The 144,179-nt window shown below is 40.5% G+C and overlaps 1 protein-coding gene across 2 annotated transcripts; it reads left to right on the forward strand.

Annotated features, from left to right (window-relative positions):
* The first annotated feature begins 21,324 nt into the window (after positions 1-21,324).
* Positions 21,325-113,666, forward strand: ADTRP (androgen dependent TFPI regulating protein). 2 transcript variants are annotated; one of them, XM_090269815.1, is made up of 7 exons: positions 21,325-21,545; positions 47,558-47,807; positions 58,747-58,881; positions 60,379-60,480; positions 86,965-87,080; positions 107,388-107,539; positions 111,852-112,426. In XM_090269815.1, the coding sequence occupies exons 2-7, from the start codon at positions 47,655-47,657 to the stop codon at positions 111,869-111,871; spliced, it is 678 nt and encodes a 225-aa protein (XP_090125941.1). In that variant the 5' UTR covers positions 21,325-21,545; positions 47,558-47,654; the 3' UTR covers positions 111,872-112,426. The 2 variants fall into 2 exon arrangements, with proteins under 2 accessions (XP_090125941.1, XP_090125940.1); XM_090269814.1 differs by lacking the exon at positions 111,852-112,426 and adding an exon at positions 112,438-113,666 and having other exon boundaries at positions 21,327-21,545.
* Positions 113,667-144,179: the final 30,513 nt, after the last annotated feature.

Consider the following 144,179-nt stretch of genomic DNA (forward strand, 5'->3'; position numbering starts at 1 on the left):
CAAGAAACTCCAGAAAAACTACAAGGAACTTACTGAGAATTACATCAGCATGAAAAAGGACATAGAAGCTATCAATAAGAGCCAGGAGGAAATTAAGAATACGATCTCTGAATTGAAGAACACAATAGAAGAAATTAAAAGCAGGCTAGAGGAAGCAGAAGATCAGATCAGCGAGCTGAAAGACAATGTAGACAAAAACTCCCAGACAGTGCAACAAAATGAAAAAAGACTGAACAAGACTGAAGAAGCTCTAAGACAGATACAGGACAACATGAAACATAATAATATCTGTATCATAGGAATTCCAGAAGGAGAAGAAGAAGAGCAAGGGATAGAAAACATTTTTGAAAAACTAATGACAGAAAACTCCCCTCACATGAGGAGAGAAAGAGTCATGTAAGTCCAGGAAGCAAAGAGGGTCCCAATGAAGATGAACCGCAACAGGCCCACTTTAAGACACATCATAATTAAAGTGGCAACATTCAAAGACAAAGAGAGAATCCTAAAAGCAGCAAGAGAGAAACAACTAATAATATACAAGGGAGCTCCAATAAGGCTATCATCAGATTTCTCAGCAGAAACACTATAAGCCAGAAGGAAATGGCAAAAAATATTTCAAGCAATGAAAAACAAAGGCCTACAACCAAGACTACTCTACCCAGCAAGACTCTCATTCAAAATGGAAGGTGAAATAAGGAGTTTCCAAGACAAAAGAAGGCTAAAAGAATACATCTCCACCAAACAAGCATTGCAAGAGATGCTAAAGGGTCTGCTTTAAGAAGATGAAGAAACAGAGAGAGACAGAGAGGAACACGAGTACAAAGGGGGAAAATTACAATGAACAAGTACTGAAAGAAAGAATGAACTTCTACCATTTGCAACAACATGGATGGAACTAGAGAGAATTATGCTTAGCGAAATAAGCCAGGCAACAAAAGAAAAATACTTTATGCTATCACCTATTACAGGAAACTAATGAACAACACAAACAAATGAACAAAATTGAACCAGAGGTATATAAGCAAGGAATAAACTAACAGTAACAAAGGGGGAAATGGGAGGGAGAGTAAGTGGGTAAGAAGAGGAAGGGTCTAGTCAAAGAACATGTATAAATGACCCACGGACATGGAAAACTGGGTGGGGACTGAATGTGGGAGAAGGGGGGGCAGGGTGCAGGGAAGCAAGAGGGGGGAAAAAGTGGGACAACTATAATGGAAAAACAAACAAACAAAATTTTAGTGAGGGCAAAAATGAAAATATAAAGAATGGAAATACCAGTTCAGTGGATATTAGAAGGACAAGGATTTTCCTTCACACTGTATATTTTTCTCCCTATCTGATCCCTCCAGAGTTTGGCATTGTAAAGAAGTAAGTAATGACATAAGTTTCTTTGCATAAAACTAATAAGACCAGTTGTTAATAGAGGTTTTTTTTTTTTTTTTTACCAAGACGTTGACTGGAATGTCATGCCTAAAGGAGACATACTTGGGCTCTGGTTGTTACCAAAAAGCCCTGAGGAACTGGGAATGACTTTCGAAGGTAGTAAAAGCCCTCGAGATAAAAGACCTGGTACCTTGGTTGGATGCGCTGTCCATGGCAGTCTTTCCAGGGAAGGAATGAAGATTGTTTTCCTGAAAGATGGCTAGAAGGGACCTTAAGGCACAATGGAAAACCAGAAGGACTTGGAAAAGACAGGTGTTTACAGGCAAGGCTGAATGCCAGGTATGTGGCTCAGCTTCTGTGCCCTGAAGGGCAGACTGAAGGTCACCCTAAATGTTCCTTGCGTAAGTTCCAGCAAAGGAGAACTAAAGATCATAAGTGGTCATTTTCTGCTCTTGTTGTGTTTATGCAAATGAACAGGATAAATTAAAAATGGACTTAATGCAGTCCCTTTAATGACAAGGAGGGTAATCTTAGAAAGAAAAATCGTGATTCAAGGAAAATCACAATGCCCAGTGGTAGACTATAAAGTAGTGCAGCTAACCGTCTTTAAAGTTTATCTTCATTTAAAGTTTGTTTTGATTTGAAAATTAAACTATGTCTGTGGTATTATCAAAGATGTTTAATTTACAGGCAAGAAGAATGTCAAATGCCCTGCAACTGAATGTCTTTCCGATAAGACAGTCATACAGATTTAGAGACTTGTATGTGGGTTATGTTACATAAATTAACATGTGTTTTCTGTTTTCAAAGGGCATAAGCCTATGATCTCATTACCTGAGTGATTGTCCGTACATATAGGCCTCACTTAATCCTGTCTGCATCGTTGCCTCCTGAGACTCAATGGTTTGGCTGAACTAAGTGGCTGGGTTGGTGAAGAATGGGGTGGTCTGTGGGCTTCACTTTAAAACTGGTTTCTCTTTTCTGTCCTAGTGGCTTGGACAGAAAGAGCCCGGAGATCTGAGAGGGGGGAAACCTTAACTATTTCCCTCAGCCCAAACTAAGTATAACGGGCAAAAGGGTTTTGGACAGGTGAGATGTACCTCCAAAGAAGCCCTTCTTTTCCCTAATGTGGGACATTGAAAAATTAATACCTGCCTTTTGTCATGGAGTGGTTATAGATTGAATGATGTCTTTTAACCCTGTTGCCAAATCTGTTGCCTCCAGAATACAAGGATGCCAGCCTGTTAAACCAAGCACGCCATTGTCCGGGGACAGCCAACCAACCTGGAGTCTGCACGATCCTTCCCCGTGTGGGAAGGCCACCCTCCCCTACACCCCCACTCTTATTAGGGATTTCTGGACCCAAGGGTAGGTAGGACGACGACCATGTCCAGCTTGAAGCAGCTAGAAGAGCTCGAGACCTTCGCCCATTGTCCTTTATAAGAGTATAAAGGGTCTTAAGTCTGAGAGGGAGGGATTGTCATTTTTTATTGTTAAAATAATTAATTAATTATTTAAGAAAAAAAAAGAAGAATATATGAAAGGGTGAGGCAGGAGAGCTTGTATGTATGACCCATGGACATGGACTCGGGGAGGGGGGATTGGTGAGGGAGAGGATTGCTGGGAAGATTGGAGCAAAGGGGAAAAAATTGGAACTATTGTAACAATATAATCAATAACATATACTTATAAAAAAATGAGCATTTTAATTTGCCAGACAAGAAAATGAAAAAGAGTGGGACATATATAAAGTTACCAGGTACCTTTGACTGAAATAAAGATATGTGAAGGTATTATTGGTGGCTTTTGCTGTACAGTAAGCCCACATCTCAGAGGTTTGCAGTAGTCTCCCTTCTCCATGGTTTCACTTTCCATGGGTTCAGTTACCTCTGGCCAACTATGGTCCAAAAATATTAAATGAAAAATTCTAGAAATAGACAATTCATAAGTTTTAAATTGTGTAATGTTTTGAGTAAAATGATGAAATCTCATGCAGTCCTGCTCCATCCCATTGGAACATGAATCATCCCTTTGTCCCCTTGTTCTATACACTCCCTATCTGTTATTTACTCACTTAGCATCCACCTAGGTTATCAGATCAACTGTCCTGGTGTCACCTGATATCATAGGTTTGTGTTCAAGGAATACTTAATATACTGCATTATCCCAAAGCACACGAGTAGTGGTGCTGGCAGTTTGGGTATGCCCAAGAAGAGTCATAAAGTGATTCCTTTAAGTGAAAAGGTAAACATTCTAAACTTAATAAGAAAAAGAAAAAAAATTATATGCTGAGGTTGCTAAGATCTATAGTAAGAATAAAATTTGTGAAATTTTGAAAAAGTAAAATAAATTTGTTCCAGTTTTGTTGTCACATTTCCAGCTGCAAAAATTATGGTCACAGTGCATGACAAGTGCTTAGCTAAGAAGGAAAAGCCACTAAATTTCTGGTAGAAGTGAACAGGAAATGTGTTCCAACTGATGGCAACATGTTGCACCAGAAAGCATTAAGCCTACATGAGTGACACCAGCCACTTAATGCAAGCAAGCGATGGTTACAATAAGATATTTTGAGAGAAAACATTCATATAACTTTTATTATAATATATTGTTATAATTTCTCCTCTTGTAGCAGAGAGCAGAAATCCAAACCTATGGAGAAGTTTCTAGGGACCCAGTGGTCTGGAGAATATTGAGGTATTCCTTTGGAGATCAATCCAAAGTTGCATCATCTTGCGCCTCCTACCACTAAGAATGAGGCACAAAGGCTGGTAGAATTCTGGATTCTGGAGGCAGGATGTGGCATAGTTAAGTGTGCTATTCTACATAATTTATCAAGTTATTCTGAAGCTAGATAGTTTTGCAAGGAGTCAAGAGCAAGAGAAGATCTGCAACAGGTCCAGGCTGCTACATAAACTGCTCTACAACTTGGTGGCTTTGATCTAGAAGATCAGAGGGTGAGTGAAATATCTGATGCCAGATGAGGTCTTTGAATGCCTCAATAGGAGAATCATCATACAGACTTCTGAGATTCGGGTGCATAGCTGTGCCCTCTTCTGGAAACTAACTACTATTCTCTTCATGAAAATCATCTCCTCATTTGCTGCTGGTAGAGAATAAATATTTGACCATGGAAACCAAATTATCACCAGTCAAAATGCAACTGCCTTCACAAAGTAATGGTTTTTCCTTCTCCCTTCCCAATCTTGTGCAAATAGCTCACACTGGCAAATTCTGACTTGGAGCAATACGGCATAAGGGATTGGGGAAATGTAATCCCTGGTTTCTCTGCAAGGCACAGGCCCTAGAAAAGGTGGCAGTGATGCCAAGTTGGCAAAGAAAAATGAGATTGGAAAGAGGGACTAGGACTCATTCATGGAGGACCTTAAATGCTGTATCAAGAAAAGAGGCAATAGGGAGTTATTTAAAGTTTTAGGTAGAAGAATGGCATGATCAGGGCTTAACTCTGAAGCTCTTTCAAGTGTGCTATAGGTAGAAAAGTCACAAGTGGACCCAACAGAATCGTAATATTTACCACTTAACTGTTTTCCTTTGTGCCTGGTACTGAAACATGTATATCCTTTTTGTTTAGTCTTCACACTTAAATCCTTTTAATCCTTTATCTATTATCCCTGCAAGGTAGACTTGACTTCTGAGATTCAGAGAGTTTAAAGAACTTGCTTAACTTCCCTCTGCTAAGGTCTAGGAGCTGGTACCTAAGCAGGTTTTCCCCATTCCAGCCTCCAAACACTTTCACTTTTATTAGACTATCTGTCCCTATGAACTAAGACACAGAGATGGGTGTCCTACAGCCAGAGAAGGTCCAGAGGATACACAACTCTGAGGGGCTGAAATGTTTTTGCATTCAATCATTTATTTATTCCTCCATTCAACAAATAACTAGAAGCTAGAAGTTAAGCAATTTTGAGGCAATTTGAAGGGTACTATTTTAGCACTGTGATTCTTTAGATGTTGTGTTTAACCTGGGTCCAGGGGAATTAAACTCAATCACAATTGCTGATTAAATTGTCATCTCCATTACAGTCTAAACTCCAAGGAGGAAGAACTATGTCTGTTTTATATCTCATGTCTAGCACATAGTAATTGCTCAATAAAAATTTAACGGGACATGTGATGACTGAGTGATGGGCTGATAGAATGAAAAGAGCCATCCAGAATTTACTTCTGCTATGGCAGTAAGAACCAGCTGGTAGCCTTTTTCTTGCTGTGAGACTGCTCCTTTAAACCTGCAGCATGAGCTCTTCCTCACATATTTTCCATTGTGAGAGCCAATCACCTAATAACTCTTCCTGCCTCAGTCTCACTTCCCACTAATCCCTTGCCACAAGGTTAAGTGTCTAAAACAGACACCTTCTTCTCTGTGTTATTCTCCCAATGACAAACATCCAAAGATCCTCCATTTGAATCTAAAGTTTAGCATAACATCCAAGGCCCTTTGAAGAGTCTGTCTTCAGCCAGTCTTTCAGCTTTCTTGCCATCTTGACCAACAGCTCTTCCCTCACGCCCAATCCAACCCCCTGGACCCCACACTCCAACCATACACAAGACTATTTGCAGTTTCTTAAATACTGCAGGCCCTCCTCCATGGCTTCACTGGAACTCCAAATAACCCTCCGAGATACAGCATCTAAAAATTATCTTGACAGTCATGCCCCATGCAGATCTAGTCACACCTGCTGAGATCAATGACACTTTGTTTATAGCTCTTCTGTAGCGTTTCCCATACTATATTCTGATGACACAGTTCCATGTCTAATTCTTCCCAAACTACAGAGAGCTCAGAAGTGAGGCTTTATTTGTCTTTGCGTAGCTGGCTCCCAGAGAAGTAACCAGCAAGTCATAGATATTTGGCAAATGATGGTCGGATGAATAAACCTACATAGTGAGCAATTAAGATGTTTCCACTCAGCCATGAGGCTTTGGCCCAGGCTTCTTTGCCTGGGTGTTGTTCATTCTGGTTACAGAAGATTCCATGGCCCTGTGTCTGCTATGGCCAGCAAAGAAGAAACTTCCCATAAGTGCTCCGTGGTGGACAGGTCATGTCTCTGAAGTCACAAAACCATTCTCCGTGTGTAGATGTAACCTGGGGTGGTGTGTCTGTGACCAGGGAAAGACCAGGAGATTGTCAGAGGTTTAAATCTGAGATGCTAGCCTTTGGATCGCCCTGATCCTCTTTCACCCTGGCTCAGTGCTGATTCATTTGCCTTGTAGTGCGGCTACTTTATGAAAAGTGAAAACGCACATTTAATGATTTTGTAAAGCTGATGCTCATGTGCATTTCATGAAGGCATTTTCTCAAAAAAGGGGCAGATGTAATTTTTTTTTTAAGTTTGGTAATGTAGAGGATATGACCAGACTTTTTTCTTTCAGATGAAAAATATTCCCCTCTCCTTTGTAGCAAGTATGAAGATGACGGCAAATTTTCATCTGTTCTGACAAGATAACACAGACATTTTCCTCAGGGAGAAGTGATTGATCATTTGATTCTGCTCAAGAACATTGTGGACTGTATAAAAGCACTCACAGGACTTCATTCTTCATAGCCACCTCCTTTGAAAACATATGAGAACACACAGGATGTTCTTCATTACACAAAGAGCACACTTGTGATTTTTATTTGAGAGGCTCTTGAGTACTGGGAGCTATGACAAGAGGCCATTTCTGCTCCATAATGCAGACCAAGAGAGCTCTTCCCAGCCCCCAAACATGCCCCTCACCTACCTACTTTTGTCAACATTCATCTTGCCTCTCTCTGAACTCCTAAAGGCTCTTTCTGCCTGAAGCTTTCTGCAGAACATTTATTAAAGATTATATTAGGTCATGTGCTCTCCTCTCATGTTTCATATTGTTTCAGGTATTTTTAAAGCTTCTGAAGGACAGAGGACCTACCATCTGCTTTTCTGATAATTCCCTAGAGTGCCTAGCACAATGCTGAGAATATGAATCATGTTCAATAAATATTTTGATTGACATAGTTCCCCAAAATATGGTGTAAAAAGGATGTATGAGAGAAGATTAATTATGTCATGTCATCTCTTTAGGCAACTTCATGAGAAGTCATGACCAATTTATAACTGAACATTATTTCTTTTTGTAACCTGGATAGCAAACAATTCTCCATAACCAATGACACATATGGTTCCCTGTCAACCCACAGGTAATTCCATAGCTTGTGCTAACATGGAGATAGTTTTTAGTAATAGGATTAAAATAGTGTCACATTCTTGAACCCAACCAAGCTACATCTACCTGAGGAAGTCTGTCTGTCATTCTGTTGTCAGACCTTAAAAGTGATAACAGAGCTGCAGAGGCCTGTGGGAAAGCATTTCAAAAAGTAAAGTAGTTGGATGCATTTTAGGGAAATCAAATGACATACTAGAATTACTTTTTTAGACTACACAAGGGCTGATAAAAATACAATCAAAGTTTATAAAGTAATGAAGATAAAAATAGAGTGATCACAGAACTGCCTATTAAATCCTATAATTCTACCACTGAAAGACTCTTGGCAAACAACAGGCTAGAAGAACTCAGTGATCATATGATTAAAGCTACAAATATATCTTAGAAGGACTGGAATGAATTAATGGTACACGGAGCCACAGTATATTATTAAGGAAATGAGAAACGTTTGGGGTTCTTTTGCTGAAGGGCAAATTGCCACGCCTTCTTGCAAAAATCTTAATTGATAGATAGCCTTATCAAACATACAATACTGAGGGGATAAGGGTATTCAGCTTCCCTATTATTATATGTCTTAAGTGCTTATCTCCAGTCTGAAATTATTTTTCCTTTCCTTGGATTTCTACACACTTTTGTCTGTACCAATAACATAATTGGCATTCTTTCTGCCTTTTATTACAAATATGTGCATGCTATCTATCCTACCAGGTTTAGGGGTCCTTAACTAATGACAGAAATAATGATAAAAATGATAATGATGATAATGATGATAATAAAGGTTAACATTTATTTTGTTCTTACTATGAGCCATGCTTTACTGGGCTTCATTGATTTATATTCACTTAATCACATTACATATTCATCTTTGAATGTTTATTAGGTCTAATAGCACTTGGAATAAAATTATCTATGAAATCAACAAATGGTCAGTAACTTCAAAGGTTTGTTTTCCCCTTGAGTAGCCTGGGAACATGGGCAGATCCAAATACATGACTGGTTTTTCTCTCCCTTTATAATTTTTTTAGAAGGCTCTTCTACCAGGCAAGAAGGTCACCTCTTCTGATGACATATTTACTTGTAGTTCCTAGTGCAGTTGTATCTGTCTAATATGTCCTCAGAAAATGCCTTCTGACTTCTATAAATTTCACAGTATCAATTAAGTGATGATGATAGCTTGGGACATCACTGTGGGTCATATATAATGAACATGATACTAAATTTGCAATAGAATCAATATACAGTGTCCCATGAAGATAACATAGTACAGAATATATATGTGTGTATATATGATATTGAAAATATATGTATATATGATATAAATAGATAATCCTAAGAGAGAATTGCTCCATGTGTCCCATAAATTCATTGATTCCAATATTACAGTAAAAAAGGTATTTTCTATCCTTTCTCTTTAATAAGATAGAATCTATCTATCTAATCTCATATATTCCATATAAGCTCTGTAATGATTTTGAGAGGTTCCAGTATGTTTCTAACTAGTTTGTTTACATCTAAGAATAGGCGGGCTCTAAAATGCCTGGGTTTGAAACATTTAAAAACCATGAAAATAGTAAAACAGAAACTGCAAGTGTTATTCTAAAGCTCTAAAAAAAAAAAGAAAGAAACCTTACAAATAAATTGCAAACATCCTCAAGAAACTCCCACTCTTGGGAAAATTATTAACTTGTGAGTAATGTGAAGACATTCTCAGTAGATTCCCAGTTACATTTCCATGGTCTTAATTGTTTACTGTTATATTAGAGTGAGTCCATCTCATATTTCCTGTGGACCCCCCAAAACATAAACTAGCAGAACTAAAATAATTCTTCTTCTTACTCCCCTTTCTGTACTGTTCCTCATCCCTTCTAGCACCAATATGGAATTTTCCTGGAGTTATGGTCTTCTGAGGGAACTTGTGTTGCCCCAATGAAGGCTGGGAGGAAAGGGACAAGGGGGTCTGAGAGTAGGGAGCCGTGGAGACTTTGAGCTCCCTCACTACCCTGAAGAGTTCTGAAATAGCCTGTATTTGTAACAGCCTATGAAATTTGTCACAAAGCAAAAGTTGGATCCTGTAGACTTTTCTTTTTTTCCTATTAAGAGAAGCTGAGATCCTGGATCTTAGAATCTGCTAAGTTTCTTTTCGGTGGTGGGCAATAAGTCAAGTGGCTGAATTCCCAACCTTTCCAAATCTATGCGAAAGTTCTCAGCCTCTACCCAAGGCTTTTTCCCTGCCAAGTGGTATGATAAAACTTGTGAGAACAGGTTTTCCTTGTGAGGTAGCTAATGCATTGGCATTCATTTCTGGCAGAAAACAAAACTAAAAAAGAATCTGGGAGAAGCTTTACAGAGCATCATAAAGGGTTTGATATAAATTGGTTTTAGGAGTTTAATGGTTGTTCAAGAGAATATGATTTATGTTTGACCTTTATCCAAGCTGTTTCTCCCCATCATAGCACTCACACTTAGCTAGAGCCCTGCTTAACCAGACAGGACGTAGGTAAGGCACTTTTACTTGAATGAATTATAAGACTTTTACCAATTAAACATGATCAACATGCAGTTGTTGAGAAAGTTGTCTTTCTCAACAATAAAACTCCACAATACTAGAACTGACCTTACAACTGTATAAGTATGTGAGAGTTCAAAGGCCTTTTACATGACATCATTATTTTGTTGTTTGTTTTCTCTTTTAACCCTAGGAGAGAATTGCTCCATTTGTCCCATAAACTCATTGATTCCAATATTTCATTAAAAATTTTTACTTTCCAGCCTGTCTCTTTAATAAGATATCAAATCAAAAGGGAAATGTGTAGATGTGGCTTTCCTTCAGAAATGAAGAGAAACAATTAGCTGTTGCCCTCTGTAGGGGGCTAAGGTCTCAACTGACTGGCCCCTGGTGGTGCCATCATGATCAGTCTTAGCCGTTGCTTACATCTCCACTTAGACCCAAGAAGCAGCCATGAGGACTATCAGTCACCAAGAAGCTGGGCTCCTGGTCCCATTTTCTGCTGTGAAAAGCCCACAGCTGTGCACTACACACTTGGTGGAGAACCCAACCAGTAGAGACTTATAAAATACTTTACTAGTTATCCCATTGAATGTTTAAAACAATACTTTGGGGAGGATATTATTAACTGTTATTTTATAGATGAAAAATCAGAATTTTAGTGAAATTAAGTAACATACACAAAATCAGGTAGAAGTTGAATTGAACCCATGTCTTTTGACTTGGAGTTGATTCAGCACATCCTTGATATTTAAAGCATGTTCTGAAGACCAGCAGAATCTGCATCACCTGGAAGTTTGTTAAAAATGCAGAATCTCAGGCACTTCCAGACATACTGAATCTGCATTTTATCCAGATCCCAAGTAACTTGTATGTGCCTTGAAGCATGAGAAATACTGATCTACAACAAAACCATTTCCAGCAAAGGGGAAGTTCTGTTGAGTCGCCACATGCAGAGATGGATGTGTCTATAGGATGGGCATTATGGCAAGCTCATGCCAATTTTGTGTTATTCATCTGCATTGATTTCCAAATTTAAATTTCTCCAGCTCTTCCAAGTCTAGGGAAATAGAGTCTCAACCTTGATGGGCCAGAGTTTGTTTTCACCACTTTAGTAAAAATATCAGCCCTGGCTGGTATGGCTCAGTGGATTGAGTGTCAACCTGCAAACTGAAATGTCGCCAGTTCAATTCCCAGTCAGAACACAGGCCTGGGTTGTGGCCCAGGTCCCCAGTTGAGGGCATGCAAGAGGTAACTGATTGATGTAGCTCTCACACATCAATTTTTCTCTCCCTCTCTTCCTCCCTTTCTTCCCCTCACTCTAAAAATAAATAAGAAAAAAAGTTTTTGAATATGAGCTGGTACTGCCAACTAATTTAGATTATCACAAGTGTGTTACCCTATAGCAATACATTTTGTGTCCTCTCCAATGCTAGCTCTAGATAGATATGGGGGGCTGCACAAGAAGAGAAGTGCCACTTCTTATCCTTCAACATTTGTCTCCATGTCTTGCAAAATTAGATGTATGCTTGAAATGAGAATCCTATTAGGACAGAGCACGTCAAAGTCCACTTAATCACATATTTCTGAGACCTCGGAAGTTTGTGTAACCTATGAAGAACTTAATGGGAGCAAACTAAGGAATTATGGCTTGACTTTCTACAATGCTTTTAAATGGAGTGGTTGGTAGAACCCGATCTAGAGTGAGGTACAGACAACTTCTTCTAGGGGATGAGTCATAGTGGTGTGATTAAATTAAAACTGGTGTCTATGTGGAGAGTGGGGGACACACTTCTCAGATGGAGAAAACAGAATCTTGAGCTTGTTATTCATGTCCCTTATACCCAGTTGCCTGTTCTCATGTTGTCACAGCTTAATGTGGAATTAGATTTGTTGGACATGACCCTGGACAGAAAAAGTCTTTTCAAGCATCTTATTACAATGAACTCTGTCAAGTGAAGAGCTGAGCACAATGTAAAATAATCTGGAGACCTTATTGGAATAAGAGACAATAATGTGATTTTTTTTGTTGATATAATGTAAAATTTACTTATTCTTTAAATAAAAAGCACTTAATCATGTAAGCATCTTATGGTAAGCTTTAATCCAAGATAGGTAAATGTTCAATGTCTTCAGATTTCTTGATAGGGCTTATATCTTACATAGTTTGTAACAATGATGAAGTCTGGTCTCTTAATTTTCTTTACATGGAGCATCTAAAACAAGCTTTGTACTTGGATTGAATGGTCACCCTTAGTGGGTTTCTTGACCAGGAGTAGCAAACACATACTAGGCATTCAGCCATCATTGTTGAATAAATGAATGAATGATTGCAATAGACATGACAGACAAATTAATTAGATTTTACAAGTCTCCCCATCTGCCCTCAGCTCCCACCCTACACACAAATACCTGCCATTTGAGTTGTCTTCAAGAATCCAAGAGCCCCCGGCTGCTGTGGCTCAGTGGGTTGAGCACTGGCCTGCAATCCAAGTGTTGCTGGTTCGATTCCCAGTCAGGGCACATGACTAGGTTGCAGGTCAGGTCCCCAGTTGGGGGCGCAAGTGAGAGGCAACCACACAGTGATTTAAAAAAAAAAAAAAAAAAATCCAAGAGACTATAAACTGCTCCAGATTCCAAGACATTTTAGACCAAAAGCTTAATAAATATTTCCTGAATCAAAACCACACAAGCTGTGTTCATTCAGTCTAGTACTTGGAACAGTTGCTTTCCATAGCAGGACACTCAGCAGTTGTAAGTAAGAAATAGGACTCAAATGGAAAATATTTGTAAAGGGAACAAAAGCAAATGGCATTGTATTTGCCAATGACATCTTAGAGAACCAGTGGGTATTAAAAGAAGGAAAACAAAGAAGCTTAATATTATAATATGCATGTCTTTCAAGCACGCACATACAACCAAAATAAGACAAGCCCATTCCAGGGGAAACATTTCTGGCAGAAGTAATTCCTCGATACTTATTGCCGCTGTAGTTATGGACCAACAGGGGAGTAGAAGGTACAAGGCAATGAAGTAGAGCTGTGAGGGGGGACCAACAGGCATTGGGTAATTTACACAGGATTTGGATTGTTCTACCTGAAAAGAGGAGTGTACATTTTAAAATATCACATTTAATTAACTCTTGAAGAGAGAAACCTAATGGTTCACACCAGTGCTTCCAGGCAGCTTTTATATGAAACAGATGAAGGGGAAAAAACCTGATTAGGCACTGCCCTTAAGCACAGCTTCCTTGGATTTCCTTTTTCCTCTTTACTGTATAATAACATGGATGAAAATTAGTTCTGACAGCTAATCAGAGTAAGTGGCCCTTTCTTTTCCTGCAGTGGTTAACAAGTACTATGCATTGTGCCAACACACCATACAGCTGAACGGATATAGGAAGGAAAGAACTGATTACTTATTTCATGACAGACAGCTCTGCACCTCCCTTCAGTTGACTCAGAAGGATCCTGTGGTACTAGGGCCTGTTCTGTGTTTGAGGGCAGCTTCCCAGAATGTGAGAATCCAGCTCAGCTAATATGATGACTTCTCCTCTTCCCTCTGAGCCCTCATGTGCTTCCCTTGCCCCACTGTCCCTCTCCAAGGCCTCCCATTCATAATTACTTCTGCTTTTCATGTGCATTGGAAATCTGGGCTATAAAGATGGAGTGTGGAACTAAATTTAGGTTGTTGAATAATAAAGCAGGAAGTAGCTAGAAACAGAAAAACAAAATCAAATCCAACTCCCTTTAAGAGCATTGCTTGGAACCCAGGGGTTTGGCTCAGAACAGGACAAGTATTCGTGTATAATGGGCAGATGTGAGTATACAGCTGGGTCATCCCAGGTGAGCAGGTAGGTGCTTCCCTCCCCAAGGGGTGTCCTTTACTTGGTTGAAGGGAGTTTGTTTGCTTTAGCAAGAGGTTTTCTTTTTATTTGTTTGTTTCTAGTTTGGAATGCAAGAGAATGATCATTGCTAAAAAGACTGTAATGAAATGGAATGGATGTAAAGATCTTTAAGACTCTTCACATGAAGATTGTGCAAAGAGGTACAATAATTGCCCTGCCAATTAAAAATAACAGTAATAGCCAAAGTGGCCAAAGGGATGGTATTTGGGCCAAACACAGCCCACAGGATTCCAAAACTTGCCCTAGAGCTGAGTCTCATTTGAAATCCCAAGGAATATCCCTGAGACTATAGCTCCTGACACATTCCCTTTCTAGGGTAGAAGCCGGGGGAAAGGGTTCTGGATTAAATAGGGCAATATGACAAGCCACAACCTGAACCATGGCAGCTCCCACTAAGCTGAGAGTAGCCCTGTCCAAGCCAAGCACAAGGGAGCTTGGTCATGCCCCAATAGGCTCTTGGCTGGACTCCTGGAAAGTCTCCTTTTTAAACTGTCCTTTGAGGGAGGAGTGGACACTCATATTCTCCAAGCCAATTTTCCTTGGCTCTCTGGAGGGATATGAGCCCCTGAAACAAGAGTGAGTCTTCTCTAGCATGAATGTCCTGATTTCAGGGCTGTGTTTTGCTGTGTCAATGCAGGTGAGTCAAAGAGAAAAGGAAAAACAAGCCTTCAAAATTACTTTAAAAATTCACTGGCTACATTTTGGCGGGATGTACACTTGTCTTATCTTTGTGTGTGTGTGTGTATGTGTGTGTTAAAATACACATAACAGAAAACATATTTCATTTTATTTTACAAGTCAGTGACATGACATCAGGTACATTGATAATGTTGTGCAACCATCACCATCATCTAGTTCCAGAATTTTTTCATCACCCTTAAAGGAAACTTGTACCCAGTAGCAGTGATTGTCCCATTCCCACATCCCCCAGCCCCTGACCACCTCTAATTTGCTTTCTTTTGCTATGGATTTGCCTCTTCTGGGTATTTCATACAAAGAGAATCATATAATATGTGACATTTTGTGTCCGGCTTCTTTCACTTAGCATAATGTTTTCAAGAGTCATCCATGTTGTAGCATGTATTAGTACTTCATTCCTTTTATGGATGAATGATATTCCATTGGGTTTTCATTAATCGGTTGATAGACATTTAGTTTCCACCTTTTGCGTATTGTGAATAGTGTTGCTAGAAACATTTGTGTACAAGTTTTTGTTTGAACATTTGTTTTCACTTCTTTTGAGGAAATGCTTAGGAGTGGAATTGGTAGCTCCATATGACAACTCTACGCTTAACTTACTAAAAGACTGTTGAACTGTTTTCCATAGAGGTTATACCATTTTATATTTCCCTTAGCAATGTATAAGCGTTCTAATTTCTCCACATTCTCACCAAGTCTTGTCGTTTTCTGTATTATTATTGTCATCCTAGTGGATAAAAAGTTGTATCTCATTGTGGTTATGATTTTCATCTTCTTAATGATGAAGGATGTGGACCATCTTTTCATGTGCTTGTTGGTGTTTTATATATCTGCTCTACAGAAATAGCTATTCGAGTTCTTTGCCTGTTTTTAAATTGGATTGTTTTTGTCTTTTTGTTTTTCAGTTGTAGGAGATCTTATACATTCTGAACACTAAACTCATAAGATTTACCAGTATATTTTCCCATTTGGTGGGTTGTCTATTTACTCTCCTGATGGTCCTGTTTTTAAAGAGAAAATACCAAACAAAACATTCAGATGCTTCGGGGAAAAGCATACCAAATAGGACAGTAGCAGCTGCAAGAGTGAGGTGAGGGAAGACTCCTTGCTATTATTATTTTTTCCATTAGGCAGTCTACATCCTAAAGTTCTAATTATAGCAACAATATGTTGTATAAATGATCCATGCACCAAACCTCTTCATACCCACCACACGTTTGTTAAACTGTGCTCTTGGAAGCTTTGGAGCCTCCATGTGGGTATCTCTTGGGCCTTCCTGGTAATAGAGAAGATCGGTAGAGAGTCTAGGTCTATGAGGTCAGCATCCTCACCAACCAAGGCAGCTCTGCTTTGATCTTTTGTAATTTGGGGCTCAGGTGCAGGACTTCGGAAAAAAAGAGACTTCTAGGGTTTTAAAAAGTTTTTTTTTTCTTTTTCTTTAAACTATATTTTAGTGACTATGTTGTTGCAGTAGTTCCATTTTTTTTCCCCTTTGCTTCCCTCTGCCCAGTACCCCCCTCCCCTCCAGCAAACCCACCCCCCTTAGACCCATGTCCATGGGTCATGCATATAAGTTCTTCGGCTTCACCCTTTCCTATATTATTCTTAACTTATCTCTGTCTATTTTATACCAACCAATTATGCTTCTTAATCCCTGCACCATTTCCCCATTTCTCCCTCTTCTCCCTCCCAGCTGACAACCCTCCAAATGATCCCGATACCTATGATTCTGTTCCTATTCTGGTTTGCTTAGTTGGATTTTGTTTTTATTTTTTAGATTCAGTTGATAGTTGTGAGTTTGTTGTCATTTTAGTGTTCATAGTATTGATCTTCTTTTTCTTAAGTAAGTCCCTTTGACATTTCATATAATAATGGCTTAGTGATGATGAACTCTTTTAGCTTTACCTTGTCTGGTAAGCACTTCATCTGCCCTTCCATTCCAAATGATAGCTTTGCTGGATAGAGTAATCTTGGTTGTAGGTCCTTGCTTTTTATCACATTGAATACTTCTTGCCAGTCCCTTCTTGCCTGCAAAGCCTTTTTTGAGAAGTCAGCTGATAGTCTTATAGGCACCTCTTTGTAGGCAACTCTCCACTTCTCTCTTGCTTCTTTTAGGATTCTCCCTTTAGCTTTCACCTTTGTAATTTTAATCATAATGTGTCTTGGTGTGGTCCCATCTAAGTCCAGCTCACCTTGGACTCTCTGTGCTTCCTGGATTTGTATGTCTATTTCCTTTGCAAAATTTAGGAAGCTGTCCTCCATTATTATTTCACATAAGTTTCAATTTTTTGCTCTTCCTCTTCTCCTTCTGGCACCCCTATTATTCAGATATTAGTATGTTTAAAGTTGTCCCAGAGGTTCCCAAGGCTCTCCTCATTTTTTTCAATTCTTGTATCCTCATTCTGTACTGGTTGACAGTTTTTTTCTTCCTCATGTTCCAAATCATTGATTTGAACCCCAGTTTCCTTTCCTTCACCATTGGTTTAGTGTGGATTTTCCTTTGTTTCACTTAGCATCACCTTCACTTCTTCTCTTATGCATTTGCCAAACTCAAGCATATCTGTCAAGCCTGTGAGCATCTTTATCACTAGTGTTTTGAATTCTGTGTCTTTTAGGTTGGATATCTCCTCATCTGTTAGGTTGGCTATCTCCTCGTCACTTAGTTCTCCCACTGGAACCTTGATTTTTTCCCTCTTTTGGGTCATACTTCTCTGTCTCCTCATCTTCACAGGCTCCTGTGTTTGTTTGCCTCAGTGTCTTAAGTAGCGCTGTTGTTCCTGTTACATTGTAAGAGGTGGAGCCTTATGTATGCATCAGTACAGGGAGACCTGTTTCACCACATTGTGGTGCTGTATGTGGGGGAGGGGTCTGAGATGGAACAATGGTGCTTGGCCAGCACTCACGCCTTTTCCAGCACTTCTCCCACTTCTGTATGGAACTGGTGCCTCTCTAGCTGTTCACCTGGCTGTCATTCCCAGAGTGGATGGGTCTGTGGATGTTCTAGGACCTTGTGGGTCCTTTAAACAAGCAGACTGCTGAGAGACCAGAAGTTTCTTCCTTCATCTCAACCTCCACTGGTCTGCACAGTCAGAAACAATGAGCCTTAATTTCCCTGGTGGTGGGACCATGAGTTTCAAGGTCTGGTCAGGAGCTGGGAACGCTCCCTAGATGTCCCTCCTGACTTTTTAAAACATGTAACTGTGCTTTCCGCTGGCCTGTCACTGTCACCACTGCTGCCACCACAACATTGCATCCTCTACACTGGGGTTCTGCCCCTCCTACCTGTCTGGATGAGCATTTCTTCTTTATATCTTTGTTTGCTGGACTTCCATGCAGTTTGACTTTCTGAAACTTCTGGTTGTTTCTATTTTTTAATATGCTTTATTGTTTATGCTATACAGTTGTCCAATTTCTTTTCCCTTTGTTCCCCTCCACCCAGTGACTCCCCTCCCTCCAGTTGTACCCCACCTTAGTCCATGCCCATTGGTTGTGCATATAGTTCTTCTTAACATCTTCCTGTCTACTCCACTCCCTCCTACTATGCTTCTTAATTCCTGTACCATCTCCCTCCCTTTCCCCCCTCCCCCTTCCCCACTGACCTCCCCCAATATGTTCCCCATACTTATAATTCTTTTCACACTCTCGTTGCCTACTTTGTTTGCTTTGTTTCAATTCTTTAGCTTCTGTTGTTGGTTGTTGTGATACAGTTTTCATTTTAATGTGCATAGTTTTGATCCTCTTTCTTCTAAACAAGTCCCTTTAACATTTTGTATAAGAGTGGTTTGGATATGATGAACTTCAGTTTTACTTTGTCCTGGAAGTACTTTCTCTGCCCTTCTATTCTGAACGACTCCTTCACTGGATAGAGTGATCGTGGTTGTAGGTTTTTGCTTTTCATTACTTTGAATATCTCTTGCCAGTTCCTTCTTGCATGCAGAGTGTCTTTTGAGAAATCAGCTAATAGTCTTTTTGGGACCCCTTTGTATGTAATTCTCTTCTTCTCTCTTGCTGCTTTTAAGGTTCTCTTTTCATCCTTAATTTTTGACATTTTGATTATAATGTGTCTTAGTGTGGTTCTCCCTGAGAACAGTTTTTTTGGGAACTCTGTGCTTCCTGGACCTGTAAGTCTATTTCCTTCCCCAAGTTATGGAAGTTCTGCTTCATTATTTTTTCACATAATTTTTCAATTTCTAGTTGTTCTTCAACTTCTGGCAACCCTGTGATTCAGATGTTGGCCCACTTATAGCTGTCGCATAGGTTTCTGAGCCTCTCCTCATTTTTCTCACTTTTCATTTCCTCTTTCTGCACTGGTTAACTGTTCCTTCCCTATGTTTCTATTTGTTGATTTGATCCCTGGTTTTCTTGCCCTCACCACTAGTTTTATATGTGCTTTTGTTCATTTCAGCAGGACTAGCCTTCATTTCTTCACTGTCTTGTTTAAGATCTGCTGTTAAGTCTGTAAGCATTTTTACAACCAAAGCTCTGAACTAAGCCTCAGAAAGATTTCCTATCTGCTGCTTCATTAGATTAGATATTTTCTGTCTGGTCAGCTGCGTCACCAGGATCTCTATCATGATTTGTGCCACCCTGATCATTTTGTGTTTACCTTTGCTTCCTGGGGAGGGCTGTCACTCCTCCTTTGCTATAGGTGGTGGAGCTCCATGTCTTGTCACAACCGGGCGACCCATCTCACCACGCTGTGGCATTTTCTGCGGGGTGTGGGAGCCCAAGATGGATTCCTGCCATTCACTCTCTGCTGAGAGACTGGGAGCCTCCTCCTCCATCCCCACCCCCTCCAGGCCTCACAGTCCAAGGCAGTAGAGGTCTGCCTTCCCCGGTGTTGGAATCGCAAGCTGATGAGTCTGGTCTGCAGCCAGGGGTGCTCCCTAGGCGCTTCTCACCTTCCCTTAAATACAGGTGTCTGTGCTTACCGCTGTCCTGCCTCTGTCATTGCTGCTACCACAGACAGCATGGCTTGACCTCTCCTCCCTGGCTTTGCCACTCCTACCTGTCCAGAGGAGCACCACTTCTTTATAACTTCATATGTTGGACTTCCATTTATTTTCTGGTACTTCTGGTTATTTCTGGTTGTGCAGTAGTTGTATTCCTTCTTAGTTGTGGAGGGAGATGGAGCATGTCAGTCTAGCCTCCATCTTGGCCAGAAGTCCCCTATGTTTGTTTGCCTCCACGTCCCAGGTAGAGCTGTCAATCCTGTTGTGTTGTAAGGGGTGGAGCCTTAGGGATTCGTCAGTACAGCGCAACCTGTTTCACCACATTGTGGCACTGTATGCAGGGGAGGGGTTTGAGAAGGAACAATTCCACTTGCCCAGTACTGGCCCCTTTTCTAGGCATCTTTCTCACTTCCGCACCAAACTGGTGCCCCTCTAGTTGCTGCTCTGGCCATTGTTCCCAGAGTGGGTGGGCCTGCAGATGTTCTAGGTCTGTGGGAGCCCTTTAAACAAGTGGACTCTGCTGAGAGACCAGCAGTTTCTGCCCCACTGGTTTGCACAGTCAAAAGCAATGAGGCTTGATTTTCCCCAGTGCTGGGACAGTGAGCTGTGTGGTCTGGTGAGGAGCTGGGAATGCTTCCCAGGTGTCCCTCCTGACTTTTTAAAACATGTAACTGCACTTTCAGCCAGCCTGCTGCTGTTGCTGTTGCTGCTACTGCTGCCACCACGCCGCATCCTCTCTGCCCTGGCTCCGCCCCTCCTACTTGTCTGGATGAGTATTTCTTTTTCATATCTTTGTTTGCTGGACTTCCATGTACTTTGGTTTTCTGGAACTTCTGGTTGTTTTTAGTTTTGAGGTAGTTGTATTTTTTCTTAGTTGTGGAGGGAGACACATCATGCCTGTCTATACTTACGTCTTGAACAGAAGTCTAAAAATGTTTTAAAATCACTGCTAAGTCATGTACTCTGGGGAAGAAAAATCCCAAAGCTCTTGTAACTTTCTTGGAACTTCTTGTAAATGGAGTTTAGTTAAAGGAAAATTGGTTCTAGATGGGGAGATGTTGTTCAATGGGTATAAAGTTTCAGTTATCCTGAATGAGTAAGTTCTAAAGATCTGCTGTACAACATAATGTCCATAATGAACAATATGGTATTGTGCATTTAAAATGTTCTTAAGAGGGTAGATCTCATGTTTTCTTAACACATACACACACACACACACACACACACACACACACAAAACCTAAGGAACACAAGAAAATCTTGGGAGGTGTTGAATATGTCTATCACCTTAAGTGTGGGGATGATGGTATTATAAGTGTTTGCATATGTCTGAACTCTTTAAATTGTACACATTAAATATGCTTTTTTGGACATTGATTATGCCTCAATAAAGCTATTTAAACAAAAATGAAAGAAAATTAGTTAGTTCTTAGCTTCATTGAGAAACCCATTATGTTTCTTTTGCACACACCACACCCACATAATCCCACACTCTTCCTTGATCACCCTATCCCTGAACATTCCTACTCCAGGTGCATGATGATGCCAACCCTGGAGGGAGTTGCCTCTGAACTCCCACTCACCAAAAAAAAAAAAAAAAGAAAAGTGGCTCTTGCCAGCTGCCGCACCCACACTTGCTGGCAGTCTCAACTATCACCATTCATCAGTCAGGTATGCTGCCTGCTCACCTTTCATAGCATTCTCACAGTCTTCCAGCCTGAGACACCCTATGAACCAGAGCCATCTTTCTGGTTCTTTTATTTTTTAATCAGCAAAAGAATTACCATCAACGAATGAGGGAGACCTTAGCTTTTCGTCATCTTCATTCGCAATGACCGTATTCAGGAAGAGGATTATTCAGAAGGTGAAGCCAAATCTTAAGAAAACTAGCTTGCAGGTGAGTGTCTGCCCAGCCTGACAATTACTTGGAGACGTGGCTGTGTAGCCAGGGGAGAGGGCAATGGGCTGTAAGGGTAAAGAGGCTGCCACATCCACATAACATTTCTGGTCTTCTGGACACAGCAGGTCTCACTCAGCAGGGCAGTGATCTGGGCCTAAAAATCCCGTATGCACAGGAAGCTGGGCTTGGTCTCAAGCTCTTACGTTCCCTTTCTTAGGAGACTCCAGCAGTCGGACAAGTTCCATGCATGTTAGAGTCAGCATTTGAGATTCATCACTGTGTGAAGATGAACAGTTACAGAGAGTGAGTGGGTGGGGAGGGGCATGGATTTGTATAGCTCCTCAGAATTGCAACTTGGGTTTCTGAACATTTATCCTGTGTGTCAATAAATTGTTGCCAGATGTTCACTCAATTATAATTCTAGTATGAAATCACATGAAGAGGTCTAAAGCCCTTTCTTGCTTTCTTCAGAGATGAAGAGGGGTTTATGGGGAAACTTCCTGCCCACTCAGTAAAATGGGATCCAAGAGTATGCCTTTTATTCACTTCTAGTTTTCTCCAACTTAAACACTACACTGTGTATTTGTTTTATTTTGTTCTCAAGAAATAACCAGTTGACAGTGGGTATTTATTATCAGATTCCTATAGTATAAATGGTGTTTCCTGGCCCCATTAGGCAACAGTCTGCAGATGAAAACTGCAGAGCAGGCAGGTTTTAGGCAGGATGTATTTTCTAAAGCATTGAGAGGCCTCCTCACCTTGAAACCCTCCCCAGTGACTTGCTCTAATTCAGCTAAAAAGTTCCTAAACTTTAAACTGTTGATGTCCTTAGTAGGTTAGCCAACCAATATGGGGATCTTCCTGCCAGAAGGCCCTGGTAAAGTACACATGGTGCCACAGGCTCAGCTTCTGAATGACTGCCCTCTGGAAGACTGAGACCCCACAAATCTAACAAGACAGAAAAGAAAGCAAGCCCATGTGTGTCTTGCCACTTGCTATTTAGGTGTGCACACCCACGCTGCACTACTCCCACTCACCTACCCAGATAAGTCTCAATGGATCCCTGGGCAGCAGCAGTTTGAACACACAGTCAGTCATCCCTAGAACATTCGATATCTTGAAGTTAAGAAAATTTCCTTTCCCCCATCATTCTTTCTTTCAAAGCCTAGGAGTCTAATTATCATTTACTCTGTTCTTCATAACTAGGAAAAGTTTTCCCCAAGTCCTGAAAAAGAAAAATACTAAAAGGAATTTAATATAGCCCAGACTGCATTATTTCCCAGTGTCTCCGATATTTATACATATTGGTGATGAAATTTCCAGCTGGGAGGGGCAAGGGGGAAAGGGCATTCCCCCACACACTACAGGTGGATGGGGAAATCACTAGCCTGTGTGTTATGGCATCCAGTCAAGCCTAATAGGTAGCTGCTACCCACATCACAGTTCTTTAGCCTCTCCATTTACCAGGGATGGAATTAGTTGATAGATACTTGGGAAACACTGAAAACCATCCTGAAGGCATACAAGAGAGGGGAGATGAGACTTGGTGGGGAAGCATGAGAATTCTGGAAGAAGGGTGATAGAATGATGTGCTGAATGTAAACCCTCTGTAGCATGGTGTTTCCTCACTGTTTAGGGGTGCCTTTGCTGTTAGATCTTCCTATTGAGGGCAACTAGCAAATGTCAGGACTTCTGGGTCAAAAACCACATGGATTTGATTTAAGATAATCTCCAGAATACTTTGCTCTCATAACTGACAAGATTTCAATGAGCAGTAAATAGATTTACACTTGAGGCTCTGTCTTATGTGAAATCAAGAAACCAGAAACCGTTTCTCACACCATAAGGGTCTCCCTAAAGCCACCCTGCATCTCTGAACTTTCATAATAAGGACTGTAAGCAGCATTTTGAAGGGATCACAGTGCACAATTATATACAATGGGTCAGATATATAAAATGTTTAGTGCAAACATGCTCTCTAAATTAACTATGGCTTGCCAAATTAATTCCTATAAGCAAAGAGAAAGAAATTAAATTTAATTCAATAAGTCTAATTATGTTTATTAACTTTATAAGGTAATGACTCAAAACAAAGAAATGAAAATGGTAGAGTTTAAAAATTACAGTAGGATTTAATGAAGAACCTGGATTTGAAATTATGTGTTATTTCTATTTTTATAATAACTACCATTCTCTTTATCAATGAGTATTCATTGATACCTACCTTTAGAACAATGCTCTGTGTTTATGCTGGGAAACAGACAGGTTTGGATATATTTAGGATCTGAGGAGCAGGCTCATCAATTTAGGGTCTATTTGCTGGGACTTAAGAAGTTTTTAATATAAACAAATTATATATACACCCCTCTGGTCCAAGTATATAACCCATCTGTGGCAAAAAGCAAAAATACAGTTGGATGTCGTATGATACCTATATTCTTTTGATGCCCCAGTAATAAGTTTATTTGAGGTCCAAGATTCACACTTGACCTATGTCTCATTGATAACCATGAACCAAGACATCCAATTTAAACAATTGTTTTTTGAGAGGAAAAAATGGCACAGTTATTAATTATACAAGAATTTATAAATCATTATATAGTGGTATAAGATTTTAAAAGCATAATTTCTAAGGGAGTGTTTAGTTTATTGAAAATAGATATATTCTAAACAAGCTTCATCTCTGAGAAAGAAAAAGAAAACCAATTCCAAATATTTAACTCCATAGATAGAAACTCAGTGTCCCAACTGCACAAATCTATATGCACATCCACACCCCTCCTCCCACCAGCCCCCCATTCCTAGCAATTCTGTGATCATGCTCCTAAGCAGTGGTCACCATATAATACAGTTGAGAAAGACTGTTTTACCCAATATGAAGGTACATTAGTGATTATCCATTACTACTCTCTCCTTCAGTGTTCCTGGGGAAATACAGTTTGCATAGGGGTGGGGGAATGTCTTATTACAAAGACAATTCTTGACCCTGCCCCACACTTATTGGAGCAGAATCTATTGGGGAGAAATTGGGAAATTTTTTTAGAGAGCCCTAAGTAATTCTTATGTACAATAAAGTTTGGTAACCACTGCCAGAAAAATTGAAAATAAATTGGTTCATATGGAAACCAGAACTAAAACCTTGATTCATCCTCATATTTATCTCAGCAACTGTAGCTCTAATTTCTACCCAAGAACCAATCACAAAAAAAAGAATGCCCAAGAAGAGATTAAGTGAAAAAGAGAAATAAAAATTTCAGTAGTAAGTGCTAGAATGCTGAACTAGAATAATTTTTAACTCTCTTTAATGATGCAGAGACATCATTACTGATAGAATCATTGTGACTCAGGAAAGTAATATTAAATTACATGTGCATTTTAAGATGGATATTTATTAAGTCAAGTGAATCAGAGACATAAGAACAGCAAAGCAAAGCAAAATAAAACAAAATAAAATGTAAGTGTGGGGATTCTTCTTCAAAATATATATAAAAATCTTTTATTAAAATGTGTGGATTGACAGTGACTACCTATACACACACCCATGTATGGACATAGCTTAATTTTTTTTACTAATAAGGACACAAAATCAAAAGTGTTTGGAGACTACAGCTCTATTTATTTTATTCCTTCAGGACCTTCAAAGTTATCAATTTGAAAAATTAAAAAAGTTTACAAATGGCACTAATTTATGATCATATGTAACTTGTCTTAGGAGATATCTGTATTTTAATGGAGAAAAATGTTTAGCCTGGAGCAATTTATCTCTAGGGTGAGTTTCAGGCTCTCTGATTGGCAAGTAGATAAGAGCTGAGGTAGAGAAGAAACCTTTTCCAGAAGAAACATATATGAGAAGAAATTTCTAGAAGAAACACCTTAGGTTGGGATCAGAAAGTCAAGGCAGTTATGATTTTTCCGTGAACTCACCAGTTGCCTTCCATTTTCCAATGAGTTTCAAAATATAGTCAGGCAGGCTATTGGTGCGTTCCACAGGTAATTTGAGGATGTGTCTTGTATTTTCTATATTCTTATTTTTATTGCAGTTTTAAATAGACTATTTCATTTAAAGGATCAACCCTGCGGTTTCTTCAATTCATTAATTTTTCTTTTTCTTTTTTTAGAAAAACATTTGTTTGTGTTTTGCCTTGGAAGGAAAATTCTCAGTTCTTTATCTGTCTTCGCATTTTTCCCCCTTTTACTCTATACTGTATCTGGAACATGTACAATTCCCACTTCCAAGAACGCAAAACATATTTTACAAAAGGATCTGGTTTAGGGTGACCAATTGTCCTAGTTTGCCTGGTACTGTCTTGATTTTAGCACTGAAAGTCCTGTATCCCAGGAAATCCTCTCAGTCCTGGGTAAAATGAGACAGTTGGTCACCCAAGAGTTGCACTGCCCAATACAGTAGTCTCTAGACACGTGGGACTAGTTAAATATCAATCAACTCAAACAGAATTTAAAAATTCAGTTCCTCAGTTGTACTAGCTATAATTCAAGGCCTTAATAATTACACGTGGCTACTGGCTACTGTACTGGACAGTATAGATATAAAAATCTTCATCATTACAGAGAGGTAAATTGGATAGTGCTGAGCCTGCAATTATCTAGAACAAACATCTTTTAAAACAATAATACCCTAGTCAAGTGTTACCATTTGGCTAAACAAACTCGTGTGATGGGGCTTTCTATCTCAGTGAATACACAGAGTATGCTAGCTCAGCAAAGCCACAGTGAAAACTTTTGTTTTTCAGAGTTCACATTTTCTGATATACCAGACTTCTGGAGCTAAACTCTCAGTCTTCCTAGCTCCCAGGAATTTATAAACAGTTGTTGGCATTTAGGGGAAGTGGGAACATTGCATAAGAAACATTTGACATGACAACAAGAAAAGATGACTTGACCCCTTTTAAGGCATGAGGGTCACTCTAATTTTGTTCCCATGTGGAGATTTTCCTGTGATACACAGCGCAGGAGAGAGGATAGCAGGACCTAGTTGAGTCACAGCTGAAGGAGGACATGCATGAGGGAAACCACCTCGGAATTGGTGGGTTTAAGTCTATCACATCCCAACCCCAAACATCAGTTGGATGGAACAACATAGCTTCTTGTAAAAAGTGCCCAAGAGTCATGGAGAAGACACCACTTTAGCCATGTCCCTCTTCCCTCAAAACAAAGGCAAATTAGAAACAGAAACAGAAACAAACTATGTATCAGTTTTAAAATGCATTGCTAAAAGATGCAATTGTGAGCACAGGGATTTATAGGCATACTTCAGAGATATTGAGGGTTTTGTTCCAGACCACCACAATAAAGCAAATATCACAATGATGTTACATAAATTTTTTGGTTTCTCAGTGCATATGCAAGTTGTGTTTACATTATACTGTAGTCTATTAAGTGTACAATTGCATTAGGTTTAAGAAGGTTCAAACCTTAATAAAAAATACTTTATTGCTAAAAATTGCTAACTATCATCTACACCTTCAGGGAGTCACAATCTTTTTGTTAGTGGAGGGTCTTTCCTCAATTTTGATGAAAATATAGGTTCTATGAAGCTCAATAAAGCAAAGCACAATGAATGAGGTATACCTGTATTTGTTTTATAAAATGTTATTTAACACCCAAGTTGATATTCTTGAGTCATCACAGTCCAGTGGAGGAGTCTTAACATTTTGCTGGCTTTAAAAGTATAATGTAAGAAATGATATTTGTTATGACAGTGATGATGATCACGATCATGATGACAATCCTAACATTTACTGGGATCCTTCCCAATGGCAAGCTCCATTTTTAAGTGCTTTACATGAAGAAGTACAAGACACTGCTTTGGGAATGTACTGGAAGAATCGCCATGTAAAAATATAGCACACTATTTTTCAAAATTTCCAAGAAATTTAGCATATACACAAAGCAAAACTCTCGTGTTATTTGGAGAGATAACATAGTAGAGAGGTTTAAATAATGGATTTTATTTTTAATAATTTTTTTATTTTGGGAGAATTTTAGTTATACGGAAAAGTTGCAAAGCAAATACTTGGAGTCCCCATATGATAATGGATTTCTAAGTCAGACAGCAATGGCTTCAGGCCCCAGCTCTCTGCTATTTATTATTGTGTCTTGGACAAGTCATTTAACCACTCATTTTTTCAGATGTGGCTTCCCGAATTGAAAAATGGCACAATAACACTTGCTTTAGAGGGTTGTAGGAAAGGAAAAATTAGAGCAAAGAGAGGAAATGAACTCTGTCTCGTATCTTCTAAGAGCACTAATCCTATCAGAGGGCTTCACCCTCATGACCTAATTACCTACCAAAAGCTCCACATCCACAAACCATTAAATTGAGGATTCGGGTGTGCACATGTGAATTTTGGGAGCAACAAACATTTAGTCCATAGAACCAGTCCGGGGTAGAAAGCTGAAATGGTCTGCTTTCCTGTGTTCAATGTGGGCTCACTGAGAAGGCTCACAGAGCACCCTCTTCAGTGCTCTGAACGTGGATCTAGGGACTCTCTCTTCCATGGGTCTGATGAATAGTTCACAACTCAGCTTCCCGTTATTTCTCTGCTAAACTGGGGATGGGACTGAAAGGGCAAGGAAACTGGGGGACCAAGCAACTTCATTCCTTTCTATGATCTCTGAGATACTGAGGACTGTTTTTCTGCTTCTCAAGCAGAGAACTCCTGGGATTCCCAAGGTCTCTGTGTGGTCCATTAGGGCCATGCACACTTAAACTCTATCATTAACTAACAGTCGCTGCTAAGATCTGATTTCTTTAGAAGGAAATACTTCTAACTGGACAGTATTTGGGCTATGTATTCAAAGTCAGTTTTCTAGCTTCATAATTTGGGAAACAGTTGAACACACTTGAATTTTTCCAAATTTCTCTCTGCTAACTTTCTAATTATCACTTAACATCCCCCTTGATTAAAACAAACTCAATATTGAGTGTTTTTTTTTATCCTACCCCCTCCTTGCCTACATGAACCTGCCCCTTAGTTAGTTCTCTCTCTTCTCAGAGAGAGGTGATGATAATTCATAGATCTTGGACTTTAGATCAGTTTCAGTTGTTCTTTTCAATTCCTAAGAAATTTAACAGGAATATTGGGAAATTCTGGGTCATTATAGTCTTAATGGAAAGCCCCAGGTCAGGAGTTACAACATTTTTCCAGTTTAAAAACTAATGCTGACCATAAGAAAACTCTGCAATATGTTTGAAAATTGCTCCTATTGAATATTTTCTGGAAGGAATTCAGCCTTGCAGTGGGGAGCCTATTGATAAGTTTAGCACCTTCCCCATGCCATTCACTGAAGACACACTGCAAGAGTTGCTCCTGGAAACACACTTTCTAGTGGTGAGATACTTCTTGTGGGCCAGATGGACATTCTGAGCAGGAGGTGGCTATGAGGGCAGATATTCTCCAATTACCTCCTCCATCAGAAACCCTAATGCTTATTGAGGACTTACTATCTTAAAGGCTTTATTTTAGCACTCCACATGTACTGTCTCATTCAGCTTACACAGCAATGCTATGAGTTGGCCATTATTATTATCATCCTCATTTTATGGTTGAAGAAACTGAGACACAGAGAGTTTCATTAGCCTGCCTATGGTGACATCGGTGGGAGTAAGTGAAATCAGAACTGAAGTAGGGCACACTAACCTTGGAGCCCACGCTTGTGGCCACTATGTAAAAAGTTTTGCCTCACTTCTCTTTGGAGTCCATGCTTCTTTAGAAGCCAAGAGTTAACTGCAGGCTGCAAGCCTTATCAAAATGACAGAAAGCAGATTGAGGGCCACTCAAATCATCTAGCAGCTTGCAAACATTTCCTCAATCATTCTCTTACTCTTAGGGTCGCCCCAGTAATGTTCCTGATAGTAGAACAATGGTAGTACCAGGACTGAGTGCTGGATTTGCCTACTTGGCCATTTAGCCCAGTGGCTTCTCTGCCCAGTGTGTTCTTTCTTAGCTCCTGAGCTGGTGCTTACTTTGAAAGTTAAGGCCATATTGATGGAACCAGAGATGCTTATACTAACTCAACTAAAGACCCAAAAACTATGTAAAAACTGTTTTATGTTATTACAACTGTGGAGGAGGGTGTCATTGGGCTGCAGTGAAGTAATCATTGTTTCTAAGAACAGAAAAAAAAAATCAGTTTTCTAACACTTCAAGTAAGTTTTTCGGCAAAGAAGCCTCATAGTTTGAGAACAACTTTGAAGACAAGTGGCTATGCTTCATATACTCTCTATGTAGGCCTTTTCTGAATCATTTTAGCATGACTGCCTCTGAATCTTGGAAGGTGGACACAGAAAGAAAAGCATCAGAATATCATGGAAAAGAGTTTTGACATCTTTGAAGACAAGTATACAAAGGGTTGGCACTAGAGTACAGGGTAAGGAGGAGACATTTCGCCTATCCAACTGAATATCATCTGTACTTCTGTCTCCAGGAGCTTAAATCTATAAAGCATTCTTACCCTGAGCAGGCTAGGTTTCAAAGAAATCTAATTTGTTGAAGGTAAGAAAAAGAGAGAGGCTGATTTTATTTTTCATTGACATGTCATTTATTTTAGGCCACAATCAAAACTGAAATCAATTTGAATATCCCACAACACCATGAATGTTCTAGAGGAGATTATTGGAAAATACTTAGTGACCATGGATGCTCCTCAACCAAGGAGATAATGTGACATAATTCTGAGAGAGTAACTAATAGAGACTAATTTAGATTTTCTTGGTAGGCAGAAACTGCCAAGGAAGCCAACATATTTGACCTTAAACATTAGCCATTTTGAAAAAATGGATTTTAGGAAATTTTGTTCAATTTTCATATAGCTTGAGAATGGCACTTTTATTCAGAAGTCAGTAAACAATTAATGAAAACAACTCCTTTTGACCAGATAAGTCAATTCTGCAATGAACAATCATGTGGCTTCTGCTATGTTTCTTCTTCTTCTTTTTTTTTAAAGGGGATTTTTATTTTTTTAAATTTAAAGCACAGCAATCTTTTCCTTGTTTTTATGAAACACTACCCTATGTTTCCAGGCAGAAAAACAAAAATTTTTGAAGGTCATGTGATGTCATTTTGGCGATATAGAAATAAGAAAACCAACTGACAAGTAAAAAGAATGTATCTGATTTGATCTTTGGCAGCATGTCTTAAAGCAGAATATATAAATATGCATGTATATATATGTAATTCTAAGAGGATTTCACCTTGAAATGTGATAGCTGTTATTACTTAATAAAGACCATTTGTTTGTCAAGGGCTAGATTAGTCTCTGAACTGGGTTACACAGGAAATCAAAATCTCTTCCGTTATAGGAGCCCTTATCAGTAAACTTGCTGAGTACAAGTATGGGCAGTTATAGAAAGAGGGCGGAAAGTCATTTTTCTCTTCCAAGGCCAAAGGAGTTGGTGCATGCAAACACAGATTTGGACCCGAAAATGCTTCCATTAAGGCTTTAGGAGAGAACACATGCCCCTCTTCCCACAGGATCATGGCCCGTCCCACACTGGGGACATTGAATTCTTCTGGTTTCTGTAGAGCAATTTTCTTTAGAGCAATTGGAGATGATTTTCTTCCCAGAGCACTTTTGGGAATGTAGGAGATATTTTTGGTTGTTATACCGGGAGTTCTGATGGCATCAGATAAACAAAGCAGATCAAAATAGCATAACAAAGGCTCAGAAAATTAAACTGTCATTGGAACCATAGTCTACAAAAGTCTGGCCAGGATCCATGTGCTAAACCTAAACTTGGTGGCTGACTGCTAGAATAAAAATTTAAATAGGACTCAGAAACTTTTCATATAATAATCAAAATATCTAGGTTACAACTGAAAATCACTGGCCGTACTAAAAACCAGGAAAAGTACAGCTTAAATGAAAAAAGGCTATCAACTGATAGATACCAGCACGGAGATGAATCAGATATTGGAATTATCTGATAAAGATTTTAAGACAGTTACTATAGAAGTACTTCAATAAAGAATTGCAAATCCTCTTGAAACAAACGAAAGACAGAAAATATCAGCCAAGGAATAAAAACTATAAAAAAGAGCCAAGCAGGAATTAAAGAACTGAAAGATACAACAACAGAAATTTTTTAAAAATTAAAAGAAACAGAACAAGAAAACTTACTGAATGATCTCAATAGTAGAATGGAAATGACAAAAGATAGAATCAATTAACTTCAGGAAGATTAATAGAATTTGCTCAGTTTGAAAAACAAAGAGAAAATAGACTGAAAAAGGAAATGAACATAGGTATCCTCAAGGAATTGTGAAACAGTAAAAAGGGATCCAAAATTTATATCATTGGAATTCCAGAAGAAGAATAGAAAAAGTTGGATTAAAATAATATTTAAAAAATAATAATAGCTGAAAATCTCTCAACTTTGGTCAAAGATTAAATTTATAGATTTAAGAAATTTAAAATTTCTCTAAATATGAAAAATTAAGGAAATGCATGTCACAACAGATCATATTTAAACTTCTGAAAATTAATGACAAAAGGTCTTTAAAGCAACCAGAGAGAAATGATGCATTAACCACAGGGGAATATGAATTCAAAGAAAAGCATACTTCTCATCTAAAACCATGGAGGACAGAAGGGAGTTGCACAATACTTTTCAAGTGCTGGAAGAAAAGAACTATCAACAGTGAAGTTTATATTTTACCAAACTATTACTCAGAAAATAAAGGAAAATAAAGACATTCTCAGATTAAGGAAAGCTGAAAGAATTTTGTTGCTATCAGAAACTCCTTTAAGGAATGGTTAAAGGGAGTAATTCAAACTGAAATACAATTATAAAAAACAAACAAACTTGAAGCATTGGAAAAGATAGAAGAACAATGCAGAGGGGAGCAAAGGGGGGGAATATTGGGACAATGGTAACAGCATAATCAATAAAGTATACTTTGAAAAACAATGCAAAGAGTAGAAAAAAACAAACTAATTTTTCTCATAAATTTTATAAATCACATTTAATGATTAGACAAAACTTATCATCCGAAGCCCAAGACTAGGATATTTAAAACTGGTAAAGATAAAGGGACTACAATGAAAGCAAGCTGTCCACACTTCATCTGAAGCGGTAGAATAATACCAGTAGACTCTAATAAGCCACATGTGTATATTGTCATACCCAGGGCAACCACTAAGAAAACTGTGCAAAGAGAGAGATACACTCAAAAACACTGTAAATCAACATGGAATTACCAGAAGTGTTCAGCACACGCTTGCAAACACTCAGAAAAGTCACAAAGGGAGAACAAAAGTACAAAAAAACAGAGAAAATAGAAAACAAGTAATTAAATGCAAGACTTAAGAACCCCTAACATATCAACAACTACCTTAAATATAAATGATCTAAGTACACCAATTCGTCGTCGGCAGCCGTCCGTCTCGGGAGACGATGGCGTAGCTTCTTGAGAGTCTATCTGCACCGCCGAGAATGGCTGTGCAGTCCGACTCGGGAGTGACAATCCCTGCCGCACTTGGTACAGGTGAAGGCAGATGGCTGTTGTTGCTGCTGTTGACGCTGCTTCCGCCTCGATCTTTTCTGGACCGCCTCCTCGTTGCGCGCAGCTCTGCGCGTGACGTACCTTGCCTGACCGCGAGCCTCCAGGCTAGGCGGTCGTCTGCTTGAACTTCCCATGTGTTGAGATTGATGGAGCATTGTGTCATATCCTTTTTGCAGGTGTCTTTGAACCGCAGTTTTGGGCGCCCTGTCATCCTCTGGCCTTCTGCTAGCTCGCCGTAGAGGAGGTCTTTGGGAATACGGCCTGCATCCATTCTTTTGACATGGCCGAGCCACCTGAGGCGTCTCTCGCTAAGAACTGCATGCAAACTGCTCATGTTGGCTCGCTTCAGCACCTCGGTGTTGGGAACCTTATCCTGCCAGGCGACATGCAGGACGCGTTGCAGGCACCTCATGTGGAAGCTGTTGAGTTTCCTTTCGTGCCTTGCGTAGGTGGTCCACGTCTCGCTGCCATAGAGGAGAGTGCTGAGTACGCAGGCTTGGTAGATGCGCAGTCTGGTTTTCTCAGTGAGGCTGGAATTGTTCCACACTCGCCGGTTCAGTTTGGCCATAACTGTGGCTGCCCTGGCGATTCTCCGGTTGACCTCCAAGTCAACTGACAGAGAGCTCGAGATGGTGGACCCGAGGTAAGTGAAGTCGTTGACAACCTCCAGGGTGTATCCGTCGATGGTGATGCATGGGGGAGTCCCCGTGCCTTGAGCCATAACGTTCGTCTTCGTCAGGCTGATGGCTAGTCCGAACTCCTTGCATGCGTGGGAAAGGCAAGTGACTAACTGCTGGAGTCCCTCTTCAGAGTGTGATGTCAAGGCTGCGTCGTCGGCGAAGAGCATCTCACGGATGAGCACCTCTTTGACTTTGGTCTTGGCTCGTAGACGGGCCAGGTTGTAGAGCTTGCCATCGGATCTGGTGTGAATGAAGACACCCTCGCTGCAGTCCTTAAAGGCGTATTGGAGGAGCATGGAGAAGAAGATTCCGAACAGCGTAGGCGCGAGGACGCAGCCCTGCTTTACTCCGCTGCTGACTGGGAAGGCCTCAGAGGTTGCGCCGTTGTAGGACACCGTGCTGTGCATGTTGTCGTGAAAGGACATGACCACAGCAAGCAGATGTGGTGGACAGCCAATCTTCCGTAGCAAGCTGAAGAGTCCGCTTCGACTGACCAGATCAAACGCCTTCGTGAGGTCGATAAAGGTGAGGTAGAGTGGTTTATGCTGCTCGTGACACTTCTCCTGCAGCTGGCGTAGGGAGAAGATCATGTCCACTGTTGATCGGCCAGCTCTGAAGCCACACTGGGACTCTGGGTAGACGCGGGAAGCAAGGGTCTGCAGGTGGGCAAGAGCGACCCGGGCGAATACTTTGCCGACGACGCTGAGGAGAGAGATGCCCCGGTAGTTGTTGCAGTCGCTGCGGTCTCCTTTGTTCTTGTACATGGTGATAATGTTGGCGTCTCTCATATCCTGAGGGATGTAACCCTCCTTCCAGCAGAGACAGAGTAGATGGTGGAGCAGCTGTAGGAGGACTGGTTTCCCGCTCTTTAGGATTTCTGGAGGGATTCCGTCGCTTCCTGGTGCTTTCCCGCAAGCGAGGCGGTCGATGGCTTTGCCGAGCTCTGCCGCAGTAGGTGGGGTGTCTAGCTCCTCCATGACTGGTAGGTCTGGGATGGCGTTAAGAGCAGTGTCTGTTACGGTGTTCCTCGTTGCGTACAGCTCGAGGTAGTGCTCGGTCCACCGCCGCATTTGCTGTTCCTGGTCAGTGATAACCTCACCTGTCTTGGACTTAAGGGGGGCGATCTTGGAGGGGATTGGGCCTGTTGCCTTCTTGATACCCTCATACATTCCTCGTGCGTTGCCTATATCGGCGGCTTCCTGGATGCTTCTGCACAGGTTTAGCCAATAGGTGTTGGCACAGTGGCGGGCGGTCTTCTGGACTTTGTTCCTGGCAGCCCGTAGAGCTTGAAGTGTACTGGGAGTGGGCGTGGCCTTGTAAGCCAGTAGGGCCTTCCTCTTAGCCTCGATCACGGGTTCCATTTCTTCCCAGTGAGCCTCGTACCAGTCAGCGTTCTTCCGCTCTTTCTTCCCGTAAGCAATAATGGCTGAGTTGTATATGGCGTCGCGGAGACGTGGCCAATTGGATTCGATAATGTCATCTGCCGCCATTCCCTCGCCGAGTGCATCTTCCATCCTGTTGATGAATTGCTGGGTCTTAACTGGGTTGCTGGCACAACTGGTGTTGATGCGTGGGCGACCCTTCATCTTGGAGTGGTGCAACCTCTTCGGCATTATGCGCACCTTGCTTACCACGAGGGCATGGTCCGTGTCGCAGTCTGCACTGTGGTAGCTGCGGGTGAGGAGGGTGCTGCCAATATCCGTTCTTCTGGTGATGACGAGGTCAAGCTGATGCCAGTGGCAGGAGCGGGGGTGCCTCCATGACACCTGGTGGATCTCTTTGCACTTGAAGAATGTGTTTGTCACACACAGGCCGTGGTGACATGAAAGCTCAAGCAGTCGCTGACCATTCTCATTGATCTTTCCTCTCCCAAAGTTTCCGAGGCAGGTGGGCCAGGCCATGTGGTCGGCTCCTACTCTTGCGTTGAAGTCTCCAAGGAGATAAAGAGCGTTACTTCTGGGGATCTTGGATAACGCTTCGTCCAGTGCATGGTAGAACTGTTCTTTCTCTTCGGTGGTGGCGCAGAGGGTTGGGGCATACGCGCTAAGAATGCTGACTGGGCCGAAAGTTGTTGACAATTGGAGGCTAAGTAATCTCTCTGTGCCTCCTGTGGGTGGCTCTATGGAGTTAACAAGCGTGTTCTTCACAGCGAACCCAACACCGTGCTGTCTTGGTTGGTCCGGAGACTTCCCTTGCCAGTAGAAGGTGTAGTTGGTTTCTCTGATAGTTCCGTTGTCGGCCAACCGGGTCTCCTGTAGAGCCGCAATGTCGATGTTTAGTCGTGCCAGTTCCCTGTCAATGACAGCGGTTTTCCTGGCACCATTGATCCACGGAAGGTCTGCAGTAAGTCCGGGACACATGGTCCTGATGTTCCAGCTAGCGAGGCGAAGAGCTGGAGGCTTCTTTCTTGTTTTTTGCTTGGAATTGCCTGATGCGAGTGTTTTGTGGCCCACTTTTCGAGAGACGCCTCTCTGATCCCCACGCACCCAGTGGGGCAGGCGAGCCATGGCGAGACGGCACCTAATTGGCTGGGGGCTGCCCAGCTTGAGGCGGGCGGTAGCTGTCCAGTGAGGTGCGATGACCTCTCCCACCGTCAGAGGAGACCCCTGGCGCTCGTTTCCTTCGCCAATCGGATGAGCTTATAACCGGTATCTGTCTCCTCCCGTGTTGAGTCGACATCTTGTGATGACACTGGAGTGTCCTCTCCAGTGAAGCTATAAAGCCTGGGCAGGGTGATATGGGGGGCCAGCTGTTGCCCATGCAGCAGACCCCCCCTCTCTTCGCAGCTGAAGGATGCAAGGGGAAAGACAGAGTCAATACAGCTTGGCTTCAGGTGCGCCGCAGGAGTTGCCAGTGTTGACTACAACGTCAAACTGCCTTAGGGACTCCGGCTCCGGATTTTCTGTCGGGGTTTACTCCCTTAGCCTTTCCCCTGAAGAGGTATGCCGCAAGGCAGCGGAGGTTTTTTGGAGTCAGAGTTTTCCTTCTCTGATGTGCCCTGACTGGAAGATCGAACCAGCGACACTTAGCTCACAGGCCGACGCTCAATCCACTGAGCCAAACCAGCCAGGGAGAAAGTACACCAATTACAAGACAGATATTGGCACAGTGGATTAAAAAACAAACAAATATAGCCTAATATACTGTTTATAAGACACTTTAATGTCAATGATATAGGTGGCATGACAGTAAAAGGATTGGCAAATATATATCATGCAAACATCAATTTAAAAAACAGGCAATAACAATGTAAATATCAGGTAAATTAGACTTTATCTGAGCAAATAAACTTACCAGAAACAAAGGGAGATATTACATAATGATAAAAAGATCCATCAACAAGAAAACTTAGCAATTCTAAAGGCATATGCACCAGACAACAAAGTCTCAAATACATAAAGCAAAAGCTGATAGAGCTGAATGGAGAAATAGACATATTCACAATTATTGCTAGGGACTACAACAGCCCCTCTTTCAGCAAATGATGTAATTATTAGATAGAAAATCAGCAAATCAGAGTGCAGTTCATGTGATATATGAGCATACATGACTCAGACATATGTCTCTATAGATGGCTAAAAATAATCAGAGCTTAACTGTTGTTCTTGCTGTGGTGAATTTCCCAGAAAAGCAAGAATTCACATGGAAAACAGTCAACAGCTTGAAAATGAAATGTGCTTATGGTCAGCATTAAATATGTTCCTTAACTTTGCTGACTTTTTCAAGATATAAAAATCTATGATTGAATATATGAGTTTTCTTATGAGAAAATGTACGCCTTTCTGATTAACAGGGTATCTGTAAAACATGTGAAATCTGACAGTATATATAAAAAAAAAAAAAGGTGTTCCTAAGGAGATAGTTTCTCTTTAACTTCATCAGACCTCACATAATCAAGTAACATGTAAGCTAATTCATGCAAGAGAAATGTGCTTGAAAATTCTAGAATTTAGGTACAAAACAAAGTAATTCAAAAAAGAATGAAAGTTTACTGGACTTGTTGCTAGTTAAGAGAGCTGTATTCTGGTCATTACTCCTCTGTTAATAGCTGTGTGGCTTTGGGCAAGTCCCTTAACCTCTCTGAGCTTTAATTTTCTTACCCGGAAGGTAAAAACATTGAATCAGCTGACCTCAAATGGATCTTTCCTGCTCTAAACTTTTAAAACAATGTGAGTCAATTTCATGCTTGTAAACAGGAAGCATTCTTTGGCCTCCCAACTAAAAAATGTACCTTCAAAACTATCAACAGAGAACTCAGCTCTTCTGAGTGAATCTGAGAAGATCACCACAGAACATTGCACTTCATTGTGAAAACAAAGCTAGAGATCAAGGAGTGAGGTAGATCTGAATCAGGTTTCCCAATGCAGCAGGCAAAGCGGTGGGTCAAGGAAATTCTCATATTCTAAAAATGTAGGTTACAGTGCCTTTCAGGGTTGGCTTGGTTTGGTGGCTGAACACCCAAACACGTTCTCATCAAACGGACTTCAGCCTTTAATGAATGTTCTAGTTTTAAAAAAGGACAGCCACAGTAACCTCAGAAAAACAAGTGGTATAAGTAACCCAGTGGGTAAGCTTCATTCTAACTCAGTTCTCCGCTGCATCACAGCAAATGGACAAAGGTTTCTAGGGATGTGAAGTCCACTGTAAAGAAGGTCCTAGTCTCTCTTCACCTTGGCTTTTACTGAGCAACACACACATATTTAATTATTTCCAGAACCATCTGCCTTTTATCAGAGAAGCCTTTAGAAGACAGTGACAGTAAAACAATTGACAAATATATACCATGTAAACATCAATTTAAAAAACAAGGAGTAAAAAGAAACAAGGAATAACACTATAAATATCAGGCAGCTTGGTTCCAGGGAAATACCGACAACACTGTATGATGGGGGTGGTAATAATCAGGAAGTCCAAGAGTTAGTGACCTCCTAAGTAGATATTAAGAATACAACCATACCAGAATTGATCCATGCAAACAAAGCTTTGTTAGCATCCGGCAGTTAGTTACCTGCTGCCATGAATAGTGCTGAGGGCCCAGAGGTGTCAGATACCCCTGGAGGAGCTCACAGTATGTTGGCTGCATTAATTAAAGTTCCAGCAGGACAATGTAGCCCACCCAGCTGAGAATTTAATGATGGGACTATTTACCAAAGAGGGGTAAAGTTAAGGGGGCCTTATAAAGTCAGTGGAAGCATACATCAGCTTCAAAGGAAACATGTAGGTTAAGAGGTTAAGTGGCACACAGGTTAGTCCTGCTGACATGTCTTCTCTTGAAGCCTAAAATAATTGGGATTTACTGGTTAGTTGTTTGTTTCACAGCAGGAGCTGCAGAGGCCTCTCCCTTGTGCCAGAATAAAATCACACTTACTCAAAGCTTTCCACCATAAACTCAAGAATTCTGAGCTCTGCCATCCTTATTTCCCTTTCACTACTGTGCTACCTGTAGCCATCACTGTGGCAGGTCTCCCAACACTTCTCACTATAGTTGGTTCCATGGTACGTGTGGGAGTGGAGGAGTATCTCTGTGGGCTTGGAGCTTCTCTCTAATCTCCTCGATGCCAGCCCTGGTCAATTGCTCCTTTAGCTGAGTACATATCCTGGCTTTAAAAAACTATCAGCACTCTAAAATCCCTAGGCCCCATTTCACACTCAAGGAAGCTAACTCCCTGATAAGGCTGATGGTTGACAAGCCCAGGTCACACAGTAGACGCATGCCCTGGTCTGATTCCCTACTCTTTGTACCTCATCATTCTGTGATTGGTTTAGGGCTGAGTTATAATCAGTATCAGGCAAAAGTGTTACGTTTGCTAGTGGCCATGACTGCTTTGCTCAGAGACATTACTTTAATCTTTATCTCCTCTTACATGGTGTCTGAAGTTTCCCAGGATTTACTCAATGCATTCATCTTTAATTCCATCTTCTGTACATTGAGAATGACAGAGAATGTACAGGATAATTTAGGCTCCATTAGTACATTATACATGCCTTTATTATAGTGCTTATCACATCATGCTGCAATTTTTTGTTTACATATCTGTCTCTGATATTTGACTGTGAGTTCCCTCCAGGGCTTAGGCTATGTCTTATTCATCTTGGTATTCTACCTTCTCCCTAGGACCCAGCAGTTGAACACTTTGAGAGTAGCAGGTTTTAAATGAATAAGCTGGTTTTATAGTAAGGCTCAGTAGACAACATATGCCTGATATGTACATATTCATTTATTCAATAGATATTTATTAAGTTTTTACTGTGTTCCCAGTGCTATGCTAAGCCCTAAGAATCCAAACATACTACCTATGAACCTGGGATATAATGGCACATAATAAATTAATTCCTAATTGTTATAGACTACATACTTTTTAAAAAGATTTTATTTATTTATTTTCAGAGAGAGGGGAAGGGAGGGATAAAGAGAGGGAGAGAGAAACATTGATGTGTGAGAAAAACATTGATTGGTTGCCTCTAAAATGTTCCCAACCAGGGACCTGGCCCACAACCCAGGCATGTGGCCTGACTGGAATCAAACCAGCAACCTTTTGCTTCACAGCCTGCACTCAGTCCACAGAGCCATACCAGCCAGGGCAAGATTAAATGTTTTTGTTTCTCCAAAATTCATATGTTGGGAGTCCTAACTGACAAAGTAATAGCATTAGGAGGTAGGAGCCTTTGGGAGATGATTAGATCATGAGGGCAGAGACTCTATGATTGGGATTAGTGTCTTTACAAGGAAGTGCTAGACGGATCCCTAGCTCCTTCAGATACGCAAGGATACTATGAGAAGAACTGTTGAAGAAATAAGCTCTCACCAAATATTGAATCTGCTAGTGCTTACATCTTGGGCTTTCCAGCCTCCAAAACTATGAGAAATAAGTTTCTATTGTTCATACCTAATGTATGGTATTTTTGTTATAGCCCCTCAAATGGACTAAGACACTAGTTAATCCTTATGCAATTTACAGAGATGCACAGAGTATTAAGGAAGACTAGAGAGGTTATTTAACATGGCCTAGGGAAGGAAACTTCTGAGCTGCATTTCCAATGATAGTTATGGGATAACAAGTCGTGGGAATAAAAGCATTGGGACACAACATAGCCAGATGTAGGTAGAACACTGCCAATTTGGCGGTATTAGTGGAACCATCAAGTGTGAGGTGAGAGATGAAGCTGGAGAGAGTAACAGCCATATGGAAGTGGGAAATTTATTAAAAGTAATGGAACTTGGATGTTACGCTGTAGGTGACACTGATTCAGTGGAGGGACTTAAACTGGGGATGGGGATGGAGTAAGATTGGAATTCCAGATAAAATCACTCCCTGGCATTGTGAAGAATGGAGTTGGAGGATAAGACTAAAACTAGGAAAACCAGTTAGAGGACAGTTGCTATGGCACTGAAAAGAAATAAAGAAAACTTGAACTAGGACAGTTGTAGAAGGAATGGAAAGAAGAGGACTGATTTAAGCTTGACTTGGGAGATGAACTTGGCAAGATTTGGTGGTTAATTGGATTTGGAATGTAACAGAGAGATAGGAGACAAACAAGTGGTTGATAAAAGTGTTCTCAGAAGACAGAACAGAGAAGAAAGGCTAGGTTTGGGGGAATGTACTGAGTTCATCTTAGACATCTTGAGTTTGAGGTATACCTGACTCATTCAAGAGATGTCCAACAAGTAGCTGAAGATATGTTTTAAGTTTGGTGGGCACGAAGAAAGGGCTAGGACTAGAGATATATAATTTGTGGTCATAAACTCTAAAGTAGTGGTAGAAACCATGATAGTGGGAAAAATCACCAGGGTAAATATGTAGTGTGAAATGGGAAATGGCTGGCCCATCTCCCTAGAAAATACCAACATTGAAAGAGCTGGTGGAAGAAGATGAACTCACGAAAAAAGACTGAGTGTAACAGAACCTCTGGGCTGCTCCAATTGAAACAGAACCCACAGGCTGTTTAGTTAGGGGCCCAATTGCCCGCCACCAGAATTACAACTCTCAGTACTAGAGTTTAGTGAAAAGAAAAAGAACTGTTTATTTAACAGTTAAACAGATTTAGATTATTTGCAGATTTCTGCTGCTGAGTCTTATGTTCTTTAAAATACCCACAAACACATAGTTCTGCCTCCCCCTACCAAACCAGGGCAGCCTTAGAAAAGTCGGAAACACCATTTCCCTACTTCCTAGGCACAGTTCAGCTTTACCAGTAGCTGCCAATCACTCAACTCTGACTGGGGAGGTCCTTTCTGTGCTGTGCTGCCCTCCAGCTCTGAACGCAGAACCGCTTGGATTCTCAGCCTCCTTGTAAACTGCCTTCTTCCTGCAAACTGCATGGCAAGAGCCTCTTCTTAAAGCAGCCCCGAGGCCGCCTCCTCCAAGCCACATGTAGGGAGCACATGTGCGTGCACGGTTCAAGACTCCTCCCATCTTCTTGGGCCTTGGAAGTATCAAAGCCATTTTGCATAACAAAGACACTAGCAACTAGCCCCAGGCATGCAAAGGCATCTTAAAAGCTGCTTCCTTTTCCCCACCCCCCAGCCGCAAACTCTGGGGTTTGTTTTTGAACACCCCTGTTTCTGTAATGTGAGGGCAATTAACATGTTAGGAGTGCTGGGAGCATGAGCCCTGCTCACCTGTGACTTCCTTAGGGCCAGCTTTTCCCTGACTTGACTACGCCAAGTCTGGGACTATTATTATTCCCTTAATAAGTCCTCTATGTTGGTCCTTCAGAGAATCTACTGTAATTATACATTAATACCCATCTCTCCTGCTAGAATATAAGTTCCATGAGAACAGGGATTGGATCTCTCTCTCTCTCTTATTCCCCAGGGAATCCCCAGAGCCTAGCAAGTGCCCAATAATTAGTTGCTCAATAAGCATTTGTGAAATTAAAGAATAGTGTTCCAAATCTCCAAAGGGTAGAAAGTTCTTTAAAAATGTAACTTTTAATAATCAAGTTAGTATCTGTATAATGTTCAATTCTCAATGTAAAATAATGCCCATTGTATATTTTTAGTATTTTCTATGTAAAAATAAATTCAATTTCTGTCAGTTTTTAAGCCGGTGAACAATTCCTACTTCTGGATATGACTTGAGGCCTTCGGATACTTGGAGAGTGGAGAAAGACAGGATAACAACAGGCTTAACATTTATTATTTTGTAATACTTTGTAGTTAACTGGTAACACTGTCATTGTTCCCCAAAGTTCTACCTGTTCGCCAAAGCTCCAGGGAACAGATGGACAAAGTGGTTTATGGAAATTTACCTGGTCATTAAACCAAAGTTACAAATTATCATGTAAATATGGTCACAATGTAGAATTTCCTTTAGGCAATACTTTTGTAAAGGAAATTATGAGAAAATATACTGGATTAAGAAATTACGTTTTTGATATGCTAATCCTCATATACAGTCATGTGCCTCATAATGACAGTTCATTTGTTCATGTGAGAACATCAATACAGAGAAAATTTTATAGAACTTAATTTGAGCCAAGCTGAGCACTTGGAACAATGCCCATCATATATTAAATACTGGAAATCTCTTCGATTGAATAAAAAGTAAAATGGAGAGTTACACATGAGAGTGTTACAGAGTGGGGGGTCCCCCAAAACCCCCAAAGCCTGCTGGTTGGGGGATGGGGAAAAGGGAACAGCTTTAAAGATGCCTTTGCATGACTATGGCTAGTAGCTAGTGTCTTAGTTATGCAAATGGCTTTGGTTCTTCCAAGGCCCCAAGGAGATGGGAGGGGTTTTGACCATGGAATGGTCCAGAAAGAGCATACAGAGCCTGCGCAATGTTCTGTGAATGGTCAGAACTGGTTACCATGCCCACTGCGTCACAGGATGTAGTCAGGGATTTAAAAATAGGCTGCAACCATTTTAGAGGAGGAGAAGAGATCCACACAGTTTGCAAGGAGGGCAGAGAACTCCATGTGGCTTGGAAAGGAGAACTCCATGCTGCTTTGAAAGGGAGAACACCATGTGGGTTTGAAAGGGCAAAGCACATGTTTTTCTGGACTGTTATACGGAGGCTGATGACATCGTACCTCAGATCCTAAAGAAGACAGCTGACAGATAAGAGATGGAGAACTTCTGGTCATGTTTTTGGCTTCTAGCCTTTTGGGGAGCAAGGGAAGTGTTGGGTCCTGTGGGAGAACATAGCTCTGAGCTGAAGTGCTCACTGCCCTCCCCAGGTTGGAATATTGTAAATAAAGACCTGTTTTCCTCAACACTAGTTGTTGGGTTTTACACCAAGGTGCCACGTGAAAGAACCCCCTTTTGCTCTCTAATAAGTTTTGGTGACCGCATATGGGACTAATGGAACCTGTAGCCAGGTTCACTCTGTAACAAGAGTGAATCCCAAAAAACCCACAATTATCTTCTGGAGGGCAGGCCCTTTGTAGTAGAGGCTTCCCCCACTAGGGGAGTGTTCTAGGAACCCATATATATCAGTATACCAGCTGGTGTTTTTGTGAGAGGCTGTGTTCAGCTTCAGTAAAATTTTTTGAAGACTCTTTTGATGCGTTAGTCCATTTCATGGTGGATGATTTACAAGCACACCTGCCCACACTGTTGAGTGTTCAACCATTTTGGACCAAGCATGGCATGCCCCAAGTCACTTTTTTTTCTTACCCCAGATGAAAAAAGGTCCTCAAAGGGAAACATTTTGCCAATGTGGAAGAAGTGAAACAAAAAATGGCAGAAGCACTAAAAGACTTCAAAATCAATGAGTTCATAAACTGTTTTGAGCAGTGGAAAAAAACTTTGAAGGTGACTGAAGTTTAAACATGTAAGAATAAATACACAATTTTAAATAAATGCCAGGGGGTTTATGAGGTCCCCCCTTGTACTTCTTTTACATTGCAGGATACAAAATGGTTAACCTTTAACACAGTAAATAGAGATGATGATATATGGACAACAAGATCCTGTGTTCCCCTGAGGGTGGCTATGCCTCCCAGGGGTCTGAAAAAGAGGACTACTTTGTCATTTCAAAGATATGGTAACCGAGAGTCACAAAACAATGAACAGGGCTTGCTTAAGGCAAGGATAAAACTTTTACTAAGGAAGTTATATGCCTGGGGTGTGGCCACACACTGTGACCTGCCCAGTGAGGTTCCTTTTAGCCATTGAGCTTGTCAGATTTAGAACAAAGCCCTCTTTTCACTCACTGAGTCAATGACCTACCACATAGACAATGGTGGTCCCATAGGATTAAAATGGAGCTGAAAAATTCCTATCACTTATTCATGTCACAGCCATAGTAAAGTCACAGTGCAAAGCATGACACAAATTGCCTACAGTATTCAGTATGTTAACATGCAGTACAGGTTTAAAGCTTAGAAGTTGCAAGGAAACAGAATTTGTCACCCCAAAATACACCTATTTGGCATAAAACTTTAGGCTGGTTAATTTAAAAAAACAAAACAAAAAACAGCAGACATGGGAGCAGCTCTGAAAATCAAATAGACGTTACCATTTGTAAGGTAAAAGGGGAATTATCTTATCTCTAGAAACTTTTGCCAATACAGAAGACTACTGTGAGTTAAATCTGCATAACAGCCTTACCTTGCTTGCTTGGCTCTTTCTGGTAACCCTGACTCCCTCCACCCCCAACATCTTTTGTCTTCAGCTGGAGATGGTATTTAAGGAGGTGGCTTTAGTCATTTTGGCAAGTTACTCAGCTTTCCTGGGTTTCTCCCAAGTTTACAGGGTATAAATATTATACATGTTATTAAACTTTTGATTTTCTCCTGTTCATCTGTCTTTTGTTTCAAAGACGTCTCGGCCAAAAACCCCAAAAGGTAAGGGAAAATTAAGTTTTCCTCTCTTACAGAGCAATAGGCTATGCGGTACAGCCCAGGGGTGTAGTAGGTTATACCATCTAGATTTGTGTAAGTGCACTTTTGCATAACAACGAAATTGCCTAATGACACATTTCTCAGAAGTGTATATCCCCCACCGTTAAGCAGTGCATGACAGTATATGCTTGTACATTACATGTTATAATTTACTAAAATGCTAACAATTGAATTTCAATGTTAATGTCAAACCTCTTGTAAATAAATTTGAATAATTTTATCAATATTTATGAAAGGCCTCATCTGTGGGCATTGAAGCCAATGCAGGGAAAAAAATCCAAGTGTTAGCAGGTCAGTATCCAGGTTTAAACACACACATTTTAGAGAATTTGGTCTTCCTCTCTTTTCCTCCTCGTGCCTCAAATCCTTATCTATCTGCAGACTTATGCTTGAGATATTTGTATAAAGAAATAAAACCCCTAAATCTACAATGATATTTACTATGAAAATGCCCTGGGAGACAACAATTCACATGTTTTAAAACATCATATCATATATATATCATGTGATATATATAGTCTTATAGAGAATTTTCTGATGGGAGAGAAGGGGTTTACGGGGCTCAGCAGGGAATACACATTGTTTCTCTGTGGTCAGGCACGTTGGTTAGAGTACAGACTGCAGCTCTGCCTCAGATAGAGCTTCAATTTCCTCATCTGAAAATGAGAATCATAATAGTACTTAATTCAAAACAAAACAAAAATAATAGTAATTCATAGTGGTGTTTAGAACGTAAATGAGTTAGTATGTGTCACGCACTTGGAACAATGTCATATATTAAGTAAAGTATTACCTGCTATTGTTCTTTACAGTTTTAACCTAGGCCATGGAATTGTGTACAGAGCTTTACATCACCCATTTCCCAGATCCCCCCTCCTTTGGGAATGTTTACAACACAGACCCTTTCCTGCTGGCTCAGGTTTGCTCTACACCCATCTGCAGCTCCTATGGTTTGAAATGGGATGACCAACTCAGGGTAGGTTTGTTTTGTTTTGTCCTACATGTGCAGCCTGCAGTACTTGTAAACCCTGGTTAAGTCACTGAACAGCACTGACTACAAACTTATAAAACTGCATCAAGAGAGCATTTCTGTTAGGAATTTTCTCAGAATCCTTAGTTGCCCAGGGAAACAAGCTGGTGATGTCACAAAGTATCACACCTAAAGCTCTCTCTTAGGTCCCCCTGTCCAGCTTGAGGCAGGGCTCAGTTCTGGAAGCTCTGCCCAGGTCGAGCACATTCTTGTCCTCTGCAGGCCACAAAGAGAGGCTCACTATCTCCCAGCAATGTCTACACTCAGGTATGTTGGGGTCAGGACCACACCCTTCTTCTTGTGCTTCTTTGGCCACAGACCACTTACTATGCTTCTTTCCTCCCAGGATATAGAAACACTTACGTTTATAGAGTGTCTCAGACAGCCCTGGGTAACTCTTGGTTCTTTAGGGTACAGATACAAACTAAGACAAAACAAAATCTTGGAACTGCTCTGTGGAGGTCCAGAGGTTGTTTCAGACTTCATGGGGCATCAGAGACCTCAGGAGCAAGATTACAACACCCCTTCCTTTCATACTTACCTTGCTCCATGTCCTAAACATGCCCACAATCTCTCCCTCCTGGTTTATTAACCTTCTCCTCATTCTCTCAAGAAATATTATTGTGACTTCCTTGTTCTGCTCAAATGAAAAAGAAAGAAAAGAGAATGAAGCTGTAACAGTATTTCATCAGTTTAGTGGCACTGCGTAAGAAGGCTACTTAACCATATACCCATCCCAGCCAAATAGGGCAAAGTGCAGCATGGATCCCTGCCTTTATGCAAATCTGCAGATTACCTGTTATCTAAATGGGACATCTGAAAATAAACTAATCCTGTAACCAAAGTTCTCAGGAGGGGAGACTTTGAGGGAAGCAAAATTCAATCTTGTTGAAACTCTCATTCCCAGAGGGGTGTGTTTTACAGCTCTGCAGCCTCCTGTAGGACCTCAGCTCCTACCCAACAGGACACCAGAGGAAAGCTACTGAAGACATTTATAGTTCCCCACTTGTCGCAGGGAGTTATGACGAGGACTTCAACGTGCGTATACCACTTCCTTGTTTTGAACTGGTATATTTTCCTCAATTACTACATCTCACAAAAAGAAAAGGATAAGCAGAAATTAAATGTCTTTCAAAATGGCGGACAGTGGAAGTACTTGACATTCCTTAATCTGGTAAGTGCATATGACCATCTCAGGAAGTGATTTGTCGGTAATATTGGATCTTCTACATCTGTCACCTTTAAGTTTTATTAAATACAAAAATTCCATTATTTCTATTTCTTTTTCATGTTTTTTTGAGTTTTGGCTTTCTCTTTTACCTAACAGTTTCTCTGAGAAGCCCAAATTAGAAGTTATTCATAAATACCTTTTGTGCTGGCTAATTGTTAAATTATTTTTGAAAAGAATATTATCTTGGGGCTCTTCAGCTGATCTCAAGTGGGGGTGGTTAAATTAATGTTTTCTTCATAAGACTGACCACAAATGCAGAAGGGATTTTGAACCTGGCTTGGGGAAGTCTTTGAGGAAGGCAGAATGGTGTATGTTGTGATTTCTAATGGAGGAACAATGCCATTTTATAATACACACAGACTAACAGATTTATTTGAGAAAATCAAACATATTTTGCCATGTCCAGATCCCACTTCAATTTTTTATAGGCTCAAATCTCCATCTTAAAGGACAAAATCACCCAACCAAACAGCAAATACAGACTTTCAACTATATTTACAAACCAGTTATATGACTTGATCCCTCCTTTATTTTCTAACCCTGATGACCACATTCTAATGAATGAAGTGTGAATGAATGGGAGAAAAACAGATTTTAAAAAAATGTTTTGGGAACATATAAACAGTATTTTAGACCTAAAAGCTAAAAATGGCACATCCTTTGGGGATGCTAATTAACATTTTATATTTTTAACTAAAATTTGGAGTGCCAATATCAACATCTGATTTCAGAAACTGGACAAAATATTCCAATCCTTTGGAATCATACCCCTAAGCAGAGGTTATGCATGGTCAGAAAAAGTGACACTCTGAAAAACTAAGGATTGGAAATTCAGAAAGTTCCAATCAAACAGGCCTGGAGGTTCTGCTTCTCTTTCTCTGGTCATTTATTTGCTGACCTTTGATTTTGGCTTGAAAAATCTGAGGCCTGAACATAGCTTTAGTGTGCTTGAAAATATCAAGGTGATGATTTATTTCAATCATAGGATTTTATAGGGGTAAAAAAAGAAACAGAAAACAACAAAATAAATGCTTTTGTGGAGCTAGAATAATACAGTAACAATCTCAGCTTTGTGTATTTGTTCGCTTTATATTAAAAATGATCAATGAAAAAGAACTGTATCTATAGCCAGAATTACGTAATAGTCTAAACAAATCTAAATTCCAGTGTCCCATCTCACTAATTATGGCTAAGAACAGATTTATCACCTATGCCCACACACTTCTTAATTCTACTTGTTACATGCTCCCAAACTCCCACATTTTTAAAAACGGAAAAAAACACTTATTTTGTCAGACATTATTATTTCCTACTGTTAATCCCCTTTTGTTTCCCTGACTAGTTAACCACTAAATCCTGTTTTTCCTTTTGCCAGATTCATTCCGTCTTCCCTAATCTTACTGCCTCTTTCATTACTGCCTTTCTCTAATTAATTTTAACCTGGATGACCAGATCATCTTATTACCCTCTCATTATCAATTCATTCCATCTACCACTCAGATTTCAGATTAATCTTTCCAAAGTACTGTTTTTTGGTTTGGTTTGGTTTTAAACATCATAAGCCTGCCTAAGAAGTGTGATCTGCTACTTGAGAAACTACAGTGGCTTCCTTTTACCTTGTGGAACCAATTTCAAACTCCTGACTTAAAAGCTCACTACCCAGCCTTCAGGTTGCTGTCTCCCCAGATTTCAAATATGTTACTTAAGGTAAAATGCTGGGCTTCAAAATTTCTAGCTCTTGAGATCTCATGCTGACTAAAGGTTATGTTTCTGAATGATTAATTAGTGTTAACTAATGATTAATTAGTTAACGGTTGTGCTTATAAAGATTTAGAGGTCTCATAACTTCCTATAACATTTTAAAGTTTATTTTATGCAAGCTTGTTAAAGTCTGTACCCAATCTTGCTTTCTAGGAAATTTATAACCCTCACCTTTAAACGGCTTTACTTTCTAGTCCAGTAAATATCATTTATCCCCCGTCCCTTTTTAAATATTGTATATTTTTAATTTTTAAGTATATTTTATTGATTATGCTGTTACAGTTGTCCCAATTTATTTTTCCCTTTGCTCCCCTTCGTCCAGTATTCCCCTTCCCTCCAGTAGTCCCACCTCCCTTAGTTCATGTCCATGGGTCATGCATATAAGTTCTTTGGCTTCACCCTTTCCTGTACTATTCTTAACTTCCCCCTGTCTATTTTGTATCAACCAATTATGCTTCTTAATCCCTGGACCATATCTGCACTTCACCCGCTTCCCCCTCCCAGCTGATAAACCTCCAAATGATCCTCCTACCTATGATTCTGTTCCCATTCTGGTTGTTTGCTTAGTTTTTTTTGTTTTTATTTTTTAGATTCTGTTGTTGATAGTTCTGAGTTTGTTGTCATTTTAATGTTCATAGTTTTGATCTTCTTCTTTTTTTCTTAAATAAGTCCCTTTAACATTTCATGTAATAATGGCTTGGTGATGAAGAACTCTTTTAGCTTTACCTTGTCTGGGAAGCGCTTCAACTGCCCTTCCATTCTAAATGATAGCCTTGCTGGATAGAGTAATTCTGGTTGTAGGTCCTTGCTTTTCATCACTGAATACTTCCTGCCAGTCCCTTCTTGCCTGCAGTTTCTTTTGAGAAATCAACTGAGTCTTATAGGCACCCCTTTGTAGATAATTCTTTTCTTTTGTCTTGCTGCTTTTAAGATTCTTTCTTTATCTTTAACCTTTGGCATTTTAATTATGATGTGTCTTGGTGCAGTCTCTTTGGGTCTAGCTTGTTTGGTTTTCTCTGTGCTTCCTGCACTTCTATGTCTATTTCCCTTGCCATATTAGGAAAGTTTTCCTTCATTATTTTTTCATGTAAGTTTTCAATTTCTTGCTCTTCCTCTTCTCCTTCTGATACCTCTATGATTCGGATGTTGGTACATTTAAAGTTGTCCCAGAGGTTCCTAAGTCTCTCCTCATTATTTTTCCAATTTTCATTTCTTCATTCTGTACTGGATGATTGTTTATTTTTTCTTTATGTTCCAAACCACTGATTTGAACACTGGTTTCTTCTCTTCAACTTTGGTTTTGTGTGGATTTTCCTTTGTTTCACATAGTGTGACCTTCACGTCTTCTCTTATGCATTTGCCATACTCAGTCATGTCTGGCAAGTCTGTGAGCATCATTATCACCATTGTTTTGAACTCTGCATCTGTTAGGTTGTCTATCTCCTTGTCTCCCAGTTCTCCCACTGGGCCATACTTCTCTGTCTCCTCAACTTGACGGGCTCCTGTGTTTGCCTCTGTGTCTTAGGTAGAGCTGTTGCACCTGTTATGTTGTAAGAGAAAGAGCCTTAGGCATTCATTAGTGCAGGGCAACCTGTTTACCATGTTGTGGCACTGTATGTGGGGGAGGGGTCAGAGAAGGAATAATGCCACTTACTCCACACTTGCCCCTTTTCCAGGCACTTCTCCTGCTTCCTGTATGAGATTGGTGCCCCTCTAGCTGTTGCCCCGGTAGTGGTTCCTAGAGTGAGTGGGTTTGCAGATGTTCTGGGACTATGGGGGCCCTCTAAACAAATGGACTCTGCTGAGAGACTGGCAACTTCTTCTACCATCCCAACCCCCACTGGTTTTCATAATCAGAAGCAATGAGGCTTTATTTTCCCCGGTGCTGGAGCCATGAGCTGTGCCCTCTGGTCTGGAGTTAGGACTGCTCTTCAGGTGTCCCTCCTAACTTTTATAATGTGTGACTGCACTTTCCACCGGCCAGCCACAGTCACTACCTTGCTGCTACCACTGCCACTGCTGCTGCTGCTGCCACTACTGCCACACCGTGTCCTCTCCACCCTGGCTCTGCCTCTCCTTTCTGTCTGGATGAGTATTACTTCTTTATATCTTTGTTTGTTGGACTTTCATGCAGTTCAATTTTCTGTTGATTCTGGTTGTTTTTAGTTTTGAGGTAGTTGTATTTCTTAGGGTTGTGGAGAGAGAAAACCAAGATCTATGCCTTCATCTTGGCCAAAAGTCTTCACTTATCCCCCATGTTAAGAGCAAAGTCCACTTAGGAAAGTCAGCCTCCTGAGTGTGCCTCATATCCTTCTGAAGCTATCCTAGGGGATTCAAGGGGAAGAAACAGGGCTGGTAGCAGGGTGTGGGGCAGGGTGGGCTGAGAAATGGCCATGGTGATTAATTCATGGATAATGCCTAAGGGAGAGGCAGTGTTGCCTAGTGGTTACAAGCAGAGCCTTTGGGTCATGAGCTTTTGGGGCTGGTACTTCAATTTCACCACTTATTGGCTCTGTGACCTGGAGGTAGGTATTTCTTTGTGCCTTCCATTTCCAAATCTATCAAATAAGAATAAAAATAGTTCATCTCTGGCTGATGTGGCTCAGTGGACTAAGTGCTGGCCTGTGAACCAAAGGGTCACCAGTTCAATTCCCTGTCAGGGCACTTGCCTGGGTTGTGGGCCAGGTCCCTAGTTGGGGGTGTGCGAGAGGCAACCGACTGATGTTTTCCTCTCACACTTATGTTTCTCTCTCTCTTTTCTTCCCTTGCCTTTCTTTAAAAAGAAATAAATAAAATCTTTAAAAAAAAAATTAGTTCATAACTACAGAGTGACCCTGAGGGATAAATAGCTTCGCATGTGGGAAGCACTCAGAATGGTGTAAGCTGTATACAAGGAAAGGAGAAGATGGGAGAGGAGTGGTGAGCTTCTAGTCATCTCATCTTTGGGTAATGGTGGTGCAGAGGGGCGGGTGAATTAGTGAGCATGGGTCTCCTTACTGAGCACCATGATTGGTGGGTCATATTTCCAGGCAAGGGCCCCCCATCATCCTCATTGCTCACTATCTCCTGCTGCAGGGTGCAGGCTCTGGCTTCCCATGGAGTCACTGCCTTCCCTGCAATAGCCGCCCAGGTGGATGACCTCAGGGTTTTCCTCTTTTAATAAATAATTGTCCTTCTGAAATGTTGTGAGGGGTGATGCTCCATAACTGGGCTCTCCAGGGAAGATTCTGAGTGGGCCCCTCCCCACTATCCCACCCCATTTACCAACTGAAGCATGACCTTTCCCTCCCCTCTTCATCATTAATTTGTCAAAACTTCAGGCAACTCTGACCTCATTATCCTCAAGCTCTCAGGATAACTACTGTGACCTCCTCACATAGGTCCTCAGGGATGGCAAAGCAGGGCTTGGGGAAGAGAGACCCTTGAGGATGCTCCATTACTCTGAACTCTAAAGCAGCCCATGAACAGTGAGAAGACAAGGATCCATTTATGTTACATAACCTGGTTAATACTTAGGGCCAAACTTTTATGTCTATCATCAGGTTAATATATTAATCTGGACCTCCCAAACACAACAGAGTCAGAAATACACCTAACTGTCCATTTTACAAAAATACTTGAGGCCACTGTTTTTGGCTCTCAGAAAGCTGAAAGGATGAGGGCTGATAGAAGGAATAGCCACCACCAACATCCAGAATAAAATAGCTATAATTTATTGAGCAACCATGAGAGCATTTTGGAAGGTTCTTTACACATAGTGTATAGATGAGTGATTGAAGGCTTAGCTTCTGGAGTCAGACTCCCTGGATGTGAATGCTGGCTTTGCCACTCATTTGCTGTGGGATCTTGAGTGAGTTAATTAACTTCTCTGTTCCTCAGTTTCCCCATATGTAGTGGATACAGTTGGGTAACACTCAGATCCCCCTACCTCTCTGGTACTAAGGAATTCATCCTTCAGCTCTTGGGAGAAGTGTTGGCTGCCAGTGACTCACAGCTTAGTACCTGTTCCAGAAATGGGCTTAGCAGAAGGGAACTGCCTAGGCCAAGGCTGAGGGACCTCCCTGGGGTTGCTGTATCCAATAACTGGCTGATTTGGGGTACAAAGGCCAGACTCCAGGACAACTCTGAAGGGGCCCGCTGAGCTCTAGGGCTTCTTCAGGGATCAGCTAATTCCTTGCAGCTGCATTGTCTTTTAGCTCAGTCCTGTTCCCTTCTCCCTTCCCTCGCTCCTACAGATGATAGAAAATTACTGTCAATGCAAGTAGATCTTAAAATCTTAGATTCTGTTTCCCAAGGAAACTGACATACACAATGTAAAATAATAAACTTACAGAAAAGGTACTTCCTCCTCCTCCACCTCTTCTTTCTACTAAAAGCATATTAATACAGAGCCTGCCCTGGCCTATATTATGTCTAATACTATTTCTGGTACCTACCAGGCACTCTGAATGTTGATTGCATGGATAAACGGCCAGAACATGGTTCTAACCAATAAGAGCCACTTTCTCGGGACTTACCTGTAAGACAGTGTACCTACAGCCATTCTACTACTACACTGAAGCCCATGGTCATCAGCTGTACAACTCTGGCCAACCATTCTTATAATTCTTCTTTCCAAGTTGCCCCTCAGTGTTCTTGGTTTCTTCTCTTTTTTTTTTTTTTTTTCTCTCATCATTGCAGCTTGTGCTTTTTATATCATTTCTTCCTCTGTATCCTTTTTCTCATTTTTTATCTCAGTTTCTTTCTTAAGCTAAATGCATTAATGATGATCGAAATAGTATATACATATCATACAGATCGATATATTTGGCAAAGTCTTCCTCTACCTACCCCAAATGCCACCACCCTAATCACCACAGTTATATAAAATACTCATCACCATTAGTCCCCATTTGCTGTTTTATTCTGAAATAGTCTCTCACTGCAAATATTGCCTCATTTGCAACGCGAGACCAAAGAAAGTCCCAGCCTCTCCAAGGCAGGCATGGAGTTCTGGGCTGGGCATTGGATTACTTGACTCATCTCATAAGAGTTGTAATGTCTTGCTCTGAAAACTTGTGGAATCTCCCTCTCTGGAACTGTTTTTTAAATAGACAAAGTTCTCATTTCTTATGATAGTTTAAAAGGGTTCTGGCTTAAACTTGATGACTTAGAAAGATTGTTTCTGTGATTTCAAGATTTTTGAAAATTTTGTGAAGACACATGAATATGAAAACTAAACACCCTTTAGCTATGGCTCTTTAAATTGCACTGGTTATGAAAACATAAGTTCAGCTCTCCCAGGTAGTAAGTTTGTGAGTTAAGTACAAAAATGAAAGATAGTCAACAAACTTAGACCAGCAGCGTTTCAGAAAAAGGCACAAAGGACAGACAAAATTAGGGAAGGACTGGTAGAAAAGATAAATCAGAGAGCAGTGGCTCTGAAGTAATTCTTGATCAAGATATCATTAGCTCTGCTTTCCTGGGCAACCAAAATAGTTGAAAAATGTAAACAGGAGTAATATTAAAAGAAGGCCAGTTGTTGTATCTTGTTTTAATGCTGCTGTCTTATTCTGCTCAGGCTATCATAACAGAGTACCACAGACTGAGTACTTAAATAATAGAAATTTATTTCTCTCAGTTCTATAGGCTAAAAGTCCAAGATCAAGGTACTGGCAGCGTTGCTTTCTCCTGAGGTCTCTCTCCTTGACTTGCAGATGGCCACCTTCTTCCTATGTTTTCACGTGGTCTTCCTTCTATGTGTCTGTGTCCTGATCTCTTCTTTTAAAGACACAATCACAACTTCATCACCTCTTTAAAGACCTTATATCCAAATACAGTCACATTCTGAGGTACTAGGGGTTATAACTTCAACACACCAGTTTTGAGGCAGGGGACACAATTCACCCCATAATAGCTATCATTTTTTCCCTTCGCCGTTCTTTCTGTGCATATTTTATAAAACATTCCATTTTATTTTCCTTAGAGGAAGAGCAGGCCATTGTGCTCTTTGGTGAGCTTATCCAAAGCTGTCCTTGAGGCCCCCAGAAGCCTCCTCACTGAGGAGCACCTCCCTCTCCTTTACCTCCAGCTCTCTGTGTGTCTCCTCTGTGCCCTAGTTCTTGCCTATTTATTTCTCTTGGCTAAACCCTAGCTCCCCACTCCTGAGCTGCTATGTGGAGGCACCGTAAATATTCCTTGTTGATACAGATAATGGCATGTCAACGAGGATTAAGATCAATGCAGACAAGACTGCCTCTGACACACACTGTTGGTTATCTTTGCTCTGTGACATATGCCTATGAAATAATATGTGAGCTGAAGGTGGAGGGGGAGGAGTCATTGGCAAGTTTGCAGTGTGGAGCAAATTTTTATTGATGAATGAGAGCTATGGAAGCTCTGAGTAATGTGTTCTGTTCCTCAATCCAATTTCCACAATCTGCAACTGGGAAATGCAAGAGCAAGTCAGGATGAGCTTGACTCATGATGACCCTAGGAGGCTTTTGCTAAGGAAAGTGGTCACATGGACTTTGCATGCTAGGTGGAGGCAGCCTCTCCCCAAAGAGGGAAAACCTGGCAGGCACTCAGTGCTCAGTACGTGATTAATTGCTGTGTTGATAGAACAGTGCAGGCCTCCTCACCCGGAGCCCAGGCCCCATGTCTGCCTTTCCTAACTAAAGCAACTGCCTTCTGTGGCCTGAATAGCTGGAAATGAAAACAGGGGAGAGGTGACAGCTGCTCGCGGGGGAGGAAGGAGGGGAGGGACCTTCTAACATCCATGTGCAGAAGACTGCATTTCAAAGTCTACCGCCCTAGGGGCCAAATGTCAAAAAAAGATGACAAGTATTGGGATGGCAACTTCTTCATGACATTTAAAATTGCTGCCCACTCCTCCCTAGCATGCCTGCCTCCTTCTTGCTTAAAGCTTTCTCCTTCAAGGACCATGAAAGTCCCGTACGTCCCTGGCTTTCTACCATATGATCATTCTTTGCTGTCTTGCTGGCCTTTTACCCACCTCTGTCCCTTAGTTTCACTTCCCACTTTTCTCTTCTCTCTTCTTCAGATCTCTAGCAATCTTATCCCACCAGGAGGGTTGAGCTCCCTAGATCTCCACAACCCCACCTCTACTGAAAAGGCCAGGTCTGATTTTTCAAGTGGAAGTTCCTCTAGGAAAGTGGTTCTCAATCTTAGCTGCCCTGATTAGAGTCACCAGGGAAATTTTTTTTAAATCCTGAAGCCTAGACCACACCCCAGACCCATTAAATTAGATTCTCTGGGTGAGTGGAAATGAGGCATCAGTATTTTTTGAAATCATTTTTAATTCTCTCATCTGGAGATAATTGTCTCTCTTCTAACTTCCCACAGTTCTTTATCTGAACTGCTCTTAGAAACATGATACTTTTTTTTTAAGACTCTTGGTCTCCAATCCTGGCCTTGACATTTACCAACTATAAGACTTTAGGGAAGTTTGTTCATCTCTCTATGCCTCAGTTTCCTTGTCCATAAAAAGAGTTTAAGGGAAGAAATAATAATAGGACTTACCTCATAAGGTTGTTATTAAAATTCAAAGCCTAGATTAGTACCTGACATATAAAAAGAGATAATTAGAAGTTAGCTGTTATGGCTTTGAGTAGTCATTAGAATTTTTAAGTGATAAATTTATGTCTAACCCAGTGGTTCTAGAACTTTAGCATATATGAAGGTCACCTGAGAGTTTGTTTAAAAAAAAAAAAATTCTTGCCTTGACCAGGTGGTTCAGTTGCTTGGTACAGCAAAAGGTTGTGGGTTCAATTCCAGGTCAGGGTATGTACCTAGGTTGTAGGTTCGACCCCTGGTAGGGGCACATACAGGAGGTAACCAGATTTTTTTAAAATCCTGCATTTCTTTTATATTTTATATTTTTATTTTTAGAGGGGGCGCGGAGGGAAGGAAAGAGAGAAGAAGAGAAACATCAATTGAGGATTCCAGGCCCACAGTTCACGTATGTGTCCTGACTGGGAATTGAACCAGCAACCTTTTGCTTTGCATATTGATATGCAACCAACCAGTCAGGGCAAAAATTCCTGCATTTCCAGCAAGCTTTCAAGTGATGCTGGCACTCCTAGTCTGAGGACTACTGGAGAGTATTCCTGACTTAATCCACCCCCTATCATCTCCTGCCTACACTTTCAGCCCAAGGAGTGTCAGGAGGTGACTCTGCTAGGTTTGTCCTAAGCTCAGGCCTCAGAGGTCATTCACCAATAGCCAGCTTGATCCATCAGGTTCCCTAGGTTCCAAAACTTGCTTGACTCATACTCTCAGAGCAGAGTCCTGACCCTTTTGGACCAATCCAGAGCTTTCAAGGAATAAGATGGATTCTGATGCAAGCACAATTCAAAAACAACCAACCCCAACTCTGGATTAGAAGTCACCGGTTTGTGCAAAACATTAAGAATGGGCAAAGTTTGCCTTTATGTGATCTTCTTTAAAAAAGACCCTCTTCTTTACTCAAGGATCTCAGAGTATTTGGTGACTGACCAGAGTTCATAGCTTGTTGTATCCCTGTAGATTTAAATCATTCTCTCAGATGGATTTTCTCTGTAAGGCCTTCAGGCACCCCCTTTTAATGAAGGAAGAACAGTGGCTTCTCCCTCAGATAAGCTAGATGTCATTGTGTGCATCTCCCTCAGGAGAGCACAGAGCTCCTTCGTGGTGCTCTTGCCCCTGATTCTGGCTTCTCTAATTAGATGGCAGCACGAGGCATTTTTCTTCCTAGGAAGAACATGTCCACCATTGTGTCTGGCCCTCTGCCCTGGTGCTCTTTATGTGGTTTTTCCTACCTGTGGCCCATGAAGGTATCCAGCTCATTACATTCTGCTTTTAAGCTGACTCTTTATTTTGTATCCATTTTAGCTCAAGTCCATTACACTAAATACTGTACACATTATTATCCCCTAAACGACTTGACTCAATCAGTTTTCGCAGCAAGGTCAGGGCCCAGTGAGCTGGAAGACCAGCCCTCAAATTGGCTTTCAACCAAAACAGCCGGCAGCCCCCTCCTTCTTAAATCAACATTGCTCCCAGAGGTACAGAGCTTTGTGTTAGTGAAGAATGTATTAACTAAAGCAAATGAAAACACCCTCATTTGTTGTAATGAATTTAGCTCTTGCAGGCCATTTTCTATGGGGTTGCCTGCCTAGAAGATGTGCTGAAATGTATGAAAGGGAAAAAAGACATTAAGTTCCTAACTGCCTCCAGAGACCTGCTTTTCACCACACTGGCTCTTCCCGTATCCACAGTGAGTAGCAAAGATGTACATCCAATGTGATACACAGGTACCTGTGGTTGAACTCGCCTCCTGGGTGGCAAGGCTGTTTGGGAGTCCATCATTGTAGACCAGAGCAATTGCATGTGCATTCATGTCCTGAGGATGGCATCACATTACCCAGTGTCTTCAGGAAACAGAACATATTACTGACAGAGTTAGCAAGAGCTTTTGTGTCATTGTGAATGTTTGATACCAGATCCATATTGCTATCTAATAAAGAAGTTTAAAGGATCTCTCTTAATCAAAACACAACTGAGATAACCTTGGTTTCAGTAGGATGATGGAGAGAGCTAGAGAGAAAAGATATCTGATTTTTCCCTTTTATACATCTCGTTTCAGTTACTACAATAAGCACATGTTACTTCTGCAAGTGGAAACCACACACACACACACACACACACAAAAAGTGGGGGGTGAAAAACTTCAAAGTTGGCACATGCAAAAGATAATTAAGAGAGAGGGAGACAATCTGTCTGAAATACCTGATGTGGGGCACAAAATGGGTGCCTCATTAATTCTGGTGAATGAATGGACATTGGAAAGGAGCAAGACATATACAAGGGAGAGTAACCTTGTTTGCTGGCACTGTCCACATTTCTATGACATGCTTATGTTTTCATTCATTAGGTAGAATGGAAACAAACTGGGATCAAGCAAGGCCTATAATTAGACCTGACTACCTCCTTCCACCTGTCATTACCCTGCTTCTTATAGTATTAAGATTGCAAACTTAAATGCAAAACGAAACTCTCAGATAACAGAGCAAGTACTGGCATTCCAGTTTCGCTCTGCAGGACACCTCTTCTTCAGCCCCATAAATCTAAAGGCGAAGTTTTTTTTATAACAATGGAATTTATTCATTTTTTAGAGCTTAGAAATTGAGCTTTGGAATTTAAGATAAGAAGATTGGAAGATTAATAGTTCCTTTTTTTTTTCATCTCTACATTGACTTTGATATAAAGGACAGATGCTTTGAAAAGACAGCTGAGGGAAATAAGAAGATGGGCATCGACCTTAAACCTCTGAGCAATGGAGAGATTCATCTCTCAGTTAACTAGGTTGTGAGTGATCCTGGAAATTTGTCACTCCTCTCTCCCAGCCTTCCTGCTTCTCCTTGTCTTGTCTCTGTAGAGGGTGGGCAAGGAAAGTGTAAGACTGAAGGCATTCCACTTGGCTGCTCTCAGCATTCCTGGTAAAAGTGTAAAGAAGAGAGAAGTCATTGGTTCAAATGAAATGACTTAATGGTCCGCAAATCCTGTTCATCGATAACCTTGCTCTCTGCCACAATGACAAATAATTGATCCAAACTCTCCAGACTCCCCAGAGTACTGAATTTTTTCTTTATTTTACATTTTTATAATGTCTTTAAAACTGGGATCTATTTTTATTTTGCTATGTTTTCTTTGTTAGCTTAGAGAGCTTTGATTGAAGACAAATCTAATGCTATTTTTGTGTTTTATTTTCCAGTTCGTATTTTTGTCATTCTGGATTCTCTTTCTCTACGATCGAGAACTTGTTTACCCTAAGGCCGTAGATGATATCTTTCCAGTATGGTTGAATCATGCAATGGTGAGTGAAGGAAAAATTTAGTGACTGTAGAAAGGCAATAATCTCTGTATTAAACTCTGAAGTGCCTTATTTATGTTTCCAAACTTCTCCTGAACCCCCAACATCCTGTTCACTCCTCCCTCTCCATCCTGTCACTATTTATTTAAAGGGTTCATTGAGGATATAAAATGAATAAAAACTGGTATTGTAATTGCAGTCAGAGAGCAGAGGGGATGACCAGGCAAAACTCTGCCAAGTTGCTTATGAAGTCATTGAAAAGACACGCAACCATAAGGGCAGGCAACTTCTTGGCAGCTGCAGTTGTGACAGAGAAGCAACTTTAGCAAATAACATATAATGAAAATTCTGGTCTAGAAATGGAACTAAGCGAGCTTTAAAAAATTCCACCCAAACCTCTAAAGAATATCTCAGAGCTCAGCAGCAGCTTCTTAGCTAACACCTGATTGGAATTATTCATCACAAGTGAAATTATTATTTACATATTCTATGCATACATTCCTGTTTGTCTTTTTATTCGTGCACTTTTTTAAATCTTCACCCAAAGATATATTTGTTGATTTTAGAGAGAGAGTAAGGGGGAGAGAGAGAGGAGTGAGAGAAAGAGAAACACTGATGTGACAGAGAAATATCAGTTGGTTGCTTTCCATATGCACCCCGAACAGGGACTGAACCAGCAACCTAGGTATGTGCCCTGACTAGAAATCATACCCACAACTTTTTGGTGTATGGAGATGATGCTCCAACCAACCACTTGTTACGCTAATAAGCTAAAAATTGACTTAAGAAAATTAAGTGATTTGGGACAACTGACTGAGCTAGATGTTACTAATCTAAAAATCTGAGACACCTATGTAAGGGACATACACCTATTTTTAAAGGTCTAACTAGTAAACATAACCTGTTCCAAAATATTCAGGTTATTAGTATCTGAATACCAGTAACAGTCACCTGGAGAAGCAGCGTGGGAGAAAGGCTGTCCAAATCTTGGATGAAGGATGGGCCTGAGTCATGGGCGCTACCTGCATGAAGAAATAGTTCAATGTCCTAGCTTCACTGTTTCATATGTACAAATATATTTCTACATTAGTCAGGAGTTCAGAACGTGGTTTCAGAGTGTGTGAAGCAAATGACATTTAAAAACCAGGGGAAATCACAAGGGAGTAGCATTATCAAGACTCCTCGAGATCACAGACTTTCTTTTACCTACAACCCTTCCATTATCTTAACACTCATGTGATTACTGATCAGGAAAAACACCTGTGTCCACTGACTCTGCCCCTTCAATATGCTTCATCCCCCATAAAAATGAATTTCAGTTTAAATATGTGCTCAGTGAGATACTGATTATACACTAAAATATCCAAGTTTTAATCTAATTTAGAGTTCAAGACCAAAAACTATATATTAAATAAATCTTACCTCTCAGGGACCTCCTCCTACCACCTTGTTTTTGTCTGACCACCTCTTTCAGGGAAGGTCTGGACACCTTTGTAATTCCCGTTAGTATTAATCTGAGACACCTATGTAAGGGACATTCCTGCTTTTTCATGGTACTTTACTGAACATATTCCTTAAATACGTGCTCATTTAATTCACTCAACCTTTAGATAGCAGCTATAACCCTGATTTTTACCCACTAGAGAAAAAAAAGCTCCGAGAAGTTAAGTGATTTGCCAGGGGCCACAGAGCTGATAACTGGGACCCTAGGATTCAACTCCAAGGCTAATTCTGCTCCCCCTTGTTCTTTGCTACAGTATGTGCAGGACTGTGGTCTGATCTGGTTTCATAACTTACCAGGCAATCAAAAGATTGCTTGATTAACATAGCAAAGTGAGAATTCTCAGTTAAAAAATTCAGAATCCCCATCTGTATGCCAATAAGCTAAAACTTGACTTAAGAAAATTAAGTAATTTGAGACAACTGACTGAGCTAGATGTTACTAAACTAAAAAAAAAACAAAAACAAAACAAAAAAAAAAACAAAAACGCACAATCTAGGAGTTTCCCTGCAAATATTACAAGCTTCCTTGCTCTTCAGGTTTCCATTTTCCAGATGTAAGTAAGGTTAGATTTCTTCCAAATACTTGTTTTGGTAATGCTCAGCATCTGTGACCCTGTTAAACAGCCATATGGATTTTTAATAATTTTAAAACCAGATAGCTGTGTAATGTATATCATATCTAAGAGAGAAGATGATACTAGAGAACAGAGTTCCTAAAATGTTTTTATATGTTCACAGCCTAGGGGTTTCTGTCTGCTCCTGGCCGTTTGGTTAATCAAGTAACCGGAATCTCTTAGAGAAAAGGGGCCAGGGTCAAAGGAGGCGGGACAATGGTGACAGAGAGAAAAGAGGAGGTGGCAACCTGTCTTCAGTCAGACATTGACTCTGAGACTGTTAATTTACATGGACAAAATCCCAACAGAGCCACTTCTAGGGGAAAATGTTGGCATCAGCAAAGCCAGCCTTGTGGTCCTCTCCAGACTTCAGTGCTTCTTTTTAGAGTCTGTTCCAATCCAGTGTCTTAGTGACTGCACCTCATCCCTCTCTCCAGATTGTGTCCCTTACTGTGCACATTTTCTATACTCACTTGTAAATCCTCCTGGCCTATGGTGTCAAGGAAAGCTTTCTGCTAACGTCTTAAATACTAGTATAAACAAATATGGAAATGGCTGTTATTGTGTCAATTTGTTAACACTTTCTATATTTCGAGTGTCCTTCCATGTCCTTCTATGATAACCCAAAGGAATGAATACACAGAAACCACCATCGTGGCAGCCAAAGTGATGATGGGCAGCCAGGCTGAACATCTGGTACTACTTGCCTACACGTACATGGGGCTGGCCCTGCTCCTACAGAGAATTACTTCCTGTACTGCTCTTTTTTTTTCTTCTACAATATAAGAATTATTGGCATACATAGTCAGTGTTGTAATATCCTGAAAGTTTCCTTCATTTCACAACAGTTTTTATGTTTGCTATTTTAGCCTTAGCTTTGAAATATTTTACCTATTGCCATTTGTGATGATGCCCTGAGCTTTATGAGTAATACTTGTCAAATTAAGAAATACCACTCTCTCCTTTGACACAGTGCAGTTCTAAAACTTTTATGATTCATCAAGTCTTTGGAATCCTCCCAGTGCAAGCCGTCTAGCTCAGTGGAGGCTTGTCATTGCAGTAGGGCCATTCAAAGCTGACTATCGTCTCTAATGGACATATTTCTACCATTGTTTTATATTCAAACAAAGTAGTAACATCAGGGAAATATTTGCATCAACCATGGACAGGCTGCCATTCACTGGTGCCCTAAAACTCCCATTTGAGCCAGCTGCCTTATTTGAAGTAGATCAACCTGTTGTACTGCTAAGCAGTTCTCCAGTCTTCATGAAAAAAAGGGAAAGAACAGCAAAGTATTCCTTCAGGGTTGCCAGCAAAAATTAGCTCCTCAGGTTTTATCTAAATGACTACTAAAGATAGAATCAGAGAAGGCAGATTTAAATAGTGGGAAGAAGACTCAGTAAATGAGGAAACTATCAGATGCTAACCTGAAGGGAGCTGGGGAATTTATTTCTCAGAAAATCAACCTAAATTCTTCAGGTTGCCCCAAAATAGGGGTGAAGTAGATCAGAGAACCCCCTTGGAGCCCCTCTACATTTGAAAATAGTACATAATTATTGAGAACATGGTGCAAGTACATTATAAACTATCAAGGGCTGCATGAATATGTTATTATCATTTAAAATTCTCAATCCATGATCAAAATTTTAGAACTGAAAAAACTTCATTGATATTAATGGAGGTTTACAAAAAATCTGCTCTTAAGAGTTAGGCCTTTCTTTGTCTCTTTAAATTGGAAAAAATACCAAATACAGCTACTCTGTTATTTAATGTGTTGTCTTTATCACTCAAACAAATAATTATTAAGTCCCTACTGTTGATATTTGACAAGGATTTTGACTTCTAGCACTCTAAATCTGGGTGAGCCTAGTATACACACAATGTTGAAGTAATAAAATAATAGTTAATACTAATATAAGACATTGATACAGTTGGTGGCATGCAGTGGTATGTGCTTACTGCCAAATGAAAGGTGTGGACAAGAGCGCTTCATGCTCCTTGTATTCTGGCCTGTATGTGACCAACATGTGGGTTATGACTGAACAACCTGAAAGGCCTTAGAGCCCTCTCCAGGATGTAGTGGGAAGTCAAAATGTCAAGGGAGTGAAACTCTAACCCTTCTAGTCTCTTCCCCATTCATAGCATGCAAGATGTTGTCTATCATTAAATTCAAACCTAGTCTTGGATTTTTCTCTCCCACCTTGACATGAAATTGTTGGGCTGCTCAGTTGAGTTAGGTGAGTCCTGGTGAATACAGAAGGTCACTGCAGGCATGTCAGCACTAAATGGCCACCCTTTGTGCACCAACATTACAAAGTTCTCTGCATACCTTCCTCTGGGCAGAGGAGACACACAATTAAACTCTCTGGATAGCTCAGTTGTTTTCAACTTTCAGAGAACAGACCCCTTGTGAACTTAAGGAAGTCTGTAGATCATTTCCCAACGAAACACAAATACCCATAAAATTTTGTGTACTGTTTTAGAAGGTTTATGGACCGTCAAAATTCCATTTATGGGCCTCAGATTAAGATCTCCTGACATAACTGAGCATGTAGTTGAAAAGAGGATCCCCAACTGATTGCTAATGCTGAGTTCATATCAGAAAGACAAAATCAAGAATAGTTATTTTTTTCAAAGTTATTATGTGTTCAGTGATGTTTTTGTTTCTATTGGGGTGACAATAGAAATATGACATATGGTTCCTCACCTCAAAAAGCTTAAATTACAGACATCACAGATCTAATCATATATATATATATATATATATATATATATGACTCCACCTCCCATGCACTTCTGTTTTCCCATGACATAAGCCATGAGCCAGAGTATGTTTTGCTAATACAGTGCCCTAGCCCATGTCACTCACAGGGTGTAAGTGAGATCCTTTGGAGGACACTTGAAGCATGGTCCAAAGTTAATGGAAACCATACAGCTCTTGTACAGTGAGGTGGCTAGACAGTAAACCCCTCCATAGTATCTTCGTAAGCCACACCTTTATTGACACCATTTTTAATAAAGTATTATATTACTATAGAGAGTCTGTTTATTTCATACACACACACACACACACACACATACATAATATCTTATTTATAGAGTGTTAACTATACCAGACTGTCTTCTAGGAGCTGAGGGTACAGAAATAAACATGACACCTCACCCCGCCACCCGCAAAATCTGTCCTTGTGCAGGACACATACATTCTGGTAGGGAAGATAGCAATAAGTATGTAAACAATAAACACATAGATACAATGTGTATGTGTGCACAGGTAGTAGGTTTAATAGTGTGTAAGGCAGTCAGGGTGGTCAGGGAATCCCTCTATGATGAACTAATATTTAAACAGAAATTTGGGTAATGTGAAGGAGGCACCACAGGAAGTTCTGGCAGAAGAAGGATTCAGACAGACAGAAGAGCAAGGAGAAAGACCCTGAGAGGAAATATCAGCATCTTTAGGAACCAGCAGGGAGTCCAGTGTGGTTGGTTCAGGCTGAGCTGAATAAAGAGCAGAAGATATAACTGCAGCCAGGATTTGTATTATGCCTCACAGGATTTATAAGGAGTTAGGATTTTATGCTGAGTATGATGGGGAAGGGCATCATTTCAGGGAGGCCTTATCTTGTAAGAGAACACTTTCAATGTTTAAACTACATAAACTATATAAAGTCTGAGGAATAGGCCTTACCTGTCCTTTCCCAATATACTACATGTAATATATATAAAATAGTGCTTAGGGCTATATAAATCCCTCTTTCTTTTCAGCACTTACCTATCTATCAATTATCTAATCTACATTGCATTTTATTATTGACCCTGCTTACATTTCAAGATCATCACATTCGCTACACCCTAAGAAGGGCTTAGTGGAGGTGTGACAGGGAGGGGAGGAGTGAAGACCAGTTAGGAGGTGTTTGCAAAGTGCAGAAGGCAATGATGGAGGCTTGGGTTAGGAGCATGGCAGTGGTATTAATAGATTTTTACCTTAAGATACAAGAAAGGAGTATGGATAGAGATGCTAGGAGAGGTCAAAGGATTGTATAGGAGGAAATTGATTCTGAGATGGCTATGAGACCACAAAATCTAGGGAGTTGGACATATAAGCCTCAGGGAGAGTTCTGGGCTGGTGACATAAATTTGGTTGTCTCTATCATAAAGACTGTTTTTAAAGTCAAATAAGATTGCCCAGGGAGTAAGCATGGTTAGAAAATATATCCCAGGACTTAGCTACAGAACTTCCAGTACTCAGGAGGAAAAGCAGGATAACTCAACAAAGAAGATTTAGAAGGAGGTGCCAATGAGTTAGGAGAAAACCCAATGCAGTTTAGACTCTTGGAAGTCAAGTATAAAAAGGTTTCAAGAGAGAGGAAGTATTTTATATCAAAAGCTGCTGAGAGGTTAAGTAAGTTGACATTGTAAGATGACTTGAGTTAAAATTTTCCATTAGATTTGGAACTATTGGGCTCTCTAGTATGAGAGCAGTTTGATAAAGCAGTGGGGAGAGACAGAGCCTTAATAATGCTGTATGTATTAGTTTCCTTTGCTGCTGTAGCAAATTAACATAACTTTAATGGCTTAAAACAAGACAAATTTATTAACGTATAGTTCTGGAGGTCAGAAGCTCAAACTGTGTCTGATGAGATAAAACAAAGGTATCAGCAGAACTGCATTCCTTCAGGAGACTCTAGAGGAGACTTGATTTCCTTGCCTTTTGCATCTACAGTCACATGCATTCCTTAATTCATGGCTTCTTCCTCCCAAATTTGTTGCACCATTGAATCCTAAAATCTTCTCTGGCAATTTTCTACTCCAGGCCAGGTCCACATTAGAAAGAGAAAATATGACTGCCACCAATGACCAGGAAATGGTATTGGTAAAGAGTACATCATGTGACTCTGGAGGGTATAGAGGTCCACTAGGTAAGCCAATGAACAGATGCTATCAATGGTGTCCCACTGGAAAGATCCTTTTTCAGAGCATTGTTCCAAAGCTCCTGTGAAAGAATGAAAATAGAATCATTTGCAACACACATATAATTATTTTTCAGGTTTAATCACTACAGTGTTATTTATGGATTATCCTCTTGGTTAAAATACTTTCTAGCCGTCCCTTTATTCATTCCATTCACTTCTTACTCTAAGGTAGGTTAGACTCCCCAACAGCATTCACCTGGGAAACACTAAGTTAAATGAATGCTTAAAGCTCAGCAGTGAAATTAGAAGCTAAACTAGGATAAGGAAGCAGAATTAGCTGAGTAAGAACAATAAAGGCATCTTGCCCCTCAGGAAGTCTCAAGGTAAATAGAGTGGATGCTGATAATGAACTGTCGAAGGATTACCAATCTACTTAAAGTTTTATGTAATGAGTACCAAGCATTCACAGTGCCTGCTTTCTTAATCTCTAGAGAGCAGGAACCCAAATGGTGAAAGTATATCTTCTTTTTTTTGGAAAATTTCAATTCAGAGAACTTTCAATGTGTGCTGAAGAGCAGCTTGCTTTTACAATTCCATTATCCAGCGAGTCTCTATCCACAGGCCACTTTTAAAATAGAATACCAGTAGAAAGTATATCCCAATTTCAAAGTCAAGGTCAAAGGTTTTTAATGATCAAAAAATATGTCCTGTCTTCTAAGAAGTTAGTAGGAATTTGAATAGTTGAAGTCATTCAGTGCCTTTGAGGGTTTGCTAGTGGGTCTCCTCCCCTTCTGTGTGATGTAATTAATCCTCACTTCCATGGCAACCATGTGTAATACTACCAACAGGAAGAATGACTTTATTCTGGAGAATAACCAGGATGGAGAAACTCATTGCAGAAGATCCTAAGCCCCTCTGAAGTATAAAGAGAAAAAAATCAAATCTAAGTGGATAAGAAAGAGCTGAAGTCCAATGATCTCAGAACAGAAGTGAAAATGCCCAAGAGCTGCCCAGTGGGTGGGTGGGAGAGCCTTCTCTGACACATTCAAATGTACATCCTCTTTCTGATCAGAGGGCAGCACAAAAGAGCTCCCTATGTGCTTCTAGTTGCTACATAACCCACAGCAGACACTCTGACAGCTGCAGAGTCCTGTCCTTGCCTCAAACCGAGAGCTGCTGACACACTTGCAACCAGCCCCCACGTCTCTACCCTGAGTCTCTTTATCTTTTCTGCCTACAGAGCAGTCTTGTGCTTCATTGGGAATTTTAGTTTGTCCAAGTCCTCTACCTCCATCTCACTTCCAGGTCCTTATGTTACCAGTCAGTAGAATATTTATTTCTAGAGGGCATTATCAAGTCTTCTTGACGGTGACGCCATTTGCACACAGATTACACACATGGATTTCTAACTCTCTGATGCTTTATGTCTAGCGTTTTGGATTCTGAGCCCTGCCCTTCATTTCCCTCTCCCAATCCAATGGGCACATTCATTTACACAGAGGCACTTGCTTTGCCAACTTCTTCCTAAATCTCACCAACTCTTCCAACCTATCACCATCCTTACTTACTAACCAGTTTCATCCTCTTTCTATCCCTTTCGTGTATTTACTAGATTCATCCATTTTCTTTAAAATCTTACACTAGAGCAAAATGAAAGCAAAGTGAGAAAAGATGTAGAGACAAGGAAAAACTCTTTCTCTAGGGAGCTCCTCCGTGTTGAGGTGTTTGAGACAGAAATGACTGTCAATAGTCTATGGCCGTTGAGTAAAAGGTTTGATCCAAGTGGAGACCCTATCTCTATGCTCAGTGCTTTACACTGAGGGCCAAGTATATATGCATAGCCTCTTAACAATGGACTGACAACTAAAAGCATCACCATTAACTAAGAGCATCACCATTAACACAAAAATCTAGAGGCATGGTGTTTCACACTCCATCTATCCATTCAAAGAATCAGCCATCTAATTATGAATGTTTAAAACAGAATGAAAACCTGAAGCTAAGTACCAGGTCTATAGTCAGGCACAAGATGTCCTGGCCATTACTTGAATATGCTGTTTTTGCTGTTGTCTTAAGAACATATGACCATAACAGATAATAATGTTCTATTTCCCTTTTTTACCCATTTTATGATTGACAGTAAACATTCTTTTGTAGTGATGATTGGCAGAGAAACTAAAATACTTAACCTATCAAGTAGTATTTAATAGAAGTCTTTTGTCTCCAATCAGCTCAAGGAGTTTAGTTTAAGGCTTACATGTAGGAACAGTTTAATTAATATGCATACTTTTACTGACATATTTTAAAATACTTTGCTAACCTAATAATGTCAGAGTTAGTAGTGTGAAAATTTAGGATCACAGAAATTGTAAGCCTACCAAAAAAAAAAAAATGTGCTTAAGAAGTACTTGTTGAATATTTAACAACTGGAATATTGAGTTGTGCGTCCAGTGGAAATGACACTTAATCTTGGTAGCTTTTTTTTGAGGTGATTACTCTTAGAGTGTGGTGTGGGTAATCCAAGACATATCCAGGTACAGGTCATCGAGAAACGAACCACCTATGAATTATATTCTATCTTCACAAAAGTCCTTTCACATCAGTTAAGTTTCTTTTGGGGCTAAAAAGTTGAAAGGGATAAATTATTAGGAAGAAAGGTGCCGGAGCTTGATTCTAAAAAAAGTCATATTGGGGTGAATGGAAGAAAAATTTCTTAGCTCTTAGTCTAAATTGCAAAAATGATAATCTCAGATGTTTTCTACATGTTAATTTATAATTTCATGGAGAGAATTTATTTCAGTAACAGAAAAACCTCAATTCTGGCCCCATTTCTTCCATTATTGTTACATGATTTTTGGAAAAGCCAATAGACCTCTGTGGGTATTGGGTTCCTTAAAATGAGTGTGTTAGTTCTTAATTCTCAGAATGTTATTAGGAGCAAATAAAATAATATGCATGCAACATAACGAGCTATCAATGATACATAATGATCTATGTCAAATTGTTGTCAATTTGAAATCACTATCACCCCTTCTCCACTGTGTGGTGTGGAGGAACCACACACAGCTCCTAGAATCCCTTTCTGCATGTGGTTCCAGGTGAGAATCAGCCAATGAGAGGCATTCTCATGAGATGTGAAAGAAACAGAAGAATCCATTTTCTCTAGAGGCAGGTAAAAATAGTTATGCAGGAAGATTCAGACACAGGGTTAGCAGTGGCTGCTGGCCAAACACCTAGGAATCACTTTATACTACAAGTTGCTGAGATCAATGGTGGCAGCCCCCAGAGACTTGAGAATTGCCACAGCTTCTTGGCCAGCTGCCAGGAATCACCCCTTCCAGCATAAGCTTCCTGACTTTAACTGCCCTACCCTTTCTAAAAGCTAGCTGCCTAAATTCTAAAACCTTCCTCCGCAGAAGGTCTTGACGGACTTCTGTGTTCCTGATGTAGTCATGACTCATACATGACCATAAAATTCCTGCTCCTTCCAAATCATGACCATAAACCTTAACATGAGGTGAAAGTTACCCATCCAAAGGAAACAGGATTCTGAATGACTTTGTTTCAGGCTGTAGAGTGGGTGAGTAGCCTGAAACAAAGAAAGAAACATTACAAGGCACCTACAATGTTGAGGAAAATATTTCTAGAGCTACTTTTAAATGTTTGACTTACTGACAAGAAAGTAATGGAAATCCCCCAAAACTAAAAGAAAACAGAAGAGCATCTACCTAAGAGAGGGAAGTATAGGCAATATTTAAAAAAAAACAATCACTGATTATTTCCTAAAATTTATGAAAAATTAATCCTCAAGTTCAAGAAGTGTCCAAAAAATGCCACCCAGGACAAAGGGCAGACATCTAGCCACTTGTATGACACTACATACAAAAAGAAGCTCCAAAAAGCAGACATATTAATAAGATGGGTTTCCCAAAAAGAAATTACTGCTAGACTGATAGCTTATTTTTCAATAGCAATGAAGAAGCTAGGAGATGATTAAATAATAGCTTCAAAGTATTGGAGAAAAAAACTGCCAACCTATTTACCCCTGAGAGTATATAAAGATATTCCCAGACCTATGAAAACATACTTTGTCACCCACAGACCCTCAGTTATGGGAAATGCTGAAGGACATACTTCAAAAAGATCTCTGGAGGGAGGGTTGAGATAGCAAAAGCAATGGCAAGCAATTTGTTCAACTTATGGTGACTTAGAAAAGGAATGAATTAAAATACTGAATGTAAATAGAACGTATGAAATTAAGACATCCTAAAGCCTCTTTGGATTGCTGGTAGGGAGAGGCTAGAGATAATGACATTGTAGCCATTACAAAATCAAATAAACATGTCATGATGTCTAAAATAACCACATAGAAATTATGTGTACAACTTGCACATTAGGAGAAGAAAAAATGAATAGTTCAGGGGAAAAATAAAAATGAATGAGAACTTGAATTCACGGTCAGGTGCTGTTCTAAGGTGTAGGGAAAAGCATGGAACAGGCCCTGGTGTAGGGTAGTTGCAAATCCATGAATACAGGAAGGATTAAGTTAACTCTCCCTAGAAGTATTACTGTTCTTGAAGGCACAGATCTCTAAATTATGCAATAACCTCTAATTGGGCTATTCCAGTTAATCATGTTGTTAGACATGTGGAGCTGGCAGCAATATGGGGAAGTCAGAAAACATTTGAGAGGAAAATTTGAAGTTACTAAAGTACTCATTTCAAAGGGGTAGGCATAAACAAAGAGAACTAATGATTAAGTAGTCCATTTTGTTCATCCCTTTATTCCGGACAAGAACCCTGTTTCCTAAGGTTTATCCCACAGGCTGCTATTGAGTAATACTAAATCATGATTATAGATAAATTTGGTGAAGTGTTCTTTTTTCTAATCCTGGCAGCTGTCCTTGGTGGAGAGCCCCTTAGAGTTTCCTGGGAACTAAGAAAAGGCTCTTGATCATAAAGTACCTCTTGAGGTGATCAAACTGCCTGCGTTCTATGACCAGCAATGTAGCAATTAAGCACAAGTTTGTATTTCTTTATATTCCAGAGCATACTGTTTATGTGTGTATGTATAATTAAAGTCTCAAGGTTGGGTTTTAGTGTCACCAGGATTGCTTGCTTTACTTTTGGGTTAATGTCAACATAGGAGTTCTGCACACAAACCTACAGAACGATCTGGGCCTAAAGGTCAGGGGAGGTGGGAAATGCAAGTCCTAATTGTTAACTGGAATTTCCCCCATTGAGAGATTTAACCAGTAACCAAACACTCAGCCCTCCCACAAGATGCCCAATGACCCAAGATAGAGACTTTGCTAACAGGTGCTGCTCCCTACCCCTCGCCCCCCAATTTGTCACTATCCTGAATTCTAGTAAATTAGACTGAGCCATCTGTCTCTTTCACTTAAAGTCTCACTAGAAGCAGGATGGCAGCTTGCTGCTAGGTCACATTTCTGGGACCTACTCTCTGGTATACGGTCTTTTGAATTGCCTCCTCTATGAGAAGATGAAAGGAAAGACATGAAAAAGAACATTCCTTCCTTCTGCCACCTGAAGCAGAGGTAAAGCTCAGTTTATAAGTTCATTTTCCTGAGCTCTGCCCTGATTGTCACCAGGATTTGGGAGCATGGGAGGTAGTTGTGGGGTTGGCTAATTAGTTTCCTTCAGGGCAGAGACATTGCCATTCACACTGCATGAAAAAGAATGTATGCCTCTCCAGATGGAATAGAGGCCAAGAGCATTGCCCCAGACCCATGTGTATTATCTATACTTATTCTACTCATTCTTCTTATTCTGCTCACCAACTGTTTCCACATTGCCCAACCCACGGCTCCTGTTTTTGCCCCCATCTTAACTTTCAACAGCATTCATCATAGTAGACCTCTTCCTCTTTGAAACTACTTTTTAGGTTCTATTGGTAGCACATTAACTAGTTTCCTCCTACCTCAGTCTCTGCTTGTGTCCTCTACCTGCCCTCTAAATGGTGGTGTTCTCCCAAGCTTGTCCTGGGCCATGTGCTTTGCCAGTACTCTCTCCCCAGTAGTTCACATCCATCGCCATAGATTTAATTCTATCCACATGCTGAGTCTCTACTCAGATCTCCTCTGAGTTTCAGACTTCCATTTCTAACTGTCTGTCTACCTGACATTGCTGTTATCAGCCCATTTCTGAGTCGACTTGTCCAGAAGTGGACACGTAATCTCACTTCCAAACCTGTCCTGGGATCCCTTTCAGGAAAAGGGGCCACCATCCTCCCAATTGCTCAAGACAGAAATCAGCATTGACCTTGTCACCTCCCTCCCTCCCACCACCCTTATACTCAATCTGTTAGCTAATCTTGTCCCTTCTACCTCCAAAATATGTATCAAATCTCTTTACTTTCTAATTCCACTGCCAATACTTGGTGTCCACCTTCACTTTTCCCACACAACACCTCCAAACTGGTCTTCCTGCTTATATTCTCAATATTCTCCATACAGCAACAAAATACAGTTATCCCTTGAACAACTTGTATTGGAGCTGTGAGAGGCCACTCAAATGCAGATTTTTTTTCAGTAAATACCTGCACTGTTTCAATCTGTGTTTGGGAGTCCATGGATGCAGAGGGACAACTATATGCATTAAGCATCCACAAATTTTGCTATCTATAGGGGTCCTAGGACCAATCCCCCACAGATACCAAGGGACAACTAAGTTATTGGGGGTGTCAAAAATTACATGAAAACTTTTGACTGCAGGGTGTAGGGGGCATGTAAACATTCCTAACCCCTGTATTATTTGAGGGTCAAGTGAGTATGAAAATAGTCCCCCTTCCTATTACTCTGAGGTATTAAAAAATAACCAGCTTAAAAATGACCTCCTCAGACTATCCTTCCCTGACTACTTGACTTAACATACCTTCACTTTTCTTCTGATGCATAGATTCCTGTTTGTGTCCTTCATAGCAACATGCCATGATTGGTACTTATGTAGTCTTTTACTTGTTTATAGAAAATTTTGCTGGTTAAACTATAAGGACTATAAGGGCAGGGACCATATTTGTTTGCCATTTAATCCCCAGCACCTAGCACAGACTGGCGTGGGATAGGCACTTACTGAAAATTGCTGCATACAAGAATGAATGAATTCTTTATTTCTTATTACTCTGGTAGTTTCTCTGTGCCCTTGACTGATGCCAGAGTTCCTTATTGGGGGTATGCTGGGGCCAGGTAACGTTGAAGGCAGAGAGAAAGCCTTTAGTAACCTTGCCTTTAGAATCTGTGGCTGACATTATATGTTCTGATATTCTGAGGTATTATTCTATATAGAAAATTATAAGTGAGAAAATTTCAGAGAGTGAATATTGGTACCTTGAAATATCTATCGGGCTTTTAGTTGTTATATCAAAAACATGATGTATTAGTGACTGATTTATGTCGAAAATGCAGAATCATAGTAGTTTCACATATTTTGTTAAAGAAGAGATGATGTTTGTTCTGATTTGAACTGTTGCTCAAGGATGGATGCTCTTTGGTAGAACTATTTCCAGGCTCATGCTTTCCTCTGTTACCACCGTTCTTAGATCTTAATTAGGTAACTGTGTACTCATGTAACCAAAAAGATTTCTCAGCAGCCACTGAATCAAGGAAGAAAGGTGGCAAAGTTTGAAATAAGGAAGGAATGAAGACACGACCTCACAAGTAACCAGATGAAAGAGAGATAGTCAAAGGAATCAGTTTAAAACAGTCTTTTTATCATGAGAAGTGTGTGGAAGGCCAATTTGCCCCATCCTCTTCATTGCTGGGCTAGAACTGGTCCTGAGAGAGATGCTTGATAATATCCAACCCAGGGTTCCTCTTGATGGACAAGGAAGCTAGTAATGGGGTTCATTAGAGTATGTATGTAAAAAGTGAATCTGTTGTAGGTGGAAATCAGAATCTTCCATGAGATCACAAGGAATCATTCCAATAATCCATGCATGGGGGATTGTGATGTGGCAATATTTATTGGTTGGAAATAGACCCCTGGATTTCCAATGTCTCATCTCCTGTCCCAAATGGAAAAAGTCCAATCGTGTTTTCAGCAAGGCCAAAACAAAGGCCAATGTTCAGAGTTCTGCTTCATCTTAAAGCTTAGTCCTTTGGAGCCCATGCAGTCTGCCACAGCCTCAGGAGCAGCTAGACCTGCATGGTCACATGCTTCTAGGTGAGACAGAACACATGAACACATGGGGCAAGTGCAGGTCACTGAGAAAGAGAGCTTTGTTCTTCTGAGGTTATATCTGGGATCTTTTTCAAAATAACCAGTCAACTTCACAAGTGTTCATGGGCTTCAGATAGGTCCACACCCCTAGTTAGACTGACAAGCCTCTATGGTCAAGCACCTCCCTCTGTGTCCCCCGCAACTATCCAGTACTTGAGTGGGGAGGGGAGGAGTGTTAATCCCCTTGGCAGAGTAATGCTATGATCCCTTGGGGTGTGAAAGCGTTGCTTCCTGATGAAAAAAAAACAGGTTCATGCCCTCCAGTTTACTAAGCTCAATGTCTAATTCCTTTTGCTCTCTTTCTTATTAATAACTAGTTAACCTCTTACAGTAACAAATCCAAGAATGTAGAACTCCACCAATATTTGGTGGCTACCATGGAACCTAACAGTTCAACAGTTCAATAGCAATCAAGGGTCTTCTTTTTTTTTAAGGGAAGAATAGAAAACCCTCATAAAATCAAGGGAGATTTCAGCATTTCACTTCCCTTAATAGGAACATATTTATCGGTGAAAATTCATATTTGAAAGCCAAAAACAAAACAAAACGAAAACCTTTGTGCTTTCCAGCCCCTGAGTTCAAAAACCAAAAACTGCATCATTTCAGAAAAGCATACTAGAGAGGTCTCCTAGTATGAATTGGTTGAGAATAAAAGCTTATGTGTTCATAAAAGCCACAATTTACTATCCTGTGGTAAGAAGGAATTTTGTGACCTTTTAAGAAATTTTGTTTTGTTTTTCTTAAGAAGACCATGATAAGGAAGTGAGGCAAATTTCTTGGCAATGGGAAGATTGTTTCAATGCAATAGGCTTGCATTCCCAGAAATGTAGAGGGCTCTGTGCAAGCCAACTTGTCATCAACTTGTCCTGCATGTAAGTTCCTAAATTTTACAATTACAAACTCATCCAGACTTCCACCCACCCTTAGGTTTTGTGAAACAGATGGTAGTCGCAGCCATGGAGACATATCTATGTTAACCTCTGAGCTTCCAGGGACTCCAAGGTCCAAGTCTAGCAATACTATGAGCAGGGAGTTGAAATCCAAAGATGTGAAGGACCACACAGGAACATGGGGCATCATTCTGAAAGGAAGAATAAGAAGTTTGGGACACAAGGAGCAAGCTCCCATGTGCTCACCACAGTGTCCTTGCCTGTAAAACCAGGTGAGAGTTGTACTCATGTCTTAATACCTTTCCTTGACATTTTACCACATCTTTCTCAAAATATTCTCTTTTCTTCTTTACCTTACCTCCATATTTTCTGATTGCTCCCTGTCAATTATATTTGTAAGAATTCTTCTTTTGCTCATCACTTAAATGAAGGATTCTCAACTGGGATTGATTTTGTTCTCCAGGGGACACTTGGCAATATCTGGAGATAGTTTAGATTGTCACAACTGGGGGTGGGTGGGTGCTCCTGGCCTCTAGTGATTAGAAGCAAAAGATTCTGCTAAACATCCTACAATGCACAGGCAGCTCCCACAACAAAGAATTATCTATTCTACAGTGTCAATAGTGTGGAGGCTGAGAAACTCTGGTTTAACTATTGCTGTTCCACAGTGTTTGCGCCACAGTCCTTTTTTCTTAACTCATATACTCTCTTAGGGCCATCTCATCTACTGCCACTAAAAAATAGTCATATCTACACTCTATTTGCTCCCACATCTCTATCTCCAGCTAAATTTCTCTTCTGAGCACCAAACTCATATCTACTGTCCTACTTGGCTTCTTCAGTTTTATGTCCTACCGATTGTTTTGTTCTCACCAAGGGAAAAAAATGTCCATAATTGAAAAAGTAGTCTGTAATATATAGTCAGGTATATTTCAATAAAGGGGGATTAAAATTAACTTTTATTTTGAAAGAACAAAACACAACTTAGTCACACTCTATGAGATAGCAAGACACAGTTTGATGTGACACAAAAGCTGTTGAAGAGAAACTCCTAAGTCTTTTAGGTCAGAAAGATTTTTACCTACTGAGTGAAAGAGAAGTTGGTTTTTGCACTAAACAAGAAATTATTCTCTTTCATTGTGGACTTCAAGGGCTCAAGCCAGCACCACCTATTGTTTATCATTTTCAGAGACTCCGCTATATAATGCTTCAAAACTAGCCTAGTCCTAGTTCTGCAGGACTACAATATATTTATGTTAAAATTCATTATTTTTTGAGGTCCAAGACCATACCTTACACACTTTTTAATTGCCTGATGTGCTGAAACGTAACTGCTTCTCATGAGATATTTAATGGATATTCAATGAGGGGATTTCCCAGGCAGAATTCTCTTTTTCTTTTACCTCTAGACCCACTCCCAACCATTTCCTCCTCTACTGTTAAAGCCTCACAGTGATCTCATGGGTCCCGTACATAGCCTGACATATAAACTAATTCTAAATCAACCAATTACTTGCATTTGGGAAAATCACTGGTGAGCAGCTGTCATTCTGGCACAATGGCGGGTGAGTCCCTATAGGAGCTAGGTCAGGTCAGCAAGGGAAAGTTGGAAGCAGGGAGGAGAAAGAGTGGAAACTGGACCATCATGGGATCAATCATGCGGGGAGTTTGGAACTTTGCCTCAGAGCTTGGGCTTACAGGATGCTTTCACTATTATCTCCCAGGGAAACCAGTTGCCTACACATTCTGAGTCCTTTATTCGCATCATGGTAACATATCTGAAAGGAAGGGACAGAACCCCGAGAGATGGTGGCTCTAAAGCAAGAACAGATCTCTGTGTTTCCCAAACTTTCTCTTTCTTGAAAAGAACAGTCTTCTTTCTCCAACTTGGAGCAGCTTTCTAGAGAGCTACCCATCTGTCTATGTCTTAAAACAAGTCTCCATGTGTGCAGTGTGGAGCCAGGCACAGAATCATAAAGGAAGGGTGCATTACAGATTAATATAGAATAGGGGGAATAAGAAGATATTGAACAAAACCTGGGGAATTTCCACCTGGCCCAATTTCAGAATGGAGGGCCAGAGGCCTATGGGTCCCAAGATTAAATAAAAACAGCCTCTGCTGCCTGCATATCTTTCAACTTCTGCAGGGTTGCCGACTCCTGGATGGTGACACCCCTTTATTGAGTCTACAGTTTAGTTGCCACGATGTGGGTAGCCAGATGTTGTTCCCAGGAGTCACATTTTCTTGCAAGGTTCTCTGTGACCCACAACAGCCATTTTTTCAGGATTTGGGGTGCAATCTATAACCATTACAAAGGGTAAAGATGACCAGCCTGAAGTGAGACTGGCTCTGTGGCCCTGCTGCTACGGACACAGCCTGATGTGTGGCTGCCCAGGTCAGGTGAATCTGGACTGCAGCTGTTGTCTTCCTCACACCACGACACTGGCTTCCCTTCGCAGGCTTTGCAGAAGAGTTCTCTCTTCTTCCTCTTTCACCCCATTCCATTGTTTCATTGATTCATTCATTGATGCCACAGATATCAAGTTGCCAGGGTAGATTGAGCGCCATGCTAGACACTGGAGGTAAAACGGTGATAGCTCTAATCTTTGAATTGTTTCCATCTCTAGGGAAAGTTTGCCCAATATTAGGTGAATGCAGTAATAAGATGCTGTGAAGGGGATGGGCACAGGGAGGTCTAGCCTTGCTGGGGAAGGGCACCTGCTGGATGTTTCAGATTTTGCTCTGGAGTCAGTGTTATCTAGGCTGAGCCATGTAAGATGAGAAGAAGGTGAGAGAAGGGAGAGATACATGTGTGATGTATCAGTGGTGAGAGAGGGAACTATGGGTGGAGTACAGAGGAATCAGGAGGTAAGGATGGGGTGAAGGCTATAGGTGGGAGCCTGAGCATGAAAGTAAGACAGGACAGCATAGTAGATCACAAGGGACTTTGTAAGTCATGTTAAGGACTTAATTCTACTTTTCAACACGAAAATTCAAATGAAGAAAATCAGTCAAAAAGCATTTATAAATCTGAGGTGGGAGGGAAGCCCTGAAAAAGGAGAGGAGAACTTCGACCTCAAATTGTTTATAATTTAACTCAAAAGAGAAGAAAAATACATGAAATTGACAGTGTAAAAAATAAAACTTGACTATAATTAAGCACTGAAGAGTCTAGCATGGACCAAAAGATGTGGGAAGAACAGACATGTGATGTGGGTGTGACATGGATGGAACATGGGCCACAGAGGTAGCAGAAAGGGCTAGGTGCTCAGCTCCCAAGATGCAGAATGTTTTCTTGATGCGAGTCCTTGTCTGCAATAAAAGGGTGTCAACATTACCACTGACTTTCTGAATTCCTCCACACATTCAGATCCCAATGTCATCAGCACGATGATACCTACACTTGCAGCTCTAAAAACAACACAATACTGGCTGTTGTCTGACTCACAATCAGAACAAAAACGAATAAAAATACTCATGAAGGAAATAGTATTTCTGGAGTCCTTCTACTGTTCTGATTATCAGAAAGCTACATAATTATACAATATTATTTCCTTACTGACAGAATCCCCTTCAATAGATTGTGTTTTAAATTTTTTTGCCTTGAATTTTATCAGTTTTCGGAAACTAGACCTCTGTTTTTGCTCTGGGGACATATTAGCACTGCCTACTATGACTTACTGTGCCCTAAATAAAATGCAGAAAAAAATTAGTTTCCTTTAAAAAAGAAAAAAGAATGGTGTACATTTCAGCCCTTTTTATTATGGCTGTCTGGAAAGGTATTGCTAAATTTGAATCTCAATAATAATTTGAATCTCTCAAACTAGTCTTTTCATTATCCTTGTGTTTCATTCCATTTCCTTCCCTAGAATTCCTTTCTTTTCTCGTTAATTCTTTAATTATGTTAAGTGAAATAAGCCAGGCAGCGGAAGACAAACACCATATGATCTCACCTGTAAGAGGAACCTAATGAACAAAACAAACAAGGAGCAAAATAGAAACAGAGATATGGATACAAGGAACAGGCTGACAGTGACCAGAGGGGAGGGGGATAAGGGTGGAAAGAAGAGGAAAGGACTAGTGAAGGAACATGTATGAATGAGCCATGGACATGGACAACGAGGTGGGGACTGTCTGTGGGAGCAGGGGGCAGGGGATGGGATGTGTGGAGAGCAAAGGGGGAAAATTGGGACAGCTGTAATAGTACAACAATAAAATATTTATTAAAACAACGAAGACTAATTTGAGTCAAAAGGAGAGAAGCTGTCGAGATACTGTGGAAAATGGCAGAGAGATGGGCTTGGAGAAGGAGTATAGGCAGGGGACTGAGGCAGCAGGGAGCCGCAGAAGGTTTTTGAGCCACATGAAACTTGTTTTAAGAACGTAGGTCAAGTTGCAATGTTGAGTATGTATTGTACCAAAATAGAGGAAAGCTGGGCAGGTGATGCTGGGGAAGATTAAAGAACAGGCAGTTATAAGAAGAATTTGAGGGGGAAAGTGAATCACATTTGGATATGAGAACTAAAGGAATGAGTCAGTGATTACAGCAGGTGTCTAAGGGTGTTATTATTGCCAGAGAGAGTTAAATTAAAGAGGGGGATTTGAGTGCTTTGGAAAGGGAGGGAGGGAGGAGGGGAGTAGGAAGAGGCAGATATACTCCTGATTATAGAGTCCTAAGATCCCAGTTCTTTCTTTTGTCTTACCCTTAACTGAATAGAATCTACATAGCCACTTCTTCACCAGGCTGGACACCATCAAAGCCAACTAGCTTCCTAGTAGAAGAATGCTGCTTTGAGATGTTGGCCAGACTACATATTAACACAAAGGAAAGCAGTGTAATAAGTAAAAAAATCACTGAAATAAAAAATCACTTGGAAACCGTCCTTAGAAGATTCAGAAAGTTATCACTTAACCACCTGTTTAATTCACACATGAGTTCATAAATAATGGCAGTCTTTTCTTCCTTGGCCCATTGGAGCATTCATTTCTCTTTCCAGGTCAGTAAAGACCATCTGTAGTTCTTCCAACATTTAATTATGAAAAAAATGTTAATATAAAGAGCACAGCTTAGAGAATTTTACAGTGAACACCTGTATTACCCACCACTTAGATTCTAGTATTAATAGTTTACTGTTTTTGCTTTGTCACACTTGTATGCTTCTATCCATCCATCATCGCAATTTATTTTGGTGCATTTCAGAGTAAGCTGCAAACATTACTACTCCTCTGCAGTAAATAAAGCTACTGGTTTTTAATTTCCGTTTTGAATTTTTAGCAGGCTGGGCTGTGTCAGCTCACCTATATAGACTACGTGGCTTTTTCTGCAGGTGGTTTATCTCCCCAATCTCTCTTCCCCAGGCATTTGAACATTGACTTTAATTATAGTGGTGCCTCACCTGTGCACTTGAGTTCCTAGAAAGTGGAAAAGGGAATTTTTACAAATCCAATTATCATCTCAACTATAGTATTTGAGACAAAAAAAGACCTCTGCAGGTAGTGTAGATGAAAAGGGGTGGGAAAAAAGTTTTCCCCTAGAGATATAACCAATTTAGCTCATGTCTACATTTCAAGGTCACTGTATAGCAGATTGACTTAAAGCAAAATTTACTTCACCTGTAACAACATGGGACCTATAGAGAGTATAGATGGTTAGAGGCAGAAACTGTACTGAAGGAAGGTGGTAGAGAGAGAGGTAAGTTTTTAGCTGGCACATGGATGATATTATCAAAACCAGAGATTGCCTTACAAAGACTTGAAAAACAACTATTACTGCATGTAGTTTTCAAGCTTAAGAAACATGATCTAGCAGTTATAATAACAAGCCTGTTGTTAACATGGCATTCTATTAGCGTTTGTTTTCCCTCCATTTTCACATGTCTTGTATTTACATTTAAGTTTTAATTGATGTCTTGACCATGTATTTGGCCCTGAGGAGATTTTGTGAAGGTTTTCATTTTTTAAATAAATTAAAAAGTGACATACTTAATATATGCTAAGCAAAAATATCCACCTTAACGTACCCAGAAATGAGGTCTTGGTGCAATAAAACTTGATTTAAAACTTTCTATCCATTAGCACCATAAACCAAAGACATTATCTTAAGAGACTTGGGGAAAGGATATCAATTTGGCAAGAGCCAACAGAAAAAATTAGTTCTCAGACCCAAGTGTTGCCTGAGCAGGGGAAAGGAGAACCCCGAGGCAGACATGACGTGGGCAATATTATGTAAGTTCCCTAGAAACAGCACATAAACGAGCAAATCTCTCAATGACCAGTCCAAGAAGGTAGCAGCTGTTTTGTTTATTTTAGTCAACGTAACACAAGAGCTCGTTCAACAAGAAAATGAACTAGAAGAACAAGGTAGAGATCATATTTTTAAATGTTCTTTGATTTTTAAAATGTGTAGGCTCCCTGAAATTTCCCTCACTGGAGAAAATTAAGTGTTCTTTTCTCAGAGATAAGAGTGTGACCATCCTAGCCTTATTGATTCAGTCCTTGGAGCCTGCATGACAGTGTTGAGCTGTGGGCTCCACAGGTTATGTCAGCGATTAAGTCTGGCCTCTTTCACAAGAGCCAAGTGAATGCATTCCATTGTAAGTTCAGCTTCATACACAGAGAAGCTGTTTATAACAGCTATTTATCTGCTGGTACGAGGTGAGTAAAAGTATGTGCTCCTTACTTCCCATGTTGCCACTCATGTAAACTTATAAGAATTTTCTACAGGCTGGTCAATTTTAACTACAAGGCTATTTTGCAACCAGAGCATCTAAATGGCAACTATTATACTAAGGCTTAAATCAATATTTCATGCTTACAATTCTGCTTCCAAGATATTCAAATGTAAGTAGACATTATACCAAGGACAGAGGAAAAGACACAGTTTAGTAGAAAAGAATGGGAAAAGAACAATACTGCCCTTTTAACTGATGATTTTAAATGAGATATTTAAAGAAAAATCTACCAGAATGGTGGCTTAATTGACAGGGAAAGATAGCTTCTTCCATCTCTCTGTTTACACATACTATTGTTTCTGCCTATGGTGTTTTGTTTACTTTGGACGAAAATATTTTACCCCCTCTGAGATAATTAATTTTTGTCAGCTTCACTATTTATAAGGGAAACTGAGAAACTGTTAATTGAAATACAGAATGAGTCACAGTTTTCAGCAATTTTTGGCAGCATTCTAATTTGTGTCAATCTCAGCCTAATTATTGGATTTTTTGGAAATAGAAAGCATATTTGATTTTTCCCTTACTGATTTTTTTCTTCCTCTTTTGTAAAAAAAAAAAGAAAGAAAGAAAGAAAAAGAAAACACTGTGCTGCCTGACAAAGGTTATATCGTTTATATCAACATGAGGTGAAATACCAGTGCATCTGAAATACCAGGAGGTTTACCGTGCCATGCTTGGCTCCTCACAGTAGCTAAATATTTAGAAAGCTCACAGAATGTGGTCTTCTTCCTTTCTTCATTTCTACCCCTGCCCAGCCAAAAAATGTGTTTCTTTTAGAGACCTTTTAGCTGGTATTAAGCCACAGTATATGGCCCATCACTAATGACAGCACTGAAGTAAACTTCCCAGAAGTAATCAGGAAGGATTCATTTGGAAATCTAATTGGATGTCACTTGCAAAGGGCAGGTTCCTAGAAGAGGTGACCAGTCATGCATCCCTGAGTTATTTGTTGTAAAAGCATTAATCAGCATGAACTCATTTTCTCCTAATGCACACGCACTACATTGTTTCACAGGAATTCCGTTCCAAATGATCATTAATGTAGAGAGTGGCAGCTGCTGACTATAGACAGGGTTAATAAAATCTGTCAGATCAACAGCCAGTGTAATGGAATTGTTAATGGTTGCTAATAGAAGTTAGATCTTTCCTGGCTGTGGCAGAATGAAGGTGGATGGAGGGGCAGTGGCTTTGCTAGGCAGACAGCCCCATCTCTCCTGTCCCTGAGGCAGCTGTGGCTGGAAGCATAGGCACCAGCTGTGGACTGAGGGAGGGAGGCATGGGGTGGCTATGGGAATGGCTCTGCAGCACACCCCAGCTGCTTGCACATCACATCCTCCTGCAGCCCATGGACCAGGGCACATCTGAGCACCAGGTACTGTGCACACCCCAAAACTTTGCCTGGCCCAGTCCACATTGGGTCAGCAGTGAGATGAAGGATGGTATCCCAAGAGGAATAACAATCACAGCTGCTGCTCACCAGAAGTTTCCTGGGCCAAGGATCAGCCCTTTACATGCACTGATCTCAACCCTCAGAGCAGCACCCCTATAACATAAGTATGATTTATTATCCCATTTTATAACTGAGGAAGCTGAAGTTCAGATAGATTCAGAAACTAGCCCAAGTCCAGATTCAAAAGTGTGTGCCGTTAAACACCATATTCTTTTATTGGAGAGAGAGAGAGAGAGAGAGAGAGACAGAAGCTGTAGCCTAAAATCAGACCTAAAATAGATGCCAGGGGTGACAGTGGGTCTGGAAGTCTTCCCATTTGCATATTCAACCAGTTGGTATGTTTGGGACCAATCTTGGACAAAGTATATAAAAAATATGGTTTGTCTGAAATCCTGTTTCTCAAGGCTTTGTTACTAAAATGTGGGTACCCAGGGCCTTTAAGAGGCCTAACTGCTCTGTGCTACCCAACAGCAGTTTTGGTAGGGGGCCCCCCAGGAGGCCTGGGGATACCCCACACTTAAGACTTGTTCCTTCTCTTCCCACCCTTGCCCCATCAACACTTGTTTCATTTCCTGTCACCTAAGGGTCTTGACCTCCTGCCTGACTGTACCTTAGCTGGGTCGGGTGATCTGAGGAAGCTACTGCCTCCTGGAGCTGTCTCTGAGCACAAGAATGACGGGACTGACAGCAAAGGACATCCAGAGCCAGTGCCTAGGGTTCCAGCAGCATAACTGAGCATGGAAGCAGGGTGATAAGGGAACTGTGACATTGCTAAGTGCCCAGTGACTCCTGTAACCAAGGCGCTGACATAGCTGCCTCAGGGCTCAGGAACGGGAATGGGATGGAGTTTGCAGGTAAAGGTTATGAATGCGAGAGGGGTAAAAGAAGAATGACAGATATAAATGTAAAAACTATAAAATGCTAACATTATTTGATGTTCCCAATAAGCACAGAGTATGGCAGAAGGGCAAATTTAATGTGTTTAATAAATGAAAGGACACTTCACATAAATTCAAGCCACCAACCTTTCTCAGATCTGTTCACATGACTAAAAAGGGAGCAGGCCTCGTAGTCTTTCCACCTGAAAACACCACTATTACTAAAGGCTTATTTCCTTGATTACATCATTTAAAAATTTAGTGTTAAGGGTTCAGAAGATGTGAGAAGGCAGGTGATTGTAAAGGAGAGGATGAAGCAGGGTAGGAGTGGGGAGGACATAGAGGGTTTAGAGCAGTGGTTCTCAACCTTCCTTAATGCTGTGACCCTTTAATACAGTTCCTCATGTTGTGGTGACCCCCAACCATAACTAAAGCATAGTGATTAATCACAAAAACAATATGTAATTACATATGTGTTTTCCGATGGTCTTAGGTAACCCTTGTGAAAGGGTTGTTTGACCCCCAAAGGGGTCACGACCCACAGGTTGAGAACTGCTGGTTTAGAGGGAAGCTCTCACACACCCCATAGCACCTGCCTCCCATCAACAGGACATTTCCATGGTGCCAAGTGCAACAGAAATGTAGAGACGGGCTAGGATGTATTCTCTGACCGCCAAGATCCTACAAATATACACCATAACTGCTTGATTGCATGGCACAGGCTATAAAGGCAGTAAAATTAAGTAAGAGACATTAGCAAGAGGAAAATTCAGAGTCAGCATCATGGAGGATCGCACTGGTTGTGAAGAACATGGATGATGTGAATACAGGGAGAGAAGACACATTTCACACAGATGAGGCATGAACAGAAGTATGAAGGTGAGAGCAAGCATACCGAATACAAAGAAAGATGAAGGAAACAACTTTGTTCCAATGGAGAGCTGTGTGCATGTGTGTGTGTGTGCACATGCATGTGTGTATGTGTGCATATGTGTTAGGAGAGGGAAGTAGCAGGCAATAAGCAGAACAAGAAAGGTGACGGCACTTTACAAAGAACCTTGGTAAACAGATGAAGGAGTTTGGGTCAGTATGATAAGCAATGGTGAACCTCCGTAGGTCCTTTGGCATCTAAGGTGCATGATCTCAGACAAATTCCAGCAGGTTTCACCTGGTAGTTGTGGAAGAAGGCAGAATGGAACTGAAGAGAGAATGAGAAACACTAGGAAGCCAAGGCACCCTGACCTATGATTTGTCATCTTTTCTTCTCCAGCACACATCCATATTCCCCTTCTCACTGGTTGAAGTCATCCTCAGGCCACACTGCTATCCATTGAAGAAGAAAGGACTCACCTTGTTGGCTGCTGCTAGTCTTGCTTACATTAGCAGGTAAGAATTGCCAAGAGAAAATCAACTCAGACTTGTCGTTTAAGTCTCTGAGGAATATTCCAGAAACATACTGTTCTGTAAGAGTGCCTTCATATTGAGTTAATAGGGATTTTAGCCATCTTTAAATTTTCCAATAAGAAGACTTTTTAAAAAATAATTTATTTGTTTGTTTATTTATTTTTTATTTTTAGAGACAGGGGAAAGGAGAAAGATAGGGAGAGAAACATCACTGTGTGGTTGCCTCTCACTCGCGCCCCCAACTGGAGACCTGATGTGCAACCTAGTCATGTGCCCTGACTGGGAATCGAACCAGCGACACTTGGCTCGCAGGCCGATGCTCAATCCACTGAGCCACAGCAGCCAGGCCCAATAAGAAGAATTTTTATTGTTTGCTTTTGATATTCACGGAAATATCACATGCAAAAATAAATACACAGATGGTCACACACATGCACTCACATGCAGCAAGGCATGAGTTACACTCTCCTCCTCACAAAGAATTTATCGTTGCAAAACTACATGTTACTTTCCTCAAGAAAATGTTGATCTTTGGTTCCATTTCTAATTAAATATTGGAATAGGTGGGTGATCCAAGGCATCTAAACCTATTCCTTCTAAAAAGCATTTGGCAGGTTGAGCATGCTCAGTTTGGGCCATCCTGTTACCTATATCATTATGGGTTTATTTGCATCAACATCTGGCACTAGAGCTCCTCGAAGGCATTTGGGCAATTGCCCAAGGACCTGCAGAACAGCCTAGCAGGGGGCATGCAAGATCATTTTAGCAGCTGGTCTAGACTTTACTCAGCCACCTGGCGACACTAATTCTCAGAAATTCTGTCCGGTGAGTGGAAAACCCCTTTCCATTCTACAGCCTTCTTATTCACTCCATGCTTTTGCTTTAGTGAAAGGGGCATGCCAAGCATAGCGCCTGCAGATCAGAAGCTAATCATGATGTTCCTTCTCTAGTCTAGACTCACATAAACCCTTCATATCTGACAATCTGGGTAATCCCCCAATCCCTATGCAGGGGAAAGTTTAATTGGGTACAGTGCTCTGACAAAAGCCAGGTAGAGAACACATTCCAAAGGGGCTTGGACTCCTAGTGCCTGCTCCATGGGCTTCATGAGCCTTTGTCTTAGGGCAAATGACCTTTGTGCCAGAACTCAGTTGATGGTTTTTTCCTAGTTCTTTCCTTCCCTTATGAAAAGCCTGCTCCTCCCACCTATCTGTACCCCTCTTTCCTTGAGTGCCCAAAGTCTTTCTTGTTTCTCCTGTCTTAAAGAAAGTACGTGTTTGATAAATCTACCCAGGATCCCAGTGATCTGTACTGTTTTCCAGCCTGGGGTCTTTGCACTTTAACAAAGGTAATTTTAGAGAATAAGGCTTATATTGGGGACCTACTGATAGTTGCTATCTGGAGCACTGTGTTGGGAAGGATTCTGAGGTACCATCAAAAAAGAGTTGTGTTATCATTTAGCAAGATCTGCCAATAGCATGAACGTGGAGAGTGGCAGGATATGTGACACATATTTGCCAAATTTTCCTTAACCCAAAAGAACAAGTCTCTAAAGACAATACCAGGGATTGGTAAGAAGATATCCACAAAGATATTTCTGTTGTTTGTGTTGGGGAGAAGGGCAGTAGCTGGTTAATTATGTATGTGAATTTTCATACTCTGATTTGTTTTGTTTTGTTTTGTTTTTCTGGTGGACTTTAATCTTACTTAACCTTTCTCAACAGGTGTAACTTTTGGAGTTCATTTATAAGATAGTACTTTTGATCTTTTATTTTTTTCTATCTAAGGACTGGGAAGTTGATCATTGATCCTCAAATATGACCTTTGCTATTTCTTCCTCAGAAACCAATAAGGCACAAGAATACCTAAGTCCACTGGTATTTGGGGGGAAATTCCAGTGGCTCTAAAAGATGAGAAACAGTGGTCAAGAGGGCTTGCCTTGTAGTGCCTGGTCATGTGTTCTGACAATGCAGAGAATTGAGTGGTTGAGAAAAGTGCAACAAGATGGGGGTCAGGTGTGAGTGCATCATATGTCCATTCAATCATTCATCAGTGCCAGGCACTCTGCTAAGATCCAGAGGATATAGCAATGTACACGGTACCTTGCTACCTTTCAGAACTGTCTGGGAGAGAGAAAAGTGTACACACAATGAGAAGACAGGATAATGAGACTGTAAAAGGGGTAAATACATGGTGCTGTGGGTTGCCGAGAACTGGCTTCTTAAGGAAGTAATGTCTAAGCTTAGACCCAAAGAATGGGTAGGAATAAGTCAAAAGAGACATGGAAGAGACCTTTAGGCTTAGGGATAAGCTTCTGTGAAGGGCTGGAGGAGCTGAGGGTATGGTTGAATTGTGGGACAGGGAAAAGCTAGATCATGAATTCACATAAATGGGTTAAAGTTTAAACTGAGGGATTTTCTATGAGAAAAGTAAGCAAGGGATGAAATCATGTGGCTTAGGGAAAAAGATAATTAAAAAGTTGATTTTAGCTGAAGTGTGGAAGTTAAAAAGGAAAAGGACAAGTAGACCAGTTGCTGGCATTTGTGAGGCTTTGATGTTAGCCCACTAATGACAATATCAATCAATTTCAAATAGTATTATAGAAGGTGAGTGGGAGGAGACTTAGAAATCATCTAACGTTGGACACTTGAAACCTCAGTGGGTTAAATGAGATGCCCAAAGTCATATGGCCAAGGAAAATCAAAGTTGGGACTTAAATACAGGTCTATTTCCAAATTCAGTTCTCTCTCCACTCTATTCGCTTGGCCAGGTAATTTTTCAATTCACTGCATGTGCAAAACATATTCTGCTAACTGCTGGAGGAAATGGATAAGCAAAAAAACTTAACATGGTCCCTACTATCTAAAAGCTGTCATGATGTTTTTCTGGAGCTGTGCTTGTGATGTTAAAGTGATGTAATGGAGCAAGTGGAAGGAAGCATCAGCAGAAATGCAAGTGGGTGGACCCCAGTGGTTTAGGATTTGGATCTCCTTATCATTAATGAAGTAGTAAATTAGCATTTGGTCCATTGGGCCCTATTATTCCTAGAATAAATCAAATACACCTGTATGTGGGCATGTTATGCTGCACCACTGGTTGAAGCTTCCCTACTTCTGTCCATTCCCTGCTTAAGGGAGCTCAGACTCTTGCTGCCTCCTGTCTCCACCCTTATGCAATGCTCTGGGGCCCATGAGCCCTCCAGGCCACAGATGGTCATCAACAGGCCCCACAAACTATGAATATCCATGGAGATGTTTTAGGGAAGTGGCTGTGGGTCAGCTGTTAGGCGTGGCTGTTTGGACAGTAAAATAGGGAAATGGTATAGCAGAAATGAGGTCAAGAATATGGGCCTGGGCCAGACAGAGCGTGAGAAACAAACATGAGTCTGAAAAACGGCAATAACTCTGAGCAAGGGAAGCATTTCACTGCAGAAATCACATCACAATGACCTAAAAATAATTACCAAGACCGTGGGGACTGCCTTACATGTGGAACTTGCTTTTTGTTATTTTTCAGATTGCAAAATTGGAGGGCTGGCCCCTAAGTGGGAAAATAAGGCTTTTCAAAGTAGTTATAACTGCAAATCTTTCATTTCCTTTGGAAAGCATTAATCATCTATAAATATGGTCGCTCACTCACTTTTCCCTTCTCTCTCACCTCAAAACACCTCACCTAGCTCTCTCTGAGGCAGTGGTGAAGAGCAGGAAAATAGAAATGTTCCTACTGCTGGCTCTTATTCATTCTTTTATTGAACAAATATTTCCATTAACACAGGGCTGGTCTTGCTGGGAAAAGCAAAGTTATATAAAGCCATCCCACAGCCTGTAGGGGGCTCATACTTAATAAGTGGGATGAGCCATTCATACAAATTATAAGAACAAACAATGGGAAGTGATACAATGTCAGAACAAATACCAGGAGTCATAGAAACATGGAGGAGGAAGTGATTATGTCTTGCTGGGCAGTGTGGGAAAGGTGTGCATTGGATCCCCGAAGGACTGGCTGGATTAGAGCTTCAAAAGATGGGAGAAAGTGAACAACAGCATAATCCCAAGGCTACGGGAGCGCAGATCACTTTAGAACAATGGTCAACTATTTACTTCATCTGGACCTCTTAGTGAAGGAGACTAACAGGAAATCACCCCAGAACTGCCCTCTTAAGGAAGCTTACAGATGGCAGGCTAGAGGCAGTTAGACAATGTGGGATTTGATTGTAGCTATTTGTTTATTTCTATGACATAAGGTGGGAGTAAGAAGTATTTGTAACATGGCCAGAGAATTATGCTTTCAAAAGAATCTCCTGACAAGAGTGCTTAAAATGGATTGGAATGGCAAGACTTGGGAAGCAAAACAGAATAAAACAATATATAAATTAAGGTTACCTAGAATATTCTTTTCATCTAGTTTAATCCCATTGTCTTATTCTTCATCAATGGTTATTTCATAGTTTCAGTGTCATCCCACATCTGAGTGCTCAGAGCACCTTCTGTCTGCATGCAGATGGTGTGGTCCTCCAAGACCTCCATCTCTACACAGATCTAATAATCCAATGAGTGCTCACACATGCCTGTGTTGTATACAGTCCTGAAAATTGCTTTCCCACACAGACTGTGCAGCCACAATACCTAGTCTTCTGAGCCCGACAGCTCTACCTGGCTCTGTTTTAAGGTTAGCATTCCACCCTCACTGCTAACAATGACAACACTACCATGGTCTATTGCCTATTAGTCACCTATGTTGGTAGAAAAAGAACAATGCTGCTAGCCATTGCATCAGCCCCAGCTAGCCTGCAGTATATCACTTCCATGCCCTTGGTAGACCAGAAGTCTGCTCATGCCATAGATATCTCTGCTAGTGTGTAATTGCATGCCAAGTGCCAGTGTTGCACAGATATACAGCCATAACTGAGCCTTGGGGGAGATATTTTCAGTCACTTCTCAAAAGCAGTTTGTATGAGGTGAGAGAGTAAAGCTGCCAAGGTCCCCAGGTTTAACAATCCTCTAAATTAATGCACTCATTTACATATACACACTTATACATATAGACGTCATACCCCCAGAATACCTTAAAAACTGCCAGAGGGCTGGACTAAGCCAAGTCCCGGGATCAGCCAGCCACTTTGCCATATCTAGCATCGACAATACCCTTCCTTTTATTTCCACTACTGCATTGTGTCCATTCTCTCCCAGAGCCTCTCATACCCTTTACTGAAATATGACTTCCTTCTGGGACCATCTTGATGCTCCACAGTTTCATAACCTCAAATCTTAATGGGGTTTGGAATCCCAGCCCCATTTTCCCACTGAAGGACTCCTTAGCTCTCATGTAAATTAATATATGAAAATAAATATAAAAATGTCACACTATTCCCCTTGTCATCAATGTCTGGGGGCCAGGCTAGCCAAGAGTGGTAGTGGAGGGCTAGGAGAGAAAGTGGTTATCTCTGCTTTTCACCCTTTCTGTCCAAACCTCAGCTCCTGCTCACCCAAAACACAAATTAGAAATAATGACAACCTGAAGAGGAATACAGCTGTATAATCAGGAAAATGGGACATCTGAGATGCGTTGTTGAAGTAACAGAATAGATTCTGTGGATTATTTGGCATGTAAGAGACAAAATGAAAAAGAAAATATCAAGGATAATTTAAGAATTTTCAGCCAGATGCCTGGGAATTATGATGGTTCTGTTAATAAATGTAGGGAAGTTAGGACAGAAATAGTTTTGGGTATATGTAAATAACTCAGTTTAAAGTACCATATCTGAGTCTCATTCCAAAGTTGGTTCAAGATATGTCTTGGGCATCATAAGTTTTAAAGGCCCCAAAACAACTTTAATCATATCTATCTGTCTATCATCTATCTATCTATCTATCTATCTATCTATCTATCTATCTATCTATCTATTTATCATCTATCTATCTATCTATCATGATAGGAATTTATTTTTAGGACAATGGTAAAAGTTCACTACTTAATGTTAAAAATCAGATTTAATTTTTGTAGCTATTAAAGCCAGAGGTTGTTTTCAGTATGTCATTATTCATATTTGATTAGGAACATTTTGTATGGGATGAGTAGAAAGCCTGGGAAGGTAGATGAACAGAGGCGTAACAAGGAGGTGTGTTTCAAGGGCAGCAACATACTAAAGCTCCATGCTAAGAAATCACAAGGTTACCACTCTCAGGGACATTTTCATTGTGGGAAATCTTCTGCTAACTTGTTGAATTCATTTAAAGATGTAAATGTAGGTTGTGCTTGTCTATGGCATTAGATGCAACCATGACCCTCTCATGTGTTTACATATGAAGTCAGCATGAGACCAGAAGGTCCTTTAATTCTATTCATTATGCTGGACTAGAAATATATGACATAAGGGATAACACATTAATAATTATGATACTTAAAGCCCACAAAATTCCTAGCTATCTTCTCACCTCAAACCCACAGCCTTCCACTATTTCGCTACTGCTGAGACACAGAAAATATGCATTTCATCATAATCATTTAATGCTACAATGCTACAAGATGTAGGGTGAAAAGACTGCAAGATTAACTTTTGCTGAACCATGTGTGCCCACCCACCCTGACTCACACAGACTCATGGCAGAAACTTGCAGAAGAACATATTGATAACTCAACTGAGAATAAAAATCATTGGCCTTGTCAAAGTATTAATAAAGGGAACATCAGATTAACCAATTTGGAAGACTACTGGGTCCATTTCCCCGTTTTCAGTGGCTATGATCTTCTTGCTGGGTCAGGCAGCTGCAGTGAAGAGCAGTTCAAAGGGAACCAGAGGTGCTAGTAAGCCTCCCAAACAGCCATTCATTTTCTCTTTTCTTTTTTTTAAATTATATTTTATTGATTATGCTATTACAGCTGTCCCAATTTTTCCCCTTTTGCCCCCTCCACACAGCATGACCCCATACCCTCAGGCAATCCCCACACCATTGTTTATGTCCATGGGTCATGCATATAAGTTCTTTAGCTACTCCATTTCCTATACTGTACTTTACATGCCCACGGCTATTATGTAACTACCTATTTGTGCTTCTTAATCCCCTCAGCTCTTCACCCATTTACCCTAACCCCCCTTCCATCTGGCAACCATCAAAATGTTCTCTGTATTCACAATCATGTCTCTGTTCTTCTTGTTTGCTTACTTTGTTTCTTAGATTCAATTGTTTTTTTTTTAATTTTGTTTTTTGTTATTCAATTACAGTTGTCCCATTTTTCCCCCATTGCTCCCCCCTCCCAGCCCATCCCTTCTCCCACAATTATATCCCTCCCCATTGTCCATGTCCATGAGTCATTCATATACGTTCCTTGACCTGACCCTTCCCTTACTTATCCCACTTCTCTCCCTCCCCCCTCCCGCCTACTGACTACTATTCTATGCCTATTTAGTTCGTTTGTTTGTGTTGCTCTTTAGTTTCCTGTATTGGGTGATATCATATGGTATTTTGCTTTCTTTGCCTGGCTTATTTCACTAAGTATAATTCTCTCTAATTCCATCCATGTTGTCGCAAATGGCAGGAGTTCCTTCTTTCTTTCTGCTACATAGTATTCCATTGTGTAGATGTACCACAGTTTTTTGATCCACTCATCCACAGACGGGCACCTAGGCTGTTTCCAGCACTTAGCTGTTGTAAATAGGGCTGCTATGAACATAGGGGTGCATAAGTTCTCTTGAATTAGGGTTTCAGGATTTTTCGGGTATAATCCTAGCAGTGGAATCACTGGTTCAAATGGCAGTTCCATTTTTAGTTTTTTGAGGTAATTCCATACTGTTTTTCATAGTGGCTGCACCGGTCTGCATTCCCACCAACAGTGCAGTAGGGTTCCCGTTTCTCCACATCCTCGCCAGCACTTGTTGTTTGTTGATTTGTTGATGATGGCCTTTCTGACAGGTGTAAGGTGGTATCTCATTGTGGTTTTTACTTGCATCTCTCTGATGGCCAATGATGTTGAGCATTTTTTCATGTGTGTATGGACCTTTTGTATGTCCTTTTCGGAGAAGTGTTTGTTCAGGTCCTTTGCCCATTTTTGAATTGGGTTGTTTGTTTTCTTGATGTTGAGTCATATAAGCTCTTTATATATTTTGGAGATCAGTCCCCTGTCTGTGATATCATTGGCAAATATGTTTTCCCATATGGTTGGTTTCCTTTTCATCTTGCTGATGTTTTCTTTTGCTGAGCAGAAAATTTTTAGTTTGATGTAGTCCCATTTGTTTATTTTTTCCTTTATTTCTCTTGCCTTGGGAGATGTATCCGTGAAGATATTGTTACGTGTGATATCTGAAATTTTCCTGCCTATGTTTTCCTCTAGGACGTTTATGGTATCACGGCTTACATTTAAGTCTTTAATCCATCTTGAGTTTATTCTCGTGTGTGGTGTAAGTTGGTGGTCTAGTTTCATTTTTTTGCATGTCCCTGTCCAGTTCTCCCAGCACCATTTGTTAAAGAGGCTCTTCTCACTCCATTTTATGTTCTTTCCTCCTTTATCAAAGATTAGTTGACCATAGAGGCCTGGGTTTATTTCTGGGCTTTCAATTCTGTTCCACTGATCTATATGTCTGTTCTTATGCCAGTACCAGACTGTTTTGATCACAGTGGCTTTGTAGTATTGTTTGATGTCTGGTATCATGATTCCTCCTGCTGTGTTCTTCTGTGTCAAGATTGCTTTTGCTATTCGGGGTCTTTTTTGGTTCCATATGAATTTTTGGAAAATTTGTTCTAGGTCAGTGAAATATGTCATTGGTAATTTAATAGGGATTGCATTGAATCTGTAAATTCCTTTGGGTAGTATGGCTATTTTGATGATGTTGATTCTTCCCATCCAAGAACATGGTATTTGCTTCCATTTTTTTGTATCTTCCTTAATTTCTTTCTTCAATGTTGCATAATTTTCAGTGTACAGGTCTTTTATCTCTTTGGTTAAGTTTATTCCTAGGTACTTTATTTTTCTTGTTGCTATAGTAAATGGTATTTTCTTTTTTGCTTCTGTCTCTGAGATTTTATTGTTGGTGTACAGAAATGCCTTAGATTTCTGTATATTTATTTTGTACCCTGCTATTTTGCCAAATTCACTTATTATATCAAGTAGTCTTTTAGTGGAGTTTATAGGGTTTTCTAGGTATACTATCATGTCGTCTGCAAATAGTGATAGTTTTACTTCTTCTTTCCCAATTTGGATGCCTTTTATTTCTTTTTCTTGTCTGATTGCTGTGGCTAGGACTTCCAACACTATGTTGAATAGAAGTGGGGAGAGTGGACAGCCTTGTCTAGTTTCTGATTTCAGGGGGAATGCTTTCAGTTTTTGTCCATTGAGTATGATGTTGGCTTCAGGCTTCTCATATATAGCCTTAATGATGTTAAGGTATGCTCCCTCTATTCCCATTTTGCTGAGTGTTTTCAACATAAATGGATGTTGTACTTTATCAAATGCTTTTTCTGCATCTATAGATATGATCATGTGATTTTTGTCTTTCATTTTGTTTAGGTGATGTATTATATTTACTGATTTGCGAATATTAAACCATCCTTGCATCCCTGGGATGAATCCCACTTGATCATGGTGTATGATCTTTTTGACGTATTGTTGGATCCTGTTTGCCAAAATTTTATTGAGGATTTTAGCATCTATGTTCATCAGTGATATTGGCCTGTAGTTTTCTTTCTTTGGTGTGTCCTGACCAGGTTTTGGGATTAGGGTAATACTGGCTTCATAGAAAGAGTTTGGGATTTTTTCCTCTTCTTGGATTTTCTGGAATAGTTTGAGGAGGGTAGGAGTTAGTTCTTCCCTAAATGTTTTGTAAAATTTGCCTGTGAAGCCATCCGGTCCAGGGCTTTTGTGTGCAGGGAGATTTTGGATTACTGTTTCAATTTCCTTCTTTGTTATTGGTCTGTTGAGACTTTCTACTTCTTCTTGATTCAGTTTTGGAAGGTTATATGTTTCTAGAAATCTGTCCATTTCTACTAGGTTGTCAAATTTCTTGCCATAGAGTTGTTTGTAGTAATTTCTTATAATTGTTTGTATTTCTGAGGTATCAGTCGTGATTTCTCCTCTTTCATTTCTGATTTTGTTTACTTGGGTCTTCTCTCTTTTTTTCTTAATGAGCCTGGCTAGAGGTTTGTCAATTTTGTTTATTTTTTCAAAGAACCAGCTCCTGGTTTTGTTGATTTTTTGGATTGTTCGTTTCGTTTCTATGTCGTTTAATTATGCTTTGATCTTGATGATTTTCCTTTCTTCTTTTTGCCCTAGGCTTTGTTTGTTGTTGCTGTTCTAGTTCTTGTAGTTTTATGGTTAGGTTTTTTATTTGAGATTCTTCTATCCTTTTCAGATATGCCTGTATTACTATGAACTTCCCTCTTAGGACTGCTTTTGCTGTGTCCCATAGGTTTTGGGCTGTTGTGTGTTCATTGTCATTAGTTTCTAGAAATTTCTTGATTTCCTCTTTGATGTCATTGTTAACCCATTCGTTATTTAAGAGCATGTTATTCATTCTCCATGAGTTTGGGTGTCTTTGATTTTTTTCCCTGAGGTTGATTTTTAGTTTCAAGGCATTGTGGTCTGAAAAGATGCTTGATATGATTTCAATTTTCTTGAATTTGTTGAGGCTTGTTTTGTGTCCTATCATGTGGTCTATCTTTGAAAATGTCCCATGTGCCTTTGAAAAGAATGTATATTTTGCTTCTTTGGGGTGAAAACTTCTATATATATCAGTTAAGTCCATGTGGTTTAGTGTGTTGTTCAATGCCTGTATATCCTTGGTGTTTCTTTGCTTGGATGATCTGTCTATTGTTGATAATGGAGTGTTGAAGTCCCCTACTACGAGTGTGTTGTTGTTAATATCCTTCTTGTGGTCTTCTAGTATTTGCTTTATGTATTTGGGTGCTCCTATGTTGGGTGCATATATGTTTATCAGTGTTATATCTTCTTGATGAATCGCTCATTTAAGTATTATGAAATGTCCTTCTTTGTCTCTTTTTATTGCCCTTGCTCTTTGAAATCCGTTTTGTCTGATATGAAGACTGCTACCCCAGCTTTTTTTTCAGGTCCATTTGCTTGGAATATTTTTTTATATCCCTTTACTTTCAGTCTATGTAAATCTTTTGTTTTGAGGTGTGTTTCTTGTAGACAGCAAATATGTGGGTCCTGTTTTCTTATCCATTCTGTTACCCTATGTCTTTTAATTGAAGCATTTAATCCATTTACATTTAAGGTTATTATTGACATGTATTTATTCATTTCCCTTTTGTATCTCTGTTCCTCTACTCTTTTTTTGTTTTTTCTCTTCCTTTTTTCTTAGAATATTCCCTTTAGCATCTCTTGCAATGGAGATGTATTCCTTTAGTCTTCCTTTGTCTGAGAAACTCCTTATTTCACCTTCTATTTTGAATGAGAGCCTTGCTGGGTAGAGTATTCTTGGTTGTAGGCCTTTGATTTTCATTGCTTGAAATATTTTTGACCATTCCCTTCTGGCTTGTAATGTTTCTGTTGAGAAATCGGTCGATAGCCTTATTGGAGCTCCCTTGTAAGTTATTTCCTGTTTTCCTCTTGCTGCTTTTAGGATTCTCTCTTTGTCTTGGAATGTTGCCATTTTAACTATGATGTGCCTTGGAGTGGGTTTTTGGGGGTTCCTCTTGATTGGAACTCTCAGTGCTTCTTGGACTTGCATAGCTTTTTCTCTCATCAGGTTCGGAAAATTTTCTGTCACTATTTCTCCTATCAGATTTTCAATTCCATGCTCCTTTTCTTCCCCCTCTCATATTCCGATGATCCTTAAATTATTTTTTTTAATGCTATCCTGTAATTCCCTTACATCTTGTTCATATTTTTTCAATCTTTTTTCATTTTGCTGTATCATTTGAGAATTATTGCCTACATTATCCTCTAACTCACTAATCCGATCCTCTGCTTCATTTAGTCTGCTTTTGACTGATTCTGCTGTGTTTCTCAGTTCAGAGATTGCATTCTTCATTTCTTCCTGGTTCTTGTTGATAGTTTCTATGTCTTTTTTTATGCTGGTGTAGTTCTCTGCAAGTTCCCTGTAATTTTCTTGGAGCTGTTGGTAACTTCCTTGGAGGTTGTCATAGTTGTTTTTGAGGTTTTCGAGCATATTGAGCTTCTTCACCACCGTAGTTTTGAATTCCATGTCTGACATTTGGGCTATGTCTATTCCATGTGCCTCTCTTTCTGGGGATTCCTCTTTTCTTTTCATTGAGAGGTTGTTTCTGCGTCTTACCATGTTGGATTCTTCTTGTTTGTTTTTGTTATTTGGATTTGTCTGCTTTGCCTTCCCACCTTTGTGGTATGAGATTTTTTATGGTAGATCTGGGGGTTTCAGTGGTGCAGTCTCTTTGATCTCCTGAGCCTGATGTTCTTGGGGTACCCTTTATGTCGTTTGTTTATGCTGTCTGGTTATATTTCAGATTTTTTGTTGTTGTTGTTGTTGTTGTTGTTAGGATATTCCTTCTGGCTTGTTGATGGGAGTCACTCTATCCACTTTATCTCGAATTCTTTTGTGGAGATGTCAGTTCAGCCTTCTTGTGTCGTCTTCTTTTTCTGTGTCCACAGCTGGTCTAATGTGATGGGTCAGAGATTCCTATTCCTTGTAGCAGTGGTGTGCGCGAGGTGGCCAGCAAGGTGCAATGCAAGGCAGCCAAGAGCCCACTTCAGGTCTGCCACACCGCGCTCCAGGAAAGCAGGCCACGCCGCACTTTGGGGAAGCTGGCAAGGTGTTTTGTTTTGTTTTTTCACTCAAGCATCAGTGCGCGCCCAAGGCAGCTGGGAAACTAAGCTCAGGCCTGCCGCGCTGCGCTCCCAGAAAGCAGGCCGCACCAAGCTCCCGGAAAGCCCTCCAGGTGTTTTTTTGGCTAGAGCACCAGTGCGCGCCCAAGGTACGGGGAACTAAGCTCCGGCCTGCTGCACCGCGCTCCTAGAAAGCTGGCCTCGACCACGCTCCTAGAAAGCTGGCCGCAGCCGCGCTCCGAGGAAGCTGGCCGCGCTGCTCTCCGGGAAAGCCCTTGAGGTGTTTTTTGGCTCGAGTGCAGGTGTGCACCCAAGCGGCTGGGGAGCTAGCCTCAGGCCTGCAGCGCCGTGTTCTGGGCATTGGTCTTTCGCCTCTTAGGGCAGGGCTGCAGACACCTGTGCTCAGTAGAAGTGAGTGTCTGTGAGTCCTGCTGCCCACCGTTCCCGCACCTCCTGAGCGGGTACACGCAGAGCCTGGGCAAGTGCTCTGCGCTCCAGATTCCGGCCTGGTACTTCAGCCTAGCACCCACTGGGCTGGCCAGGGACGTTTGCGCACAGTCTTCTGCGTGTCCAGTGGGCCCTGCCTGCGCCCATTGGGTCACTGATTTTATGTCTATTGGCGTGTGTCCGAGGGGCACCTGGACACACAGCCCTGCGCACCTGGGCCAGTGAATGAAGGCACTTCCCTATGCGCGCCCCCGTGACCCAAGGGGAGGGTTGGGGGGTGGATGAGCGCGCCACTGCGCCTGGGCTCCTCAAGAATGGCCTACCACCCCCAAACTTTCCTCCCCTCTCCACCATCCACTAGAGAAAAATATAAAGGAGAATTATGTTCTCACTTGCCCAGCAGCACGCTGTCTCCTGTCCTTCAGCGCCAATGCCACTTGGTCGAGTCCGGTCTCTGCCAGCGGGCAGAGATCTGCTCTCCTTCCAACTCCTCTCCCGGGGCAGCCTGTGGTCCCCCAAAATCCTTTGTGTCCTTCCAGCCGCAGCTCCAGCAGCCGCCCCAGTCAGGAATCCCGTTTCGTCCCCTTTTTTCTCCACTATCCTCCCTAAACAGGTTGTTCCCAGATGGATTTTCTCTAATCCAGCAGTGCCGTGGCTCAACTCCTGCCAGTGTCCAGCTGCTCACTGAGATGTTCTGTCTGCAGTTAGCCCAAACTGCAGACGGGTCTCGGGAGCCTGAAACCTCAGCCTCTCCTCACTCCTCCGCCATCTTCCCTCTCCAGATTCAATTGTTGATAGATATGTATTTATTGCCACTTTATTGTTCATAACTTTGAGCTTTTTACTAAATAAGTCCCTTTCGTCGGCAGCCGTCCGTCTCGAGAGACGATGGTGTAGCTTCTTAAGAGTCTATCTGCACCGCCGAGAATGGCTGTGCAGTCCGACTCGGGAGTGACACGGTATCTGTCTCCTCCCTTTAACATTCCATATAATAATGGTTTGGTGATGATAAACTCTTTTAGTTTTTTCTTGTCTGTCTGGAAAGCTCTTTATCTGCCCTTCAATTCTAAATGATAGCTTTGCTGGATAGATTGATATTGGCTGTAGTGTAGGTCCCTGCTTTTCATGACATTGAATATTTCTTGCCAATTGCTTCCAGCCTGCAAACTTTCTTTTGAGAAATGAGCTGACGGTCTTAGAGGAACTCCCCTTTAGGTAATTAACTGCTCTTCTCTTGCTGTTTTTAAGGTTCTCTCTTTATCTTTAACCCTTGGCATTTTAATTATGATATATCTTGGTGTGATTCTCTTTGCATCCATCTTGTTTGGGATGCTCTGTGCTTCCTGGACTTGCATGTCTATTTCCTTCACCAAATAATAAATTTCCAATTTCTTGTTCTTTCTCCTTCCCTTCTGGCACCTTTATGATGTGAATGTTGGAATACTTGAGGCTGCTTATGCTATTTTCATTTTCTTGGATTCTTTTTTCTTCTTGTTGTTCTGATTGGTTGTCTGTTGCTTCCTTATGTTCAGAATCATTTATCTGATTTTTGTTTTCATTCACTCTACTGTTGTTTTCTTGTAAATTATTTTTTATTTCAGTTAGTGTATCCTTCATTTCTGACTGGATCTTTTTTATGCTGTTGAGGTCCTCACTAAGTTCCTTGAGCATTCTTATAACCAGTGTTTTGACTTTGCATCTGACAGATTGCTTATCTCCATTTTGTTTAGTTCTTTTTCTGGAGTTTGGATCTCTTTTTTTCATTTGGGCCATGTTTCTTTATTTCCTCATTTTCACAGCCTCCCCGTGTTTGTTTCTATGTACTAGGTAGAGCTGCTGTGACTCCCTGTCTTGGTAAGGTGACCTAATGTAGGTGTACAGTAGGGTCCAGTGGCACTTCCTCCACTATCACCTAAGCTGGGTACTCGAGGTGTGCCCTTTGTGTGGGCTGAGTACATCCTCCTTTTGTAGTTGAGCCTTGGTTGCTGTTGGTAGGCCAACAGGAGGGATTTATCCAGACCAGTCAGCTGCAAGGATTGGCTGTGATCACTGACCACCAAGCTCTGCCCTCAGTGGAGGATCAGCTGTGCAGGATGGTGGTGGTGATACTCCAAAATGGTATGTAGCTATCCACTGGAGGTTCAGGCACTGGGGTTTCTGGGTGGTGCAGGCCAAGGTCAGCTCCCACCTGTGTTTTGTCTGGGGCCACCCTGCCTAAGCTATAAAACAATCTGAGATGGCTGCTACTTGTGCTGGGCTTGGAGATTTCCAGGGGAAGCCAAGCTGTGAATCTAGGCTGGCTGCTGCTAGTGCCTGGCCTGGGGCCACTTAGCAAGAAGTATAGGGGCTGAGGGCTAACTGAGGCCTTATTTTGGTTATTTGAAAGGATTTAGGAAGTTGTGAAGCTTGAGAAAAGGCCAGCCATTCATATGGAAAAGCCACTGTTAACAGCTTTGGTGGCTCAGTAAGTTGAGCAGGACATAACTTCAGAGAGGATCTCCAGGGTAGGGCAAACAGTGTTAGCCTGGTTGATGGAGTCAGATATGGCACTGGCATGCCAGCTCTGTGGCTCTGTGAGAGAAAGTTTCAGAAAAGGGACAATGGCCTCTGTCCACCCTTATGTCTGGGAGAAAGCTGTCCCCCAGATATTGCCACGATGCCAGTGCCTACCTCCCTGTATGCCATTGATGTTTTTCAAGCTGCTGCCCTGTTCTTGGAGCTCAGAGAGAGCAAGTCTGAGTAAATCCATATGCGAGTTCTCTAAGAGGAACTGCTTGGGACTCCTGCAGTTTCTTCCACCAACTCAATCCCTGCTGGCTTTTGCAGATAGAAGTTAGAAGGACTTATCTTCCTGGCACTGGAACCCTAGGCCTGGAGGCCTGGTGTGGGGCTGGGACTCCTTATTTCCAAAATATCCCTCCCAAATTTTTATCCACCACATGTGGATGTGGGACCAGCCTGTTCTGCACCTGCACCCCTCCTACCAATCGGGGTGGGTGCGGTTTCTTTAATTCTGTAGTTGTCAGACTTCCATTCAACTCAATTTCTGATGATTCTGGGTGACTGTTCTTCTATAATTTAGTTGTAACTTTGATGTGGGTGTGCGAGGAGGTGAGCGATGTTAACCTATGCCACCATCTTGACTGGAAGTCTCCGGGCCTTTGCAACAGCTATTTATTTAAAATCATAAAGAAAGTTCTGTGTTCTAGCATTTATGAAACTGATGAGCATAACAGATATAATTCTTGTCCTATAGAGCTTCCAGGATAGTGAGAAAGACAGTCAAATAAGCATAAGAACCTAGATAAATGGGGGTTAAAGAATGTTCAGGAAATCTTTTCTAGAGAAAACTGACTTTTAAGCTGAGACCTGAAGCATGAATACCATTCAGCCAGACCCAGAGCAAAGAGAAGTGTGTCCCAGGAGGTGAAAGGTCAGAGGTGTTCCAAGCACAGACAACAGCATAGGTGAAGGTCTAGAAGCTGTAGAACTTGGTTCACTCAAGAAATAGAAAGGGGTTCAATATGGATGGACTGAAGATCTGAGGATGGATGGATGGGCCAAGGCAAGGCCAGGTACACTGGTGAAGGAGCTTGGATATTTTCCTAAAGCAACAAGGATCCACTGGCATCAGTGGTGCACCATGAACAGATTTCTCTTTAGAAAGATTATTGGATTACTAGTGGCCTACAGTATGAAAAGTGGGTTGAAGGAAGCAAGAAAGCCCAGTGAGTAAACAATTACAGAAACCCAGGTGAGATGAAGGAGTTGGACTGAAATTATGAAATGAGTGCACTGGAGAAACATTTAGATATGATTTTATGGGATCTCACCTGGGAGCTAAGGAAAAGCTGACACTGACTGAGAGAACAATGATGAATTCAGTTTGGACTTGCTAAGTCAGTTCTCCCTCCCTCCCTTCCTTTCTTCCCTCCCTTCATCTCTCCTTCCTTCCCTTCTTCTCTCTCCTCCTCCTTTTTATTCTCCTCCTCCTTTTCTCTTCCTGCTCCTCTCCCTCTCCTGCTCTGTTTTCCTCTCCCTCTCTCTCTCTGAACATATATAGAGGCAAGTCATAAAGAAGTGATACCAACTGAGTGTGGCATCTCCTCACTGAGGCCTCTCTGCTGACTGTCCTTCATTAAATAACTTCATTCTTGCCTGATATTCTACTTGTATTTTCATTATTTTACTCACTATCAATTAACATACCTATAACTTTCTTTGAACTTTTTCTGCAAAAGTAAAGACTTCATTAGTTTACCTCAGCAACTTCCCTTCCAGAACCTTATGCTGAAGGAAACAAAAATGAAATAAATAAACAGAAACTCTCCAGACCTCTAGGAGAATGTCCTTATCTATGGACTATCTTATATAAATGTGCATGGGAACTAGGAAGCTCCCATTCCAAGTATATAAAGTAAACAAAGTGAGCTAATTAATGCAACCTGTTTAGAATATATTCAGATGTCCCAAACTCCTAACCCTAGTCACTTGAGAGACTATTTCTTTCCTATCCCTTATACATTCTCTGGCCTGTTATGAGAGGCAGCCCTGGAGGAAAGGAGTGCTATGGATATATTTCTAAAATGCACTTGTTAATGGACACACATTATAGAATTATACTATTGGAAATAATAATTATCATTTATTTTTAATTTAGCAAAGTTTTGATATCGTGAGAGGAGCATCTAGAGAAGTTTGAGACAGCAGAGTTCTAGTAGTAGCAAGGCCACAACTAGAAACCAAGGGTCAACCCAACACTTTTATGACCCTAAGAGTAATGCCTCCTTAAAAAATTTTTTAAATTGTGTTTATGTAATACACATAACATAAAAATTTTCATTTCTAACCATTTTTATGTATATAGTTTAGTGGCATTAAGAACATTTTCATTGTTGTGCAGCCATCACCACCATCCACCTCCAGAATTTTTTTCTTCCCCATCTTAAATTCTGTACCCATTGAACAGTAACTCTTCACATCCCCCTCCCCCAGCCCCTGGCAACAACCATTCTACTTTGTGTTTCTATGAATTTTTATGACTCTAGGTACCTCACATGTAGAATCATACAATATTTATCCTTTTGTGACTGGCTTATGTCACTTATCATAGTACCCTCAAAGTTTATTCATGTTGTAGTATGTGTCAGAAGCTCCTTCCTTTCCAAGACCAAATAATATTCCATTGTGTTTATACACCACATTTTATTTATGTTTTCATCATAGTTGGACTCTTGGGTTGCTTCCATGTTCTAGCTATTATGAATAATATTGCTATGATCATAGGTGCACAAATATCAATTCAAGTCCTTGCTTTCAATTCTTTTGGGTATATACCCAGAAATGGAATTGCTGGGTCACACAGTAATTCTATGTTTAATTTTTATGAGCAGCTGCTGTGTTGTTTTTCACAGCAGTTACACCACTTTGCATACCCATCAATAGTGCACACAGGTTCCAGTTTCTCCATATCCTCTCCAACACTTGATATTTTCCATTATTTTAATAGTAGCCACCCTAATGAGTATGACGTGGTATTTCATTGTAATTCTGATTTGCATTTCCCTAATAATTAGTGATGTAGGAAAATACAAATGAAATGCAAATGTAAATACTTTTATGTGATTGTTGGCCACATTTTTATATCTTTTTCGGAGAAATATCTATTCCTTTATCCATTTTTAATTAAGTTGTTTGTTCGGTTGGAGTTCTGTATATATTCCGGAAATTAATTCCTTCTCAGATATATGATTTGCCAATATTTTTCCCATTCCATAAGTTGCATTTCACTCTGCTGATTGTACCCTTCAATGCACAGAAATGGCCCCTTAAATTTCATGCCATAGGTGCCTCTCTTGCCTCATCCTAGTCCTGGCCCTGATATTAGCCCTTGTCTCTTTCACAAGCATTTGACATACTTCAAGTATTTGAAACAATCGATATTACACTTGGGTTTCTGAAAATTTGAATGTTGTTTATGAAGCATAACCTAGGCTTATCCTAATTGTTACAAGAAATGAATAGCCTCAAAAGAAAGATTGCTGATAAGACTCCCACTGTGCTATCCCTGGAGAAGAGAAGCAATATGTCATGCAGTGCTCTACTTTACATGTGTTAACTCCCTTAATCCTTACAATGGCCTTATAAGGCACATGATATTTGCACCCCCACTTTATACATGAGGACAGGGGACAGAAAAGTTTAATAAATTGTTGAAAGCAACATGACTGATAGGTAGCAGAACTAAAATTTGAATCACAGGAACCCTGGTCCCAGATTCTGTACTCTTAACCAATTATAAACTGTAGCTCATACATCATATTCCCCATATTTAATTTTAAAAGTTAATTCAAGCTTTGGCATATTCTAGTGCAGTTGATTTCCAGAAAACTGCATTTTTAGTCTTCACTGAGACATTATGCTTCCTCTCCTAGCATTTATTTCCTTCTCTTGGCTTACAGAAATGCCTTATAGTCTGTCCTCACATGAGCAAGACCTGAGCCTCCTGTAATTCCATCCATTCATACTTAACACTCTATCCGTGGCTATGTCCAGGAGGTAAAATCAGGTCCAACAATTAAACCCCAGGCATATTGTGTTAGAGTAATAAAACTCAATCTCTGTACCTCCTACCCCAACAGACTTGGAGAGCTAATGGAAAGCTAGACATGACTCTTAGGTACAGAAATGCAAACCCACTTGTCTGGCTGAGACCCAGCAAAAGGATGTGGTCTTAGCAGGCTCAATGTCTCAGCAGGTCATATACCCCTCGGGGAAAGGAATAATTCATGTTCTCCCATATTATTTTTGACTAATGATGTGTTCCATGTCCTTCCACATTTTTTCACCATCATTGAATTTAATAGATTATGTAAACTAGCCAAAGCCAGCCCGTGAAATAGGATGTCTCACTGAATCAAGTCTATCTGGAAAAGACTCACTTCTGTAGGTTTGTGGAACATTTTAACTGGTGACAAATATTCCCTGTGCCTTCTTTTCATTTGCCTGAGCTCTAGAACTCATCGATCTAAAAAGAAAATAGCTTTTCCCCCTATTGTCTTAATCATCTTGGCTTGTCATTTTCTGCAGGGTCCTATGGATCTACTCAGAGACTGGCACGTGGGTGTATCCTGTGTTTGCCAAATTCAGCCCAGGAGGCCTAGCAGTCCTCTTCTCTCTCAGCTACATCCTTAGTGCCAGCATCTACCTACTTGGAGAAAAGCTCAACCATTGGAAATGGGGTGAGTTTATTTGTCTTTTATCTGGAGATGCTTCTTCTTTACACTCTCTCCACTCCTCCTGGAAACAGAGGAGAAACTAGTTCAAAGCAAAAAGCAGTGATGCTTGATGCCTTTGCCCATGGACTGAGACAGGTCTTATCAAGGTAGGCAAAGGAATAGGCTAGGGGAAGTTCATACTCTCTCAGAGGACTCTCTCTCTGAAGTTATCTTTCCTCCTTCCACAAGCAACATCTAATTTAACCTTGAGAGTAAAAATAATCTTTAGAGAAGTTAGGACCCAGAGAGCAAGGTGTCACCACTCCCAGCAGGAACAAATAGACTCTCAGTCTCCCTCCCTTAAGTAAGGGCTGGAGGGATGGATACAAGATGTTTAAATGTCAAGGTTTGTTTTGTTGTTTGTTTTAATTTGGTTTAGTTTGGTTTGGAAGGAATTGACCCTTTTAGCTCTTCCAACCTCAGCAGCGCCTTCTGGGATGAGTTCCCATCCCTCTCCATTAGGTTGCTTCTCAACCTTTAGTAAAGCATTTACCAGATAAGATCACATCCTGTACTTGAGATTGAAATTCTCATTTAGATGGGGTCTTGGACAATGTGAATGTGTCAGCAAGTTAAGCTTTTTAATTATGGATGGGCAGAACAAAGTTGCTTCTTCATAAGAAAAAATCTTAACATATATGATTTTTAAATGGAAAATTTTATTTTTCCTGCTTCCCCCACCATCCCAACCCCCCAAATATTATTTTGTTGAGAAATTAACCACCAAATAGTCAGATTGCAAAATATGCATGATTTTTTCCCTACCCATGGAGAAGTGCAGGAACTGTACCCTGATTTTGTATATAAGGAAGGCAAGAGTCACATACAGTACCCCATATCACACACCCACATGCCATTCTGTTCTATCAAAATAGAAATGGCAGAAGTGGCATCTTCCGCCCAATTTATGAACTGGTGTGAAAACATAAGCCATGTATGAGAAAAAAAAAAAAACCCACAACAGTTTCAGAAGGTTCAGCATAAGGGTGTATATTTCTGAGAGGAGTCTGAGACCCTGGATAAATCTGCATGCATTTGGCTTTTTCATATGTTTTCTACTCGTGGAGAATTTAACCAGTTAAGAAAGTCCCAAAGGCCATATCCTCCTTGAAAGCAAACACTTAAAAAATGGAATACTAAAAATTACTCCAAAATCAGGACTCCAAATCACGGGAAACTATCCAGAAAAAAAAAGAAAGAAAAAAAAGTGTTGACATTTCAGATGTGTTGACATCTAATTCTAACTAGTTTTGGCTCTTTGAAATTCTGGGTAAAGATTTTTGATGCCTTTACCAAATCTATAGTTTAAAAAAAAAGAAGAATTAAAAGAAACCAATCCATTTAAAATGTGGAAAATAAAGATGTGCAGAAGAAAATTAATTACTCAGAGTTCAGAGAACAGTAACTTTTTTAATCAATTGTATTTAGTTCAATGGAGATTTATTTTTAAATTGTTAAACAGTGACTTTGAAACACCCAAAATTAAAAACCAGAATTTTCACTATATTTAATATTATTGATTCACTATTTTCAACACCAAGCTCTTTTTAATAAGCCTTGTTGTTTCGGTACTATACCTAATTTTTCACTACAATTAAGTCATGTGAGCAAACAGGCTGGAATCACCATGTGGACCTGCATTTACATTGTGCACATGTGAATGTTTATGCGAGGAACAGATTGTTGTGAATAGATTGAGACTGCCATGTCTCTTCTCTCTCCAGATTTTTAACTCTTTAAGAATAAAATGAGTAAAAAGTCATTCATGCTATATAGCATCGAAATAGGATCATAACTGTCTTAAATTCTGAAATATATCTTAATTAAAAATGGTTGAATAAATATTAAAAGAGAAGTCAGGGCTCTGGCTGAGTATCTCAGTTGGTTAGAGCATCCTCCTGATTTGCCGAAGTTGCAGGTTTAATCTCCAGTCAGGGCGCATACAGGAATCAAACAATGAATACATAAATAAGTGGAACAACAAATGTTTCTCTCTCTCAACTCCCTGTAAAATCAATTTTTTTTTTTAAAGGAGAGAGAGAGAGAAGTTAGATCACTTAAAATTCCAATGGTAGTAGATACTTTCAAGTTGCCTAAAATTAAACAAAGTTATCTAAGCAAATGCATTTTCCCACATTCTAGTCTGCTTACAACACTAAGGCTTCCCTCAACTATGTGTCAATACCATTTAGATGACCTCTAAGTAGGGCAACCAAACATCTCAGCTGGATCCTGGTTAATGCCTGCTGTGTCCATGGGCATATAGTATAGCATTGTCTAGGCTTGGACAGTTAGTTTTGTGGTTTCTCTACCTCTGAGTTTCTCTTCAGACCTTCTGTTCTGGATCTATGGGAACACCTATTAAGTAGCCACCTACTCTGTCCAAATTCAGTGCTAACCTTACTTTCTCGCCTCCTTCCACAGCCTGAGATTCATTAGATGAGAACAGAAATTTTAAAAAGTGCATTGGTGATCCCATGGGAAGCAGTGGTTAGGAGAAAGGTTTTGTGCCAGACTGCCTTGGTTTCTAACTTGTTCTTAACCACTTGTAGATCTGTGACACTGCGAGGCACTCAAAGTCTTATTGTTTCAGTTTTCTCTTGAGCATCATGGAGATAGTATTAATATTCACCTCCTAGGATCCTGGAAAACTATATATAAATGACTTGGGATGTGTCAAGTGCCAAGAACAGGGCCTAGAACATAGGGTTAGTCACTACTCCTGTTAATCTCATTCTTCTTTAGCAAAAATGTGCAAACTTCTTTTCTGTGTGAATATTCTAATCCTCTCCTATTTTATGCATAAATTACCAGTTTCCCTAGCCAGGGCAATTAAAAGTAACAACCACCTAACTGAATGCAAACTGACAGACATGGTGCAGTTGCTGAAGAACTTAATGAGTGAAATAGGAGGTCAAGCTAATTCAAACTAGAATTAATTGGAATCTCTGCTTCTGAAATCCTGAGACCCATTATGATATGACCCAGTTGGGAGTCACCAGCCAAGTACTGAGCAGTCAAGAAGTATCAGTCAAGACCCATCTAACATGTAGGTATCACTCTAGCAGTAGTTCTTGATCTTGGCTACACGTTATAAAATCAGTAGGAAAATTTTTAAAATATTAATAAGGGGGCAAGGACAATGAACTTACTGCCTCTCTGGCCACACCTACTACACATAGGAGGCCTTCCATTTTGGCCTGGAAACCCATGACCTCCCTACTTACATCCAGGAGTGATATGTGCTGAGATCTAAGACCATAGATCCATTTCCTCCTAAGGATAGTTTATAAATTGAAAATTGCAGTGTGGCCAAGTGACCTCATAATGGCGCCTAGGGTAGAATGAATTAAAGCCTTCCTTTAATACTATTTGCTCTAGAACAGTTTGTTTGTTTGTCTGTTTGTTTTTTTAAGAGGGAGGGGAAGGAAGGGAGAAAGAGAGGTAGAGAAACATCAATGAGTAAGAGAAAGGTTGACTTTCACACACCCCCAGTTGGGGACCTGGCCCACAACCCACACATGTGCCCTGACTGGGAACCAAACCCTCAACCTTTTGGTTCACAGGCTGGCACTCAATCCACTGAGCCATGCTAGCCAGGGACGATTTTTTTTAAGGAGATTTTATTGTTAAAAGCTGCTTAGAGGCCATCAAGTCTACCTCTTTGGTTTTATCCATGAAGAAATTTGTTATAAGTTCTGTCTTGCATGTTGTCCCAATCATTTCATAAGAAAAGAATCTTATCATGAGATGACCCTTCATGTGTTTCTAAAGCATTTGTGCCTTTCTTGCCCTAACTTCTTCTCCCTGGACAGTCCCCTCTAGATTATTCCTTATTCCTCTTCCTCAGCCTCTTTCCCCTCAAGGCTTTCTCCAGCAGCCTTCAGCTCCATTTATTTCCTGCTACTTTTGCACTGTGACTGTACTCATCAGTGCTCAAATCTCATTCCTCTAACACCTCATATCCCCAACCATATGCCTTCTCACCCTTTTCCAAGCCAACTAGCTAAAACTAAGCACATGTTCTTCAAATTTTCAATCCAAAGTCTCACAGTAGCTTTTGTAGTTGTAGATACATAGGTATAAATCTTTGTGAATAATGTGTTTTTACTTATCCTCTGTTCCAGCTATTGGAACAATAAGATGTATAATTACATATAGTATCCATAGTGATCGTGATTAAAAGAATGATTCCTTTACCATGCCAGCAGAAAATGTTTGGACCTTGCAGAAGATAACCATTAAATGTTTGGCCTAAAATATCTCTACTCCTCAGTACTATCTAAAAGAGGATGAAGAAACAACTAAACTCAGGAGTGGCCCTAACTCCCTAACCACCAACCAAGAAGTATTACACAAGGAAAGCCTCCCATCAATAAAGAAAAAATGATAACGAACAACATTATTTCTCAATCAAAATTTGAAATCCATTTTGTGAACTTTGTTTGGATAAGATAAAATGATGTAAGTCAACCATGTGGAACTACGGTAAGAGAGGAATTCTGAAGACTCAAAGAAGCCTGGAAACTGCTCAGTCCCATGAGAATGCAAGACTAAGGACCCACCCCCACTTTCTAGAAACAAAAAAGAAAACATTATTTCTGTTATATGTATTCACACCACTAAGTTTATACAGAAGGAAATGACTGTTGAAGATTCAAACAGATACACTTTTGGGAACAGTGCCTCCTCTAGCACATTGGTGGATATGTGAGAGAATTCCTTAAATTGTATCTCCTTGCTTTGGGAAATAAGTCCTCAACTTTCCACTGCCTCAAGTCACAGTGAATGTCTCCCTACATAAGAACACCTGTTAGTGAAACCTTGAAGTCTGAAGTCTCTTTCTGTTCTTGTTTGCACAGGTGACGTGGGGCAGTCAAGGAAGGAGAAGTGATTATATGCTGTTTTCCAAGAACTAAAAAGGAAGAAAACATGAAAGTTTTTTTAAATCTTTTTTTTTTTTTTTTTTTGGTAGGGGCAGGTGGTGGAGAAACATAAGAAAGCAGAAAGGATGGTAAACAATACTTAAATTTAATAAGAGGGTTATGAAGGTAGATTAATTTGAGGACTCCTGGGTTTTGAAAGGCTTACTGGACATGCCCAAAATAACCCCTGCTGTTTCAGAATTTGTTACCTTTATCTGACCTCTGTGGAGGATGGTCTGTGGTCAAAATCTGGCCATAGGCCAAAGAAACTCTTAAACTCAGTGTTAGAGAATGTTTAGACAGAGAAAATAATTTAGGATTGTTCAAACTCTTTACAGAGGCAGTTGCTGAGGACCTAGATGAGAAGTGACCTGCATGAGGCCAGAGAGTTAGTGTCAGAACTGGGACAAGAGCTTTTTGTCTTCCAGATACCTTAATTCCCAGTCCTGTGACATTTTTAATAATCCCAACTTTATCCTAAAAACAAACACTTTCATAAGCTAGTTACTTTCATGGTTTGTTCATTTGTCCCACCCCCACCCACCCCCACCCCCCCAATCTGGATCTAAATGTAGGGAGATGGCAGCTACTAAAGTTGTCTATCTACCTGGTATTGTATAATAGCAAATTATTTGGGGCAATGAGAAAAGAAGTTATAAACAATATCAGGAAATCTGTCTCCATTGTGGGCAAGCATTCAGGGAAGATATAAACACTGAACATAGTGACACTGTCAAAATCTCTTCCATTCAAGTGTTGACTAACCTGTCAAATATATGTACACTTTACTTGGGCAGCAGTCTAAGTGGGAAGTGATAGTTATGAAAAATGCTGAGATTGCTTTGATACAAAGCACTTTGCTGAGCTAGTTTATGATTTAACAAGGCTGATTGTCAGCAAGCACATTCATAAACCCTGCTTTGACTTTTCTAGTGGAATTTCCCAGGTCTTACAGGCATATTTTGTAAATAACACAAATGATAAATGTCTAATGGTGGATAAAGATAGTTAAATCTAATGATGTGTCATAAGGCCCAAGGGGGTTGGGGGTAGGGGCACAAGAGTAAATTGTATTTGGGCTTCCCAACCAAAGGGAAATTTGGTGAAAATGCATAAAATCTGATAAAACCTGCCTGGGATCAAATTAAACTTTGATTGCTACATAACTGACAATTGTGCCATGTATATTCCAACACCAGAAATACCTCAAAAACACCAAAGATGGTCATGCAGGGTTAGGGAAGAGAGCAGGCTATACTAGTAGTACAGGCATTATAAGGGAAGGCCAGGACAGGCACCAAGAAACCTGCTTGATCCCTAGTCCTCTACACTCATATAAATATAAGCCTCAAGTCTTTCCAGATTGAGCTGGGAACACCGCCTCTTTTTCCTATACCTGCTGCTTCTTGACTGCTCAGAGCACCTGGCCTCAGCAGGAGCCCAGAAACAGTTGTCACAGTGGAAATTCCCCAAATATAAAGCCCACAGGGCATCACCCAAATTTTCCACACCTCAAAGATGACTCTGGCTGCATACTTCTCAGAGCATAGTAAGCTCTTGGCTGGGATGAACATGCAGATTTTTATTTCTGGCTTTGCTGTCTCCAGAGCCAATTAAACCTTGCTTGCTGCATGACTGGCCATTGTGCAGTATCTGCTTCAACACCAGAACTACCTCAGAACCATCTCCCATTGAGCATATACATAGCACACAAGGCTTCCTTGGTGCTGCTGTAACTTTAGAAAAGAGAAGCAACAGAACACCTATAAAGAATATTGATTAAACATGTATTAAAAAGTATGCAGTGCCTACATAAGGCTTCATTAGGCTATTAGTGCTTAAAAAACAATAATTCAAATGATGACATAACCGTCAATAATATTTGTACAGTGTCATGTGATTGACAACCACACCTACTAACATGATCTTATTTTGTCCTCACATAAATCTTATAAGCAGAAAATGTATTATGTTCTTATTTTACAAGTGAGTAAACAGAGTTTCTGATATTGGTGTGCTGGTATATGTTTACAAACCAACTCTGGGGAAAAAAATTAAGGTTCTGATTTATAGTGTTTGCCCACTTCCATGGTGTGAACACTACCATTGCCTTTTTCAGGCTATCAACTGAATGCATAGTTGTGAAGAGATGAACAGCACTTGGTCCTTGCAAGCCCGTACAAGCTGGCTCGAATTCAACACTGGGTTCAGAGGAGGGAAGGGACTGGTTCAAAGTCACACCAGACGGTTGCTTCCTGAGCCAGCCTTTTTATTATGGGCAAAGCAATAACTAGTCATCTGAAAGCCTTTATTTACAAAAGCAAAAATGCTTCTATATTTGCAAGGCTGGACAAAAGAAGGTAGTCAGGGGACCCCAGCATGGTGGAAACTTTCTCCCATACATACAGGCGGAGGTAAGAGTGACACCACTGCGTCATGGACCTCATAGGTTCCTGTGCTTATGTTCCAGAGGTGCTGTCTCACATGTGACATCAATTCTGAATTTCGGAGACTTACCTTGTTGGCCTCAACAATACATTACCCCCACAACACACACACAAAGAGTCATGCATTTCTCAAGCTATATCCAGCTCCTCTGCACCTACTCACAAAACTTGTCATAACAGGAAGTCAGTCTCATATACTGTAATCCCCAAACACGTTGTGCCTGCACATGGGGACTGGGAGGAGGCCAAGGAACGAGTGGGGTACAGTGAGGCCCCCCCAAGAAGGCTGCCTGGCTGAGCACTGAACCCATCCCAAACCTGGGCATCCCTGCTCTGAGGGCCAAGTGTCAGAAACTAGAATCTATATCCAGACATTGTTTTCCTTTCTCATGTAGTTGGTGGTGCGTTTTTTTGTTTTTTTTTTTAATAAAGCACTTGAGTAGGCAGCAAAGCCCATCAGAACTGTTTATTTATAGTGTGGATTTTCAATGCTGTATAAATTAGAAACCATTGCTGAATAAGGCCCACGCCCGGGCCGCTGTGAGTCCTTTCACAGAGTTTGACTGTACACAGTCTAAAATGGGAGAAAATGACATGCTCCGAGTCAAATGACAGAGTCACAGCTAAGCTGCAAAGCAGAAAACCAGCAATTATTTTTCCTCAGCACAATATGGGGAGTACGACAGGTGCAATTATCCAATATTATTTAACAGCACTGGTTCATCGTATAGGGAGAAAATAAAGGTTTCTATGTCTTGGAGGAAAAAAAAAAAGAGAGAGAGGACCTGCCTTCTAGCTCCTGTTTCTGTGGATTAAGCTGTGTTATGTAAATTGAAATGGGCCAGGAGTCCAAAAAGGAAAGAGAGAACCACCTGGCTCCTTCACCCTTACTTCTGTAAGTTCACAACCTGTGTCATCAGGGACCTCTGAGAAAAGGCCCCTTGCCTTGGGGACTCTGAACAGCATCCTCTGAGGCAGCAGCTCCAGGTAAGACTGCAAGGAAGGCTGGGTTTGCTGAGTTCCTGTCCCTGAGTTGGGGACCCTCTCCTGCTTTTGCTCTCCCTCCTTCAGCTGAATTAAGATGAGGTAAAAGAGAAGGCAGCCCACAAGGAATAATTTTCATTACCTTAATAAAGTTTCCCCCCTTTAGCCTCCAGCACACTTTTATTCCTACTCCTAAGCCTTTCCTTAAACTAATCTCCATGCCTGGAAAGACCTCTCTTCTTCCAGTTTCTATCAAATATATATGTTGTCTTCATGGCTTCAGAACTTAGTGGAGCATTACTGTTCAGTTCTCATAAAAAGTTTTCTCTCTGTTCTCCAGGCACTGGGCTCATTCCCTTCTTGAAACCCCCATCACAGGCCACATCAGTCCTACACAGCGTTCCATCACTCTCTTCTCCATCTAGCCTCTGGCTTCTGTTTCCATAACAGTACAGACTGCTAGAAAGAACATAATCTTTAAAACCAGACCAGATTTGAATCTAAATCCTGACTCCACCTCTTACAATTGATATAGAACTTGGGGAAAACAGTTTATTTTCTGAACCTTGGTCTCTTGAAGTCACATGATAATACCTACCATAATAAGATAATATTTAAAGTGGTGGATGCAAGTGCCTGGTATCCAAAATTCCTCAGCTTCTCTGCTTAACTGCAAACTCATCATGGCCATGGTCATGTTGTTTTTATTCCCCACCAGACCTAACTCAGCACCATTACAAGAGGCTGAAAACACTTTGTCGTCGGCAGCCGTCCGTCTCGAGAGACGATGGTGTAGCTTCTTAAAGAGTCTATCTGCACCGCTGAGAATGGCTGTGCAGTCCGACTCGGGAGTGACACGGTATCTGTCTCCTCCCGTGTTGAATCGACATCTTGTGATGACGCTGGAGTGTCGTCTCCAGTGAAGCTGAAGCTACAGAGCCTGGGCAGGGTGATATGGAGGGTCTGCTGTTGCCCATGCAGCAGACCCCCCCTCTCTTCGCAGCTGAAGGGTCCAAGGGAAAGACGGAGTCAATACAGCTTGGCTTCAGGTGCGCCGCAGGAGTTGCCGGTGTTGACTACAACGTCAAACCGCCTTAGGGACTCCGGCTCCGGATTTTCTGTCGGGGTTTACTCCCTTAGCCTTTCCCCTGAAGAGGTATGCCCCAAGGCAGCGAAGGTTTTTTGGAATCAGAGTTTTCCTTCGCTGAAAATACTTACAGGCTGACTTAAAGATACTCACCCCTTAATCCTATAGGCTTTTCTGACCTAATATCTTCCTCCTCTCCTGGAAATTGATATTCTCAACACAGGTCTTCCTATTTCATTTAAGATACTCTCTCCACTTATATCCCAGAATCCTATTAACAATGGTGATTAAGTTATAGTTTCATATGACCTAGCAGTGGAAGGCACATTGATAAATAGGACACAGGACAAATAAATTTTGATAGAGAGACAAAGGAAGAATGGCCTGGAGAATAAAGGTTGCAGCAGGTGAAGCTCCAGACTGGGCAAATGAATGGGCCTGACTACGCCAAGGACAGCCTGTGGGGTAGAAGGCTCCAAGTCAGGGGACTGATCTTTAAGAAAAAAGTGGGACACTTCTGATGTAAAGAATTTATTTTCCTTTAGGGGCCTGCTTGCTCTTCCTTGCAGATGATATCTGCTATCATTATGACCTGGTCTGATTTGACTCAGCTTATCATAACAGAGACTTCTTCAGCCACTCCTGTGATGCGATCTTCAGGGACCATGGAAAAGGTCTCTGCTCCCACTGCCATCCCATATATCTTGCTGTTGTACAAGAAAATTCTTTACCAGGGACAAAGCCTTCGTTTTGACATGAAGAGACAAATTTAACATGTAAATACTTACAAGAGAGGTAACCTATTGACTTACACTCATTCATGTTCAATCATCAATGAAAGATATTTCATGATTAGAAAAAAAGTATTAATAGGGGAGGGGCATGCTTGGCACAGGGAAAATGGGGATATTGTGAGGAAAAGAACAGCTACGGGGAGGGTCAGCTGCAGAGTTCAAGGACAAACCTTGCCTTCTTCCCAACATTTTACCATGTGAGTTGCCAAGAGAACACTGGGAGTATATTTTGTTTCTCCACACCTCCCTGAGAGAGTTAACCCATGGTTTACATACCCCAAAAGAGAACTAGATAGTGAACGTGGCTGCTGATGGGTCAACAAAATTCAGCATGCCTTTGGAGGAGTAGAAAGGAGATACAGGTGTGACATGTCACTCTTTGTTTCTACTCTTGATTACCTGCCTGGCACTATAGGGATTTAAATTTGTTTTATGGCTGAGGAGATAAGTTAGAGGTTGGGTTGTCCTTCTTAAGAAGAGAGGTGACATACCACAGAAAGAAACTGGGATTTCATTGGCTCATGAAGAGATTTAGCCAGGGTTGAACTTGCCCAAGATTTCTTTTTACCCAAACATCTTACTAACCAGTCCCAGAGCCACTGAAGTGTTGAAGAGAGACTGACACTTATTAAAGGCAAGAGGTGTTACTTTTTCACCACTGTGTTCTCCACACAGAGCACAGTGCATAATACACAGTAGATTTTAAAAATACATTTGATGCTTAGGCAAATTTAAGTAACATGCTCAAGTGTCTCATGCAGGCAATAGAATTCAAACTTAGATCTATCTGACCCAAATACCCCAGTAGTTTCCACTCCACCAGTGGCTTTTAATAGTTTCTGATATTCTCAGAAATACTTTTTACATCATGACCCAGTAGAAACACAAACATGTACTTTTAATTTGTAATGCTAGACCCTTTATTTTCTACCTTAAAATCTTTTATTATTTGAAATATATTGTGACTATTAAATTGATTTCTTAATCCAACAATAAGGTTGCAACCAATAAGTTGAACAACACTGCACACCATCATATTGTAGGATTTATTGAACAAGTAATTACAAAGTGCCTACTATGTGTTTGACCCTGGCCATATGCAAGCCATAGTGTGGTGGTCATTGTCCAGGACACTTGCATTAGAATTTGAGGTTTCCACCCTTTCATTCCGCAGCACTTTTGGGAATGCAGAACCAGTCCCTGTTTTACCAGCTCACTTGTTCGCAGCTGCTCTGCTAGACTGAACTCCTTTGAGATGCAGAAGGGAAGAAGAGAAAAAAACACTTCCTCTACGAGAGCTTACAGAATTTTCCTGAGGCTTAAGTCCGGCCTGAGCAGATAGATTTGGTTACATTTTAGGGATTTGTTTTCACTCAACACTTAATTTTATTAAGCCTCAAATTATAAAGTTAGATGACGCAGAGTTAAGAAAACAAATATCGTATAATTTGACCTTGCCAGAAATCTGGTATACAATTCTGAAAACTCTCAATCTAGGGATGTTTTATTCCATTTGAAAATTTTTCTAACTACATGCTAAAATGTACTGACATCAATTTATGAAATGAATTAAGTCAATTTTGCCAATTTTTAAAGTCATGTGATTAAATACAATTCTTCTTATTATAAAATAGATTGTATTGGCACTGTCTGTATTTTCCTCTGCTAGACTTCCTGCCATCATGACCTTTTAGTGCCCTCATATGTCATCAAACTAAAAGCAAGCAGCCAAGGAATCTATCTGCAACCAAGTCAGTCACAGTCTCTCTGCAAAGCAATATGATATTCTGGGTAAGTCTCACATCAAGGGAAAGAAAAGACCTGTTTCAAAATATACTTCCAACTCACAGAAGAACTTCTCTTGGGCTCAACTGGGAGACATCTTAGACTCCACATGGAATACAGGATTACTTGAGTGACCGTGTGAACAATGGTAAAGGGATACTTTTCTGTGCATTCCAGTGAGTTGAATAAAAATGCCACATGAATCTTGGTTCAGTAGTTGTTTATTGGAAGAGATTGAAAACACCACTCCAGGGTGGGTCTCCAAAGATGAGAGCTAGCAAAGCTCTAAGCTATTTGTGCATGAATGTGTTTGCATGTGTGTTACAAGGGGTTGTGCTTATGTACCTGAGATCAAAGAGTAGCCAGCCTTTTTTTTGCTGGTTGGTTGGTGGAAGTGCTCATGGTGGGAAGCTCTTTGCTCTTGACTTACTATCTTACTGCCCTTCACATTGCCCCCTTTTACAATCAACAGTTGTTATTCATTTTACCTCACATGGTTACCCGTGAAAGACCCTACAAGTGCTAGTGGCCTTGGCTCCTATTACAGAATATCATAGGGCTAGGCTGTTCACCCAATATCTAAATAATCCCAATTAACATTTAGCTAAAAGTTTACCATTACTCAATTTATTTATGTTTACAACATAAATTCATTTGAGTTGTAATAACCTGGAAGTAGTATAGCTATTACTACCTGTACTGGTTTCCTAGGGCTACCATAGTAAAAAACCACAAACTAGATGTCTTAAAAACAACAGAAGTTTATCCTCTCAGAGTTCTGGAGGGTAGTAGTATGAAATCAGGGTGTCGGCAGCAGTGTGTTCCCTCTGAAGGCTCTAGGAAAGAATTCTTCCTTCTGATGGCTTGTGATAACCCTTGGTTCATGGCTGTACAACTCCAATCTCTGTCCCCATCTTCATGTGACATTCTACCATGTATGTCCCTGTATATCTTACCATAGAGAGACTCTGTGTCCATATATCCCTCTCATTTGTCTTACAAAGACACCAGTCATTGGTTTTAAGGCCCATCCTTAGTTTAGGATGTTTCATTCAAACCACTCCACCACAGAGATATCCCCTTACCTCCCAGTGCACCTTTTCTGGCCATAGTGTGCTGCCCATGGGACAAGGACAAGGGGCCCCAGACTTAAATCCACCCACACAATGGAAACACCAGCTTCTCTTCCTACAATGATGGAAGCAAGAAGAGTGGCTTTCTGGACAAGGCTCTTCAGTTGGAGAAAGGAAAAAAAGGTTCATTCCCACTACATAATGTCAGCCCAGCAACCTCCCAGAACTCCTAAGGCAGGAACTGGGGGCCACACTAGCCCATTTGTTTCCTGGCTTCCATGATCTCTTTGAGTTGCCTTTGTATCCCTCTTGACTTATGGGACTTAACTTACTGTGAGATGATTAACTGATTAACTAGTCACATCTGCAAAGACTCTATTTCTAAATAAGGCTCACATTCTGAGATTCCAGGTGGACATAAATATTGGGGAGATGCTGTTCAACTCAGCATATTATCTCTATTTTACAAATGAGATCAAAGGTCAGAGGTCATTGAATATCAAATACCAGCTTTTCATTCTCATTTGTCTGTCTTAATTCAAACACTCACCAATAATTTATACTTTTGAGTGCCTACTACAAAGGGCCACTGCCATTTATTATCTTCAGTCCTCTCCACATCACTGAAAGGTAGACATTAGTATCTTAATATTAAAAATGAGGAATTTCTGGCCAAGATGGAGACATAGGTAGACACGCTCCATCTCCCTCACAATTAGGAAGAAATTTACAACCACTTCAAAACTAAAACAACAACGACAACAACAACAAAAACCCAGAAGATCCAGAAAATCAAACTACATATTCAGCCAGAAATGTAGGAGGGGTGGAGACGGGATGGAGAGAAGGAGGTGCAGGGCTGCAGCAGTGGCTGTGGGGGTGGCAGTGGGGCTGGTGACAGCACAGCTGGTGACAGCAGCAGCAGCATAGGAATGGTAGCTGTGGCAAAAAGCACCGTCATACATTTTAAAACTGGGAATCAATCCCAGCCCCAGACCAGACTGAGCGTTGCATGGTTCTAGTGCCGGGAAAAATAGAGCCACATTGCTTCCAGCTGTGAAAGCCAGTGGGGGCTGGGGTGGAGGAAGAACCTGCCTGGTCTCCTAAAGGATGCAGCTTGCTTAGTATGGGAAGGGGGGAAAGTGCCTGGAAAAGTAGTGGCAACTGGTACTGCTGCCTCTCAGACCCTTCTCCTACATACAGCACCACAGCGTGGTGAAACAGGTCACCAGCACTAACAAATACCTAAGGCTCTACCCCTTATAATATAACAGATGGGACAGCTCTACCTAAATCACAGAGGCAAACACAGAAAGCTGTCAAGATGAGGAGACAGAGAAGTATGGCCCCAAAGGGGAGGCTGATCAAGTTTCCAGTGGGAGAGCTAAGTGACAAGAAAACAGTAAACCTAACAGATGAGGAGATATGAACCTAACAGATGTGCAGTATAAAGCACTGGTGATAAAGATGCTCACAGACTTGAAAGAAAAGATTAAGCAGGACCAGGAAGAAATGAAGGCTATAATAAGTGAAATAAAGGAAAATCCACATGAAACTAGTGGTGAAGAAAAGGAAACCAGGGTTCAAATCAACAATTGGAACATAAGGAAGACATAAAGAGTCAACCAGTACAGAAGGAGGAAATGAGAATTGAAAAAAAATGAGGAGAAGCTTAGAAATCTCTGGGATAGCTTTAAACATGCCAATATCTGAATCACAGGGCTGCCAGAAGGAGAAGAGAAAGAGCAAGAAATTGAAAAATTATGTGAAAAAAATAATGAGAGAAAACTTCCCTAAATTGGGAAAAGAAGTAGACATAAAGGTCCAGGAAGCACAGAGAGTCCCAGGGAGGACCACACCAAGACACATCATAATTAAAATGCTAAAGATTAAGGATAAAGAGAGAATTTTAAAAGCAGCCAGAGAGATGAGGAGAGTTACGTACAAAGGGGTACCTATTAGACTATCAGCTGATTTCTCAAAAGAAACTTTGCAGGCAAGAAGGGTCTGGCAAGAAATATTCAAAGTGATGAAGAGCCCTAAGGACCTACAACCAAGATTACTCCATTCAGCAAAGCTATCATTTAGAATGGAAGGGCAGATAAAGTACTTCCCAGTCAAGGTAAAGCTAAAGGAGTACATCATCATCAAGCCATTATTACATGAAATGTTAAAGGGACTTATTTAAGAAAAAGAAGATCAAAACTATGAACACTAAAATGACAACAAAATCATAACTATCAACAACAGAATCTAAAAAACATAAAAACAAACTAAGCAGACAACCAGAGTGGAAATAAAATCATAGGTATGAAGAGCAGGTAGAGGGGTGTCAGCTAGGAGAAGGAAGAAGGGAGAAGGAGGGAAATGGTGCAGGAATTAAGAAGCATAGTAGGAGGGTGCAGAAGAGACAGTGAAATTAAGAATAATGTAGGAACGGATAAAATCAAGGAACTTATATGCATGAACCACGGGCATGAACTAAGGCGGCAGGGGGTGGTGCTGCTAGAGGGAGAGGGGGTGCTGGGCAGAGGGGACCAACGGGAAAACAAATTGGGACAACTGTAACAGCATGATCAATAAAACATACAAAAAAAATGGCAAAGAGATATTAAGGATGAAGAAACTGAGGCTTGGTGAGATTAATGAATTTTCTCAAGGAGAATTATTCAATCAGAAGGGAGCCCATGCCCAAGCATGGTCAGCTGGGGTGCCTTTCCCTTTTCCTTTATGTTGCATAATTTCTACAAATTCCTGCTTCTGTTTGCTTTACAATGTCTAGAAGATCAACCTTTTCTTCTGTCTCCTCAAGGTCAAAATGTTAAACATTTTTATTTCAAGCCTTCTGAGGCAATGTGAAAATGGTGCAGGCTCTGAAAAAAAAAACACATTATTGTGCAAAACCCTCTTTCTTGAGGCCTAGCAGCTTGAATGATAAAAAGAAATGGATAATGGACATTGAGGGGAACTTTGGGGGATGAAAATACAAAGGACTGCTGAGGGGTATATAGCAGAACTATTCAACTTTGCCTGTGTATTTGGGATCACCTGGGGAGCTTACATAAAATACTCGTGCCCAGACCCTTCCTCCAAAATTCTGGGCTGTTCTGGGCTATGCATTAGGCACTGGGAGTTTCAAAAGCACCTCTAGTCATTCCAACATGCAGCCAACATTGGAAGTATTCATAGTTTGCAATTCTCCTTAAATTTTATTTTGAAATTGTGACAGCTGAGGTCTGATTGAATATAATAAGTATCAGACTGTCTTAAGCATCACCTGGGAGAGCTACAATATTCTTTCCTAGCTGCCTTCAGGTGCCCAGCCATCCTGATGCTTGGCAAAACTTTGCATGACTGACTGCCTATTCCCTTTGGATTCAACACCAGAGGTGACTTTAAGGTAGAGTGCAGAGACAGACTCTGGGAATGGTTCGGAGACCTCTACAGAACTTTCTGGTTAGGTATTCTCACATCCTCCTACAGACCTCAATTCACTTCCCTAGTGGTGAAAGAGCCCAGACTGTTGGAACACAGTGGAAGCTTGTTGTGGGGATTCTGCCAGCAGTCAGCCTTTAGACTTAAACATCAGCTCTCCTGGATTTCCAACCTGCTGGGACACCCTGCAAACTCTGGACTTGCCAGCCTCCTCAAAAGCATGAGCCAATTCCTTAAAATAAATCTCTCTTTCTATCAATACACGTACTTACATGTACGCACACACTCACACACACACACACACACACACACACACATCCTATTGGCTCTGTTTCTTTGAAGAACCCTGAATAATACACTCCTCTATCTTTCTCTGGGTTTGCCCTCCAGCCCTGCTCTGCACCTGCTCTCAGTCATTTTTCCTCCAGATCATCTGCCTGAAGTCTCTGACTCATAGACCTAAAATAAGCCCTCAGCTTCCATTTGCCAAAGTCTCTTTCTTCCCTTCATTCAAGAGTCTCTTGAAATCCCACATCGTGCAATCAAGGAAACAACAGTTTTCCCTCCCTCAGATGAGCTCATTCAGTGAACAGATTTCAGGAAAAGAAAAAAAAAAACCTGCTGTAGGAGCATTGCTTTGAAACTCTTCCACACATGACCATAAGGGGACTTGGTGTTTCAAAATGTTCTGCCTTAGAGATCAGGCTGTACAGGGCTGGATCTGTGCTACACAGATTCGTGTTTGGCAAATGTGCTAGTGATGCTCACAAGGCCATGGTCTTGGGCATGGCTTCCCAATTGAGGTGCTAAACACCACTGCCCTCCAAGGTTACAGATTTTACAAGCAGCCTCATGCTACCATCCTGCTCAGATAACATTGTTTACCTGGTGAATTGGGTGAGAAGGTGTGAAGGAGTCACTGCAAATCTGTAAGTATGTGTCCTTTTGACTGTGGGTCACTATGCCTGCCTCCTGGGACCAAAGTTCATTATTATATAAGCTCAATGCAAATGATCAATATATAAAGTCCAAAGCAAGGCACATAATCACCGATCTGGTGGCCCATTAATTCTACCTCTGTTTACCTTCAGGCTGTCCGTGGGTCAGAGGCCATTAGTAGATGGAATGAGAAGAGCAGCCATAGTCAAACTCATGGCAGTTACTGCAAAAGAACTGCAAGGGTCTCATGCAGTCCCTTGCACTGTGGTTGATGGAGAACTGGGAGGACTCTACCCTCCCCTTCCTACTGCACCTAGGGAGCAGCTGTGTGATGTTTCTGCAACCACCATTAACCCACACTCCCAGTAGGCATTGCAGGGGCTACAGAATACACTGCCTTAAAGCTCCACCAATGCACTATAGTTCCAAAGACCTCTGAATGGCTTGGGGTGAGGATAGTGACCAGATAAAGAAAGCCCAAACTATAGGCTCATATTATAGGGGCTACTGCAATATCAGAAAGAGCATGAGCTTTACAGGCAGGCAAAATTGTTAGTCCCATTTTCATAGCCTTTATCATCTTGGATGACTCATTGAATCTTTCAGACATGGGTTTGCTCATATATAAATTGGTGGTGAAATACTTAGCTTGTGTTAGAATTACTATAATGTGTGAATGGAATATTATAATGGACCTAGAACACAGCCCGGGGTCAGGCAGTCAATAGACATCACTTTCCTTCTCGGCTCTCTTAACTCAAAAGCTCTATTAATCCAATGAGAGATATTTATAGGCTATCATTTGTGAGCCTGGTAGAGTTAATATTAAATCACAAAGGACAAAACAGCTAATGGGGTACAAGAAGTCAGAATATTTTAATGGGATGGACACTAACTTACTGTCTGAGTGACTTCACAAAATCAGCAATGGGGTCCCACTCATTCCTTGACTTGAAGTACAAATAAGAGATCATTACCTATGACCCAACAGACTAAAAATGGGAGAAGGCAATGAAAAATTGTAAATGCCATTGATTCCAATAAGCCTAGTTTTAAGAACCTTCTAAGTCTTAATAAAGCACTGAAATTTCAACAAACATTACTTCAGGAAGGCTTATATTAAGGGAAACAGCCCATTGAAAATTCCTCAATTTCCTCTTTCTTGCCACCCAACATATGAGAACACCTCCTGAGCAACCCTTGCATTACAAGGCACTAGAGATAAATCCATTTTTTTAATTAACAAAAGACAAGGAGGCCATTCTTGACATTTGGAAATAGAGTATTTGAAACACATTTGCTGAGTTTAAATTCTCTCATCTTATAATAAGATGACTTGGTAGGATAGCCTCAAAATGGTAGTAACACTTAAATGTGGTGGGGAGAAATATATATTTTCTTCTAGTCTTCAACTGCATTTTCCGTATTTCAAGGAAAATTCTAGGCCACAATTAAATGGAATGATGAGAGCCCTCTGGTGGCTAAATTGACTCTTCTCTTTACTTAGAGATATTAAACAAATCATCTTGTGTTTTGAAAGTCCTCTGCCTTGTTACAATTAGCAACTTGCTGCATGTTGTCTCCACTTGTGACAATTCACCCTGGGGTAGAGAGGTGATGAGATATTTTATTTTCAATCTCTTTGGTGCTCATGCTCAGCAAAGATATGAACAAGTATTTTATCTACTTTCTGAGAAAATAAAACACATTTTTAGAAATTTAATTTTCAGACCTTTAACAAATATTTACTGAGTATCTATAGCAAGTCAAATATCACACAAGCTACTGTAAGAGATACTAGAAAGTTTTAAATACAGTCTCTAATTGCAAGTACTTTATGGTAGTTTAGTACAGAAGAGAGCAGCCTCAAAATTTTTTAAATGTGGTTTTTAATATAACCTAATTGTTTTATCAAATACACTAAATTTTCTTTCAAGAGATATGCTCTTAGGTTCTCTGTATTCTATCCACTCAGAGTGCCTTTAGCAGAAAGCTGAGCATTATTCTGGACTCTTCCTCCTTCCACTCACCAATCCAATTATTCATTGTGTCCTGCCAATTCTACCTTATTTCTATTGACACCAGGGTGCATACTGGAGGCAACCAATTGACATTTCTCTCTCACATCAATGTTTCTCTCTCTCTCTCCCTTTCTCTCTCTCTAAAATCGAGAAACATATCCTCAGGCGAGGACTCAAAGAAATTATGTATAGTTGGTACACAATATTATATTGGTTTCAGGTGTACAATACAATAATTCAACATTTATATGCTTTACATTATGATCACTACACTAAGTCTAGTAATCAATGATCTGTTGCCATGCAAACTGATCACATATTATTGACTATATTCTCCTCCACATTTCCACCCATCCCCCCAACTTCCCTCCTCTCTGGAAACCATCAGTTTGATCTGTCAAGGGCTTTTTCTGAATCTATGGAGATGATCATATGATTTTCACCCTTGGTTTTATTGATGTAATTAATCACATCAATTGTTTTGCAGAAGTGGAACTACCCTTGTATTCTTAGTATAAATCCCACATGACCGTGGTATGTAATCTTTTAAATGTATTGTTAAATTAGTTTTGCTAGTATTTTGTTAGGAATTTTTACATTGGTGTTCATCAGTGATAGTGGCATATATATATATATATGTTTGGGTAGTATATTTGTCTATTTTTGTTATCAGGGTAATGCTGGCCTTTTAGAATAAGTTTGGAAGTATTCCTTCCATTTCATTTTTTTGAAATATTTTCAGAAGAATAGGTATTAATTCTTCTTTGAATGTTTGGTAGAATTCACCTACGTAGCCATCTTGTCTTGGGCTTTAAATTGCTGTAGTTTTTATCATTACTGCTTCAATTTCGTTGCTAGTAATTGGTGAATTCAGATTATCTGTTTCTTCCTAGTTTACTCTTGAAAGGCTCCTGCAAATTTATCATTTTCTTCTAGATTACCCAATTTGTTGTTCATAGTATTTTTAAAAATAATCTCTTGTATATCTCTGGTTTCAGTTGTAATCTTTCCTTTTTCATTTCTAATTCTACTTATTTGAGATCTTTTTTTTTTTAATGTTATTGTTGCTCAATTACAACTGTCTCAATTTTTCTCCCTTTGCTCTTTTCTGTTCATCCTCGCCCTGTCTTCACTCCCACACTCAATCCCCATCCTATTGTCCATGGCTTATTTCACTTAGCATAATACTCTCCAGTTCCATCCATGCTGTTGCAAAAGGCAGGAGTTCCTTCTTTATTTCTGCTTCATAGTATTCCACTGTATAAATGCACCACAGCTTGTTGACCCACTTCATTTACTGATGGGCACTTAGGCTGCTTCCAGCACTTGACTATTGCAAATAATGCTGCTATGAACATAGGGGTGCATAGGTTCTTTTGAATCAGTGTTTCAGGATTCAAAAAAAGAACAAAGGAGGAGGGATCACAATACCTGATATCAAATTATATTACAAGGCCACTGTAATCAAAACCATCTGGTACTGGCATAAGAACAAACACAGAGATTAATGGAACAGAATAGAGAGCCCAAAAATAAAACCAAGTATCTTTGGTCAATTAATATTTGACAAAGAAGGCAGGAGCATAAGATGGAGCAAATATAGCCTCTTCAATAAATGGTGTTGACTTCCAGCCAAGATGGAGGCCTAGAATTACACGCTCCATCTCCCTCCACAGCTAAGAAGAAATACAACTACCACAAAACCAGAAATAACCAGAAGTTCCAGAAAATAAATAGAAGTCCAATGTATGAAGTTATAAAGAAGTGGTACTTGTCCAGACGGGTAGGAGGGACAAAGCCAGGGTGGAGAGGTCAAGATATGCTGGTGGCAGCAGCAGCAGCAATGGTGACAGGACAGCTGTAAGCACAGACACATCTGTATTTAAGGGGAGGTGAGTAGCGCCTGGGGAGCACCCCCAGCTGCAGACCAGACCTGTCAGCTTGTGATTCCAATGCCAGGGAAGGCAGACCCTCATTGCCTTGGACTGTGAGGCCTGGAGGGTGTGGGGATGGAGGAAGAGGCTTCCAGTCTCTTAGCAGAGAGTGAACGGCAGGAATCCATCTTGGACCCCACCCCCACTCAAAATGCCAATGTGGTGAGAAGGGTCACCTGGCTGTGATGAGTGCACAGGGCTCTGCCCCCTATAGCATAGGAGGTGTGACAGCCCCACCAAGGAAGCAAAGGTAAACACAAAGCTGTTAGGATGGCACAGATCATGAGAGAGATCCTGGTGACACAGCTGACCAGACAGCAAATATCTAATCTAATGAAGCAGCAGATAGGAAATCTTTCTGAGGCACAGTTCAGAGTTTTGATTATAAGAATGCTTACAGACCTAACAGCAGATCTTAAACAAGATGGGAAAGGAATGAAGGCTAGTCCTGCTGAAATGAACAAAAACACATACTAAACTAGTGGTGAGGGAAAGAAAACCAGGGATCAAACCAACAAATCAGAACATAGGGAAGGAACAAATAGTCAACCAGTGCAGAAAGAGGAAATGAAAAGTGAGGAAAATGAAGAGAGGCTCAGAAACCTATGGGACAGCTATAAGCGGGCCAACATCCGAATTATAGGGTTGTCAGAAGGTGAAGAAGAACAACTAGAAATAGAAAAATTATGTGGAAAAAGTAATGAAGCAGAACTTCCCTAATTTGGGGAAGGAAATACAGAGAGTTCCAAAAAAAACTGGACCCAGGGAGAACCGTCGGCAGCCGTCCGTCTCGAGAGACGATGGTGTAGCTTCTTAAGAGTCTATCTGCACCGCCGAGAATGGCTGTGCAGTCCAACTTGGGAGTGACACGGTATCTGTCTCCTCCCGTGTTGAATCGACATCTTGCGATGATGCTGGAGTGTCCTCTCCAGTGAAGCTGAAGCTACAGAGCCTGGGCAGGGTGATATGGAGGGTGTGCTGTTGCCCATGCAGCAGACCCCCCCTCTCTTCGCAGCTGAAGGGTCCAAGGGAAAGACGGAGTCAATACAGCTTGGCTTCAGGTGCGCCGCAGGAGTTGCCGGTGTTGACTACAACGTCGAACCGCCTTAGGGACTCCGGCTCCGGATTTGCTGTCGGGGTTTACTCCCTTAGCCTTTCCCCTGAAGAGGTATGCCGCAAGGCAGCGGAGGTTTTTTGGAGTCAGAGTTTTCCTTCTCTGATGTGCCCTGACTGGAAGATCCAACCAGCGACACTTAGCTCGCAGGCCGACGCTCAATCTCCCAGGGAGAACCACACCAAAACATATTATAATCAATATGTCAAAAACTAAGGATAAAGAAAGAATCTTAAAAGCAGCAAAAGAGAAGAAAAGAATTACATACAAAGGGGTCCCAATAAGACTCTCAGCTGATTTCTCGAAAGAAACTCTGCAGGCAAGAAGGGACTGGCAAGAAATATTCAAAGTAATGAAAAGCAAAAACCTACAGCCACAATTACTCTATCCAACGAAGCTGTCATTTAGAACAGAAAGGCGGAGAAAGTACTTCCAGGGCAAAGTAAAACTGAAGGAGTTCATCTGATCCAAACCACTGTTATATGAAATGTTAAAGGGATTTGTTCAGGAGAAAGAGGATAAAAACTATGAACATTACAATGAAAACTGCATCACAACAACCAACAACAGAAACTAGGGAATTGAAACACAGGCAAACTAAGGTAACGAGAGTGGAAAAAGAATTATAGGTCTGGGGAACATTATGGGGGGGGGCATCAGCAGGGAGGGGGAAGTGGGGAAAGGGAGGGAGATGGTACAGGAATTAAGAAGCATAGTAGGAGGGAGTGGAGTAGACAGGAAGATGTTGAGAAGAACTATATGCACAACCAATGGGCATGGACTAAGGTGGGGGGCAACTGGAGGTAGGAGGGTCTCTGGGTAGAGGGTAACAAAGGGAAAAGAAATTGGGACAACTGTAACAGCATAATCAATAAAGCATATTTTTTAAAATGGTGTTGGGAGATCTGGACATGGACATGCAAATAATGAAACTAGACCACCAACTTACACCATACACCAAAGTAAACTCAAGACAGATAAAAGACTTAAATATAAGTCATGACACCATAAGTGTCCTAGAGGAAAATATAGGCAGCAAAATTTTATATATCCCACACAGCAATATTTTTCCTATATATCTCCAAGGACAAGGGAAATAAAGGAAAGAATAAACAAATAGGACTACATCAAAATTAAAAGCTTCTGCATAACTAAAGAAAACATCAGCGAAGTGAAAAAGGAACGAACCACATAGGAAAACATATTTCCCAATGATATCTCAGACAAGGGTTTGATCTCCAAAATATATAAAGAACTCATACAACTCAACAGAGGACCTGAACAGACACTTCTCCAAGGAGGACATACAGAAAACCCATAGACATATGAAAGAATGCTCAACATCACTAGCCATCAGAAAGATGCAAATTAAAACCACAATGAGGTATCACCTCATACCAGTCAGAATGGCCATCATCAACAAACAACAAGTGCTGGTGAGGATGCAGAGAAAAGGGAACCCTAGTGCACTGTTGGTGGGAATGCAGACTGGTGCAGCCACTTTGGAAAACAGTATGGAATTTCCTCAAAAAACTAAAATGGAACTGCCTTTTGATCCAGCAATTCCACTGCTGGGTTTATACCCTAAGAATCTTTTTTTTCTTTTGATGGTTCTTGTTAGAGATTTGTCAATATTATTTATCCTTTCAAAGAACGAGCTTTTAGTTTTATTAATCTATTCTATTGTTTTTCAGTCTCTTTCCTTTTTATTCCTGCCCTATTCTTTGTGATTTCCTTCCTTCTACTTAATTTGAATTTTGTTTGTTTTTTTCTTTTCTAGTTCCTTTAGGTGTAAAGTTAGATTGCTTTTTCTTAAATTAAACGTATTGAGGTAATTTGTTAATAAAAGTATATAGGTTTCAAGTATACAACTCTCTGAGACATCATCTATATCTTGCATTGTGTCCACCCAAACTAAAATATTTTTCTGTCACCATATATTGGACTCCCTTTACCCTTTACTACCCCTCCATTCCCCTTTCTTCTGGAAACCACAATACTGTTGTCTGTGTGTATGAGTTTTCATTTGTTTTTTTCTGTTTATTTTTTGCTTTCAGTTTGATAGCCCACATATGAGTAAAATCACATGGTTCTTGATTTTATTTTGTCTGATTAATTTTGCTTAACATGATATTTCCAAGATCTATCCATGTTGTCACAAATGGCAATATTTCATCTTTTCTTAAGGCTAAGTAGTATTCCATTATATATATATATATATATAAAATATACATATAATATATATATATAATATATTCTTTATCCAATTATCTATCTAAGGACACTTCAGTTGTTTCCATGACTTGATCACTGTGAATAATACTGCAATAAACATAGGGGTACATATGTCTTTGCAAATAAGTGTTTTCAATTTTGGGGGGGTTAGATGCTCAGAAGAAGGGTTGCAGGGTCATACCATACCTTTATTCTTATTTTTTTGAGAAACCTACTTACTGTTTTCCATAGCAGCTACACCAGTTTACATTCCCACCAGTAGTGAATGAGAATTTCTTTTTCCTCATAACCTCTCCAGCACTTGTTTTTACTTGTCATATTGATAATAGTCATTCTGACAGGAATAAGTTACTATCTCATTGTAGTTTTGATTTACATTTCCCTAATAACTAGTAAAGTTGGCCATTTGTATGTCTGCTTGTGAGAAGTGTGTGTTCAGATCCTCTTCCTATTTTTTAACCGGATTGTTTGTTTGGTGTTGAGTTGCATGAGTTCTTTATGCATTTTGGAAAGTTAGCTAGTTTATTTGGGATTTTGCTTGCTTCTTGATGTAGGGTGTATAGCTATGAACTTTCCTTTTATAACTGCTTTTGTTGCATCCCATAAATTTTGGAAAGTAGTGTTTTCATTTTCATTTGTCTCTAGGTAGTTTTTGATTTTCTGTTTGATTTCCTCTTTGATCCATTAGTTCTTTATTAGCATGCTTTTTTTTCCAGTTTTCTTCCTGTAGTTGATTCCTACTTTCATGCCATTGTTGTTAGAATATATACTTGATATAATTTCAATCTTCTTGTATTAAATATTGAGGCTTGTTCTGTGGCCTAATGTGTTATCTTGGGAAATATTCCAAGTGCACTTGAGAAAAATGTGTAAACTACAGTTTGGGAATGAAATGTTCTATAAATGTCTATTAAGTTGATCTGGTCTAATATAGCATGTAAAACCATTATTTCCTCATTAATTTTCTGCCTTGATGATACACTGAGGTAAGTGAGGTATTAAAGTTCCAAAATATTATTGTCTCACTGTTAATTTCTCCCTTTATGTCCATTAATAGTTGCTTTATACACTTGTGTACTCCCAAGTTGAGTGCACTTATATTTATAATTGTTAAAACCTCTTCTTTGGTTGGCCTCTTAATCATTCTTTGTCTTTTTTTGCATTCTTTGTTTTAAAGTCTATGTTGTCTTATATGAAATTGCTACCCCAGCTGTCCTTTTGTTTCTATTTGCATGAACACTTTTAAATAGTGGGGTTTTTTTTGGGGGGGGGGGCGTTGTTCCGTGTTCCTTTCTCCTTCTCTTGATCTCTTTTCTTTGGATTTTATGGTTTTCTTTAGTGCTTTTATTGGGTCCCTTTCTCCTTATTTTTTGTGTATTTTTAAAGGATTTTGGTTTATGGTTATCATGAGTTTCATATATATCAATCTATATCTATAGCAGTCTATTTTAAGCTGATATGCTTTTAAGGTCAAATACATTCTAAAAGCATTACATTTTTACTCCTCCTTCTACTCTTTTTTTTTTTTTTTAAGTATATTTTATTGATTATATTGTTACAATAGTTCCAATTTTTTTTCCCCTTTGCTCCCCTCCGCCCAGCACCCCCCTTCCCCAACAATCCCCTCTCCAAGTCCATGCCCATGGGTCGTACATACAAGCTCTCCCGCCTCACCCTTTCATATATTCTTCTTCTTCTTTTTTTAAAATTAATTAATTAATTAGTTAAATATTTTAACAATAAAAAATAACAATTCCTCCCTCTCAGACTTAAGACCCTTTACAATCTTATAAAGGACAATGGATGAAGGTCTCGAGCTCCTCTAGCTGCTTCAAGCTGGACATGGTCGTCGTCCTACCTACCCGTGGGTCAAGAAATCCCTAATAAGAGTGGGGATGTGGAGGGGAGGGTGGCCTTCCCACAAGGGGAAGGATCGTGCAGACTCCAGGTTGGTTGGCTGTCTCTGGACAACGGCATGCTTGGTTTGACAGGCTGGCATCCTTGTTGTATTCTGGGGGCAACAGGGTTAAAGGACATCATTTAATCCGTAACCACTAGATGACAAAAGACAGGTATTAATTTTTCAATGTCCCACATTAGGGAAAAGAAGGGCTTCTTTGGAGGAAGGTGTGCCAGGTACATCTCACCTGTCCAAAACCCTTTTGCCCATTATACTTATTTTGGACTGAGGGAAATATTTTAGGTTTCCCCCATCTCAGGCCTCTGGGCTTTTTCTGTCCAAGCCATTAGGATAGAAAAGAGAAACCAGTTTTAAAGTGAAGCCCACAGACCACCCCGTTCTTCACCAACCCAGCCACTTAGTTCAGCCAAACCATTGAGTCTCAGGAGGCAGCAATGCAGACAGGATTAAGTGAGGCCTATGCATACAGATAATCACTCAGGTAATGAGATTGTAGGCTTATGCCCTTTGAAAACAGAAAACACATGTTAATTTATGTAACATAACCCACATACAAGTCTCTAAATCTGTAGGACTGTCTTATCGGAAGGAAAATCCTTGTCCTTCTAATATTCACTGAACTTGCATTTCTATTCTTTATATTTTTATTCCCCCCCCACTAAAAAATTTTCTGTTTGTTTGTTTTTCCACTACAGTTGTCTCACTTTTTTTCCCCCTCTTGCTTCCCTGCACCCTGCCCCCCCCCACAGTCAGTCCCCACCCAGTTGTCCATGTCCATGGGTCATTCATACATGTTCTTTGACTAGACCCTTCCCCTTCTTACCCCTTCTCTCCCTCCCATCTCCCCCTTTGTTACTGTTAGTTTATTCCTTGTTTACATACCTCTGGTTCAATTTTGCTCATTTGTTTGTGTTGTTCATTAGTTTCCTGTAACAGGTGACAGCATAAGGTAATTTTCTTTTGTTGCCTGGCTTATTTCGCTAAGCATAATTCTCTCTAGTTCCAATCATGTTGTTGCAAATGGTAGAAGTTCCTTCTTTCTTTCAGTACTTATTCATTGTCATTTTCCCCCTTTGTACTCGTGTTCCTCTCTGTCTCTCTGTTTCTTCATCTTCTTAAAGCAGACCCTTTAGCATCTCTTGCAATGCTGGTTTGGTGGAGATGTATTCTTTTAGCCTTCTTTTGTCTTGGAAACTCCTTATTTCACCTTCCATTTTGAATGAAAGCCTTGCTGGGTAGAGTATTCTTGGTTGTAGGCCTTTGTTTTTCATTGCTTGGAATATTTTTTGCCATTCCCTTCTGGCTTGTAGTGTTTCTGCTGAGAAATCTGATGATAGCCTTATTGGAGCTCCCTTGTATGTTATTAGTTGTTTCTCTCTTGCTGCTTTTAGGATTCTCTCTTTGTCTTTGAATGTTGGCATTTTAATTATGATGTGTCTTGAAGTGGGCCTGTTGGGGTTCATCTTCATTGGGACCCTCTGTGCTTCCTGGACTTGCGTGACTCTTTCTCTCGTCATGTTAGGAAAGTTTTCTGTCATTAGTTTTTCAAAGAGGTTTTCTATCCCTTGCTCTTCTTCTTCTCCTTCTGGAATTCCTATGATACGGATATTATTACGTTTCATGTTGTCCTGCAGCTGTCTTAGAGCCTCTTCAGTCTTGTTCAGTCTTTTTTCATTTTGTTGCATTGTCTGGGAGTTTTTGTGTAGGTTGTCCTCCAGCTCGCTGATCCGATCTTCTGCTTCCTCTAGCCTGCTTTTAATTCCTTCTACTGTGTTCTTCAATTCAGAGATCGTATTTTTCATTTCCTCCTGGCTCTTATTGATAGCTTCTATGTCCTTTTTCATGCTCACGTAATTTTCTGTGAGTTCCTTGTAGTTTTTCTGGAGTTCTTTGAAGTTTCCGCTGAGCTCATTCAGCTTCTCCATAATCCATGTTTTGAATTCCATATCTGATAGTTCGCTCCCCTCTATTTCATTTAGCACTCTTTCTGGGGATTCTACCTTTCCCTTTGATGGGAGGTTGTTTCTCTGTCTCCCCATTTTTTTGACTCCTATTGTTTGTTGGTGCTTCTTGGAATGATCTGCACTTCCTGGATCTGCCTCTGGTGGCGTCAGATCATGTACCAGTCTGGCCCTAGGCAGCCTGTTGGAGACTTCCAGGGATCTACTGCTGTTGTCTGTCTTCTTTGATTGTTAATCTATTCAATCTGTGATTAGCTGTCAGGCTTAAGGACTGTGGGTGTGGCAGCTTAATTCCTGTAGGCAGGGCTTTTGCTTCCCCTCAGGCTGACGCCACTTGGAGGGGAATGGTCTACCCGCAGTACTGGGGATGAGTCAGCACTGGGACCCAGTCAGCTGCTCCTCCAGTTCTCCCCTCAAAGCCACCGTGCCAAATTCTCCCCAAGTGTCTCCAGCCCTCTCTGCCTTCCCTCTGCTTGAGCCCAGGGTAAGTGGTGGCCAAAATATTTTCGTATGTGATCCACTTAAGAGCTCTTTTTCTCCTGCTGTTTCTCTCCGGCTAGCAAGAAAGCCTGTGGCTTTTCGCTTTTCACAGCTGATACTATTTTACTTTCCACTCTGTCGCTGTAGGCTGGGAAGCCCAGCTGGGGGTTTAGACCCTGCCCTTCTCAGGGGGAATCCCCGGCTGCTGAGCTGTTTCTCAGCCCCTTCAGCTGCCACCCGTGGGAGCCCAGCCAGCCCTTCCACGTCTCCGCACTCCCTACCGGTCACGTTGTGATGTAGCGGCCTTTTCTGTCTCTCCGTGGTTATAAGACTTCTCTCCAGCTGGTGTTCGGTTCGTTATTCCAGATGATTTCTCCAAAATTACATTGTAAATCCAGACTAGTTCTAGGAGGAAGTTAGTGTAGCTTCCACTTACTCCTCCGCCATCTTGTTTCTCCCTTCTACTCTTTTCTTGATGTCCTGCTTTATACTCTTTTGTTTTACATATCCCTGTGTATTGTAGTTATAGTTAATTTTGTTACTTTTGTCTTTAACCTTTATATTAGCTTCTTAAATAGTTGAGTCACTCAGTTTATTATATATTTACCTTTACCAGTGAGGTTTCTTCCTTTCCTGTATTTTCTTATTTCTGGTCACGGCCTTTTCTTTTTTTGCATAAAGAAGACCCTTTAATAATCCTGTAAAGTCAGTTTAGTGGCGGTGAACTTTTTTAGTTTTTGCTTTTCTGGGAAGCTGTTTATCTCTCCTTCGATTCTGAATGATAACCTTGCCAGATATAGTATTCTAGGTTGTAGGTTTCTTTCTTTTACACTTTAAATATTTCCTGTCATTTCTTTCTGGCCTGTCAAGTTGCTGCTGAGAAGTCAGCTGATAGCCTTATGGAATTGTCCTTGTATGTAAATTGTTTCATCCTTGCTACCTTCAACTTGTCTCTATCCTTAACTTTTGTCATTTAATTACAATATGTCTTGCTGTGCGCCTTTGTGGTTCCATCTAGTTTGGAACTCTGCTTCCTGAACCTGGATGTCTGTTTCCTTTCCCTAATAAGAAAAGTTTTCAGCCATTATTTATTCTAATATACTTTCTGTCCCTTTTTCTCTCTTGTCTCCTTCTAGAATCCCTATAATAAGAATGTTACAACACTTGAGGTTATACTAGAGGTCCCATATACTGTCCTTATTTAATTTTTTTTTTTTTTACATTTTGCTGTTCTGATTTGGTGATTTCCACTACTTTGTCTCCCAGGTCATTAATCCATTGTTCTGTATTAATTAATATGCTGTTAATTTCTTCTAAAGTATTCTTCATTTTAGTTATTTTATTCTTCATCTCTGATTGGTTCTTTATTATATTTTCTATTTGTTGAAGTTCCCTCTGAGTTTCTTATTCTGCTCTCAAGTTTATTAAGCATCCTATGGCAGCTTCTTTGAATTTTTATTAGGCAAATTACTTATCTTTGTTTTGTAGAGTTTTTCTCTGGGTTTTTTCTTGCCCTTCATTTGTGGCATATTCTGTCTCTTCATTTTGTTTGACTTTCTGTGTTTGTTCCTCAGAGCGAGATGAAATAGCTATATCTCCTAATCTTGAAAAAGTGGCCTTTGTATGGACTGGGCATCAGATGGTTTTGGCAGACTGGTTGTAGTCAGGGTAGTTGCATGCTGTGTCTAGTGTGTCACCTGGCCAAGAGGAGTGGGTTCCAGGTGGGGTAGCCTGCTGTGTGTGCACTTCCTTGACCTTCTGATCAAGGCAGAGCTTCCCATTGTGGGAAGGGCTGCCCAGTTTAGGCATGGCTTGTACTGTCCCTTTAATTGTCTGTTGCTGGCGCAAGGTCTAGGTGGGGCTTCTTTGCGTATCAGCATTTCCACACCCTACTAGCTCCACACTTTCTCCTAATCAGGCAGCCCTCTGTGTGCACATGGCTGCACTTCATTCATTTCACACCCTCTCTTGGTGAGGCAGCCTCACGAGTGTGTTAGCAGAATGCCACAATTATCACATGGGGCAGCCCTGTGAGTGTGTATTACAATGCTTTGCTAGTTTCACACACTCTCTAAGCAGGGGAGCCTGACGTGCATGTAGACCAATGTGTGCAAGCATCGGCACCCTGGTCTACCCACTGGATCAATCTCTGGGTGGAGAGGCCCCTTGTTTACGTGCTGTTCCTGCTGGAGCTAACTCTGGCAGCAGTGGCTGGGGATGTGTTAAAGCACCCCTGTAGGTTGGAAAGAGAACATGAATAGAGCTTCCATCTTCTATCAAGTGTAGGGGAAACATAAACAATGGTACTCACCATTTCCTCTGGTCCTGGTCAGTTCCCTCAGCTCCCAGAGAGCTCTTGTGGTCCCCAAACCTTCTCTCTGCAGTTTCTCTCTCTCTCTCTCATTTGTTGTGCAGAGGCTGTGCAACTGGCTTTCAGTTGACTCTCAGGAAGAATTGCACTAAATAGTGTACACTTGACATGTCCTTAGGAGGGGGAAAGCTCAGTGTTCTTCTCTACCACCAGCATGGACCCACCTCCTATATTTATTCACTTTTAAAGCTTTCTCTGTTGATGTCATCAAGGCAGACTTTTTCTTTATTTAGAAACCTCAAATGAAATCCTCAGATGGTTATATTGGGGAAGCTACTCAACAAAGCACCAAACAATAGCCCAACTCCTCTTCCTCCTACCCCCTTCTCTATGCTTTAAAGAGAACATTTCTTCTCTACTTCCAGCCCCAAGTAAGATTTCTGCTTCACCAAAACTGTCTTGCCAGGAATCACAGGCAAAAAAAAACCAAAACAAAACAAAAAAAACAAACAAAACAAAAAGTAGTTCCCCTTGCTGGGCCTAGATGCAAATGTGGTGAGTGAAGAAATTCATGGTTATAGGCTTTTCCATTAAAATGTAGAGGCCATTCGGCCCATTGGCCATATGTAAATTGACCAATGGCCCTGGGTTTATATAGTCAAAGCAAATGCATCTGCTATCAGGTGCTGTCAAATGTTTTATACCCTCAAAACCCCAACATGTAAATCTAAGAGTATAGCTGCAAGGACTGTGGTTAACTGTCCAAACTCCACCCCCTCGTTCCCTGAACCCCAAGGCCCCTGAGATAGCTCTGGTAATGCAAGGGTTTTTCTGTATATGTACTTTTTAAAATCTGCATTTTGTGATTATTTATTTTTCAAATATGGTGTTTCTCATTTCATTTATTTCCCATTCTGTCACTGGCAGAAATGCAGGAGGTCTATGAAGATATGTACAGACTTCTGATTCACTGAAGGTAAACATGTGAATTCTAGATGTGAATTTAAACCAACTGGAACAATATATTCCCAAGATCCAAGCCCATTTTGAAGAATGGTTAAGGAAAGACCTTCTCTGGAGACCCTCACAGAAGAAAACATTTGTTTTATCAATTTATTAAGACAGACATAGATTTCTCTGTTTGACCTTTGAGCTTGACTGCAGGCCAAGTCCTTTAAATCTAAACAAGCCCTTTAAACTCCCAGAAAACGGTCCCTCTCTGAGTCTCTAAATGTTCTCACTCAGCTTTTTCAATAACAATCTCTTCATTTCCACATAGATTTACATATTATGTCCATTTATTTATTGGAATATAAGCATGCAGAATAACACCAAGAATTATAACAGCTGAGAGAGGGCCTAAGATCATACATATGAGCCTGAAGAAAAATGAAAACAGAAACAGAATAGTATATGGTATTTGTAGTATTTGTCATAGTTTATAAGGCACTTTAACACATATGATCCATAATCTAGTTTCTTGGTGAAAAATAACAGGAGCAGCAGAAATAAATGTATTGAATAAACAATGGATAGTTCACAAAATGTGCGTAAACACCAAAGCATGGTGAGCAGTCAAGAACTAAGGGGACCTGGTTCCATGTAACACAACCAAAGTGATGCCACAGCCACACTTTGTCTGAAAGCTGTCCCAGACTCTCCCACCACTAGCACTGCTTCTAAAGTTGACCTCTAATAGTTCCTGAGTCTTTGTGTCCTTCTCTCCATATTCAAAGTTTCAGGTGGGCACATCTGGTTGGGGACATCTATTCCCTAGCTGTTGGGAGTGGGAGGAGGTGGGGTGAGGAGAAACAATATTCACTTCCCTCACCCCTCACCTCTTAGTGTTCAGTATTGAGTAACTATATTAATTTCTACTGCTGCATAATAAATTACCACAGACTTAGCAGTTTAAAATGACACAAAGTTTATTATCTCACAGTTTCTGTGAGCCAAAATTCTGACACAGCCTCAGCTGGGCTTTCTGCTCAGCGTCTCACAAGACTGAGGTCAAGGTGGCAACTGGGCTGCAATCTCATCTGGAGGCTCAACTGGGGAAGAATCTGTGTCCAAGCTCTCTTGAATAGTGTCAGAATTCATTTCTCTTGAGCTGTATGTCTGTGGTCCCTGCTTTATTGTTAGATGTTAGCTGAGGACCATTCACAGCTACTAGAAGACGCATTCAAGTCGTTGCCATATTCACAGGCCCATCTCTTCATTGGATGTTCACAACAAGGCTATTGGCTTCTTCAGAGCCAGCAGAAGTCTCTCTCCAGTTTCATAGCTCCCTTCAGGATGGAACCAATTCCTCTTTACAGGCTCACTAAATTAAGTCAGGCCCACACAGAATAACCTCCCTTTTGATTAACTCATAGTCAACTGATTAGTAGCTAGTTTATAGGCATGAAGTCTTACCATATTCATAGATCTCACCCACACTCAAGAAGATGGGGTTCCACAGGGTATGTACTTAAAGGAATGGGAATTCCACTCATCACATTCACCAGAGAATGAGAAGCACCTCCCACATTATTTAATTGGAGTGGCAGGTTAGGTATAAAATTTGCAGCTATCTAGAGAAAAAACATAAATCTCTCTGAGAATTTTGGTGATTTGGTTGTAGACACAGGGTTGCGAAGAGGCTGAGTTGAAACTTGAAATTAGAGCTTTTGACAGTGTTCTTTCCAAGGGCATATGGAAATAAATAGTAGTAAACATAAACATTCATGAAAAATAAATAATTTGACAACTGATGCTACAGGATTTGATGAAAATGAGAAAGGAAAAATAAAGATGGGAAGTGATGATTAATAAGCCCATGGCCCGTTACTTGAGGACGGTCATAAGCTGCAATGCCAACAAAGACATGAGCTGTCTGTTTGATGTTAGAGAGAATGACATGCACCTCTGACATGACTGCTATTTTTAAAAGAAGCAACTCAGAGCAAGTTTCAAAGATGAAGATTCAAGGTGATAAAGGGCTCCAGAAAGGACCAAACAGAAGCTAGATAATCCCACCAAGGCCCTGCCATTTTCTCTATCTCTACCTTTTGGTATATTTTTTGCTTCCTGTTCCCCCTTCATGTTTCAGAGATGACACTGCCTCCCAAGGAATCTTTCCTTTAGGAGTGTTATCAAAGAAAACATGAGTTTATTACTTTCTTCACCATCATCCTAAAATGTTTCCAAAGAAGCTTTTGAAAGGCAGACTATAGAAAAATAAAAGGGGCAAGGTTCTCAATGATAGAATTTGATATTCTACAAATAACAAAATTTTGTTGTCTAAGAATATATAAGTAAATGCTTAAAGGTCTTTGAAATCATTTTTGTACATGAAATACACACAAGTGTGTAATAGAGCAGAGTTTTAAAATATATATTTGAATATGTCTGAACACATAAGAATGTATTTGATTTCTCTTATTCTCATGTATGGCATGTGTAATGAGTAACAATGAAGTAACTGGAAAATCTTTGTGCCAACCTTCACCTTGACACCGTCCAACTGTGTGGCCTTAGAGATAAGATTTGGTTTAACTGGGCCTCAATTTTCTTATCTGTGAAATAAAATTAGACATTAGAAAATTGGATCTCTAAAAGCCCTTTCAACTTTAAAATTCAGTAATTCTTCAATAGGCTAATATGTAATAGTCAATATTAAGGCAAAACCATCCTCCTCTCTCATCTTTAATCACATTTATCACAGGCAACCATGAACTTGATTGCATTCTGGATTACATTCAACTAAGAACATTATCCAGCCCCTTTGGTTATTTCAGGATATTTGCCTACTGTAGAACTACTTTCCATAGCTATATATCAAGCTATCAAGAATTATACACATACACATGCATACACACACCAGAAATACAAAGACGGTACATATAGTGATTAGGTTAATAGAGAGGAAGAGAGGAGCAGCCTGTATGAGGACACAAGACTCACACAGCTTTCATAAAATGACATCACCCATATGCATCACCATAAATTATAACAATCATATTCTATAAATGAGCACATTGCTTGACCTTATGCCTATCTTTTATTTAATTTATAGCACATATTTTCTCCTAGGCTTTTAATAAACTGAAGTAAAAGGTAAGAGAGGTCTCCATTACTTCATCTTTTTTGCCTGTCCCTACTCCCAACTATCTTAAAATATGCCCAACACTTTTAAAAACAACAGTACATTTTATCATGACCAAAAAGATAACCTGCTCTCTTCTTTTCTCTTCACTCCTTGCTTTCAATTTGTATTGCAGAAAAGCAAAGCACAAGAATGCTAGAAGAGAGTCTAGAGCTTATCTGAAACACAAGTGGGATATCTGGGACACAAGCCCATTTTATTTTTTTCAATATGTAAGAGGAATGCATATTTTTGCTATGACCTTAAAAGCCAACTGCATTCTCTTCCAGAGATATAAAATCACATTTCTTAATTAAAAAAAAAAAAAGAAAAGACTGTCACCTCATGGCCTTTTCTTCTTCACATATTCCTCCAACACTGACTGAATATTTTATAAAGACTTTATCATCGAGGTGACTTCCTCACTTTACACATAGCATCTCATCATTCACAATTCAAATTTCAGTGACTCCCTACTTGTCCGCTACCTTAAACTTTTTCCTTTACACTAAGAAATTACCTATAAATTGCCTTACTCAGTGGGCATGGTGGCTTTATTACTCAACCTACCTCAGGCCAGCTTATTGTTCAGTACTTCCTGCTTTGTGAAAGCCTCTCCTTTGGTTTCTGCACCTTCTTTCCTTGTCTCCATCCTACCACTCTGATCACCCCTTTTCTCTCTTTTTTGGAGATTTCCTCCTCTACCTGCCCCTAAAACGTACATGTTCTTTATAGTTCCTTCCCACGGCCCTTCACTTCTCTCATTCTTTACACTTTTCAGAATGATTTCATCCATATCAGCAGTTTCACTTACCACCCACCCAATGGCTACTCCTAAATCTCCTCAAAGGGAGTGTGCAGCTAGACTTCTGGCCAAGATGGAGGCGTAGACAGGAACACTGAGTCTCCCTCCACAACTAAGAAGAAATACAACTAACTCAAAACTAGGAACAACCAGAAGTTCCAGAAAAACCAAACTACATGGAAGTCCAGCAAACAAAGATATAAAGAAGAAATATTCATCCAGACAGA

The sequence above is a fragment of the Furipterus horrens genome, unplaced genomic scaffold (genome assembly GCF_987537825.1).
Source record: "Furipterus horrens unplaced genomic scaffold, mFurHor1.1.pri manual_scaffold_3, whole genome shotgun sequence".
Taxonomy (NCBI): domain Eukaryota; kingdom Metazoa; phylum Chordata; class Mammalia; order Chiroptera; family Furipteridae; genus Furipterus; species Furipterus horrens.

Bases quoted from the DNA above. Each gene is read 5' to 3' on its own strand.
- ADTRP (XM_090269814.1), top strand. From the start codon at position 47,655: ATGACGAGGACTTCAACGTGCGTATACCACTTCCTTGTTTTGAACTGG. The intron at 60,481-86,964 runs GTGAGTGAAGGA...TTTCTTCTCCAG, and splicing joins TATGGTTGAATCATGCAATG to CACACATCCATATTCCCCTT. The intron at 107,540-112,437 runs GTGAGTTTATTT...TTGTTTGCACAG, and splicing joins GCTCAACCATTGGAAATGGG to GTGACGTGGGGCAGTCAAGG.